A 116,188-nucleotide genomic window follows, 5' to 3' on the forward strand; every position below is an offset into this window, starting at 1 on the left:
CTTCTGTCTGAGAGGGTGAAGACCTCTGCAGTGCTCCACATTGCAAGGGTGGTACCTGGCTCCTGGGATGGGATGAGACCCAGCTCACCTGCCCGGGGCCGTACCGGCGTGAGTTGACCTTTCCGAAGGTGGCACCGCGAGTTCCAGCCAGCTGTGCTGGGGACTTTCAGACACAGCGGGAGGCAATGCTGCGAATTAGGTACTCAGCCCCCGAGTCCCCACTGGGCAACAGTGGGTCTGAGCACTGGACGCGTTGGGGAGGGAGAATGAGGAGCTGCTGGTTGTGCCTCCACCAGCACCATGTGGCACCGCCCAACCAGGAGCCCCAAACCCCTTCATGTGTGTTGGGTCACCAAGAGCCACATCCCTGCCGTGGGGAGGGTGGGGATCGCTCCATGGTGATGCCTGCACCGTTGGCGGACATCTGTAACACCCCCCTGCTCAGGGCTTTCTTGATGGCCCCTTTGACCTTGCTGTTCCTCAAGCTGTAGACGATGGGGTTGAGCATGGGGGTCACAACAGCACACAGCAGGACGAGGACCTCATCCATCACCTTGGAACCACAGAGGTGAGGCAGCAGGTACACAATGGCCCCGGCACCCAAGAACAGGGGCATGACGGTCAGGTGGGAGGTGCAGGTGGCCAAGGCCTTCTGTGTGCCTGCTCTCTTCTGGAGGACAGCCCCGATGATGTGAACGTAGGACACAAGAGCAAGGAGGAAAGAGCCCATCACAATAGTCCCAGGCAAAGCATACAAGGCAGCCTTGCTGAGGGACGCATTAGGGCTGCAGGATGCCTTCAGCACGAAGGGTGCATTGCAGAACAAGTGGCTGATCATGTTAGACCTGCAGAAGGGCAAGCAGGCCATGAGGAAGGCCTGGGTCAGAGATGAGAAGGAGCTGCTCAGCCATGAAACAACCACTAAGCAGTGGCACACCTTGCTCATAAGCACTGGGTAGCGGAGGGGGTTGCAGATGGCCAGGTACAGATCATAGGTCATGGCAGCCAGGAGCACGCACTCAGAGCTCCCAAAGCAAAGGAAGAAGTAGATCTGTGTGATGCAGCCCCCAAAGGAGATGGTCTTCTGTGGTGAGAAGGAGTCTCCAAGTATCTTACGAAGGGTGACAGAGGAGTAACAGATGTCCAGGAAGGAGAGGTGGCCCAGGAAGAAACACATGGGGGAGTGCAGGTGGGCATCCAGCCAGACAAGGGTCACAATGAGCAGGTTCCCCAGCAGTGCCACCAGGTAAATGAGTGAGAAGCACAGGCAGAGGGTCACCTGTGTTCCGTAGGCACTGGAAAACTCCAAGAGAAGGAACATGGTGGGGCTGCTGACATTTCCCCGCTGCAGGGACTCAGGGCTCATCTACAGGGAGAGCAGGAGGAGATAAAGACAGCTAGAAGGAGGGTGAGAGCTCATCCCTGCTGTGGGGCAACACCAGCCCTCTGCTCTGCTGTGCAGCGGGCTGAAGCCATGCCACTGCCCCTGGCTGTCCTCACAGGCCACTGCAGGGGCTCAGGGGGCACCTGTCGGGGGGGGGGGCAGGTGGTAGACCTCAGCCCATGGGACTCCAGTCCTCAAGGCAACCCCCAGCTCTGTGTCACCTGAAGGGCACCAGAGAGAGCTGGGACCTCACCGCTGCGGCCAGTAAGGATCCTAGGGACTGATAAATGAGAGTGGACGAGAACAGCTCCTCTCCCACTCCAGATTTTCTGGGCTGCAGCTGGAGTGTGGCCTAAAGAGCCCACAAAATGTGGCAGGTTGGACCCTGCCTGAGCAGTTGCTGCCTTTCATGGAAGCAAACTGTTTACACTGTTAGTGAAGATCTCCTGTTTCCCCTCTCCATCACAGATTGCAGGTGCGGATCTCAAAAAAAAAAAAAAAGAAAGAAATCTTTAAACGTTACAGACAAAGAAGGTGTCTGCTTGCATATACTGCACCGCAGATGTTAGCCTCATCGTCACACCTAGAAAACAATGCAAGGGAGGGACCTCTGGGAGTCTGAGAGACCACAGGAGGACCAGAAAGGCATCTGAAGGTGACTGTGTGTTTCAAACAGACTTGAGGGTGGCAAGGAACAGCAGAGACACTAGCCTGCAGGAAAAGAGAAAGACCAAATCTAATGAGAAACTGGAGCTCAGGGATGAACAAAGATGAGATACAGAAGATTTTGAGTATGAACTGAAAACTACTGAATCCACAGGAAGAGCAGTGAGGAGATGATTGGAGATTCACACAAGCCTGCAAGGAGCTGTTGGTACTGACAGGGCTGTCACCAGGTCCTTCCAGAGAGAAGGGGGAGCATCTGCCAGGAGCGAAGAGGAGGTGGATGCCAGGCTGAGAAGACTTGAGCACCCTCAAAGGACATTTCAGGCTCCCTCCGAGAGGGAACAAGGACACTCCCAGCATGCTGGCGATGTGCTCCACGACAAGATCTGTCCTGGTGCCCAGCAGTCGAAGTGTGTGTGTGAGAAGGGAGGAGGGAGGGAGGAGCAGCCATCCCAAAGTTGGGTGGCGCAGAAAGGGCTGGGGTGCTTGAGCAGCTGGGAGCCCTCATGGACGTCCTCTTCCTAGTGCAAGGAGGCACGCCAGCGGGAGAGAAGCCTTCAGGGACGTGATGTCAGGCTTTTAACCATGAAGGGAATGGAGGTCGAAGGAGAGGCATGCACTCTCTGTGCTGGTTTGGGATGGGCTGGAAGGGTAGGAGCTGGTAAACAAGGGCATAACTGCAGAGGGAAGGGAAGCGCCTGTAGGGGTAAGAGCAGCTGGGAGAGCAATATGGGCAGCAAAAAGCTGGTGACTCCTCCGTCTCAGGAAGAACAGATGGTCCATAGGAAATAACACATACAGTTGTGGCCTCATGCAAAGCTGGTGTGGAGGAACTCAGCTCACTACATGGAGTCACCCATGGCAGCAGATGTTCCCAGAGGTCAGAAATATAGCCAGTGTGATCAGAGCAGAGGCAATAGAGGTCACAGGAGGAGAAGGTAAGAACGGGAGGTGGGGAGAAAGGGTAGCACAGCACAAGACGTTGAAAGGCACCATCAAAAGATCTTCTTGGTTCTAAAATGCCTTGGGAAGAAGGGAAAGGAAGGTCTGCCCAGACAGCGCTGAGAGCCTCTCGCAGATCCCTCAGCCAGACTACGGTGAGGACAAAGCCCCAGGAGAGAAACTCTTCCAGGAAGGGTAACTCTTCGGAGTGGGGAGCATACAAATCACAGCTTTTTCTGTAATGGTCATTCCAGATATCCTTGGATATGACATCTCACATACCTCTTCATCAGGTCACAGCATGAAGCAAGCTGATGGGGTTTTTTTGTACCTGTTCCTGAAAAATAAGCTGTTTTTAGAAGAGCTACCGAGAAAATAACTTCAGCTAGAGTAGGCATGAGTCAATGCCATTTTGCGTAAATGGGAAGATCAATAGGAGCAGACTGGTGGCTGTGGCTGTGAACAAGCACAAATCAGGACAAGTGAGGAGAGCTGGTTACTGCAGCTGGGCAGATTTGGGAAGTTGAGCATGCAAACATAGGAAAGAGCTGGGATTTCATGAAAGCAAAGGTGCAAAACCCAGCTAAAAACTTCCTCTTGAGCACAAGGCAGAGGCTGGTGGAGCAGGGCTTCTCCCCTAGCAAACAAGCAACCTATACACACCGAGGAGGATGTTTGAAAAGAGTGGGAAGTCTGCAAGGAAAGAAAACGGTCTGAAAAGCAGTAAGCAAAGTCTGCACAGAAAGGTGAGGAATGCAGGGAGACCGTGAAAAGCGCTTGTAGTGTTATGAGATAATATACGCCATTCAGCTATGTAGCTGAAGGACAGGCAGCCCCGCAGTGCTGCTCGGTTCAGTGCCCTGGAAGTCAGACACCGCCCACTCCCAGCTTTCCAGGAGGACAACGACAATTTATGGCAAAGGTAGAGTGGCCAGTGACAACACGAGGGCATGGGGACAGCAGCATCAAGGAGCAGGGAGAGCCCTCAGAGGTTTGCTGCATGTCAGCAGGGCTGCAAGAGGGGAGCGTGGGCACACCTGAATTCAGCAAGAATTAATGCTGCTTCTGCAGTGAGGGTGCGAAGCATCTTAGTGACGGGGGCTGTGTCCACTGGGAGAAGAGAAATCCTGCACCAGGCATTGCAAGGCTTTAGGGGAAAGAAAAAGAAAGAAAACTAGGTGGGCACAGGAGCTCTGGGACTATGGAGCAGTCTGCCTGCCTACAGGGTCCTCAGCTGGAGACCCAGTGGTCCAGTCAGCCATGAGTGTGGCACAGGATGCCAAACTGGCCATGGGGTCAGTGGAAAGGTTTCCAGGCCACGTGGGAAAATGTTAATGCTGCGGTACGTCAGTGAGACCTTGCTGCGTGTTGTGCGGGGAGCACACTTGAGAGGGAAGCTGAGCCAGGCTGTCACGATGCCTGGAGAGGGGAGAGTCCATCGGAGAGGACACAGTGCGATGTGGTCAGCCTGGAAAAGCAAAGCCAAGCAGGGAGACAGCTGCAACATCGCAAAGCAGAGCCCTTCGCTCGAGCATGCTGCTGTGGGTAACGCTGGCATGGGCAAGCCTGCAAGATCCAGCAGCTTAAACCCAATTTCAAAAATGACTTTGACCCAGGAATCATCTCCTTAGATCTAATGCACTAGGGTTTGGACAAGGAGCCGAGGTCTCGCCCAGTGCCTTTTCAGGAGGTTTGGGGCCCAAAGGGATTCTGTGATTCTGTAAAGTGATGACATCATGGGGCAAAGGCAAGAGGAGTTTTGGTTTCTAAATCTGTTTGCCACCACTGAAAACTTTTTCCCTCTATCTAAGATAAAGATGTTCTAAGTACATGTAGGTGTCAACAGAGCCTTTGCATGGGTTTAATGAAGCAGAGGTCAAAACGACGTGCCTGGTTAGCCTGGAAGACGGCACACAGACAAACCTGGTGCAAGACCCCTGGGCAGCACATCCGCCCCCAGCTCCCTCCCTGTGCCCTGTGGCCTCCCCAGAATTGGGGACATACCAACGATCTGGTGTCCCCAGGGCACCACCACAGTCTGGGCTACCAGAAAACCAGCTTGGCTTCTCTGGCACCAGTTGCCTCACTGGGAGGTGGAGGGTGCAGGAGGGATGAGGCATGGCAGACCATGAGTTTCCCCCAGCACTGCCCTCCAACCCATGGGCCAGCAAAGGAGGAGATGACAAAGGTGTTGTGCGACTGGGATGCAAGTGGCATCTTCATTTCATTTTCCGGTAACTGTAGGGGTTTGCAATTACATCTGCTGATCTGATAGTCATTAGCTAGATGATCAGCCAGTCATTGGAAGTGTCTGTTTGCATTTCTGCTAATTAAATTGCATTTGATTTGCAATCAAATCTAATATGAGACAAGTGAGCTTGAGGTAGACTCGGGAGCAGCTGACGGGTGCTGCTCTGTGGGAAGCACAGGCCAACCCCACGGTCTCACTGGGTTTGTAGAGCTGCGTCCCGGGAGCACTGACGGGAAAGGGGCTGTGGCACGGGTGACCAAGGGACACGTGGCAGCTGGGCAGCGCCGTGTTTGCAGTAGGGGCAGGGCTCCTGCCGTGCTGCGAGCAGGCGAGCTGCAGGGCTGCGGACTTTGAGACGTCTGCCTGGTGCCTGGGTACTCGTCTGGCTGCTGGGCAATGAGCAAGACAGCAAGAACACGCATGCCTGCTGGTCATGGGAGAGGGGCACAGAGCAGAGCAGGGCAGAGCCAGCCTGGCAGGACCCTGACATGGGGCTGACTTCTTCCATCCTCGATCCTAGACCTGTCCTACCCTCAAGCACTCACCCCACACAGATGCGGGACACCGCTGAGCCAGCACCCACACGGCTCACCTTGAGAAGATGCTTTCTCTCTTCACACCAGGTGTGTCTGGCAGCACCAGTGGTTTGGGACATGAGGGTGACTTCAATATATTCCTGGGAGACACTCAGGAAAAGATCCCTTCTTCCAGCACAGTCCATAATTGCCTCACACAGCCCCACGGGCACGGTGCTTTGGGATGCTGTGGGAGCAGGGACGTGCACCGCAAGGGACTATGATGTGCTGAGTCCTGTGTTCAGTGCCCGACTGTGGATGTCCCCCTGTGGGGTGCACCAGCAGCATCCCCATGGAGAGGGCCCCAGATCTCCAGGGGCCAGCACTGGGGGCAGGTCTGAAGTTTTCCTTGAACTTCTTAGAAGTTAGAGACCCTCTGAGGGGCGGTCCTGCAGTGGAGCTGGACTAGTGTGGTGGGCTCTGCAGCCAGAGTGTCTCAGGATCACCCTTAAGCAAGATCCTGATTCCAGGAATATGTCAGAGTTTGGCTCTTCAGCCTGTGCTTTCCTTTTCTAGCTTGTTTTCCCTGTTTTTGCAACCAAGACTGTACCTCCTGGCTGGATAACCTTGGTTCCTTCTAGACAATCTAACCTAGATTTAAGAGCAACTCAAGGGGCTCTAGCAAGTGTAAGGTGTGTTGCCTTTCTGAACTGCTGCTCAGAGACGTTCCACCTCTGAGAAATCTGGGAATCTGGAAGGGGAGCGTCACCCCAGATGCACCAATCTGCAAAGGTCAGGGTGGGACCTGAGAGCATCCGCATCTCTGGGGAGGGGAGAGCAATCGAGACGCTGGCCAGAAACAGGAGCACCTCTCTCTGATGCAGCACTTCTCCCTGCCCCTCTAACTCAACCCTCTTCCCCCTTTCAGCCCACACAAGTGCGTTTTGGAGCCTGAAGTCATCTCCTTTTGTTTCACTGTAGCAGCCTTGGCCTTTCCCTGTTCTGCCCACAGGTGACTGGCAGGAGTCAGCAGTGCTGGGGACAGCCCCAGGGGCAGAGGAGGGAGGGCTGAGAGCACACCAAGACCATGTGTGTTCGAGTGGGCATCTTTCCTGGTATTGGCCACAATTACAATTAATTTACAGATGGTCATTAAGGAATAGATAATTTCTACGAGCATTTGGTGCCCAGCAGGCTGTGTTCAGCTGGGTTCCTTGTTATCAGTCCCATTGACGTATCTCCATGGCCCAGGGAGCCACAGGAGGACTTCTGTTGGAAGGCATCCCAGGGGTCTCTGGTCCTACCCCTGCTCAGAGTAGGGCCAGCTTTAAAGTTAGATCAGGTTGCTCAGGGACTTGCCCACCTCTGTTTGGATACCTCCGAGGATGGGGAGGTACTCAACCACATTTTTGGACATGCTGTAGTGCAGGACCACCTTCATGATGAAGAACTTGCTCCTTTCGTCCTACTGGATTTTGCCATGTTGCAGCTCGTGCCCATTGCCCTCCATCCTACCACTGAGCTCTCTGGGAAGAGTCTGGCTGCACATCTTCTCCACGTCCTCCCCTGAGGCAACTGGAGACAGCAGACAGATGTCTCCTTTGCCTTCTTTTCTGAGGGATGGACTGGCCCACCTCTCTCAGTCTCTCCTCCTATATGCTGTGCTCTGGGCCTTGACCAGCTTTGCATCCTCCACTGGGCTCTCTGTGGTCTGTCAGGACCTTTCTTGTAGTGGGGAGCTCTGTACTGGACCCAGCTCTCCCAACTCAATCTCCCAAGTGCTCTCTGGAGCTGATGGCTGCCCTATGCTACCCCAGACCAGGATGCATCTGGCTGCCTTTGCTGCAAAGGCACTGTGCTGACCGACGTTCAGCTTGTTGCCTGATGGACACCCAGAGCTTTTTCTGCAGTGCTGCCATCTCCATGCAGGCCCAGTCTGCCCAGTTGCACGGGGTTAGCCCATAATCCCAGCAGGATTTTGCACTTGCCTTGGCTGAATGTCAGGATATTTATGCTTCCCCATTCTGGGAGCTGCTGTGGTCTCTCTGAATAGCAGCTCCAGCATAACAGCCTGTCTCCAAAGCTTTGCTGTCCCCAAATCTTGCACATCGTCACTGATGCTGGGCATTGCTGGGACTGACACATCTTCATGCATTACAGGAGATGCTGATGCTGGCAGCTTGGAAAGTCCCCAGCCACGTTGCTTCCCACCTTCAGGCCACCAGACATTTCCCATCAGCCATGTTGGGTCAGCTAGTCATGGAGCCAGGGAATAAAACCATGTCCTGAGGTGATCCAGGTTGAAAACAGCCACATGTTTTCAACAGCTTTCAACACCTGGAGGAAGCGGGGATGTCCAAAGCTGGTTGCGTTTCGGGTGCTGGCGCCTCCTGAAGCTGTGGCCCAGAGGGCACCTTGCTGTCCCAGCAGCACTGAGATTTTTTCCTCACTTTTAATGGGTCTCAGTTGTGTTGTTAAAAGTTTCTGAACTTCTGCAGTCTTAACTTCTGTAAAGGCTCCAGGGGGCTTTTTGTGCCACTGCAATGCCTGGGGACAGGAGCTATATTTGCCCCTCCTCAAACCAGGGAGCAAAACCAGCATTTGTTCCCCCGTGGGGCTCAGACCAGCGCAGAGTTGTCTATAAGCAGCAACTGGTGATGTAGAGTTGACTCGCTCCTGGCCCGTGGGAGTTCAAAACACATATGCCTGTGCTGTCGAGAGGCAATGCCCACTGCCCAGATGCCGCTGAGGGGTGGGCAAAGGCCCAGCTGGGCTGGCACCCACCAGGTCCCATGCCCAGTGGCACTTGGGGAACCCCATGGTCTCACTATGCACCATCCAAGACAGATGGACAAGGCCTGATGGCCACATGTCATTGGAGTGACTCCTGCGGTGGTGACCGTACCGCCAGCTGATGATGGTGATGCTGGCACCGGTCACATCCAAAGGGACACCCAGGAGGCTCTAACACACGGTTGCTCCAGGAGGGTTGGATGGGCACCTGTGGGCTCGGGTTTTTGTGGTGGCCAAGAGCCCACACGCTCTGAGCAGCAAGCGAGACCTGGCTCATGCTAAAATCAAAACACCATTGTCGTGACAGCCAGTGCTATGATTAGAACCAGAAATGATCCAATACAGCCGCAATTTATTTTTGAAAGGGGAAAAAATGGAAAGTCAAGAGGATTAAATATCACATATGGCACAGAGATTGTCTGGAAAGACCAGCTTAGCATCACTGTGAGCGCTTAAGCTGATATTAGCAAATACAAACCCTGAACAATGTTACAAAAGGAAAGCCTAAATGGAAGCCAGTGCAATTAGACCAATTTAAAGAAGGTGATCAGAAATAAGATAAATGTTGTTAAACTTGCTGAAGCCACATCCACATGAAGACAGCAAAATGAGCTCTGGTAAATTAACTGGCAACAACATAAGACAAGCAACAGACACCAGAATTTGCACTTACAAATATTCCTTTCCTTAAAGGCACCAGGAGAAGGAATTTAACCCTAGAAAATGTTTGACCAGTAGCCAAATTCAGAGTGAGTATTCAAAGAAAGTAACGTGATAGAAAAGTGAAGGAACTCTGCATCTGCCTTGGCTGAGGAGGAGCTGTGGTGGATCCCCATCCAGACAGTCTCTTTTGCAAACACTTGAAAAGGTCCATCCTACCAACACAGAAGTGCAAGTGAGTAGTAAGACAGAGGAGATGGAATTTCCAGTCAAACCAAATCAGGTGTGAAACTAACGTTTCACTGCAGCATGTTGTCTGCTGCTTAGACTCACCTTTGCTACCCCTGGTTTTCACCAGAAGACTAGAAGAAGCAAATATACTGTTTTTTAAAAGAGGTTGTCAGAGGTAAAGAGACTGCAGACAGGTAGATCTACTATGCAGTGCGGGAAGATACTCACAAAGGCTGTAATAAATGGCGGACCTGGTTGATCTATGGACAGATTATGTCACAGGGGAGACCAAATCCAACTTTTGCACAGGAAAATCACACCTCAGAAATACAGTTTCTGGAGGACTCAACAAGATATGGGCATCTCCTGGTCAGCTGAGAAGGGTCTTCATCAAAGCTTGCAGGAGACAAGTTGTCACAGCCAAGGGAGGAAGATCCTCACTTGGATAAATGAGTGGCTGAGAGAGAGAAAAGGGAAAGAAGATCACTGAGGGAGCTCATTGTGCAGACATCTTCTAAAGCTTCTCATCCACATGCAGCAGATGCCAAAGGAGGCAGATGTAGCATGAGAAGCAGGAGATGATTGAGGAACAGGACAAGCCACTGTGTAAATCTAAGCTGTACTGACACCTTCTTGGAGGTGGGGAGGTCCAGGACTGGTCACCCAGCCCCAGCAGGGATGTGGCCTAAGCAGGGGAGGGAGGAAGAGAGAAGGTTGAGAGGCACAGCTGGGAAAGCAAGGAGACTAGTTAAAGATTTAAGCTCTGGAACAGCATGAAGAGGATGGATAGAGAAGATAGTCTCCCATCACCAGCAAGCACTGCAGCCATTGGCTGTGAGTCTCCAAATTGCTCCTCATACATCAAAGGCTGGCCCAGCACCTCCCTTGCCTCAACACCTCTCTGCTCTCTCCAGCAGCCAGCTGGGACCCGGATGCCTGGGCTGATCTCTGCCGCACCAGCCCGCTCCTCGCCATCCCATCTTACCAGCACGCACCCACACGCCCAGCCAAGGAGCTGCAGGTGAAACCGCTGCGACAACCGAAAGCGAGCACAGAGATGGGCGGTGAAGGTCCTCGCTGCAGGATGCCACCAGTGCTGAGGGGGTGCCTCACCCCAGGAAGCCATTAGAAACATTCAGGGAAGAAAAGTCCCATGTCATTAAACACACAGTGACATCTGCCCAGGTTTACTGGGAGAATAAAGGGGGGCAGGTACAACCCTCTTTTCACCCTGTCCCTATGTGCTGCTCCTTGCCCCTGCACCTGCCTGTTGTTGAAGGCAGGGTGCTGGGGAGGGTCTGCATGGTCTGATGAGCATTGGATGAGCAGCAGGTACAGGGACAAGGTTGAGGGATCGTGGGGGGCTGCTGTGGGGACCCCCTGCCTGCTTTGCATGGAGGGGACTCATGCCCAGAAAAGAGCTGAAATTGCGGCCTGCACACATCCTCCTCTGGGGCACAGGGAGAAAACAGATGGACAAAAGTAGGAGTGGAAAATGCCAGTGGCAGAGACAAATGATCTCACTGCTGCCTGGCAGGGTGATGCCTGCACACGGCAGGAAGGAACTGTTTGGCTGGAACACAGTGTGGAGACACTGGGGCTCCCCGTCACACAGAACCCTCGGTGAAGGGCATTTCTGGATGTTTTCATCTGCATCAGTACATGTGCCGAAAACAAGCCTTGAGGCAAAGCGGTGTGTGGGCCTGGCACTCTTGGGAGCGCGGCAAATGCTGAACTGTTCCAGTCCAAACCGCCGGGGAGAATTCCTGCTGGAGACGCTGGGCTACTTTTAAAGAGGGTGGAGATGATGCTGGGTTGGGAAGACCCAGTGAGGTCCCTTGCCCTGCAGCTGCTGGGAGGTGTCCAGCTCTCATGATCAGGAGGGGCAGTTTCCCACATGTATTTTCTCAGACCGTGGGAGGAGGAAGGAGCACCTGGGAACATCCCGAGGTGCTCAGCTGGGATGACACCTTACAGGGGTACCTGTCACCATCATGCAGCAGCGAGGCAGAACCTGGGCTGAAATGAATGCCCAGGTGACTGGCCAGGCTGGCCAGGGGCGGGCAGTGTGGAAAGGCCAACAGAGAGGATTTTGGAAGAAATTTCTTTTCCAGGAGAGGTACAAGCTGCTTCACACCGCACCAGATCTCAGTGCCTGCGAGCCCTACCTGAGCCCTGGAGATGACCATGCGTGAGGTGGCAGGGCTTCTCTGGGGACATGGGTTACCCTGGGTGGGTTTTGGTTACTCCTGAGTGGATTTGAGGAGATGAACAGAGCAGGAAGGGAAGGAAGGAGTGGGATTTCAGAAATATAAATTCAAAGGAAAGTACTTTCTGGAGGCAGATGTCCAACACCAGCAGATAATCTGACTCCTGTGGGGTCATTTTCTGCACAGTGCCCAGGAGCAGAGACCATGCTCAGCCCTGCACCAGCTCTCTGGATTTGGGTCCAGAGGATTCAGACCCTCACCCACTTTCCACTTTCCACCTTCCACCAGCCCTGCAGCACCATGGGACTGAGAGGTCCCAAAGCTGAGTCTTGCCGCTGCCTTGGCCCAGCCCGAACTGGTGGATGAGAAGGGTTCCAGGGGAGCAGAGGGCTGCAGTTGCAGCAGGGCGAGCAGAGGGAAGGTGAGTTGGATGGTGGTGGTGGTTACAGCCCTCCAAACTCCAGCCTCAATTTCTGTGACAAATTCCCACGGCCTTTCTCCACCCAGCCCCTCGTGCCCACGGGATTTCCAGCCTCTCCACACTCCTCGTTTCACCTCTGCCTGGCCATGGTCCTGCTCCATGGGAGGCATCCAGGAGGGAAAATCCTAGTGGGCTCCAAAAATGCCTTGCTTAGGCGAAATCAGCCCAGCAACACCCCTGGCTGTTCACCATCTGCAGATGTTGCTGGGAGATTAACAAAAGGGACCCCATGCCCGAGCACCCCGTTCTCCCAGACAGCTACACCAAGCTCCAGGGTGAGTTTCTGTTTATTTGGCAAAAAGGAGGGAATGTGTGCTGGAGAAGCAGGAGACATGTCAGAGCTTGACCACTGAGCTTGGAAGAGGGGTGGCAGTGCAGCAGCGTGGGGCTTCAGAGCATGGGTCTTGTGTCACTCAGCAGGAGCATCCACCAGCCAGCCTGTGCCTCCTAGAAAACAGCCGGGAGAGGTGGGCTGAGGTGAGGAGGTGAGGAGGTGTCTTTGTTTAGTCAGTTGTTCTATCACCCAATGATCCCCTCACCCAAGGACGGGAACAAGGAAAAGGAGAGGATTCCTGTGAGCTGAAATGGAAACAGATTTAATAAAATAATTAACCCCCCCTATTATTAATACTAATAGTAAAATAAAGTACACAAAGCTATTCTTAGCCCATGTAGTGGTTGTGAGCTGCATGTGCCCAGCAGTGGATGCTGGATGCCAAGCCCTGCGAGCACCACAGCTCCAGCAAAAGCACGATGGTTACAGCAAACAGGAGAGCAGGCCTCGGGAGCAGAATGACGGGCAAGACCCTCCAGATATGGAGACCATTGAGGAGGAGGACCTGTCCCCAGCAAACTCCAATTTCCAGTGAGTATGATATCCACGGTACACAATTCTTCTGATGGCCAGCTTGGGTCAGCTGCCCTGGCTTTCGTTCCTCTTGGCTTTAGCACCTGGCTAACTTGAAACTGCTGGACCTTGATCATTAGAGACCCACATACCAGGCTGGCCGTGAACTAAAACAAAGTGTCTCATCAGCTTTGTTCTCACCAAATTGGGTGCTGCACTCTCCTCAAAAATGAAGCTTTCCTGAACAGAAAATTGATTCTCTGCCAGCAAAACCAGGACAGGAGGCCAATGGGGAGGGTCAAGCAGGGCTCTCCATCAGGATCAGTGCATTCTCTTCCAGCTTCCCCCAGCTCTGTAGGGTGAGCTGCCTCCAGCAATGGGTTTCTAGCTAACCCCAGTGTATGGGTATTGTGGGAAATCACATCTTGTGGTGGGACACCAGCCCAACCTGTGGCTGGTTTTGCCAGTCCACAACCCCAAGGTGGTCCTTTTGGTAAGAGCTGGTGTCCCGGCCCTCACTGCTGGAGGAGCTCTGCAGCTGTTTCTCCACTCAACTGGCGGTTTTGGTTCATGTGCCCTTGCTCACTGCCAGGCAGCTGCACCCTGGGGGTCCCCGCTGCAGAGCAGCCCCAAAGAGAGCAGTCCTACCTGGGTGTGAGCTCCAGAACAGGTTCAAAAAACTCAGCCCCCAGAGTAACTCCAGGAGTTCACGGTGGCCCTTGCTGGGGCACCAAGGGGGGCAATTTCCAGCTGAGGACATTGCAAACACCATGTTGCACTGCAGCAACTCACCTACTCGTCGAGGCTGCATTCCTCTGTGAAAACAAAGAGAAAGACTGAGTCCAGGCTTGTGGTCTGGCTAGTCCCGTTTAGCACCCAAAATAGACAACCCAGGAATGAACTTGAGCAAGGTGAAAGCCAAGACATGCCAAGCTGGAGCGCCTCTTGCTACCAGCACTTTCTCCTGCCAGCTCAGACCACAAAATGGTGGCAGTGATGCACCGAGCTGGTCCTTGCTGCACATCCTGGCTCCCTGTATTGACCGAGCCAGCCTGACACAGCGCTGGGCAGTGCTCACCCTGGCTGGGCAGCATCTTGATCATCCTGTCAGTGAAGCTCTTCTCCCTCGCAAACTTCTTGAACAGCGCTGTGATTTTGGGGCTCACCTCCTGGGTTCTGCCTAAAGGCAAAGACACAAGTTAGCTCCAGGCTGTGGCGTGTCCCTGCACCTCCTGGGCAGCTGCTGAGTGCACCCAGGTGAGGATGGGATGAGTGATGGTCCCTGGGACAAGGCTGGAGGCAGTGGTGGAGGTCCTGGGGAGCGGTGGTGGCCAGGCACATGAGACACCCCTCCCAGGGGACAAGATGAAGCAGAGGTCCTGGCATCAGCACAGTGTCTCCTCTCCTGGTTCCCATCTCTACCACCTCTGCCCCTGTTGCAGCAGGACCCCCGCTTGTCACCCCGTTTCACCAAGTGACTTACCCCAGGCCATGGCCTCCCAGCACAGTGCAGAAGCCTGAGCCCCAGCCTCCCCTGCCCCAGCCCTGCTCCCACACCCCTCCCAGGGCAGGAAGGCAGCGGTGAGGATGGGATCTCTCCCGCAGGCCCCCCTGACTCCTGGCCTCTTGGGACACTATGAAGCACCCCGGCACCTCCAAGCAGTTCACCCTGGTCAGACACCCCCAGCTACGCACTGTAGAGCCTCAGCATGTACAAGGTCTTCCCGTCCTTCACCCTGGAGGCAAAAATGACCGCGTACGTCTTGCCATCGGTATCCACCACCTTCATGGTTTTATTGCCTCTTTCTGCAAAAGGACATGGAGGAAAGTGAAAAATTAATTACTCCCTCCTGAGAACTCCCCCGCTGCAAAAAGGCTGTAAGAGCCTGAATCAGGATGCCAGGGGCCAGAGCCACCCAGCCCGTCTGTCTTCTGTGTCTCCCAGCTCCTGGATTTTCCTCTTGCTGATGCTCCTCTGAAAGCCTGGGGGAGCCCACAGACCACAGCAGAGCAGAGGGACATCAACACAGGGAGGTCTAGGGTCGGTCACTGCCAACAGCAGAGTAGCCCGGCCAGCGTCAGACTAACACTTGGGCTGGGGATGGGGGGAAGCCACTCTCGCTTCATCCCACGGGAACATCCATCACAGCCCCTTTGCACAACGAACCTGCTTTTTGCCGGGGTTTAAGCTTGGTCTGAACATGCCTTATCCCAGAGCAGCTTCCCAGAGGGAGAGAGCCGGGGGGAGTTCGCCACTCTGGTGGGACACCAGCCCTGGCATGGAGCAGCACTGGGGTGCAGCTGGCAACCGGCTACAGAGGGACGTCCCAGCCAGGACCCCAGGAGAGACAGGCAGGCACCCCTGTTTGTCCCTAAACAGCTGCTTCAGGCAGGGATGTTGGGAAGTGCCTCCACCCCAGCCTGGGGGCTGGTCTCCCCTCACTCACCAGAACTGTAGTATTCCCCTGGGATGCCCGTTTGCTTGTAGAGCCACTCTGATTTCATGCATCCCTCCGGGCTGCAAAACAGTGAAGGATGCTCTGGCTGGGGTGAAGTGACCCACCCTTTCCCTCCCCTGGGGATGCTGACTACCTGCTGGTCACTACCCCAAAACTGGGACTTGCTGTTCAGAGACAGGATGGTGTGACCAGGGCAGGGGGGGGACAGATGCCACCTTTGGAGCAATGGTGCAGCTCTGGAACCCAAAGTTCATCCTGTGGGGTCACACAGCCATTCCCTTGCCCATGCTCTGAGCTTCTGGGACGAGGCTGGTCCTGCTGGGGAATCTTTAATCTTAGGGTCCCTTATCATCCTGCTGCATCCCTGCTGGGAGGAGTAGGGTGTCAGCCTCTGCGGTGGGATCAGTCCTGGCTAGTGCTACCCCGAGCCTGCCTGGCCTGCCCTGAAGAAGGTCCTCACAATACAGCTCTCCCAAGCTCTGTTTTAAACCAGAGGGCTGGCGGTCCTGCCTCACCCCTTGGCCAGGTCTTTGGTGGGTGCTGGGTGGAGGCAACCCAGGTGGAGACCCACCGGTGAAGGTCTAGGGAGGAGGTCGGTCAGTGAAGCCCATGGAGAAAAAAAAAACTTGGCACTTACGTGAGAACTGCAAAGGAGACCTTCAGGTCGCCGTCTCCCAGGACCGTGACAGTGGTCATCCCCATCTTCAGCTGGTCCTTCCTTTGGAGGAATCTCTCAGAGTCAGAGGCCAGAGCAACGATGTACCATTTCCCTGCAATCTAGAAGTGAGGGCAGGCTGTCAGTCTGGAGGAGCAGGCTGTCTCCTCCCTGGGGACCAAACCAGGACACCCTCAGGCCATGGGGCACCTGCATCCCCTCCAGCACCAAAATCTCCACTGGGACACTTATGCTGGAGCTGGGTGACTGCACTCACCCAGGTGTGACAACAGAGTCAGCTGTGGCTGTGGTGTCCCCAGCTGTGCCCAGTAAGAAAACAGCTCTCCAGTCCCCACCCTGGTGACTGGAGGTCACGCTCCCACCTTCCCTTCCCCGGCATGCTGTGGATCACCTTGCTCTCGTCCAGCCCCACAGCCCCAAGCTCCTCAGCCTCTGCGGGCAGCAAGCAGAGCAGGGCCAGCCCCAGGATCAGCCCCAAGGTCCTCATCTCGCCACAGTCTCCTCAGGCTTTGTCAGCGGGGTGGAGAGCAGCGCCAGGGCTGCCGGCTTTATAGCACGGTGCTCTCCCCGCCTCTGCCCACCCCAGCACTGTGCCAAGCTGCAGGGTGTCGGCTTGGGCAAGGTGGTGGTTTCGAAGCGCTGAAATCACTTGAAACAGCCTCCTGTCTTGCGGAAGAAGGGAAGTGCCTGCAAGCCCCAGGAAAGGGCTGAGAAGTGGCATTGCAGGAACTGTTGCACCAGTGCTGAAATCTAAGATTTTCCCGGTTTGTTTAGTCGCTTGTGAAAGAACAAAGAGAGATTTGTTTCCTAGCCAGCTGACGAAGGGCTGCCAGGAGGAGCTGGGAGGTCCTTCCCGGCATGGGCCGTGGCAACACTTCACCTAGTGACCCGTCATGAAGGGGCTCAGTGACCCGTGCCTCTGGCCAGGCTGGCGTCTGCTCCCAGGCTGCTGCTGGGGTTGTGCCCAAACCCAGGCGTCTGCACGCCGCTGTCGTGACCTGCCGCTTCAGGGCACTTGGGGTCTGTGAAGTGGGATGCCCCTGGAGTGGGGCAGGCAGAAGAAGGGGTTTGTGTCACGGGGGAAGTGTGTCCTCTCCTTCCCAGGGTGTGATGTCCCTTGTGCTCTGGCTCTGGGGGTTCCTGGGGTCACAGCCACAAAAGGGTCCATGCTGCATTCTCACAGCTCTGCGCCTGGCTGGGCACCCAGGGACCCCTGCTCTGGGACAGGCGGCAGCGGGGGGACCAGGGGCTGCCTCCACTCTGCAAGAGGGGGAGGAGGATGGATGCTGGCCTTGGGGCTCATGGTAGCATGGACCTGCCTTAGTCAGTGGGCAGATGGGGGCACCAAAGGTGATGGGAGATGGGCATGGGGGTCCCAATCCTGCTGTGCATTGACCCTGGGCAGCCACGGCACAGCCCCACTCTGGCCTGGGTGGCCCCAGGGGGGGAACGTCATCAGGGAATGGGGTGTCCTGGGGATGAGCTGCCTGCTGAGAGCCAGAGTGCATACAGGCAGGGCTGGGGTCTGACCGCTTAACCCTGCCCGCCCAGATCTGCTGCCCACCCAGCCGAGCTCCACGAACCCATGTTCATCCCAGCTTGATTCTCCCCTGCCCATGTCCGCAGCGGCTGCCCCACTGCACCTTTCCCATCCTCTGCTCCCCACGCTGGGCGCAGTAAACAACGCAGCAAAGGAGCCCCCCAATGCCCCTGGGTGCTGAGAGGAAGGGTCGGATCCAGGACGGCTGGGCTCAGGGTGCCTGGGGAGCCTGGCAGCACCCCTGCTCCCGCCAACAAAAGCACCGAGTTCTGGGGTAGCTTCTGCACCTGTTTATTTAGGAGGCTGAGGCGTGATCCTGACACGGGGCAGCGGGTTTGGCAGAGCCCGGCTGGGGAGGATGGGAAGGGGGACCACAGAGCGGGGAGTGGACCCCAGTTTCCCCCAGGCCTGGAGGACACATGGCCCTGGCACTGGCCCCTTCAGCTGCAGGGAGGCAGGACAGAGGATGAGGATGAGTGGTTAGAGCAGGGGAAAGCCAATGTGATGCAGAGCCCCGAGGCAGGCGAGGGGCTCCCTGGGGGAGCTGTGAGTCCCTGCTCAGCCCAGGCCATGCCGGGAGGGAGACCTGGCTTCCCCTGGCCACACTCACCTGATGGCTTTGGTGCACTGATCTGTTGAGAAGAAAAGAGAGGGGTGAGAACGCCACGGGGAGTGCCCTGAGCCCCCATGCAGCATCCCCATGCAGAGGGGCCGTGCGTGCCACCCCGTGCCCTCCTGGCACTCACCCGATTTGGGCAGGACAGCCAGCATGTCCTCGGTCAGGCCCATGGTGGGGATGAGCTCTTTGAACTTCTGCAGGAGGTGGGGGCTCACGTCTTGCTCCCTTGCTGCAGCCAGACACCCAAAGTGGGGGCTGGTGAGTGCAGGGGGACCCAGCAGTGAGCCCCATGGCAGGGGTCCAGCTCCCACGGGGTAGAAATGGGACCCCAGGGAAGGGCAAGGCAAAGCTATGGAGGTGCAGGGTGGACACTGGACAGCCCATGGCTGCCCTAGGCTGGCAGCAAAGGGGCACAAGCCCCTTGGGATGAGTGACCCACCCACCTGCGGTGGTATGGGGCAGCTGAAGGGGCTGGGCGTCCACAGCTGGACTGGCACACTGCAGGGGGGCTTCAGTTCAAGCCACAATCAACTGGGAATATTTTTGGTGCAAGGTTTCATTCACCCCAAAATCAATTCCCTGGCTGCCAGCACATTGGGTGCTGGTGTTGGTGGCCCTGGGCAGCAGTAGGGACCCCAGCCCCTGCCCCCCACCCCCCACCAGTGCCCATATGCCTTCCCGGGGAGCTGTGAGCACCCATCCCCACTCCTGACACCCACTGAGGAGTTGCAGCATGGTCTTGGGCTTCTGCCCGCTCTGCTGGAGCTGGTGCACAATGGCATAGCTGCTGTAGTCCGTCTCCATCACACGCAGGTCCCTCTTCTCTTGTGCTGCTAAAGGACCCCAGATGGTGCCTGGTCAGGCAATGTGGCACAGCCCAGGTGCCTCCATGACCCCTGGCAGGGCTCACGGCTCAGGGCCTGAGCCCCAGATTTGCCCAAGGTGGGTATGAGAAAGGAACCCCTGTGCGATCTGGCAGAGCCAAGCGCCCACCCGCAGCACAACCTCTCGCTGAGTGATGGGGCCAAACCCGCCTCCCGCTGCTACTCGGGCGCAGGGGACTGGCGATGCCCACCCTCCATGTCAGGGTGCCCATGGCTCCGATCCCCCCTGCCCACACGTACCCAGGTAGTGCCCTGCCTGTCCTCTTTGCTGGAAGAGCATCTCGAATGTTTGGCATGTGTCCGGCCTGGAAAGAGAAAATGGAATTAGTAAGCATGGCTGGATGCCATGTGGGAGGGCAGGGGGGTGACAGGGCAGGGGGAGCCCAGCCTGCCTGGGGGATGCACCAGGACACAGGCAGGACCAGGTGCCACAGGGTGGCAGGTCTGTGCGAGGATGCTTCTCACCCAACCACCCTGGTGAGGGGGGGGAGTCCCCTGGCCCATGACAGACACAGCAAGAACGGGCACTCACATGGGCCAGAACAACTTCATAGCCATGTTCCCCTCCGGTGTGAAGCTGATGGCAGCAACAAATGACTTCATCCCGTCCTTCATCTTCAGGAACACGGAGCAGTTGGAAACAGCGGCTGTGACATGCCATGTCCCTGCAAACTGCAGCAGGACATCACCAGTGGGCTTTGAGAAAGCCATGGGGACCTGCCACCTACCTGTGTGCAGAACACCCTGCCCTGCCCCGTGCCAGGACAGTGGGCAGAGCATCTGGCCCATGTTCCCTGGGGAAGCACCGCGCGCTTGGGGGCATCGTGGCCCCGGGTGTTGGTGTCCCTGCGGCGGGGCCACTGCCGGGTCTGGCCTCAGCGGGCAGGAGCTGGCCAGGACTAACCCTGTTTTGCACAGGCACCCATGCTTTCCTGGAAGCTGCCCTGGTGTTGGCTTGGGGCTGGGACCTGGGGGTGCCTGGGGGTGCCCAGCCGTGTCTGGAGACGCAGCACCCTGCCTCAGGCAGCCTCTCCAGCCCAGGCAGGACGGGCTGGGTGGGCACCCTGGGCTGTTACCTTCTCGGCGCTGAAGTCCGGCTGCACAGGGACCTCGGCGCCTGCCTGCAGCAGGCAGAGCAGGGGCAGTGCCAGGCTGGCCAGTACCTTCATCATCCTTGCTCCAGAGGCTGGTTGCGAGCAGGAGAGGCTGCATGGACCTGCCTCTTCCCGCACCCACCTTTATAGCCCCCACTGCTGGCAGCACCCCCTGCCCGCCCCCACTTTATGCAACCGGTTGCACAAGAGCAGAGATAACTTGTACCCGTGTTAGGTGACAGTGTTGGCCCCTTCCCCCTCTAATTGCCCAGTCCCGAATGAATGCAGTCTTGTATGAGACCCACCATGGAGCACGTTGGGGACTGGGCAATGCCTCGTGCCCGGTGCTGTATCTGGGATGAAGGTACCCCCAGTGCCCCCCTCCTGGCTGTCGCCTGCTGGCCCCAGGGTCTGGCAGTGCCAGGACGGATCCTCCCTCAAGGAGGAGGATGGCTGGGCCAGTGTTCTAGCCCAGGGCGCCCCCAGAAGGGGTTGTGGCTTCCCAGGCTACTGGCAGCAAGCACGGACCCTGCTCCCAGAAAGGGTCCAGGCTCATGGTATGGACAGTGGGCTGGTGGCGGGGGCGCTCACAGCCGACCCTCTGGTTCATGTCTGTCCTTCCCCAAATTGTGGGGGGGACCCCACACCTGTGACCCCTACCCTGTGATTGCCCATCACCCTTTTCCCACACTGCCAGCCTGCTCTCTGGCAGGGAGTCTGAGGCTGGGGTAGCCCTAGGGTACCCAAGGGGGCAGATGGGAGCCGATCTCCCCAGCAGTTCCCAGCCCTGGGGACCCCTTCTCCTTGGATGGGGCAGGTTTGGTGGCCAGGCAGCACTGTGGCGTGGGGCTGCGACTGCACCCAGGGTCCCTCCCCAGTGGCCCCATGGCCAGGAGCTGGGATCAGCCCTGACCCCCGGTGCCAGTCCCCCAGCCCACCACCACCATGCTGCCCCCTCTCCATTGCCCCATTGGGGCTCCCCCCCAGCGATGACCCAGGAGACAAGGGTGGGGGGCTGGTTTTATACGGGCTTTAATGGGGACGGGGGTACAGGTGTGGGGTGCGAAGCCAGGGAGTGAAGGCTGCTGCAGTGCTGGGGTGTGCTGGGGACGGGACGAGGCGGCCACCGGCTCGCAGCGCTCTCGGGGCTCTGGCCGGCAGCAGCTGGTGGGTCTGCCTGGAAGAGATGGGAGGGAGAGTGCAGCTGAGCTGGGGGGGGGGAACATGGGGGGACATCAGCCCTGCCAGCCCTGCGCCCTGTGGATGGGCACCCGCCACCCAGGGCCTGGCGCAACAAAAGAGCCACCCCATGGGGATGCGGTGGGGGATCCCCAGCAGGGGTAAGGGGAACCCCCGCGAGCAGAGCAGCCTTCGGGGGCTGGGAAGGGGCTGGGGGCTCTGCAGGGTGGAGCAGCTCTGAGCACCCCCCATACACTCCCTGCAGGGCTGGCCTGAGCCCCAGCAAAGGCAGGACTCACCTAGGCAGCATCTGCCATGCATTTGTCTGCAGGAGGAAGAAGAGTCGAGATCAGCAACTCCAGGGGCTGGGGGACCGCTGACCCCCCGCCAGGGACCCCGCATGGGGCTCTGCCCAGCGGCACCCAATGGCTGGCCCCAATGCCAGCTCCACAGGGAGGCAAGGAGAAGACAGGAGGGTCTCTTCCCTCTCAGCCCCCCCGGGGTACCTCCCCCGCTGCTCCCTACCGCCCCCCTGGCCCCCCAGCTTCTCACCCGTCTGGGGCAGGATGAGGATCTCTTCATCCGTCAGGCCCTGCTCCCTGGAGAACTGGGTGAACCTCTCCAGGCGCTCAGGACTGAGCTCCTTCGTCCGGCCTGCAGCCAAGAGCAGGGTGAGAGGCAGCTGCCCCCGCAGCCCTCAGTGAGGGGTCACGCTGCCCCAGGGTGGAGGCAGCTCAGTGAGGGACAGGTTCCCCAGGAAGGGGGTCCTGACCCAGCCTTCCCGTGGGTCATCCCAGCTTGGGAGGTGATGCTGCCCTTCTCCCCCAGGGGAGATCCCCCACTGAGGACAACCCGGGGTGTCCCAGGGTGGTGGTGGGGTGGGCGGCATGGGGGTCCCGGGGCAGACGTACTGTAGAGCAGCACCATGGTGGAGGAGCCAGTGCTCTTGGAGATCTGGGTGGCCACCAAGGCGTACTCGTTGTAGTTGGTCTCCACCACATTGATGTCGTGCTTGCTGCCCCAGCCTGCAGGGGACAGGGAGGGCATGGCTCAGCCTCAGGCACCAAGCCAGCCCCGAGGTGCTCCAGCAAGGGCAGGAGCAGGGACAGGCGACAGGGTGGCCAGGCTGGGAGCTGCAGCTCATCAGGGGCTGCTCCACAGGAGGATGGGCTGAGAGCTGGGCACTTACGTGGGTTGGTGTAGCTGAACCGCCCCGGCTGCTCCGTCTTGGTGTAAAGGCTGTTCCTCTTCTCACACTGGTCGCCCCTGGGGAGTGCAGCACGAGAATGTCAGAGGGTCTGGGGGGGATGCTCCAGCCCACATGTAGCACCCCTGGCTCACCCACCCCACCCGACGCCCGTACTTGGGGTAGGTGGAGGTGACTTCCAGGTTCCCATCTGCGGTGGCAGAGATGACCGTGGTGCACATCTTCATCAGGTGCTTCTTCTCCTTGAACCAGTCGGAGTTGGAGGCCAGGCCGATGCTGTACCACTTCCCCACGAGCTGCACACAACCTCTGCTCAGTTGCCAGCTGGGTGCAGATGCCATCTCGCCCCTCGGATGCCAACCAGCCCCAGTCCAGGCCACCTTCCCCTCCCCTGCCAGCCTGCGCCCCGCGGCAGGATGGCATCCCGGGGTCCTCATCCCCCAGGGAGCTGCTACAGCTCTCAGTGTCCACAAAACCCAGTGGCCAGGAGAGCCTTGGTTTATGACATGCCCTTCACTGCCCGGCATTTGGGATGTTTCCTTCCTCTTTGCCCCAAGCCTGGGGAGGGGGTGATAGGACTGCCTGGCTCTGAGATGCCATTTCCATCTGTCTGGGGGCACACGGAGGGGTCAGGACCCCAGGGGCAGCACAGCTCATCCCAGCCTCGTCCCTGGGGCTCCCAGCTTGGTGCACCCAGAGGGGAACTATCAGCCTTGGAGATGGGCTGTGCTGGGACCACCCTTGCAGGACATGCCAGACCTCCATCCTTGCAGGAGGTGCCTCCGTCCCCATCACCTCCCTGGGGTGGCTGAGTCCCTCAGGACCCCTCCGTGGGCTCCCTGGAGGAGCAGGCAGTGTGGTCCCTGCCCCGGTTTGGTGGGACAGCAGGGCTGTAGGGCTTGGGGCAGGGGCCCTAATGTGCAGCCAGGCTGGGGCTGTCCTGCCCTGGGTCCCGCCCACCATGGGGGGAGGAAGGGGAGTGCAAGCACCCTAAGTGTTCCAGCACCCTGGGGGCTGAGAGGGCAGAGGGGTGTGTGGGACCTCCCAGCAAAGCATCCCTGTTTTTTTTGGGACCCTGGGCTGGGGGGGATGGGGGCTGTGTTGGGGAGGAGGGTCCACGGCCCATCTCCATGCTGCTGGTCAAACTGGGCTTATAGAGTTGTATAGAATCATAGAATGGTTTAGGTTGGAAGGGACCTTGAAGATCATCTGGCTTTCCTCTATGCCCTCTATAAAATCCCTGGGCATCTACACCCACCCGACGGCACGGCAGACAGCCCAGCCCCACACCTACTCAGTCCTGCCCCACAGGCTGGAGCCTGGATCCTGCATCCCCTCCAGAGCCACCAAACCCAGGCCCTGGGGGGGTCCCCCCAGTGATAGAGGGGGGGGGCTGTGGTGCACCGTCCGCCCTGTGCCTCCCAATGCCACCTGCAACACCATCTCCATGTATTTTCAGGGCGAGGATCCCCCCAAAACCCCCCAAACCCTCGCGCAGGTGATACCGGCCAGGTTGGGTCACCTTGTCCTGCTGGAAGTCGCTTTGCAGGGGGATGCTGTCCTGCGCGTGCAGGGCCCCGAGCAGGGCCAGCCCCAGGACACCGAGCAGCGTGGCGTGCATGTCGCCCACCGAGCCGAGCCGAGCCGAGCCGAGCCGAGCGAGAGGAGCAGGCAGAGCGCTGCAGTGCCGGCGAGCTGGGCGAGCCCCTATTTATGGGCAGGCTGTGGGGTGGCCCCAGGGGGGCCAGCCCTGCCTCCCCCCCCCCATGCCGTTATGCAAGCAAGAGCAGGGGCGAGCGGCGAAGCCAAAGGGCAGGCAGGGGAACCTGCAAATGTTTCCCTCCTGTTGATAGATGACATGTTTGCTTCAGGGTGCCAAAATGCTCTGCAGCAAAAAATACAGCCTCACAGCCAGCACAGGCGGCTGTCCCAGCCCCCAGCACCGCAGAGCCGGGGGGCCCGTGCGGGCAGCTGGGGCTGCCCCCAGGCAGGGCAGGGGGCCAGGGCCGGGGGCCAGGGGTTGCTGGCTGCCCCGTGCTCGCAGGATGGCTTCACTCAGGCTCGGAGAGGGGCCCAAGCAAGGTGGAGGGGTTGTCAAGTGCCTGCCAGGTCCTGATCCAACCCATGGGACTCATGGGCACCTTTGGGGGTTCCTGCAGGACCCCCTGCCTCACCCTGACCCAAGTCCCTGCATTGCCCAAGGGAGCGTCTCGACTGGCCCCACCGCCCCTTGGGGGGTGTCCCACCGAGGGCAGCTCCAGTGCACCCCGATGGTGAGCTGGTGGGGGCTTGGGGTGTTGAGGGGGAACCAGACCCCAGCCCCAGGCAGCCCCGATGCCCAGCTCCCTGGGGACCAGCACGCAGCCAGGTGGACCCCCAGTGCTTCATCCTCTCCCTATGCCACCCTGCACCCTTTGCCAAGGGGGGCTGGGAGACATCCTCCCCCTTGGTCCGGGGTCACCAGTGGGCGCTGAGCTGCCTCCCCTTAATTTGGGGACACCCCAAGCACCCACAGGGTGAGGCCTGGGGACGAATGCTGGGCATCAGCAGCAGCACCCATGGGTCCAGCAGGGTTGGCCGGGCAGAGCATCAGCCCGGCGGCTCTCCCCACAGCACGGCCCTGCCAAGGCCCTTTATGTAAGGAGCATGTTTTCACAACAGCTGGTTTTTCCCTCTGGCAGCCCACCCTGCCCGCCCGCCCCAGCACATTCCCTTCCCCGCACCCAGCTGCGAGCCCAGCCTGGCCCTGCACCCCACGCGCCAGGGGCCGGGCTGGCCCCAGCCCTGCGGATTTATGAAAACAAAACAAAAGCTGAGCCGGGCAGGACTGAGCATCATGAGAGCCTGGCTGGGGCCCCTCCGCACGCTGGGCTGGGGGCTCAGCCTCTGTCTGAGCCCGCTCTCGGGGGGCAGGGTGCCAGGAGGAGCTTTCTCCATTGGGCATCAGAGGCATGGAGCACCCATGAGGGTTCCTGTGGTTCTGCACTGGGGTAGGGACACAAAGCCACCCTCCTGCCTGGGCGTCCCTGGCTTCCTGCCCTGCCCAGCAGCAGGAGGGGGTGCCCAGGAGGGACCCCCTCTCCAGGCACTCCAGGGGGGTGGCAAAACAGGGGGCCAGCCCAAGGAGCTGGGTGGTAAAGCTGGGTGCAAGCTCAGGAGCATGGGGGCACGTGGTGGCACACAAGGACACCAGCGGTGACGTGGGGCAGGCTGAGCCCGCTGCCGGGGCTGGGGGGCACAGTTGGGATGGAGGGACGTGGGCTGTGAAGCACCACCGTGCCTGGACACAGACCCAGGGGCTGGCACCCCAGAAATGGGTACACGCCAGATAAGCGCAGGCTGGGCTGAGCTGGGGTGTGGGTGCAGGGGGGTCTTCGGGGACCAGCCCAGCTCCCCAGGGCGGGAGGGCAAGGCTCTCCCCTTGCCTCCCATCACCCTGCCATGGCTCCAGCACAGCACAGCCCCTTCTGCGGTGCAGGAGGGTGCAGGGCAGAAAGCGAGTCGGATCCGTAACACCTCGATGCTGCCAGGCTCAACTGGGAGGCCTGGGGGGGGGGGGGGGGTGCGAGCGTGGCCGGACACAACTGCCCCGCACATGGGCAGCGGGGACAGGGGCTGGCTTCGGGCGAGTCACGTGGCAGTCCCTTACATAAGTCCCTGATAAACAACATGTGTTACCAGTTTCCGCTAAGATTGCAAAACCCCAGTGCTGGGGGCAGAGGGCTGCTCCCTGCCCCGGGGGCTGCAGGGTGGCTGCGGCACTGGGCCTGCTGCTGGGGGCTTCTCCCCATCCCCTCCCACCACCCAGCCTGCACCAGGGAATTGGCACCGCTCGCCCCAAACACCCCAGTCCCGGCCCAAGCGCAGGGCAGGAGAGCCTCGGCCAGGCTGGATGCACAGGGGAGAGGGGTCCTGCAAGGGGCTGCAGCCCCAAGGGTTAACGCTGCAGCTCCTCTACCCTGGTTGCACCCCTGCTCCAAGCCCCCCCCCAGCCCCTGCATCCCCTGCAGTGTGCTCAGGGCGCGCAAGGGATGTCCCCTGCCTGGCTCTCCAGTCTGGCCCAGGCAGCAGCCCTTTAGGGAACGTGCTCTGCAGGGCCGGGGCAGGGAAACGGGGTGTTTCACTGCCCCGGAGGCCCTGGGGACCAGCAGGACGACTGCGGGGCCAAGATTTCCTCCTCTGGGGTGCCTGAGGAATCTCCTGGCTTTTCACAGGGACAGGCTGATCCTGCACCAGTCCCCAGTGCCCCCCAAGCCCGTGTGGCCCCACAGCACCAAGCACGGTGCTTTTCCCCACACTGTGCTGGGCGCTCGGGGCTCTCCCTCGCTCGCCAACCAGCAGCCTCAGTCGCACCCAGGAGTAAATCGGGAACTGCCGTGATTCCTGCCTGGGCTGGGGCGAGGCTCAGGGAGGGGGTGACGGGGCCGCATGGAGGCGGCTGCACGGTCCCCCCAGCACCCCTCCGGCACCCCCCTGGCCGGGAGCAGGGTGCCAGGGCACCAGCAGTCCAGGGGTGGAGGTGGCACTGGCCTTGCTGGGGCAGATCGAGGGGTGACTTGCCTGGACACAGACTCTTCTCCAAGGCGTTTATTGGGGTGTCACAGAGCACCAGGGCGCAGAGCAGAGGGGTGACACAAAGCTGGGGGGGGGGGGGGGGGGGACAGGCACGGCTGCCAGTGCAGCTGGAGGAGCTGGGGAGTCCCAGGCCTGGCTCCAGGGCTGTGGAGCAGCAGCGGGGTCTGGCCAAACCCTGGCTCAGTCCTGCATGGCCATGGGGGGCTGGGTGAGGCAAGGGCTGAGCTCTGGGGACCTCCTGGCCATGCTGTCTGCACCTATGGCTTCGTTTCTGGAAGGGAAAGAGAAGTACTGAGGGGCTGGGGAGATGGCCAAGCCCAGCACCAAGGGCTGGAGACCCACCTCTGCCTCCCCAAGCACCACCGACCAGTGATGGAGCTGTCCCCAGGTCCCCAGCCCTCACCCTGGCGTGCCTCTATCCCAGGACACCCCAGCTGAGACCAGCCCTCACCCCAGGAAACACCAGTATAGACCCCTCTAAGCCCAGCCTGACCCATGTGGGGGCTGAACAGGGCTTTGCTTTGCCAGGCCACATCTGATGCCCATCCTGCAGGAGGTCTGCCACCTCCTTGCCCCACACGAGGGCACAGAGAGACCCTGTGCTGTGGGCTGGTCTGGCATGGACCCCGCTGTGCCAGACCAGCCCCCTGCACTCCTGGGACAGGACCACATGGCTGTGGTACAGTGTGGGTCTGGCCCAGGGTGCCCAGCCCACAGCCAGGGCAGGGGGAAGCCACGTTGGTGCCTCATGTGGGGGGACCCAGCGCATTGCCCAGCATCCACAACTCACCGTCGAGGATGTGAAACTCATCTGCAGAGTCGCAAAACCCTGCAAGAGAGAGAGCCTGGGGTGGTCACCCTGCCTGGGCACCCCAGGGACACCGCAGGGCACAGCCCTCTCCTTGCATCTTTGTCCCCGGGGTGGCCCCAGCACGAGGACAGACCCCATGCACGGCCTTGCTGTGGATGACACGGAGCCACAAGCTGCTCAGATCCGTGTGGATGTGCCTCCCCCTCACCATGCTGGAGGGGCTGGACTCCAAGCCCTGATTCTGGGCTCTGCGCCTGGGTGCAGCCCTGGCCGGGGGTGCCCCTGCTCCCAGGGGACCGTGTGCCACCCACCGTACGTGGGGAAGTAGTAGGTCACGTCTTCGCTCAGACCCACAGCCCTGACGCGCTGCTCAAACTTGTCTGCGATGACATCGCTGACCCAGCTGGTCCGTCCTGCCCGGGGAGGGAGACACCATCAGCGGCCTCGAGCCCTGCCTGTCCCTGCCCCAAAGCCCCCCGTGCTCCCACGGCCAGGCTCGGGGCCAAGGGGTCTTTCAGCTCAGAGAAGCCAGTTACAATTCTCCATCTGGGACTGGGACCAGGACCCTCGGGGAGAGCCCATTGCTGTGTCTGGGTCCTCCACGGCTCCAGCAGGCATCCCCTGAGCCCAGCACGGGTTTCCCACCCCTCTTCCACCCCTGTCCTTCATCTGCCATGAGCCCCTGAGCACCGACCCACCATAGAGTTTGACAGAGATGCTCTGGCCCTTCTGGTAATAAAGGATGGCGTAGCTGCTGTGGTCTGTCTCGGCCACCACCACGTCCACCTTGCTGCCATAGCCACGGCCTGGGAAAGACAGAAGACCTCCCCCATCTGGTCTTGGTTAACCCTGGTTAGCCCTGGCACCATCCAGGGGGCTCGTTTCACCACAAGCGGGGTGTACAAGGGGTGAAAATCAGGGCCAGAGTGGGTGCAGCCCCACAGGGTGCCGTTCACCACCAGTGGGCACCAGCCTGCAGCACTGCTCGTGACGGCATTCGGCACTGGCGCATTTTGAGACCCCAGAGGTGGAACACTGGGAGGGCACTGGGAGGGAGGACACCACTACCAAAGCCCTGCTGAGAGCAGGAAGAGGGGGTCCAACTCCGTGGTCCCCACAGCCCCACTGCCACCCCAGCCCGGCCTCCCTCACCCTTCAGAAGGAAGCGTCCGGGGGCCCGGGCAGGGAGGTAGCGCTGCCGGATTTCCCAGCACATCCCGTCCCTGTACGGGGAGAGGAGGAGGTTGTTGGCACAGGCTGGGGAGGCTCCAGCCTGGGTCCCTGCCCGCCCCATCTGCCAGGGCACTCATGGGACCTGTTCCCTTTGGACATTTCTCCCTAGGGAGATGTTGCAAAGGAACGTCCCAGAGCCCCGCAGAACCCCAAAACCTGCTGAGCCCAAGGGGGCCTTGCCTCCTCCCTGCAGCTCTGAGCCTGGCTCAGCCCCTCAGCCCCCCCCAGGCCACGAGAAGGTGCCCACGAATGCACTGAAAATGCCCCTCCTCAGCCGTGCTGCCGCTGGCGTGGCCTCAAGAGCCGGTCCCTGGCTGGTCAGCCATGGAGTGACCATGTGCCTGCTCAGTGCCTCAGTTTCCCCAGCCTGGCTGCCCCCCAGCCTGCCCAGCCTGGGCAGCCCAAGCCCACCCCAGGCTGGTGGCCATGTGGATGGCAGGGTGCCAGCCCACTGTGGCCAGGGCTCCTACCACAAAACATCCCAGAGGACATCCCACCCCCACTTGCTCCAGGGCAGCGCTCTCCTCCGTGGAGCCCGTGGCTGGGGCACTGGCCCTGTTCTGATCCGCCTACAGCGTTCTCGTCTCACCCAGCGTTCCCTGTTCCCCAGCCCAGAGCACTGGCTCTGCTCTGACCTGCCTGCAGCGTCCCTGTCCCACCCCGTGTTCCCACCCCAGGGCACTGGCCAGGCTCTGACTTGCCTGCAGCATCCCTGTCTCACCCAGCGTCCCCCGTCCCCAGCCCAGAGCACTGACTCTGCTCTGACCTGCCTGCAGTGTCTCTGTCTCACCCGGCGTCCCCATCCCAGGGCACCAGCCCTGCTCCGACCTGCCTGTCGTGTCCCCATCCCATCCAGCGTCCCCCATCCTCATTCCAGGGCACCAGCCCTGCTCCGACCTGCCTGCAGCGTCCCTGTCCCTGCCTGTGGCCGCAGAGGCTGGCGTCACTCACAGCCTCCGGAAGGTGCTGATGGCCAGGCTCTGCCCATCGGGGACGGTCACTGTCACCGCCGTGGCCTCCAGCCGGTGGCTGTGCTCCACCAGGTAGCTGCAGCGAGAGGCCATGCCGACCAGGAACCACCTCCCTGTGAGCTGCATAGCACGGTGGTGGCACCATCTGCCAGGTGCCACCACCCCGCTGGCCCGAGCACCCACCACCCCAAACACCCTTCTTCCACGTTGCCTCCCCTTGCTGGGCACCACTGCCCCCAGCCCGGCCCCTTTGCGTGCCCACGGGGCGACAGCTGGAGTGGGAGCTGGAGTTGGCGAGTGGGACAGAGCAGGACAGACGGGAGCCTGGCACGGGGACAGGCTGGAGCAGGGGCTGTGGGGAGGGGGTGTCTGAGGTATCCCCCCCTGCCTCCCCAGCTGCGAGCACCCCAGTGCAGCCCTGGGTGTGCGGTGGGCAAACACTCCACTCCCACGCCTGGACCCCCCAGCCCCAGCTCAGACCCCCCAGCAGCGCCGCGGGGGGAAGCAAGTGCCCGACCCAAGGCTGAGAACAGCTGCACTGGCCCCGGGGCTGGGGCTGGGGGGTCTGCAGGAGCCTGGGGTCTGGCTGGGTGGAAGCTGGCCGGGTCTGGGATGGGGGGACACGCTGTGGGCCAGAGGAACACTGCGGGGTCAGCCCTGGAGGGGGACATGCTGGGGGACGGGGGGCAGCCCCCAACACCTCATTGCGGCCCTGAGCAGGGCTGCCCCCCAGCCCCGATGGGAGGCACCGACGGGTGACCCCCGGCCCCGGCCCCTCACCTGGGGGAGGCTGAGCTCCTCCTGAGCCGCCACCTTCTCCAACGGGCTCTGGGGAGGGGGCGGCCGCCGCCGCCGGCCCAGCCCCTGCCCCAGCCCCGGTGGGGCCGCCAAGAGCAGACCGAGGAGCAGGAGGGTGCCCAGGGCAGCCATGGCGCTGCTCTGGCGGGGCCCGCTCTGGCGGGAAGCGGCAGGATCAGGCGGGCACCGTGGCCGGCCGGGAGCCGGGCCAGGCCAGGAGGGCTGGGGTCAAGGCCTGGGCAGGCCAGGGCAGGCGGGGGCCGAGGGCCCCCACGGGCCGGGCCGGGCCGGGCCGGGCTGCCGGGCCCGCGGCGGGGCCCGATCGGGGGGGGGGGGGGGGGGGGGGGTGGCGGTAGGAGCCCCGCCGCGGGCCCGGGGGTCCTGGGGGTCCCGGCCAGCGGGTAGTGGGGCGGGGCCTGGTCGAGTGGGGGCGTGGTTTGATCGGATCAGGGCGGGGTCTGCTGGGGGGCGTGGCCTGTTCGGGCGAGGCGGGGTCTGAGCGGAGCGAGGCGGGGCAGAGGCCTCGCTGGAGGGGCGAGCGTGAGCGAGCGTGCCGCGCTCGGCTAGCTGCGCCTGGCGCGCTGTGGGGAGCTCTGGGCTCGAGCTCTCCGGCCTGCGGCAGAAAACGGCGCCGTGATTGGAAGGAGGGAGGGGAAATGAAATCCACCGAGACGGGAGGCCAGAGCGGCCCGCGGGAGGCCAGAGCGGCCCGCGGAAGCCGGAGCGGAAGTGCGGGGCGGGGAGGCCGGAAGCGCTGCGCCAGGGAGGCGGGGGCAGCGGAGCCGCCGGAGCCGCCGAGGTGTCGTGAGGGGGCGGGGAGCCCGGGGCGGCGGGCGGGCGCGGGGCCGGGGGGCCGGGGGGGGCGCGGGCCCCGGGCGGGCCGGCTGGTGTGGGCCCGCGGGGCGGCGGGCGGCAGGGCAGGGCCGAGCCAGGCCGGGCCTCACCCCCGTTTGCTTCCAGGCGCGGCGGCAGAATGACACGATGGACGCAGGCGGCGGCCCCCTCCTCCCCGACAGCGTCCTCTACGAGATCTTCCTCTACCTGGACCACGTAGACGTGCTCTCGGTGGGGCTGGTGTGCCAGCAATGGCACGCCGTGGCCCGCGACGAGTTCCTCTGGAAGGAGCTCTTCTACCGCTACTACCGCATCTCCCGGGAGGTGCCCCGGCACCCAGGTGCGCTGCCGCGGGGGGAAGGGGCTGGCGGGGCTGCCCGCGGGGCTGGCGGCCTTCCGGAGCCAGCCTGCCGAGCAGGCGGGGCGGTCGCGCCGGGCCTGGGGGCTGCTCAGCCCGGCGGCCTCCGGCGGCCCTGGGAGGCTGTTCCCCTGGTGGTGGCACCCAAAACCTCCCTGCCGTGAGCCCAGAAGGGAAAATCCTCTCCCCCTCTGCTGCTCGTTCCTCTGTCCGCTGCTGTCGAGGCTGATGGAGCCACGGAACCGTGTCACGTTAGCAGTCTGCAGGCTTGGGCGGTGATGTGCACGTGAAGGGCTCTGGAGCTGCCCAAACCCTTCGGAAAGGGGCATTAGATATTGAAAATGCTTCAGCTTTCCCTTTCTTTCACGGAAAGGTGGTTTCTGAGCTCTCTCTAGGCAGGTGCTCTCTGGCAGCTGCTGCACAGCTTGTCTGGGCACTGCTGCTGCCCCAGGAGATGCAGTGAGTCGCCGTGCGCTGCTGCATCGCAGCCCGATTGGATGCTGCGATAGTCACTGCTCGCTTTTCCTGACCAGGACCTCGCAGCAAGCCTCTGCTTCAGGCTCTGTCCCTTTCTCATCCCAGCTGGGCAGAGCTGCCAGCACACATTAGCTGATCAGCCTGTTTCTGTAGGTTGCAGCAGCAGCTGCAGCCTGGCTGTGAAGGGAGGATGTGGGGGGCTCTGCCTCTCCTGGAGAGGGAGGTGGGTGTGCGGCCATTTGACTGTCAGATGCGAGGGCAGGACCTGACCCAGTTTGCGACGGCAGGATGGGCTCGATCTTGGCCTTGGCTCACAGGAGGAGCCACTGACAGTCGGCATCAGCTGAGCCGGGCAGGGCCTTCCTTGGGTCGAGCTGCTGGCTGTGGTGGTGGTGATGGTTGTACAGTCGTGGGGCTGTTCTTTGCGGGGTGTCAGGTGCAGTTTGTTGTGGTCTGGAAGGGTAAGGCAATGCTGTCACAGCAGCTGAGACAGGCCTTGGGGACCTGCTGACAGATGCCCTTGCTGCCAAGGTGGGTCTCTCCTGGAGACTGAGGAGCCCCTTCCAAGTGTGCTCCCTCCCCCGCCCCGAGGCGGCACACAGGGCTCCCAGCGGTGGCCGCAGCGGAGGGAATGAGCTGCTTGACCTTGAGTTCCCGTCGCCACAGAGTGGCAGAAAAAACCACTGAGGATCACCCAGCGGGAGCCCGTCTGCCTGCAGTGGGGAACGCCCGTGCCAAAGGGCTCGGAGGATAGAGGAGGTGTGGATGGGGTGGCTCAGGCCACGGGACGTCGCTTGCACAGCCCCTGGAGCTCTGTGGGGTGGAGGACATGGTCTTTATCTGAGGCTCCTTGACCAGGCTCCTGCAGTGAGTTAGTGAGCTTCCAGCCCTGCTCTTCTGCACGAATTGGGGTCAGTCAGGAAGGTATTTGGGCACCTCCCAGCTGCGCTTCTGGAGCGGTGAGGCAGCACCACGAGGGAGCAGGGACAGGGGTGCCTGGCAGGCCTGGGAAGGGGCTGAAGCAGGAGTTTGGGGAAGTCTCCTGCCAGCCTGCCTGCCCTGGGCAGCCCCGTGGTTTGGGGAATGGTATCCAGTGGCTCTTGTAAGAGGAAATGTTGGGATTGCTTGGCCAAGTGGGGTCTGTCCGGCCTGCTCTCCAGCCAGATGGGCCAGGACCAAGAGCTTCAGCGGAGGATGAAGCCCCAGCCTGGTGAGCAATGGCGGGATGTCCTGTCAGCAAGCTGCTCCCCGCCTGCAGCAAGTTCCAAAAAAACCTTCAGTCCTGTTCAGTGTAACGAGGGAAATTGGCCCTTATCCATATACATGTCTAATCCTCTTTGCTTCCTCGGGATTTGCTGCTGCAAGAAGTCTGCAGGCTGTCTCGCCGGGCACTTTGTTAAAAATCCTCTTGATTTGTCTCTTGGTTGGCCGTTGCTGTGACTCCTGTGAGTGCGCTGCAGGGCTCCCCGCCTGGCCTGGCACACTGCATCCAGCTCCCGTTCTTCGCTCTTGTTTTCTCTATTCTCTTATCTCATGGAGGCGGTTTTTCCAGGTCTCCTACCATTTCTGGAACCTTCTTAATTCTGTGTTAGACCAGATAAAGACAAGCAGAGCAGAGCCCGTTACCCTGAGGAGCAGCTTCCCTCTCATCACATGATAGATTTGTTTGCGTTGTGCCGGAGCACGTCTGCTGTCCTGACGGCTGTTTTGTCCTGAGCAAGGTTCTGTCAGACAGCGAGCAGCTGTGCCCTGGGTGCTTCCTGGAGTGCCTGTACTGGTTTAGAACGTGGCAGTATGGTGTGGAGTTGTGTGTTCACTGCGAGAAAGGATCTTGTGTGGGGGGGAGTGGGAAAGCCACCGAGAAGAACGTTAAGCCCCGCGAGCTCCGCTGGAAGCGCAGGGCTGGTGGCCCCGAGGGAGCTCCTGGCGGTGCTGGAGCCAAGGCTGTGCTTTAAGGGCTGATCCTGCGGCCGCCGTGTTCAGCTCGTGTCTCGGCGCTGACCTCCCTGTCCCGTGTCCCCGTCTGCTGCAGCTGCCGTCTCCTGGTACGAGGAGTTCCAGCGGCTCTACGACACCATCCCCTGCGTGGAGGTGCAGGCCCTGAAGGAGCACAATGACCAGGTTTTGCACCTCAGCTTCTCCCACTCCGGCTGCCTGTTTGCGTCCTGCTCCAAGGACTGCACCGTCAAGGTAACGGGGAGGCCCGCCCTGCCAGCTCGGGGAGGGGGCGAGGGGGGCTTAGCCCCGAGAGCAGCCTGTGGGGAGAAGAGGTTTGACCAGGTGTCCCTGGAACCCCAGGCCAGTTCCTGCAGATGCTGAGTTGTTCTCCAAGCCATGGAACTAATGACTCTGGCAAATGTAGCCTCGAGGGCTGGGGGTTCCAGCTCCAGCCCCTGTGAAGGTGACCAAGGTGCCTCCCTGGCTGCTTCCCGGGTGCAAATCGGTCTCCTGTTGTGCCGTGGCTCTAACAAAGAGTGTGGAGGTAACGATCCGCTGCAGGAGATGTCTTGCATGAGTGGTTGTCTTGGGAGGAACCTGCTGAGAAGTCCAGGTTCACTGCCTGAACACCTCCACTGGCCGATGGAGAAGGAGTCCTGCGTTTAGCCGCTCTCTGAAGCTGTTGGCCGTGTTCTGTCAGGGGAACTGATGGGGAAATGGGGACCAGGAGGCAGTTAAATAGTCTTTGATGTTTTGTTTTCTTGTCCTGGTGAGCGCTGACAGAACAGATAAGGTGGAACCGTCTCCAGGCTTCTCAGCAGCTTCCTGACTGTTTGGCATCTGTCTGTAGATCTGGAGCAACGAGCTGGACATCTCCCTGCAGCACAGCTCCAACATGAGGCCGTACAACTGGAGCTACACGCAGTTCTCCCAGTTCAACTCCGATGACTCCCTCCTTCTGGTGTCGGGCGTCTTTGTGGGGCCTCACAACTCCTCGTCAGGAGAGATCGCCGTCATCAGCATGGGTACCTGCTGCTCTCGCCTTTGCTGGGGCTCCTGGGAGGTGTGAAATGGGGGGTGCTGAGCTTCCCTTCCTCTTCGGGTGCGCGGTGGCCCTGACCTCGGCTTGTCCTACCTTCCACCCCCTGTGTAAAGGGGGCCCAGGTGCAGCTTTGTGGGACAAACCTTCCGGACAGCCTGAACTCTGCTCAGGTCACCACCCCATCACCCAAAGGCAGTGTGCCATATATTTATTCTGGCATAACTTCCGTTCTTAGTGACAGCTGGGGCAAGGCAAGAGTTATCCACGTTGTCTGGGAGCCACCATTTGTGACTGGTGGTGGTGGTCCTGCCCTGAGGTCTCAGGTGGCTTTGAGGCGCATTCCCCTCTTGTGCTGCAGGCCTGTGAAAGTCGCCAGTCCCAGCTGCCGGCGCTGTGCTCCAGGCTCACTGTGCCAAGAATCGAGGAAGGGTGCTAAAGGCAAGGCCGTCCTGCTCGGAAGGGCCCTGAGCCCCAGGGGCGGGAGTGCAGGAGTTCTGTACGGGTTTGACTTGCTCTTGCCCTCGGGGCGTCTGCTTTGGGCCCACTCGGAAAGGCTGAGAGGTTGGGTTGCTCTCTGCTCCGGCTCCATCTGGCTGCCCTTCTCTTTCGGTTTCCCTCGTGCGTGCTCCCCCCAGCACATCTCTGTCAAAGCGAGATAATCTCTCTTCAGAGCAGGGACTGGCAGCTGGGTGGTGGTTGGGCTGTGTCCGCTCGCCTCGCGGTGGAGGTGCTGCACCAGTGCGTGCCTCTCCTTGCAAGACTTGAACCCCTGTCTTCTGTGACGGTTTCCCAGGGCCCTTGCTGGGAGCCAGCCCCTCACGCTCGTGTTTCCTCTCCCTTCCAGAGAACTTCACGCTGCTTTCCAGGGTGAGGAACAAACCCTACGACGTGTTCGGCTGCTGGCTGAACGAAACCAACCTGATCTCTGGCAATCTGCATCGGATTGGGCGCATAACCTCCTGCTCCGTGCTGTGGCTGAACAATGCTTTCCAGGTGAGGTGCCCCTGATCCAGCTCCACAGGCAGCGCAGCTCCCTGCGGGCTCCCAGGGGAGGAAAAGCTGCGGAGGAGGTGTGAGAGGGGACTGATGGCCCAGTCCTCCTGTCCTCCCTGTTTGTCTCCTCTGCCCTGCCCTCAGGATCCTGAGCTTGAGGCAACCCTGACGTGAGGCTTCTCCACGCTCGGTGTTGTGGTACCGATTGCAATGTTCTCGCTGCCCTCAGATTCCATTAACTCTCGCCCCGTTAATTGGGACGAAGACTTGAGTGCAGAGCCCTAGGGCGTGCGGTGCCCAACAGGAGAGTGGCTGAACCGCAGCAGGGTCACTGAGGTCCTCGGCAGGACAGAGCTGGGCCAGCAGTAGCCTGGCGTGTCTTGGAGCAGCGGCTGTTCCCCGAGCTGGAGGCAGCCGGGAGGCTGTGTTCAGCCCTGCCTGTCCCCGCTGGCGTTGCTGGGGGCCGGGTGCTGCCTCTTCCGCTGCGGTGAGACCCGGGGATCAGCCTGTGCTGGCCTTGGACCGCTCGTTTGCTGCGTGTTCGTTCTCTGGCGCTTGTGCTCCTGGGACGTGCTCCTCTTCCACGTTTTGCCTCTGTCTCGGCGTCACGGCTGCACATCCTGGCGCTCTGCGGTTTGTGACGTGACCCACTGATGCTGTCCCTGGGTGAAACCCTCTGGCAGCAGACACCCTGCCCGTGGCCACATCTATGGGGTGCGCTGACGCCACAGCTTAACTCTTCTGTCTCCAAGAAGTGAGGAAGGACCTTGCCCGCGTTGACAGGGGGTGTTGAAGCGTGGCCGGAGGCTGCCAGAGCAGTTGGGCAGGAAGAGACCTGCTGCTTGTGTCTGGGATAGCCAGGCTGGTCCTGCTGAGGCAAACAGGCAAGCTCCAGGAGCACGGGGCTCCTCTGCTGTGTGTAGGCCAGGGGGTGGCACGCTGCACTGCGCTGCACCGATGGTTATCGCGGAGGCCTGTTCCTGAAATTCCTGTAAGGCGCCAAGCGGCACTGGCTGACGGCCTCAGGCGGGGGCAGGGGCAGCGAGGCGGCTGTCATCTGCCTGCAGGAGCTTTTTGTACCCACCTCCAAGATGGGCAGAAGTGCCACAAACCCGACCAGCCTCTCGGGCCACTTGTGGCCAGCGCTGCGGATAGCAGTGCAGAGAGGGGTTGGTGCGCGGCTGGTGTCGGCCGCGTGGGCGCAAGGGCTGGGCAGTGGGAGCTGTAGGAGTGACCTACAGGGGTGGTGGGGTGGTTCCTGCTTACTTGTCCCTTCTGCTTGCAGGGCGTAGAGTCTGAGAACGTGAATGTAGTGAAGAGACTGTTCAAAATCCAGAACCTGAATGCCAGCACGATCCGGACCGTGATGGTGGCCGACTGCAGCCGGTACGATTCCCCGGACCTGCTCCTGGACTACGAGGAGCAGCTGGCTGCTTCCTCCACCTGCCCGGTCTTCGATCTTGGCAGTGACAGCGAGGAAGAGGAGGCCAAGGCCAAGCCCAAGCAGACTCCAGAGCCAGCAGTACAGGAATTGCCGGATGACAGGGGTGTGACAGCAGAGGATGGGCTGCAGCAGCTCTTTGATGATATCATGGAGGGCCGCGTGCGGCCTGCCCTGACAGAGACGGAGCTGGAGACCAAGGTGGCGGAGCTGTTCGTACGCAGCAGAACTAAACCCCCTGAGCTGAACCTGCTCCCCACGGACAGCAACAGCAAGACAAAATACTTGATCTTCACCACGGGATGCCTCACCTACTCCCCGCACCAGATAGGTAAGGCTGTGGGCTGAGCCCAGGGCACGTCGGCCCCCCTCGGGGGGGTGGGCTGTGGCCAAGCTCTGAATTTGAATCTGGACAAGACCTGGTTTGCTTGCTGCCTGTTTGTGATGAGTGAGTGGCAGTTTTGCTCAGGCTGCTGGATTCTCAATACGGGAGGCTTTTAAGGTGCCCCCAGTCACTGAAGGGGGTTCCACCCTCCAAGCGCTCGCCTGAGGGTGGTTTTGTGGCTACCAGGCCTGACATGTGGCCAGCCAAGAAAGTCACGGTGAGGGCTGAGGGGAAGATGGAGAAGGAACTTCTGACTGAAGGACGTCAGCCATGAGTCACATGCCAGCGGGTGGGTGCGGAGGGCAGCGATTGCCCCGATAGGGGCAGGTGGAGGGGCCTCAGTCCTGCTCCCCTGCGGGGCCGGAGGGGGCATCGGGGCCAGACTGGTTTGAGGAGCTTGGAGTTCACGTGTGTGTGGCTCCTGCAGTGCCCCTCAGCTCTGGGAGACAGAGCCCTGCCTGCCCCTGTGCCTTGCCTGCCCCCCCACTGCCCGGTGTGCGACCACGTTGCGTCCCCTGGCCTTGGTGAGGGAAGGGGAGCTGCTTCTAGGCACAAATGCTTCTCTGGACGGCCAGGCAGTTTCAATTCCTTTTTGGTGCCAGCACAATTGTGGCCTTGCTTTCCCGCTGCAGGCTCCTCTGACCTTCCTGCTACTTGGTCCTGCACCAGCACAGCCCAGTAAGGCAGGGAAAGGCGGGTTCCAAAGCTGTAGGCAACTTGGAGAAGAGTCAATTGATCTTTGCCCACTTACACTGGGAATGTGCCCTGGACCGAGCGTGGCTTTGCTCTGTGCTCCTGCCCACGGCCGGGTCTGCGGACAGACGTGGTGGACCGTGGCCTGTCCCAGCTCAGCCCCGCAAGCAGCGCAGCCTCTTGGGCTGAGCACCCGCCCCCTTGCAGGCTGGACGCCACCAACTTCCAGCGCAGCCCCCCAGGGCCGTGGGTTTGGGTGCCTTTGTCCTCCAGTGACGCCCTGGCTGGCACCCACAGCCCAGACTGGCTGTTCGGGGAGACGAACCCCGGCTCGGCTCTTCTCCCCGCCGTGAGTCGCTCCAAGTGTTGGGTTTGCCCACCGGCTTGTGTGTCGCAGGAGCCTTTGTGCCGCTGGCTGCCCCGAGGGGCTGGGGCTGGAGGGACGAGGGAGCCGCGCTGCTGGGCATCGGTGCTGCCGTGCCTGAGCCGGGCTGCTGGGCCTGTCTGCAGGGGTTTCCTTTGAGCTCTGGTCCCCCTTGTGCTGGGGGCAGGCTGGGGGCGTGGGCAGAACCCCCCCGGCTCGGGCGTGCGGGGGGGAGAGCTGCCGAAGGGAGGCAGCAGGCGCTGAGCAGTGCCGCTGGGGTGGAGTGAAGGTCCTGGGCTGCCCGGGTTCAGCTGCCGTGAGGTCGTCAAGGGCCTCGGACTGGAGGTGCAGGGGGGTGTCACCCCGACCTCACCGCTCTGTGGGGGGCGGGGCTAAAATCAAGGGGGTTTGGCAGCGATTCCCTCAGAGAGGCAAAGGTATGGGACATCTTCCCGCTCCTTTTGGACCCACTGAGGATTAAGCCCGTGTGTGCCCAAGAGCTGCTGAGGCTCATAGGGGTCCTCCAGGAAGCCCCTGTGGATGGTTTGGGTTTGGGAGCCCTGTCTAGAGCTGGAAGGGGACAGGGCTTGACCCACAGCGTGTGTCTCCCTCAGGAAGCTCTAAAGCTATAAAGCACTTGAGCCCAGTTTGGGTTTAAACCCCTGTTCTTGGAGCTCTCTGGGGCTGACCCCCACCTACACTTGACAGGGGCGGGGGAAAACCTCACCACAGCAGGCGCATCTGCTGGGCCTTCCCTAGGCTGGATGTCGTGGGAAATGGGCTCAGCCCAAGGGTTCATTTAAGAGGAAAAACCTTTCTTCAACCAGAGCGTCTCCTGGGCCAGTGCAGCTTCCTCGTGCTTCAGAGCCCGCTGCGGGCTGGGCTGGGGTCGAGGTGCGGCTGTACCGGCCAGGCTGGCAGCCAGTGCTGGGCACCACCCTGGCTGGGGCTGGATGGACCAGCGTGCCACTTAGGCAGTGTCCTGGCCCAAAGCACCGCTCGAGAGAGCTTGGAGGAGCCTGGTGGGGAGAGTAGCCCTGTCCCGGTGCTCGGCTGCAGGCGAGCCAGTTCTGCTTTCTTAGCAGCACTGATGGGAGCCCCTTCTTGAAGCCTGGGGACTTCCAGCAGCACCACCTCATTCTGCTTTCTGTCCCCAAGGGATTAAAAGGATCCTGCCCCATCAGATGACGACCGCCGGGCCGGTGCTTGGGGAGGAGAGGCGCTCAGATGAGTTCTTTGACTCGCTGGACCACGTCATCGACATCCACGGGCACATCATCGGCATGGGCCTCTCCCCTGACCACAGGTGAGCGTGGCGGGGGGCAGCGCTGGCTGCGGGCGCTGCGGGGGGTGGGGACAGCCGCTCCGGGGCTTTGTGGGGTAAGCAGGAGAAGCAACGGCAGCAGAAGTTGGAGCGGGGTGTCTGCATAGGCCCCTGGGCTCATTCGCGTCCCATTTACGTCCCAGTGCTGTGTCGCTGCCCGAGCGCCTCCCCGGGGTTCAGCAGGAGTGCTTTCTGCGCTGCTGAGCCCCTGCAGGGTAGGCTCGGGCGAGGAGCCTTGTAAGGGGGTGGAGCTGCCCCCACCAGGGTGTCTCGTTCCCGAGGCAGACGAAAACACCACCGTCCTTGCAGTTGGGTTCAGTGGGATTAAAGAGGCCTGACCTACGGCCCCCCTTCCCGGTTGTGGTGGCCTTTTCCTTTCCAACCGTGGCAAGAAGCGTTTCGGCAACGTGTTCCCGTGTTTCAGCCTGGGTTTTGGTGAGCTGAGCTGCAGCTTTGCGAAGGACCAGAGAAACTGCTCGGTGCCTGCCCTGCCTGACTGCACTGCGCAGCTGCAGCCGAGGCTCCGCGAGCTTTGTCGCGGGCGGCGAGGCGCAGGGTAACCCCTCTGCTCCCCCCGCAAGGTACCTGTACGTGAACAGCCGTGCCTGGCCCCGGGACTGCGTCATCTCCGACCCGATGCAGCCGCCCCCCATCGCCGAGGAGATCGACCTGCACGTGTTCGACCTGAAGACGATGAAGGAGGTGAAAAGAGCCCTCCGCGCGCATCGGGCCTACACGCCCAACGAGGAGTGCTTCTTCATCTTCCTGGATGTCAGCAGGGACTTCGTGGCAAGGTGTGTGGCGGTGGGGGCAGGCAGGATCCTCACCCCGTGTCCGGGAGGCCCTTGGGGCTGTTGCTGCGGGATGGGTTGTGCAAGCGGGGCCGGTCTGTGACTGGAGACTCCTGCGTGTTGTGAGCAGAGCAGGAGGTCTGTAAAGAGCAGAGGGTGCCGATAAAGGCTGGCCACCCTGGTCCTGGGTGAAATCAGCGAGGAAAGGGGAAATTTTGGGCTGTGCCATGTTTGGCAGCGGGTGGCAAATGCCCCTCTGGGGTCTGCAGGCAGCAGGTGCTGTAGGGCGAGTTGACGGGGCTCCCTCTGGATCCCGGAGGGAGCAGGTGCCTCGGGTTGAAGGTCGTGGGTGACAGGGAAGGCTGGAGCCTCCAGCCAGGCTGGGACACCCTCTGCCTCCATCGGCACGGAAGGAGCGGGGTTGGGAGCAGCAGGGTGTCGGGGCTGCTGGGGTGACGTCCTTACCGGGGTCTTCTCCGCCGCAGCGGGGCGGAGGATCGCCACGGCTACATCTGGGACCGGCACTACAACATCTGCCTGGCCAAGCTGCAGCACGACAACGTGGTCAACTCGGTGGCGTTCAGCCCGGTGGAGCAGGAGCTGCTCCTGACAGCCAGCGATGACACCACCATCAAGGTGTGGCGCTCCCCTCGCGCCGTGCGCGTCCAGCAGTCCAGGAAGCCCAGGCCCAGGAAACTGCTCTTCTCCTGGCTTATGAACCAGAAAAGCTGAACCCAGGTACACCTGCTCCTGCAGCTTCCTCACTGCAGCCACCTCCTCTGGAGCTTGCAGAGCTCTGAGCCCTGTGCGACAGAGACGAGCTCTGGGCACGCAGATCCCGTCTGCCGAGTCAGGAGGGACCCCAGCAGCAGGAATTGCTTCCTCCTCAGAGCATCAGCTTCCAAGACAGAATGTAAGAGCCGAGGGCCTGTTCCTAGGCCTGGCGGGCAGCAGCCCGAGCTGGTCACTGCAGGGTGGGCTCCCCACAGCTTCTCACCAACGCTGCTGCTTGGTCACAGCTCGGAGTGAACTTTGGTCTCTGAGAACAGAGGCATGTCCCCGGCCTTTGTCCTGCGTCAGCCTGGGACGTGGCTGACCTCACCGAGAGCTGCTGGCTGCAGAGCACTTGGCCGAAGCCACGGGACAGTGCTGGGCTGCCTTACTGCAGGACTCTTAATGTGGTAGTTTTATTAATGTGGTTTTGTCCCAAACATCCACGGGCATCTCGTCTGGCTGCTGGGTAAAGCTGAGCGCCTCCTCCCACACGGCATCTCGGCCCCAGAGGGCAGCAGGGACTGGAGGGCAGCGGGGGAGGCAGGGCTGGGGGGGGCCTGGCTGGTGTCTTGTGCAGCCCGTGGGGGCACAGCCAGCGCCCTGCTGATGCCTTCTGTCAGCAGCTACGTGTTGGTGTCACCAAACTTGAGAGGGGGGAGGGCTGGTGATAACGTGGTGCTGGCTTTGCCTCTGTCCTCCTCTGCTAAGGAGCACTTACATAAGCTGTGGCGTTGGCAATGTCTTTATTCCAGGGGATCTGCTGTCCCTTCCCAAGGGGGCAGCTGTGAGGACGGCTGGTCGGTCTCGTGGTCACCTCCCTCCCCTGCTGCTCAAGTCACGGCACTTTGGGCGCTCGGTGTGCTCTCTGCGAAGAGGTGTAGGCCCCCAGGGGTGGCTGCAGGTTTTCACCCGGAGGCGCCCAGGGGAGCGCAGCGCTCCGCTGCTGGAGGGACAGTGGCACAAGCTCCCTCCCGCCTGGGCTGGCTTGCCGGGGGTTCGGCGACCGGCTGCTCCCGGGAGCCCCTCTGACGGCGGAGCTGGCGCTCGTGAAGCCATTACGGACTCGGGGGCGTTTACTCTGTCCCTGAAGCTTGTCTCCCTGCAGCAGGTACCCAAATGTAAGAGTCTAAAATTAAGCTCCTAATCTTGCCTTGGCCGAGACGGCCAGGGCCAGCGGTGACCCCAGGAGCTGCCATCGCTCCTGGGAGCCGGGCTCGGGGCTGCATCTGGAAAGAAGCCACATGCCAGGGAGGGGCGGGGGGGAGGGGGTGCGTTTTGGGGCTGCCCTGGCAGCAGCAGGGGCAGTTGTCTGTGCCACTCACAGCCTTGGGTTGCAAGTAGACTGAATGGCGGCAGCAGATACTGTCTCGATATGCACTGATGGCTTTAACAGCTCCTGCTGCCCCTGGCGGGAGGGTCTGTAGGCTCATTCTGCTCTGCCCTAGCAGGTGCCCATGGCTTTATCCAAAAACCCTGTACTCAGGTTTTCTGTCATCACAGGACTTCCAGAAACAAGGGAGTCTGTCTGTGTGTGTGTGTGTGTGTGTGTGTGTGTGCGCACGCAGGATCCACATCCAGCTCTGTCCAGTCACACAGCAAGGAACAGCCTCTGCCTTTCTCCCTCCTCCCCAAGGTTGTGAAACCTCTTCTCCCTTGGCTCAGTGCAGTAGTGAGCAAGGCACCGAGGGTTCATGTTTGTACCGAGTTTTGCTCTTCACTATGGCATTGAACAAACACTCTGCTAAAGCATCTCTGCGATGTGAGTTTGTTTTCCTGAGCGCTGTCCTGCTGAAGCAGAACGGAGCCAGCAGGGTCACGCTGCCGGGCCTGCCTCTGCGGGGCCGTGGCAGCAGGACTTGCCTGACTTGCAGTTACCTGCCCTGGGCTGGGGAGCGCAGGCAAAGCTGTGAAACAGCAGGAGCAGAGGGGCAGAGAATTGCCCAAATCTTCTTCGCCAGGAGGGAGGAGGATGGGACAGCCCTGGGGAAGGGGACAGCAGTTCATGGCAGCCTTCGGACAGCCCTTTGCTGCGAAGGCTGAGTGCTGCAGGCTCCAGGACAGCCCAGGGGCTGGAGCATCCCCGCTGCTCTCTGTCCCTCCTTGTGTCTTTCCAAGCACTGACAGCGCTGACCAGGTCAGCGGAGAGCAAGCGTTGCTGCCCAGCCGGGGCTGCTGGTAAGAATTCCTGGGCTGCAGGAATTCCCCTGGCAGCCTTCTGCCCCCCTGGTGCATCGAGCAGCAGCTGCACCGGTATGAAACGGGTCTGGCTGCTCCCTGGAGGGCACAGGCCCCCTGGGGTACCCCTCAAACCTCTCTTCTACAGCCAGTGGCAGCTGTGCCACAGCTCCCCAGCATGGGTGCAGTCCCTGGGCCTGTGCTACAGCTCGGGGGGACAGGACGGGGTGTCCTGCAGGGACGGTAGGAGCAGCACAGGCGCCTGGCTCTGCCCGGCAGCTAAAACCAGCCTGTGCTGGAGGAGCTCAGCAGCTGCTTCATTATCCAGCACCTGGGAACACGAGTGTAACGTGTTGGATTTGCCTTTCCAGTTGTTCTGCAGCTCCTCACTGCTGCTCCCTGTGCCCAACAGCCCCACGGCGCCCTGGATGGGACGCTCCAGCGGCTGGGGCTGGGTCACCCCCCGTCCCGAGGAGCCCCTTCCCTGCCTGCTCCAGCACCCCTTGTGTGGCAGCCAGGGTGCTGGTGCTCACAGCCACCCCCCTCCCCAGGCTCTAGGGACATAGCACAGAAATAACCCCCACCCCGAGGTGAGCCCACGGTGCTGGAGCCCCACCCTCCCATGGATTATACACCAATGCTCTTCAAATAGCTTTTATTAGTGGTTTTCGACCGTTCTACATCCCCAAAGAAAAGAAAACTTACTTCACAGTGCCAGGCTGAGATGGGTGTTCTCCAGTAGCTGGGGCCAAAAGAGGAAAAAAAAGAGAAAAAAACACCAAAAAGAGAAAAACACCACAAAACTCCAGCAGTGGCTCGTGCCAGCCAGGCTGGCAGAGCTGGGCACAGGAAGGGCCCGTACCCCGGCCCGCAGCGCCGGGCTGCTGCAAGGGACATGTGTCACACCTCCCGCTGCAGCTCAGCAGGGACTCTCCCACCCCCCTTCAGGGCACCTGCTGGGGCAGGAGGACCAGCACCTACCCCTGAAACAGCCCAGACCCCCCCCAGCTGAGCGCACCCCAGCCCTGCTTGGCTGGAGCCACCCTGCCCCGCTGCAGGCTGTGGGTGCCCAGCACCCCAAAAGCCAAGATGGTCACATCAAGTCAGACCAAGCTTCCCCCCCCCCATATAAAACACAATTCCCAACCGCTAAAGGAGAAGAGCTGGTTTTCCCTCCCCTTTTCCAGGCCTTTCCCAGCCTCTGCGGGACTGGGAGCCCCCGAGCTGCAGTGGGGGGGGAGCAGGGCTCGGGCTTTGCTGGGCTTTTTTTTTTCCCCTCCTAAGGCAACAGGGCGAGAGTGACAACACAGAGTGAGAGTGACAACACAGAGTGAGAGTGACAACACAGAGTGAGAGTGACAACACAGGGCTCGCTCCGTCCCTCGGGGCAGGCTGGCCGGGCTCCTGCACAACGGAAGGGTCCTGCCGCCCCTTTCCTGCCCCCGGGAAGAGCCGAGGGCGCAGGGGCAGCAAGGCAGGGTGCAGGCAGCTGCCCAGCCCTGCACACACACACCCCCCCACACCCCCCCCCCCTCCCCGACCGTCTGCCCTTGGGAACAGCAGCCATGGCAGGGGGCTTCCCAGCCCACCCTGCCTGACCAGCACCCCTGGCTCACCCCGGCTGTGCTGGCACAGGCTCCCCACCCGCTCCCGAAACAGCAGCGTCTGCCCCCAACCACGGCCTCTGCACACCCCAGGTACGGCAAGATCCACATGGAGACTTCGACGGGGGCTCGAAGGTCATCCCACAGGTAGGGAGCGCCCCCAGGCCAGCACAGCACCCTTAGGTGCAGGAGGTTCAGTGTGGGTCAGGGTCCAGCTCAGCTGCCCCCCAGCCTGCAGCAGGGCACCAGGCACCCCCTGAGCTCTGCGGGGACACCCCGAACCACCCCAGGGCAGCGCCACCGCGCAGGGGTACAGCCAGACCCGGCTGGGGCCCAGCTCCTCTCCCCGACAGCATCCCAGGCCCCGCCGGAGTGGCCGTGCTGGAGCAGAGGCGGAGGGAGAGCAGCAGCAGGGTGGGCTCTGTGTCCATCAGGCCGGGGCTGCCAGCAGAGAGGGGCTTTGGGCCTTCCTCCACCACAGCCTCTCATCCCCCGGGCCCACCAACAGCAGCCGCCGCTCCCTGCTGAGGGTGACCCATGGTGGCCATGAGGACGAGGAGGGCAACCACTCTCCGGCCTCGCTGCCCACCCTCCTGGCCCAAGGAGCAGCACGGGAGCAGGACTGCATCCCGGACTCTTACTGCAAGGTGGGGTCAGCAGCCAGCTCCTGCGACCAACCAAACCTCTCCTGGGGCACGTTCACGTGGGGGAAGCGCAGGCAGAGAAGCCAGCGAAGCCTTGAGCGCCCAGCCTGGCTGACTGCCCCTCCAGGGTTACTCGTGGCCACAACAAAAGAACTCCAGAGGGACCAGCCAGCCACGGCCCAGGGACGTGGCAGCGGTTTCTTCTCCACAGAGACCTTCTCAGAGGGGCTGAACACTTGCTGCCCAGAAGGGAGTGGGGCCAGGAGCCCAGGGACAGAAAGATGACAGCAAGCTTCCCTTGGGGACTTCTCCAGCCACCCTAGGTCCTGCCCAGGTGGCTGCAGGCTCCATGAGGAGGTGAGCAGAGAGAGCCCTGCCATGTGCAATGACTGGGAGCCGGCCGGCACGCTGCTCCCAGAGCCGAGGGAAGGGGAAAGCTGCTGCTGGTGGGCAAAGGCCGGCCCTCGGGGAGGGCAGGGGCTGGCCAGCAGCCGCCACCACACAGGCAGACAAGAGATGAGGCAAGAGCACCCATGGAGAGGGACGGCAGCTGCAGCTCTACAGGCCCTGCAGGGCCCCGCAAGGCTGGTGTGCCTGCGCTGCCCCGCGACGGGGCTGAAAGGCACCTCCAGAGCATTGGCAGGTGAGTAAAGACAGATCCCAGCACTGCCACCATCCTGCCCTCCGCTGCTCAGGCACAGGCAGGCAGAGAAGGGCAGGGTCTGGCTAAAAACCCACCTGGGGTTCCCAGGGCTCAGGGGGCCAACGTCCTGCACCGAGCCCTGCGGCACCCTCCTCCCCCAGGCATGACGGGCAGTCTCTCCAGGGGGGATTCACTTCTCTTTCACCACAGGCATCCATCCCCGTTGCTGCCCCACGCCTCCCCCCAGACAGCAGGCACTGCCTGCCCCGTCTCACGCTCCCAGCGCACTGCTCGGAGCACAAACCATCCACCAAACACGCAGCGAGGGCCAGACTTGGGGTACCGCTCCCCTGCCTGCCACGCAGCTCGGCTCAGCGCTCCTCTCTAAAGCCACTTATGGCATCAGAGCAGCAGCAAAGCAGCGGGCAGCGCTCTCGCCCGGTTCACACCGCGTCTGCCACGCGCCCTCCCCCTTCCACCGAGGCACAGGCCAGGCAGCAGCACAGAGCAACGGCACCCCTGAGCACACAAAACTGCCAGGAACACGGAGATCTCTGAAGAAAATCCTGGACGGCTGAGCCAAACATCCACGCGAGGTGGTGCTTGGGCAGGCCAAACCCTTGTTTTACTACAGACGGATGTGCACTAAACTGGTAGAGCAAGAGCTGCACTGGTTTCCACTGGGAGCCCAGACAGCAGCAGTTCAGACACCCAAGTCCCTGCAGGACATCTTCTCGTACCCTGCAGACCGTGAACGTCCACCCAAACCTCTTCTCAGGGCAGGTCTCTCTGACGCCAGGGAAGAGGGTTCCCATCAGACACCTCGTTCGCACTTGGAGCGCAGGTCCCTTTTTGGGAAGGGCTGTTCGCCTTCTGCGTTTTGCCCCCTCCTCACCCTGAGACCTGCCTGAAGTGCAGCACAAGAGGGGGATGCCCCAGGCGGGGCTGGCTCTGCGTTCACTGCTCCTGGAGGCGAGGAGGGTTAGAGGCCCGTGAGATCAACAATGGCTTTAATAAAGATGGCGTCATCACGCACGTAGGAGTTCTTGCCTTCCATCACGGAGACGGGGCAGAACAGCGGGCAGCCGCTGGCAATGTTCATTTCTGTGATGGGGCGCTGGAAGGAGGAGGAGGTCACGTCGGGTCGGAAGGCGTCAATGATGTGCTCCCGGTTGTTCTGATCCAGCAGCATCAGGGTTACCTGTGGGGAAACGTGAAAATACGTGAGTGCAGATGAATAAAAAGCACGTGCAAACCCAGCCCAGCGACCTGCTCACTTGAAGCCCGTGAAAAGTGCAAGTACCAATGCAGCCAGTGCCCCGTCACACGCCTACAAAGCTGAGAAATGCCTAAGTGGGGTCAGCAGAGAACATCACATCGGTGACATTCTGCAGAAACCTTCCCACATCCTGCCCCGTCACTGGAAACTTCGGTGCAGCAGCACGGGGCTGCCAGACCGACGCTGAGAACCTACAGCTGGCCGGCACGGCGGTCGCTCCCACCACCGATATCCCCCACAGGTACTTCACGAAGCCACAGAGTTGCTGTCTCGCCACCAAAGGTGGCCCCTCTCTGCGTTGGGACTTGGCCCGCTTGGCCTCGAAGCGCTTTGCAAACCCGCCACGCCCAGGAAGGGCACTCGGCGCTTCTGACGCCAAGTGGGCATCAGCAGCACCCCACGTACCGAGGCCACAACCCTCCCTGCTCCAGAATTCGCGCAGAGGCTCCGCTGGCTTTCCAAACGCGCTGCTGCTCTCCTGCCGCAGCCACTGCCATTTCGTGCCCCTGCCCTGTGGCACGCTCGGTGCTTTCAGCACAAACGGGGAATCCCCAGGGCGGCGACGCATCAAAGTCCTTCCTCCTTCTCCTGCTCGCTAAGTAGGGCAGACCAACGGCGTCTAGAAGCTCGAGCGGGTGCGAAACTAGAGAGGCACCTTGCTGGGCATAGCAGGCTTTGTCCCAAACCTACCTTCTGGTTGAAGGGCCACCGCAGAAGCGCGTCGTTGGGTCCTTTCATCACCACAAAGAACAAGGACAGATGGGTCCCACGCCCGGTGCCGTCCCCGTTCAGGTAGACGCGCAGACACATCTTGTAGCCGTACTTGCTCGTGTAGAAAGCTGTCAGAGTTCCAGAACAGACACAGTGAGTGTCAAACCCAGCAAAGCCTGGCACCAGCCCGTTTCTTTGAACTCTGCGGACTCTCGAGTTCGGATCCTGGAAGAAGCCAGGTCTGGGTCTTAAAACACCTGCCCCACGGAGGTGGTCTGGAAAGCCACCAGATAGGGACAGCAGGCAGGTGCCATCTCAGGCTGCCCTGGAGACAGCCCAAGGTCGGGCAGACACGAGCCCCTGGTGTCGCTGAGGCGCAGAGCGCTGCGGCACGGAGCAGGGGGCCGGCCGGCCCCGCGGGCTCTCCCCACCTGCCGCCGCAGGCACAAGCGCCCGGGCAGAGCCCGAAGCTGGAGCAAGGCCCGGGAGCCGGGCGCTCCCCCCGCGGCCCCGCCAGCTGTGCCGCCCCGACGGCTCAAGGAGCTGCAGTTCATGGCAATCATACTGACGAGCAGGAGCAAAACCACCCCAAAAAATAAAAACCTGTCTGGGTGTCGACCGTCCCGAGTACTCGCTGCGCCCTCTTGGTAAGCTGGTGGCCTCCGAGGGGGGCAGAGGCTCAGGCAAGTGAGCTTCGGTCTCCCTTCAGATCCCAGCCGCCCCGCGCAGCTGGGCACGGGCTCTGGGATCCCACCCTCCCTCCTCCAGCCGTCCTGGGAACGCCCACGTTGCGATACCAGGCCCACACGTCTGCTTGCCTCGGTGCTGGCAGGGCTCGGCAGCCTCAGGGCAAAGGGCAGGAGATCAGAGCCGGCATTTTACCGTGGACTCGGTGCTTTTTTGATGACCAAGCAGACTAGCACCAGACTAGCACTGCCACAGGGCGAGGAGCGAGCTCAGGGCTTTGTCACCGCTTCCCTCCTGGCACTCCCCAGCCTGTCTCCTCTAGCCCTTCCTCTCCACCTGCTTCACCCAAAGGCTCTCGGGGCAGAGGCCACCCTCTGCAGCACATCCTCACTGCCTGCCTGGGGCTTCCCGGCACTCCTGGAACCCAGTGAATGTCCAACCCGGCGGGGAACGGAAAGGACGGTGGATCAGGGCGGGGGGAGTGCCCAGGACAAGGCAGCACGCGGCCAACCAGCGGAGCGGTGAGCGGGGCATCCCGCTTCCCACCATCCCCAGCACCGGCAAAGCGCAGCAGAAGCAAAGCAAGAGCCCCAGCAGCCACCCCCCCGCACCGGAGGGCCGGCAGCCGGTGGCTTTCCAGCAGGAGCTTCACTTTGGCCTGTCCTGGCACACATCCCTGACGAAACTTTCTTGGGAGGATTTGCCTTTTTGAGCTGTTACGATTTTGCCCTTTGCAAAACCACGGGGCGATCGCTGTGTCTTCACGAGAGCAAGTGTAACTCTATTTCCTTTTCTTTGTGTGACACTGAGTCCATTTGGTATTTCCTTGCCTTTACATTTAAATACAAACCAAACAATTATACTAATTTCCCTTTTTCACCCCGTTCACAACCTAGACCCCTCCCCTCCCAGCTCTCTCCTTCCCAGACTGAACAGCACCAGTCTATTTGTTTCCCTTTCCAAGGTAAAAAAAAAAACAAACACCTCCACAAGAAACATTTTTCTCAGCCTCATTTTCTCAGCCAAAGGAGCACCAGGAATGAGGATCTCTCGTCTAAATGACACAATCGAATTCTGGAGGAAACAAGGCCTCATACTTTGCACTTGTAAGACAAACCAACCAGCCAGCCCTGCCTTTTCCCGAAGCAGTCCCGGTGTCGGGCAGAGGCAGCCCTCACCTTCTGATCCCTCCAGCCACGTACAAGGATTTTCATGAGCAGACTGCAGACCAACCAGCAACACAAAACACAGTCTGGTGGCCCGCAAAGTAGTTTTTCCTTTGGTGAAGCAGTTTATAAAAGCCCTGAGCCCTGCCTTTGCTGCCCCGCCAGCGCTGCCGAGCACAGGATGGAGACTGGCCGGCACACAGCGTGGAGGAGGAGGAGGCGCCAGCAACCGTGAGCCGCAGTTCTGGGAGGAAGCAGGACGGAGCACGGCTGAACACATGCCTGGACACACGAAGCCTCTTGCATTCGGAGTGGTTTCACCCCTTTCCCTCCCTTGGGCTGACTCTGATGCTCACACCCATCCACCAGCTGACTTGATTCTCCAACCTAGAAAAACAAATCCCACCCCCCTGTGAGGACCCCTGACACGGACCTGCTCAAGCGGGTCCAGAGGCCACGAAGATGCTCAGGGGCTGGAGCAGCTCCCCTGTGAGGACAGGCTGGGAGAGTTGGGGGTGTTCAGCCTGGAGAAGGGTCCGGGGAGACCTTCTAGTGCCCTTCCAGTGCTGAAAGGGGGCTGCAGGAAAGGTGGGGAGGGACTCTGGATCAGGGACGGTAGTGACAGGACGAAGGGTAACAGTTCCAGAGGGAAAGAGGGGAGATTGAGATTAGATATTGGGAATAAATTCTTCCCTGTGAGGGTGGTGAGACCCTGGCACATGTTGCCCAGAGAAGCTGTGGCTGCCCCCTCCCTGGCAGTGCTCAAGGCCAGGCTGGATGGGGCTGGGAGCAACCTGGTCTGGTGGGAGGTGTCCCTGCCCAGGGCAGGGCGTGGGACTGGATGGTCTTTAAGGTCCCTTCCAGCCCAGCCATGCTGTGATTCTACGACCCCAGGTGGCACCAGCCCAGGGAAGGGCCCGAGGAGCCTCCGAGCTGGGGCACAGCGAGCCAGGACGCCCGTGGCCGGAGGACACGAGTCAGCTCTGGAGACGGTCAGCTCCAGCAGCTCTTGAGGGCAGTACAGGAGATGGGCAGGACGCGAGATTTCAGGGCTCTAAGTCAAACAAACCAGATCTGAAGCAGATTTGTTGGCTCCGGGAGGAGGAAGGAAGCGCTGCACTTCCCGGCGGGGACGAGAGCAGGGGTTTTCCGCGGCTGCTGCTGACTTTTAAGAGGAAATGCTAATTCCACGCACACGGTTTCAGTAACAGTTCAGTTCCCCCCAAGAAGAGGAATCCTTTTTTTTTTTTTTTCCCTTCAGTTTTTCAAGAGAAAAAGGACTCTGCACATCCCCCATCCAGAAACAGATTTTAAAGCAGTTTTAAAAACTAAATTGCTTTTATCTCGTGGCCCAGCCGCAGTCTGCTCTCCCACGGCACCGGGAAGCAGACGCGAGGTACGTGCTCTAGGTCTGTGTGCAGCTCTGGGCGTTCTGAAAAAGCTCTCCAGCACCCTCCGACCGAAGGGATCCCTGCTCAGGCAAACACAAACTCCCTCCTCAAGCGTTCTGTGGCGAGGCAAGCTCCCCGCCGAGCCACGAATTGCGCAAAGAGCTGGTTTTGTCTTACAGCTGCCAGACTGGGAAGGGCTTTCCCGAGCAAACAAGCCAAATCAAACCCTTCTGCTCGCGGCCCGAGGTATCCTTTGGTAAGAAGAGGAGGAACAGTGCTGGCCTGGGGCCGTTCTGCGAGGAGAGCCCCTTCCTCTAACAGCTATTCAAGCACTTCCCTAGGTATGGTTTGGGCTTTATTTAGACATTGTCTCTCGTGCCATCATGCTTGAGGCACTAAAATATATTTCTGAAGCTCTAATATATACTTCCTCCCTTCTTTAACCATTTTATTGCTGGTTTTATGGTCTCTGAGTATTTTAATTCTAACTAAAGGGTTATGCAGGGCTATTCCAGAGCTAAGGGGGTTGCACTCTCCATTAGGGGAAATTAAAAACGCCTTCTGCAATCAAAAAAGCACTTCTTTCAGAAGCAGTTTCATTTAGCCTAGGGCTAAAAAAAGGTGGCTCAGGCTCCACAGGGAAAGGGGGACAGAACAGAAGTACATGGGAACGGCCAGCACCTCCCCTGCTGAGGACACCGCTACAAATCCCACACCCAGCTGAGAAGCAAAAGGTTTTGGCAATTCTGCAAATTTGTGGGCAATAACCTGGAGAGAAGATCGCAGGAGAGCGGCCTGTTATCGCCTCCTGACGCTTCCTGGCAAATTCTGTGATCTTCCAGATGAAAACACCGTCGTAGGTGGAAGCTTCCATGTTGCGGATCTTCTCCTCCATCTCAGCCATGGCCAGATCCTTGAGTCCAATGCTCCTTTCCAGCTGCCGGACCTGCTCAGTGGGATACATGGTGCAGCCTGGTTAGAAACACGTACTGCTGTGAGACCCGAGAAAGCCAGCAGGCACCAGCATCCCCCTCAGGGCAGCTCTTTAGCGAGAGATGTTCTTCAGAATTGCCAGGGATCACGGCAGGGAGAAATTTAGCATCGTAAGCCGATTCCCTGAAGCTTCCTTTTGAACCCTGTACATCGGCACAACTCAGGGCTTGAGCTGGAAACTTTCCCACAGCAAACGGAAAAATCCTCTCAGTGAGCAGCTCTGTTACATGAGCAGCACAAGAAGTGCGGATGGGGGGAAAAAACCCAACAACTCAGCATTGTGACCAAACCAGACTGAGAGAGAAGCACCTGCCCCCAGCCAGCAAGGGCTCCAGAGGGTTACGGCTGCCAGCGAACGCAGGGTCACGCCGGCGTTGGCAGCTCCCCTGCCCAGCGCGCACAGGTACGCTGCAAAGCGCCCGAGTCCCAGCTGCCACGACACGCTGGCAGCGCTCAGCCGGGACTGTGCTGGAGCATACCGGTGGGGGCAGCTCCTGCACCCCCCCAGGCTGTGCTTGGCACGAGGCTGTGGTGCAGCATCAATGGGGACACTCCTTCTGAAAGGCCTGGCAGGGGAGCAGCCCCGGAGAGATCCGGCGGAATGCTGGGTGCTCTGTCGCTCATTGGAAAACCTCACCTGGGAAAACATCTCAGTGTCTGCACAACTTGATTACTAGCGGAGATCTGAACCTGCCTGTCGGTTTAATTCCTGTCTTTTCCAGGAAGGTTTTGAAGGTTGGGCACAGGCACAAACAATATTTTAGTTCGGCCCCCAGATTCGGGCAGTTTCAGGGCTAATAACATGCTCGCTAATAACATGGAAAGGAAACTGAAAAAAAGCCTCCACTCAGAGTGCTGGAAAGCCCAAGCCAGTAGTTACACACCTTGTTACTCAGTGTTTCGATTTTCTCCTGGTCCAGTCGATGCTGCCGACTGTAGGCTTCAGCCGTGAGGGACACTCTTTCCACCTCCCGATTGAGCACGCAGACAATGTTCTCGAAGGTCACCGTTTTTCTCTCCAGGGCCTCACATCTTCCCAAGAGCTCCAGGGACCTGGAGAGCTCTGACTCCGAGCATAGAGAGTTTGCTGCCAGTAGTGGGGAGCTGTTTTGTGATGAGGAAAGGGCAGGAAGGGGCTTTAGGTCTCCAGACCCAGCCTTGAGGCTGAGCACAAAACTCAGCAGCATGTAGAGATGCTCTGCCAGACACTTGCTTTCGTGTTCTAGTAGCTTTTCATTTTCCACCTACGTGAAGAGAAACACATTCCCCATTCAGCAAGCTCGATCTACACCATCACCATCCACAGAACAAATTCCTCCTCTTGAGGTCACAATGTTAGCTTTAAATTACAAAGGGGAAAAGCCAAAGACAGACAGCTAAAAACCCTGGTTTGGGGGTGGAGGTGGGTTTTTTTGTTTTGTTTTAGAAATGCTGCAAATCACACACAATGACAGATGCTTAACATCTCCCCAGCTGTATGCACTGCTCTCCTCTGTCCTCCTCCATTACCCCCAAAAGGGCTCTGTCAGACATACCTCACAGCACCAAAGGACAAAGCCTCATGTAATCCCCCCGGGGAGGGATTTATATGAACATCACCAGCAGGAGCCAGGAAAACTAACTCCCATGGAGAAATACGGCCTCACTCCAGTTCTGTGCATACAGCTGAAAGCAGCACAACCACCAGAGTCTCCAACCACTCCGGGTGCCCCCCAAGAAGGAGGAGGTTTCCATCCACATGAAGTTCCTTCTCTGGATACCCACACCCTGGACAGCAGATGATGTTAAGTTCCACTTGCAAAGGGTCTGAAACATCCCTTTGTTCAAATATCTGAACGCAAACGTCTGCAACGGTTTGGGCGCCAGCAGTTTGCAGGTTAACTCTAGCACTGGAACTGAAAACAAGCCCCAAGATAAACATCAACAGACAAGCCCTTACCACCTCAGCACATCCGACAACCTCAAATCTGCAAGGCACTTTAGATCTGCCACAAGTCTTCACATGGTCCCGAAACTAGAGAGGAAGGAAGGCAACGTTAGATCTCATGTGTCCCCAGCAGCTCCCTTTCCATCTCGCTGACATCTAAGAAACCGAAGACGACCCCAGGAACGCCCAAGCCATCACTGATGCTGCCAAAGCGCGGGGTTAAACCTGGACACTGCCTACCCTTAGGTATGACCTTCACTGCAATATAAACACAGCCCTGCCACCTGGAAGGAGGTTTTATGTCTCTTCCTCTCGACAGCTAGGAGGTCTCCCTTCCCACCTGCACATGCAAGAAAGAAAAAGCAACCAGCACAGGTACATGTTAGGGATGCTGAGCCACAAGCCTCACTGAGGGCAGAGGACGGGGAGGCATAAGGCAAAACCCTGTGAAACAGAGAGCTGGTGAATTTTGTGCACTTCATGGAGCCCTGGTCGGGACGTGCCACAGCTTGGTGCGTCTCCTCCCAGCTAAGCACCACAAATCTGGGGACAGCAAGCTTCCCGGTGGTCCTGCCCGAGTACGTACAGAAACTGCTGCAGGTCCGCCTGCGCGAGGGAAGCAGCTCTGCTGGGTCCAGCGACCCTCGCGGGGCTGCCGAAGGACACTGCACCTCGACCACCTCTCGCCTGGCATTTCTACAGAGAAGTGCCACTAACCCCCAGCCGCCAAGATGACTCGTCTGGGTTCCCACACAGCGCATGATTAATGGTAACAAGCACTGGCACATTATCATCTTGTTTTTGAAATACCTCTCATCATCAGATACCATCATCAGTGGTCTGTTCTGAACAACCACCACGCTCCACATTTAACACCTACATCTGCTACAACAGATGTCAATTAAAACTGCTTTCAAATTGCTTTTTCAAAAGCTTCTAGATCCATCTGGCTTGCTTAATGAGTCGGGTTACTCAGAGTCACAACGGCTGCAGCTAACCAGCCAAAGTTTGGAGAGAGATAAAAGAGGGAGTTAATGTTTAAACAAAGGATTACCACCTATGGGAATCCCACAAGCCTAGCCTCTGCCAGGCTCCAGCTTCAGCCTGCAGACGTGCACATCTGTATCCCAAGACCCCAGCACCAAGTCCACCGTGACGCCGCCCACCTGGAGGAACTCTTTGCTCGTCTTTTTGATGCTGCTGTCCCCCCTGCCCGGCTACAAGGGCCTTTTGCAGCGGCGCTACTAAAAACATTTGCCTGTAACAGGCAGGATGGTTTCAGATGAACACGCTTTTTGAAGATGTTTCCCAAAACTTCGCTGTTCAGACTTTTAAGCCTTGCCCTGGGAGCCAGCAGCAGGGAGACCCTACAGACATCGATTCCGTTACATGACTGATTAGAAACAAACTGAGCTGGAGATGGGCTCCCTTTCCATAACTGCGGCAGCGGGTGATACAGTTGCTTTACATCGGATGTAACTACCCTGGAAACCCACAAGCGTGCTCTTCCTGCGGAGGCTCTGCACCCAAAGGCGCCGCCCAACGGGAGGTGGCATCGGCAGCACAAACACAAAACTGCAAGTGCTGATGAGTCACCTCCACCAGTATTTTGAGCCCCAGGGAAAGGTCACTCTGTACTAACAGCCGTCACTTCATTGTTTTCCCCGCTCCACTCTGTAAGGGTCTCAGTGCTCCTCCCCGCTCCGAGAACACCAGCGTCAGCCCACCAGGATGCCAAACCCCGCCACAGCCACGGGTCACCGACAGTCAGACGGATACCTTCTCCCTCGGAACCTTCTTCCCACAGCCTTCGCAAGTCAGGGGAAATTCAGGGCACACTTCGTCATGAGCCTGTGAAGGAACGGACAGGTGAATATTTGGTCCTTTACAGAAAAGGTCATGAGGTCATATGACAAGTACAACTCAACAGGGGTAGTTCTGTACTTTATTACAGAAGAGCACTGTGTTCTACCAACCTCTACTCAAATCTTGGTCACGCAGATAATTCTGCACGCTGACTCATTTGTGCGATCTCCAGGCTACTAGAGCTTTGGGTGCTTATGTAGCCTCAGCCTCACTTTAAAAGCTAGTCTAATAATTTTTTAAAATACCAGATTATTGCTTTGATGGACAAGATAATCAACAGAAAGCTCCATTTTATGGCACTGCCAAGAAAATACATGTTTGAGCAGGCTGAGTGAAGTAAGCCACTATCTCAGGAGGATAATTTGTACAACGTTTCCATTGTAATGGTTATCAGTCAGCTGAAGTATGAACCTGGAGCCTGCTCATCACATGCTGGGCTGAGCTGCCTGACAGTATCTTTGTATTTGAACCAGAAAACCATTTTTCAACCAGAAAGAAAAATATTTTAAAACTGTTTCATTTAATAGCACCTGCACACAAGCACCCACCCCTGCAGCAAGAGCACACACAGTCTGGTGGCCAGAGGAGCTGAACAAATGATCAAGGCAACGGGACACTCTGTCCCCAGCAGATACTAGAGCCAGCGATACCGGCTAAATTGGGAATGCTAGAACGTGCCTCTGCTTTCAGTGTCCACACTGCTGAAACCTCCTCTGTACATACCAACCGGCTGAAATAGGGCAGTGTAACGCCATGAACAAGCCGTTCAAAATTCAGATTAAAAGATAAGAGCACTGAAGTATCCTGCCATGGTAGTAACAAGAAAAAACAAACCAGAAGCATTTATGAAGCAGTCACCTGAAACCAGATGCTTTGAAAACTTGGTCACATTTATTCTTTATTAAAATCAGTTACTGTCTTCAGGGGGGAAACATGCACAAACTTAAGTACTGTCACCACATCAGAAACTGGAAAGTGAAACCCATTAGTGGCTCCGCCTCGCCTTCTTCATTACTCTCTCCTTTTTATACCTCAAACGAGCAGTCACGCTCAAAGCCTCACTGCACTGTCCCTGGAGCAGCGACCAACCAGCCAGAACGGTTTGGCCGGGCAGTGCTGCCTGCAGGACCCCGCTGCCTGCAGAGGAGCTGGAGGAGGTGAGTGCCTCTCTTCATCCCACGTGCTCGGAGGGGCTGAACCCCTTCTTCTACCCACCTACCGCTCTCATGTTCTGGAGACACCAGATAAGCATCTTCCCCATGACCCACAAAACGCTGGCATAAGAACAGACAGTCTGGCTGAAGGAAGGAAACTTCCCTGTAGAGACAACTCTTTTAAAAAGGGAGTATTTAAAACTTATGCTCTCCCATGCCAAGGTGCTAGGCGTGAAAACACCACCCCCTCTGCACATCCCACCGCCCAGCATTTATCTTCCATCCCGATTCCATGCTACACCGTGATATAACAGCCAAGACGCAGGCAGCCCTGCGAAGCGTGCCCAGCTCGCAGCACGAGAAGGGAAACCAGCCCTGCAGCACAGCTAAGCTGAAAGTGCAACTGGTCCATATGTAAATTGTTTAAGACACCCAGAAGCATTGGCTTTAACCAGCTCAGACCCAAACCTCTAGACAAACAGTTTTGTATAAACAGTTTCAGGCTCTTCTGGAATCCCCTGTTCCTTCCCCCTCCACGCGGGTGTCTAAACAGCGACGGATGGTATCGCCGCTGGAAGAAATCCACCTCACCCAGGAGCCGAAGAGCAGGGGCTGGCATTCAAGCCTGATCTGCTGCACTCCACTCCCCCAGGAATGGGGCAATCCTCCTGTTTACACCTTTCCCAAACCCACATCCGTGAGCTTCTGCAGCAAGGACGAGCAACTCTGACACTCAGACGTTTGCTGTGAACATTTTAGGCAGCTTTGGAAAGCCACCCCTGTGAACGGGGCGAGGCGAGAGCAGGGTCACTCTCCCGGAGGGAACCCGTCATGGAAATCAAGTCAGGTGGGAGTCAGGGAGAGGGGACAGCAACAGAGGAATTAAAGCTGAGCTGGAAGACAATGGGCTGGGTCAGACCTTCAGGGCTGCTCTCCAGCTACCTCAGCGCTGGCTTCTCGCCCGCCGGCTGTACCCCGAGGCACAGACTGGCCTGCAGCAGCCAACAGCAGGAGCAGGAAAATCAAACTGGGCAGAGTTAACAGCCTGCGTGGCAACACCTTGCTCTTCCCACTCAATTAAACCCAAACCCACCGATTGATCCGCACATCCATCTCCCTCCCTAAAAATAAACAGCGAGACAACCCAGTACATCACACGCCACCATCAGAACAGGCAATTCTCTGGGACCCCACTTGAGAGACTAGACAATCAGACACCGACACCTTCAGAAGGCTCAGGGCAGCCTGCGAGCACTTGGGGGTTACCACTGCGGCCGCTCAGTCCTCCAGCACCCACCCAGGCTCCTCTCCGGAGCAGCGCCAACAGGCTGCAATGGAGCTGCTGAGCCCTCTCCCCCTCGCCTGTAGATCTACTGGTGGAGCTGCCTGTGCGCACACTGTAACTCTCCTGCCTCAGCAGCAGGAACACAGAAAAGCCATTTGCGGTGGAGGTTTCTCCTGGGATCAGCCCCTTGCAGCCCTGGCACTCAGCCGGCAGGAACAGCAGCTCTGCGCCAGCGAGGGCAGCCCACTCCAGGGCAGCTGTGCCGAACAGCGCGGGCACCGCAGGGAAGCAGCGCGCTTTCAGCACAGCAGCTGATCCCTGCAGGACACAACGCTCCTTTCCTAAGGAAGGCCAGGACGAGCTGCGCTGCTGCGCCCGCGGGTAAGGCAAAAGGGAAAACCCGCAGTTCAATCCAACTGCCGCTTCGCCTCTCCAGGCTCCGCTAAACTTGACTTGAACTGTGGAAGAGGCGACTACTGACAATTCTTATCCCCTATCACGGCGGCAGAGCAGGAGGTGTGCCCGCTCCCCAGCTGCCCAGCTCATAACCAGCCACGTCAACCCAGGCCCGTTTCTGTGGAGGTCTTGCAGCCGCGTCGGGAAAGCCATCAGCGTGACCCAACGCTCCCCCTCCAGCGAAGAGGCCAGGCAGGTGGCTGAGAAAAGCCTCCTGCGAAAGAGCTGCTGTGAGGTGCCTCTGGAGCCCTGCAGGGAGGTTATAGCAAAGGGCAGGGTCCACAGAGAGTTGAGGCCCGGTGCTGGCAGCACGCCGCAGCTCTTCCACACGCTCTCCTGCAGGTTGGTCTTCGAGAGCCGTTGGTCCCCTCCAAGCACGGCAACAGCAGCCACAAGCATCGACAAAGCTGAATGGCCTGGCTGCAGGCAGGGAGCAACAAAAAGGAAGGAAAATTAACAGGACGGCAGAGGAGAGCCGGCTGAAGCTGCACGGGGCACACCGGACACGGTGCTCAGGGCTTTGGCAGCCTCCAGCCTCGGCGTTGCGGCTCCTTTGGCACGTTAGGCTGGCTGCAAGAAAAAGGGTGGGCCCAAAGAACTGTAGAGAAAACACTGGAAATGGGTCTCCAGTGTCTAAGAGCTGCCTGCCTAGGTTGTGAGGGAACCTGAGCCCTTTGTGCCAAGAAGCGGGAGTTGCTTTGTGCACCTCTACCAGGTCCCCAGGGGCTCAGGAGCCGCTGAGACGGGAATGTGCCATACCACACAAGTGCTTTGGGGCGTCCTGCTCCTCTGAACTCACCATGCCCTTCTGTGGGACGCTGGGCTTGCTGGTGTCAAATCGCTGTGAGTCAGCAGGGAGTCAGCTTGAGCAAGAGCACGGGCCGAACACTGCGCTTATCTTACCCTGTTGAGCACCGACAGGCACCAGACAGACCTGAGGAAAGGCAAGGGCTAAAGAGGTTGCTTATCTTGCAGAGAACAGGACATGTGGCACTGGGGGTCTGTTCAAATCAACAGAGCGATGCCTGGGGTGAGGTGGAGGCCTGACAGCCCCATGCGGGTTCAGCAAAGCACCCCGCCACTGTGCAGAACAGCTTTGTTCTCCACCACTCCCCCCCCAACCTGCTTGCTTTTCGGCCCAACAACACAACAAGCCTTAAGAGCCACCCAACACACGGTAATTGACTCAGTCCCACCTCACCAAGAGCACAAATCTGGCATTTTAAAAACTCCATTTTGAGGGCGAGAACCACAACTACCAGACAGGTTGACAGGCTTGGATCTCTCTCCTCCCCAAGCAGGGACGGCTTCTTGGTGAGAATCGTGACAATTAATCATAGTGCTGAAGTATTAGTCCACGCCTGCTTATTGCAGTGCTTACTTGCTGTAGTGTACGTATAATTAATGGTAGTCAATAGAGATGTTGTAAGAGTCAGCCCGAAAACAGCATTGTCTCAACCTTGTCATCAGGGATATGGACAATAAGGTACCCCAAAAGTGAGGCTGACACCTTGACATGAGTCTGCAGCGGCCTGCCTGAGACGCAGTTGCTGATCCTGGGAAGGGAATGCCAGGCTGGTGAGGTCCTTGTGCCCTGGGCAGAGCAAGGACAGAGCTGAGCAACTTGTGCATCTGGCAGGAAACAGCAAAAGGGTAAGAGATGTTGCTGCCTGCTTCTCCCTTCTAGAAACCTTGTGGGGGGAGATAACAGCCGAAGGAGGGAGCCTTGCGGAGGCAAGGCAGCTCTGTTTTGGCTAAGGAGTGCTGTGCCGTTCTCCGGTGCCAGGGACGAGCCTGAGAATCATTACCAAGAAGGATCGATCGGCATCACTGGAGCCAAGAAGAGGCGGAGATACGGAGGAGGAGCTTGGGGTGCTATTTGGCATAAAAGGGGCCCCTCAGCACCCAAACTTGGGAAGCTTCCCCCACCAAGGGTCACGATGATCGTTAGGACTGGCAGGACGCTGCCTGGACCTGGGACCATAGGGACGCCTTGGACCCGCAGCGGTTACTATCGAACTCTGTCCTCTTTTCACTCTACTTTCCCTTTTTCTTTCACCCTCTTTCCCTACCGCACACCACTTTACCGTCAAACAATAAAGCTTCCCTGTTGGACTGAAGCAAACCCCTTTGGTGTGGTCACCTTAATTTCGTGCTTTGAGATCACAGCGAACGAACCATCACGAGTCCACCGAGCGGAGCGTGACAGATGTACATCGGTATTTTGGGATGACATTTATATTTGTGTGAGACAATGCATTTATCAACAGCAATTCCCAAGTCGTTACATCTGTCGCCTTAACCAATCACCTGTATTTGCAGCTTGGCAAAACCATTTCAGTCCCCAAGAGGGCTCTGACAGGCACGCGTTTACTCTAATACAGGGCTTGAGAAACTGTCTCAGTGAAAATCCTTTGAGGGTTCTGGGGTAAGATTAATAAAAAAACCCCAAAAAGGACTCTGGAAGTCATACACCAACACTACATACACCTTCAGACAGAAACGGTCAACCAGGTCTGGATCCAGCCGCACCCAGGCTTCTCTCTGAGAGGAGTTCAGAGAGCAAGGGGGTCCACTCTGAACCTCGGGACGGGACGGGAGGGTGTCCCTGATCACATAACCAGCTCCTGTCCTTAATGCAACCCCTCTTTCATTTCTCTATATCCTTAGTCAGAAACTGTTGACCAAGTCTGGGACTAGGGTTGGATCTAACCATACTCTCTGAAGGAGTATGGAGAGCAAGGGGGTCTCTCTGAACCGCGTGACACAACAGGAGGGCCTCCCTCAGTCTCATACTCTTTTCACAACACCTTCTGTGCTGCCTCTCCCCTTGCCAGGGGAGTCCCAAGGCTGGTTTTAAGCCAGGCCTGCTCGAGCCATTCCCCACACAGGTGGGCTGGAAAGCAGGAATCCCGTCTGTAATTCATAATTCCCGGGAATGGGAGCTTTCCGAGACTGTCCCATCAGCTGGCGCCAGATACAAACTGCTCCCTTTGCTGGGACATGCTGGTGACAGAGATCCAAGCAAGTTCATTTGTCCTCACAAATAAACCTCAAAGAAAGGGTCAAAAACAAAGATTGGGTTCCCACCAGTAACTGCTTGTGGCTTTAGTTGGGCACGTGCACGGCAGCGATGGCACCACCTTTACTCTGATGTCCAACGCCACAGCACCCAGCCGAGTTGGGGACAAAAATTGGCGGAACAGGTGCTGGGGCTCCCAGGGGCCTCGCTCATGCCTTTCTTCAGAACCAGTACAGGAACTTTTGCTTTCAGCATTTGACGGTCTTGTTCATCAGTTTTCAGTGCTGACTAGACAGACACTTGATTTGGGGTTTGTTGGCAGAGGGACATCAAGGCAGCGTTTCAGGCATTGAAGACAGATGTGAAAGCAAGAGCAGGTTTTGAAGAAGGCTGAAGGTCCAAGAGGCATTTGAAAGCAGCAGCAGGTTTTCCACCATTTCCTAAAACAGACTCTGCCTTTCCCTGGTTGCTTTGAACGACACGAGCACGAGGTGGTGGGACACTCCAGGATGCTTTTTCCAAATCCCTCCTTCACCCCAGAGGAATGATTTTCCTAGGGAGACTCTACTCTGAAACGGAGCAGGGCCGGACCCCCAAAGCATTTTAGATAACCCTGAGTATGAACCTGACCTCGCCCCACGGCCAGCTGGAGCCCACACATCCCTGTCCCCCACCTCAGACGTGGCCATCTGCGAGGCAAAACCAAAAGGACTAAATCCACTTGCCAAGGAAATGAAAAACTATGGCACTGGACTACGCCGGGTCTCCGTGAACAGCTGGTTGGTACGTAATGGAAGTTCAAAGCAACAGTGAACATCTGACCAGAGATAACCCCGCAGGGCTTCTAGGCTACAATTAACAGTTACAGCCACGGTCACGTCAAAGATGCCCAAGATGTGCTGTTGGCACCTGATGAGGTCACTGCTCGAGAACAACCTGCCGTTGGGCAGTGGCTCCAACCACACCATCGCAGCAGCGATGCCAGGCACCAGCACGTTCGTAGCAACGATCTGAGCTCACCTCCAGCAGGTACTTCTGACGGCAACCGCTGTCGCGAGCTGCGGGAGATGCCGCCGTGCTGACGGCCGTGCTCTGAGCATACTGAAAGCACTGCCCGTGCCGACCAGGTCGCAGGACAACAGCCCAGGAGAGCTCTCCCTCCCTCCCAGCGGTGCTCTCACCAGCACGCAAAGCTTCACCTTAAGGCGCTGATCAAGCGGGACAGCCTCGGGGTGAAGCCCCTCGGGGGTCTGCCCAAGCTCCCCACCAGCAAGGGCGGTGCCGACAGCAGCCGGGCTCTGTGAGCTGCAGCTGGTGGGCAGGGGCAAGGCCGACCCCTTGGGGATACAGGACAGGAACAGAAGGGCAGCTACAGCCGGAGGCCGAGGACGCCGGCGGCACCCAGAAAAGGGGAGATGCGACAAACATTACAGCCGGGGCAGGGGTCTTTCATGTGCTGGACAAGTCAAGCCTGTGGTGAGCAGCCTGATTGCAATCCCCATTTCTCTAGGTTGTCCGAAGAGCTGGAAGTGCCCAAGGGTGTGATCATGGCTTTGGCTCCTGCCAGACACTGGGAGCCCCAGGAACATGCCCTGGGCATGAAGGGCTGCCCCACCAGGCCCAAAGCTGTGCTCACACGGAGGGGTCTCATCACGGCTCAGAAGGGACACACAGCACTCCCCTCAGCTTCAAAGCTCATGACTTACAGCTCTTCACTTTCCAAGGGGCAGATGCCAAACCTGTTAATGAGGTGGGCCACCACAAGAAGGCTGAGCTGTTTTTAGAAGCTAAGAGTAGACCCTCTACAACCGGGGCTTTCCAACGCCCTCCCACACGTGCTCTCCGTCACTCCTCGTGGCTTACCTCCCACCACAGGCTTGGACGGGAAACTGCCTCGCGTCTGGGCAGCCCGCTACATAAACTACTTGAGGGGCTGTAAGGGAGGATGGGTTTTGTTTGTGGACCTCAGCTCCAGCTCTGGAAAGCAAAGGTGTGTCAGATCTCTTCTTCCAAAGCAGGAGGTCCTTTTGGTCACTTGCATGTGCAAGTCAGGGATCCTCCCACAAGCAAATAGTCCTGGGGGAAACTGCTGATCAGGCTGGAGCTGGCTGCAAACTGCACTTCAACACCGTACTGTAAGTTCAGCCAAAACCTTCAGAAAAAGACTATAAATGCTGTACCGGATATTAAAAGGAAGGCTGGTCCCCCTGCCACAGCATCACCAAGTGTGCTTGCCACAGCATCACCAAGTGTGCTTGCCACAGCACTTCAAATGCTGTATCCCACACAGACCACACTGCAGTAAAACACTCAGAAGCACACTTTGGAGGCATCAGGAGCCAGGTGAAGCAGCTTCAAAGACCTGGAACTCCATTCCAAGCAATGTGCAAAGGCCTGCAGCTGAAGTTTTCAGCCTAAGCTGAAAATCATCACCAAAAACTAATGGGGCATTCATGGGATGAAGCTGGGAAGAGGGGAGTGAAACTGAAGCATTCCAAAGCAGAAGGACCCCTTGGCTCAGGGCCCCCAGCAGCATTTTTGAAGAGGGACAGTTTTCTCTACATGAGGGGTACCAGGGCTTCTCCAGCATCTCCCAGTAGGAACACTGGGCAAGAAGGGATTGCCCAGTTCCTTTGTCGTACTGGCCCCAGGAAGCCACACAGCCCAGAAGAGGCTGCAGATGCACTCTGCAACACCCCTGGCTTTGAACTAACATCACTTAAGTTCTGAGTTTTGCATCTTCCATGGCCTTCCAGGCTTCGGTTACAGCGAACTCTTCAAACCCACGGTGACAACCGACTACAACCCATCCCCTCCGGTTTGGGTAGGACAGGTTATCATCACAGGTGACATCACCCACCCTCATGAGCCGAGCTCATCTGTTTTCCTAGAAACACTCCCCCTCCCAACCTAGTGTCAATACTGCTGTCAGGATTAAGCTGAAAACTTAGTTCTCCTTCCAAGACTTGGACAACTCCATTTCCCTAGGTCTCAGATAGCTCTGTATCTCCCGAGATGAACCTCTGTCTGGGTTACACATGGAAATGTCAGAGCTGACCACATGAACACCCCTCTGCAGCCCCCTCTTCCCACCCTGGTTCTGATGGGGGGCAAAGAAAGGGAGTTGGTGGCATGGAAAGCATAAATAATGAAAGTGTTGAGAGAACTGAAGATACGTTGATAAAACAGAAGAGATGCAGGCAAGAGGTACTGTGAGGCAAGAAAGGAAACGCTCCAGCGCTGCGGAACCACTAACTCCCTCCACCTGGATAGCACAGACCATGTTTGCTTGGTGGTTCCTTTCAGTCCAACAGCCTAGTTGTAGTTTTTGCAGGCACAAACAGGGAAAAAAGTGCTCTGCAGCCCCCCTCAGACTTCCCACCTGAATCTAAAGGCTCCTGCCCACAGCCTGCTGTTCTGTATGTATGTTCAGGCAGGCTCATGAGGAAACCTACACATGAAGAGAGGTTACCGATCAAAAGGAAAAACCCTCCAGCCCCACCACAAAAAGCTTTATCCACTAAATATTTACAATAACTCTGAAAAATGCATTTATAAACCCACACATGTGCTAAGCACAGCTTTAAGCAGAAGTGCAAGTCACGTCCAAGCAGACCATGCTCTTTCAGTTCTGTATGTCCCTTTGAGATCTGAACAGAAAGTAAAACTGAAATCAGCTTTGTTAATTTTTTTGAAGTTGAAGAGCTGGAGCTTTTCAGCTGCAGAACACTTTTTTCCCTGTTCATGCCCTGGTAAGATGAGCAAACCAGAAGTGACAGTATCTCTTGATTTGTAAGTCAGTCTTTCTCAGCACAAACACATGATTTTTAAATTAGCAAACAATGAATTCGCTCTTAGGGACTTTCCATGTCCTGTCGGAAATAGCGCAGCGAGGGACTTTCCACAGTGGGAGCGCTGAGCTGCTGCAGGACGTCACACACGCTGCTGGCTGCAGGGGCAGCCACCACCGAGGCCCCGAACGAAGCAGCTGCCCGCAGGCAGGGTTTAATAACCGTCCACTAGAGAAACGCTGGGCTGACCCGGTCACTTGACGCCTCCTCTCATCAGCTCCCCTCAACCACACATTCCGCCTCCCAAACTCCGACCGCCCGAGGACAGCCAGGCCTGATCGAATGCCACAGCGCTTTGGCTGGCAGCGGGGAGGAGAGTGAGCACAAGCCAGGCCTTGCCTTCTCCCACCGCTTCCCAGGAAAGAATCAGCTTTTCCCCAAGAGGGCCCTAAACAACCTCACCCCCACCAGCCTGAGGGCCGCCCGCGGCGGGCGGGAGAGGCCAGCTCAAGCCTGGACGAACCGACTAGCGCTGCTCGACATCCCCGCTCCCTTTCACCGCACCCGTCTGCCTCAAAAGTAACAAAACCCTGACAGTCAGGATCGGCGCTGCAGACCCACAGCCCAAGCGCTCCGGAGCCGCACCTCTACCTAGTCTGTTTTAACAAAAGGCCTAACAGGACCTTCCCAAGACTAGGTGGAGAGTAAAAAAGAGGCACAGCCTTCTCTAGTCAGACGCTCTGAAGTGGCTGAGCAGATCCCGGAGCATCACGCACACCTCCAGCCTTGCCAGAAGACAGACTTATCCCAGGACAGCTCCCATGGAACACTGCAGCGGGCATCAGACTTCTAGTCACTGGTCACCAGCAGAAATTCAAGCGTGGGTCAGACAATCTGCAGGCACCAACAGCACAGCTTGAACCTGGAGCCTCAGGAAAACACACTGTACCCTGCAATGCAACTCCCAAACTCTCAGTGCTGCATCAGCGCTAAGCTCTTAACGTGACATTTATTCACGCATCCACGCTGTGAGTCACTGACAGATCGATGAATGAGGGTTTCACAGCAGCAGAACCATTTAGCACCCTGCATCCCCTCATCTTTTGGACTGAACTTTTAGCATAAAGAAGCGGCAGATTCAAGAGAGCAGGACAAGGGAGCAGAGGTGCAGAAGCATCTCTCTGGCACAGGCTCAGCAAGCTGGGCAGAACACTCAGGCACGGCCCACAGCTGCTGTTTCTTCCTGCCACCTCTGCAGTGGCACCGCAAAGAGAATCCAAACGTCAGTCGAGACAGACCCAGATTACGCCTCTTCCTGACACACGTCTCGGGCACTACCAAAGCTCTGTGAACTACAGGGCTACAGACCTAGGGCGAGTGTTGGAGGGAAATAAAATTTATTCCTCTTATCTCAGGCCCCCCACGTGGTGGTTGTTCCATACTGTCCTTCAGGTGAACATCGGTTCACTGCTAACTGCCAGTGCACCCCAGCGATGCCAAGTGCCCCAGCAGAGCTGACTTGCTGGAAAGCACGGGGAAGCTCAGGGCCCACGGCCGCCCTCAGCCAGAACACACTTCTCACGAGGCACGTTAGCTGTACACACGCCACAGACCCAACGCCCAAGGCCACAAAAGGAAAGCCTGGATTAAAGGGCTGGTGGGCTCCTCAAGAACAGCAGGGCTGGAAAATCCATCCTGTCCAGCAGGCTCGTGGCCCAGAACAGCTCAGAGCAACGGATGAGCGGCCCGTGACCAGCGCCCAGTCCCACTGCCCTGGTAGCTACAGGGGGCAGCTGGCTGGACACAGCACCACGGCCAGGCCGCTTTCCCCAAGCTCACGGCTCTGAAGTAGGTTTTAGGTTCACGTAACACAGAGAACGTCACAACAATTTCACGGCACAGCACTGTTTTTTGACAGTTTGCTTGTTTCTTTATAGCTGAAAGGAGCTGGAGACAGAGCGGGTGGTTCCCATCACAGAAGGGACAGGCTTAGAGTCTGCAATCGCAAGAAAATCTGAAATCGTTTCAGTTCAGCCCGTGCCCTCAGCAGGGCACACAGACCAGGCTCAGCCAGGAAACCCCTCCAGCTTACAGCAAAGTCCGGGGAGCTGACAATTCCCACCACCACTGCCAGAGCCCGGGACAAGGAAAACCACCTGAGCCTTCCCCAAACACAGAGGAAAGAAAAAGGACGCCGACATCGAATGCCTCGCTTTGAGCTTTACCTCGTACTCTTTAACAGTCCCCTTCCACGTGCAGCCGCTGTTAATGCAGACTGCAGGCAGACTTTCCACCTCCCGACGAGCTGCGTTGTCTGGGAAAGCCTAAAATGGAACAAACAAGCAAACCACAAAAATTACTGAGGGGTTGCAGTTTTAGTCCAGTCTCTTAATTCTTTATTAAGGCTTTCTTAAGGCTCCTCCCAGGCCAGTTGCCCCATGACATCCCCCGAGCTGTGCTAACGGCAAACGAATTGCTGCTGCAGTGCTTGAGTAGGCCACCGCCACGTTAACCTGACCTGGATTTTAGAAGCTGGGGAGTCCACCACAGCAATCACAACTCTCACTACTGAAGAAAACACTTCCTAGGAATAAGGGGTTCTCAGAACTTGTGTTTTAAACAAAAACTGCAGGTGGTGTCAGTGACATCAGTGAGCTGCTTTATTTTTTTTAAAATGCATTTTTACTTACCGAGCTTGTTTCCAAAATAGAAATTCCTTCTTCGTATATTCCTTCCTGAATACAGCTGGCACACTTTTGAGGTCCAGCACTATCAGACAGAAAAATAACCATCAAACACGACAAAAAGAGACCAATTTATGATTTAACAATAAAGCAATTTCTGGTCACTTTATAAACTGAAAGTATTTTCTTATTTTTAAAACACCACATTGAGCCTTTGCTCGTGTGTACCTCTGATGCCCATTTCTGATTCTACTTTTTCTTTTTCTTCTCCTGATTAACCACTCTTGTCAACTAAAGGTAAGACACAGAACACAAGGAAACTTTCCTGAAAGCCAGCTTGTGCCTAAATTTCTCACATTTTGGCACAACCACCATACAATGACTTTTAGGAGCAAGTTCCTTCAGTAGCTGTGATGAAGACTGAAGGAGATGGGATCCACCTGGACTGCCACTCGAATGGCAAAAAAAGTCTGGGAAATTCTGGAAAGGGGAACTTCGAAGCAACCCCCAGAACAACAAAAGCAAGGCAGAGACTACATGTTCCTTAAAGAAGATCTGATGCTGATCCTCAACGATTAAATACAACTCCCTCGCTGAGAAGGCCCTGGAAATGAGACTCTTCTCTCCTTTTTTGCTTGAAAATGCCTTTTCAAGCATTTTGTCTTCAGGCTGAAGGCACAAAAGTTACCTTATAATTTTCTTTAGACAATAGGAACAGTAGCGATGTCCACACTGCGCTTGAAAGGGCCTCCTCAGTATATTCTTGCAGTCGGAGCAGAGGTATTTGACCTCCAGTTTAGTTCCCAGGATCTCCTTTGCAAATCCAGGCTGGTTTAGATCCAAAGAGCCAGGTGGAGTAGAGTTTGCTGCTGCCATGTGAACGAAAAATTCTGGCTGTATCTCCAGAGCCTGAAAATAAAAATATTTCCCCTGTTTAATTATAACTGGACGGTGGTGATTTTTCACATAAACTGCATTACTCACAGCATATTACCCCAGCACCCAAAACTCAACACACCGATGTAAACCACAAGCCTGCCTCCACCTAGTGAGAAACACAGAAAGCAACTTTACAGTTAATTTTATCATTAAATCCAGAACAAAGAGACAGGGTGGACAGACCTCACTGAAATCCCCATCCAAGTTTACTGAAGTGCAGCCTATTCAGAGAAATCAAGGCTTCTGGCCCAAAACAAGGTAAAAAACTGTCCTAAAGCTGATCAGCAATATAAATAAATTGCCTCAGTCCACCAAAACCCTGTAGGCGTGGAACGAGGGAGGTAACCGCAGGCTAACACCGCTTGTTCCCGCACCTGCCAGTTGTCGAAAAGGCCCGTAACGCTGCCCAGAGCCCGCCGGTCCCGGGGCTGCGACGCCGAGCAGAGCCCACACCTACCAGCAATGCCCAGGCAGGCGCACAGGGCCCTCCAGAGGGCTGGAAAACGAAGATGTGAGAGGCACAAGCAAACCCGACAGGGGGAAAGGAATAAACCGCGTTTGGTTTGACCGCTTCGGATGAGCTGAAGACGCAACTGCCGCCTTCGGCCACCCCGTCCCCCTGGCAAGCAGCGCAGGGGGGGAAGCAGGAGGCTGGCTCCGCTCCCCGCACGCTTTGGGGGTAACACCGGCCACCACCTTCTAGCTAAAGCGATCCTGGAGCAGGGACAACAGGGAGGGCGGCAGTGAAGCTCCCTTTCCACGAGGAAGTCCCGCCACCCCGGCGGGAGCGGTGCCACCGGGATCCGGTGTGCAACCGGACCGAGCGTCGTTATTTCCGTGCTTACACCTATTTCAGCAGGTCTTTAACGCAAATTCAGTTTCTCAGGTGCCCCAAGACTGGCTGCTCCTCTCCCGGCTGTTCCTGCACCCCCGACACGGGGGCCCGGGGATCGCACGGGATAACAGGAGGCCGGCGGGAGGCCCGGGCACCGCCTGCCCCAGCCGCCCGCTCAGCCCCGGCTCGCTCAGGGCTCTGGAAGCCCCCAGCAGCGGGGAACCCCCCCCGCCAGCCCCGGCTACAGACACCGGCCTGACGGCGAGAACCTCCCCGGTGGCACAGCCTCCCCGCACCGCCGTAAACCGGGGCCGCCCGCGCTCCGCGGGGAGCCGAGCCCGCCCTCCCGCTGGCGGGAGGCTGCTCCCCCCCCCCGGTGCGCCCCGGCCTGCCCACCGCGAGGAGGGGCCGCGGCCGGGCCAGGCTCAAGGCGGAGCGAGGCCCGGGGGGCGCTGCCGCATGGAGCAGAGCCCGCCCGCCTCCTCCGCGGCCCAGCCGGGCCCCTGCCCCGCCGCCCCTCGCCCACCCTGTGTCCCCCCCCGGTACCGGGCCGGCGGGGGGGGGGGGGGGGCAGCGCCGCACTCACCGGCCGCCTCCGTCCGCGCCCCGCACCGGAAGCGCCCCCAAGCCCCACCCACCGGACACGTGTAGAACGCCCCGCCTCTCCTGGCCCGCTCCCGCCGGGCCACGCCCCCCCCCGGCCGCGCCGGCGCCTAGCAACGGGTCTGCCTCGCGGCGGGCCAGCCTGGGGCGGGGCCAGCCTGGGGCGGGGCCAGCGGCCTCTGGCGTCACCGCCACGCCACGCCCCCCCCGCAGCGTCAGCTCTGCCCCAAACGCGCCCTCAGCACCCCCACGGCGTCACGCCCCCGGTTATGCCCCCAGTCGCCCCCCCGTCACCCCCACTGTCACCCCCTAGACACCCACACACATTGTCACCTCCCCTCAGCCCCACTGTCACCCCGTCACCCCTCACAAACTGCCACCTGCCCTCAGCCCCCCCGTCACCGCTCAGACACCCTCACACACAGCCACCTCCCCTCAGACACCCCCCATCGCCCCCACTCTCAACCCTCACACATCCACACAGTCACCCCACCTCAGCCCCTGCCACCTCCCCTCAGCACCCCATCACCTCCCCACTGTGTCACCCCCTCACACAGTCACCCATCACCCCCCTCCTCTGTCACCCCCCCCGTTACCCCCGCTGTCCCCCTCCGCCCACCCCCCCCCAAACCCCCACCTCAGGCCACTCCTGCTGGGAACAGGCCCAGCCCCCCGGGACCCCTCACCACCCCCATGCCCCCCGGCGGGACAGCAGGGCTCGGCCTGGGAGCACCCTGACCCCCACCCCGGGGGCCCACCCCACCCTGCCACGACACTCCCCCACCCCCAAGAGCCAGGCCGGGCCAGGCGCCCCTCGGGAGCAGCCCCGGCCCCATTTTTAAGCTGCCTTTGGCCATTTTGGGCCCCTCACCTGCGCGCAGAGCGCCATGGCCGACCAGCTCCAGCGGCGCCCGCTCAGAGGGAGAGCAGCTGCCCGCGGCGCGGGGCAGGGCGGGTGGGTTTCGGTTTAATCACAGAAATAACCAAAAAATGACGTGGGGGGAAACACAGCCGCCCACCCCACGCCGGTGAGGTCAGCACGAGGTGCTTTTCGCAGGGGAACTCGCTCGGCGAAAGGTCACAGCAGCCGGGTTTGGTGCGCGGGGTCCCCAGCCCGCGCGTCCCCCCAGCTCGGCTCACCGGGGGCTGCCAGTGCCCTCCCCGCGTCGGTGACGAGGCAGCACGGGGGCTTCGGGGCTTTACCGCCTCCCGTGCCGGCGGGGCAGGGATGGTCTCGTTATCACCGCCCGGGGAATTCACCTGGCGGCGGGGAAATCCTTCCCGGCCAGGACCAAGCGCCACCGGTTGGGTGCTATCCCCAACGGGGCGGCCAAGGCGTCTCTCCCGGTAACCCCGGCTGTGAGGAGAGGGGACGGGACAGGACGGGGGGACAGGGCAGGTCGCCGCGGCCCGATGCTGCGCCGCGGGCTGAGCCCGGCGAGCTACGGGCAGCACCGAGCCCTTGATACCGGGCTGCGAGCTGCTCGGGCGCCCGTCGAGGCAAGCTGCCCCCCCCCGCAGGGCCGGGGCGAGCGATGCCAGGGACGAGGCGCATCCCTGCGCACGTGCTGGCACCGGGAGCAGCACGACACAGCTCCCCCGGGACCGGGACCGGCACCGCCTCACTCGCTTCGCCGCAACGCCCGGGAACGCAAGCGTGCAAACCCCGATGCCGCCGAAGCTCTCGGCGGGCTAATGCGGTTCAGGGACAAGAAGCCCCTTCCCGGTTTCCCGAACCGGCCGTGACCCTGCCGCCGGGGCAGGACGTGCTGTTCCCGACGAGGCAGGGACCCGTCGGCAACGCCTCACTTGCGGCGCCAGCACCGGGACGGGAACCACCGGGGCTGCCCCGAGCGGACCCGCTGTTCAACGCCCCGGCTGCCGCCGCCGCCCGAGGAGCGGGTCTGGCCACGCAGGGTGACGCCGTCCCGCTCCCACCCCCCCGCACCGCGCTCCCGAGCGCCCCGGGCCGCCGGGGCCAAGCGCACGGCGGTGCCAGGAGCCACGGGCCGGCTGCGGGGAGGGGAAACCCCCGCGTCCCGTTTCTGTGCAAGGCCCGGATCACCCGCGACCTGGAAACCGGCCGCTCCTCCCGCACCTTGCCCCGAGGACCGACAGAAACCCCGCCGAGGATCCCCAGCGCCAGTCCCCGCGCCCCCCGTTCCCGGAATGACGCCAGCGAGCGGTTTGGGTTTTCCTGCCTTTACTGCAGAACTTCCCGGATGATTCAGACGCGGACCCGAGGCGCCTTATTGTCCCCCGGCTGAAGGAGGGGGGACGCGGCCGCCCGTCAGCAGCAGAGCCCCCTCCCGCACTCGCGGCCTCACGCAGGTTTCCCGCGAAACGGACGCAAACGGGTGAATTTTTCCGCCATGGGCCGTGCCCGCTGTGACCAGCACCAGAGAGGCCACGCCCGCCGCTGCCGCTGAGAGCCGGGGCTGCCCGGGGAGCGGGGGTCCTTCCGCTCCGCCTGGCGAGAGGCCCGAGGGGACCGCCCGGGCACGGCGCCGGAACCGCCCGCGTTACCCACGGGCGGGCAGCACGAACCTGCCCTGCACTGAGGCACGGGGCAGGCGGGAAGGCCCCGCGTCGCCCTCTCCCGCCGGCTGCCGCCCAGGTGGGGCATCAGCGCCCGGCTGCGGCCTCTCCCGGGCGTCCGGGAACCGGAGCGGGCCGGGCCGGGCCGGGCCGGGCCGGGCCGGGCGGGCGCAGGTAGCCACCGCGGCCCAGCTCCGCCGCGAACCGCCACTACGGCGCATGCCCGGCTCTGCCCAGCCGGGCGCGGCCATTGGTCAGCGATTCTGACAGTGCTGAGGATCAAGCCAATCGCTTCTGGGCATAGGGTTATTGGCAGCGACAGCAGCCTCTCAGAGTGACAGACACTTGTTCACCCACCTCCAGCCTGGCTTATGCACTAGCCAATCGAATGGCGAGGAGACTGATTGCTACATTTCTGTGCCTATTACGAGCAACGGCGTCACGCCTGGCTTGCTCTGCCTAGGTTCATTGAGGAGCCCAAGGCCCCGCCCGCTGCGGTCGCGCCGCTAATGGGAGGCCGCCGTTCATGAGGGGCGGGCGCTGGGCGGTGCCCCCTGAGCGGCGGGCGCGGCCCCGGGCGGCGGCGGGCGGGGTCGGTGCCGGTGCCATGGCGGAGAGCGACTGGGACACGGTCACGGTGCTGCGCAAGAAGGGCCCCAGCGCGGCCCAGGCCAAGTCCAAGCAGGTCAGCGGGCGGCGGGGAGCGGCGGAGCGGCCTGGGTCTGGGCTGGGCCCTCGGGCTGGGGCCTGGGCCTGGCGCGGCCGAGGCCCGGGCGGGCCCGGGGGCCGAGGCCCAGCTGGCGCTGAGGCGGCCGGCTCTGCCAGCAGAGCGCTCACCTCGGCACCTTTGCTCTCCCCAGGCCATCTTGGCGGCCCAGCGGCGCGGAGAGGACGTGGAGACCTCCAAGAAGTGTGGGTATCCCGCGGCCCGGCTCCCCGGCCGGGGGGTGGGCAGGCGGGCCCGGCGAGCCCGGCCCGGCCGGCGCTGTTTCCCGGCGGCGGTGCAGTGCGCGGCCCTTCCGCCAGCCCAGCGTCAGGCCTGGCCCCCCGGCTCGCCCCCCCGAGTTTCTCTCGAAGGCGGTCGCCTGGAAGAGGGAGAGCAGGAGGCGGCACCCCGCAACTAAGGCAGAGGTCGCCCTGGATGAGGCCGCATGGACTTGGGGCGCCCCGGGGAGGGGAGGCAGCGCCCCGGGGAGGCGGGGAGCGCTCCCTGTAGCCATCCCCGAGTTTCTGCTTGCCCAGAGCTGAGCTCTGGCGAGTGTCCGCAAAGCGCTTGGAAGAGCTTTTGTGATCACGAGCTTAAACTCTGAATTTCTGCGGCTTATTCTCTTGTTGATAACATATGCTTAGGGATTTCAATGGCTGCCTGTCTTCCTGTGGTGGTGTTCTTTAAAAATTCCCTGTTTTCTGTCCGGTGTAGATTCTCAGGCTCTGTCACCGTAGGGATGGGGTTATGATGGTTAGAAATAAATAAATAGATGATCCTTGAACGAGGTTTATCAAGAGACTGAATGTCACTGATGTGAGAGAAATGTTTCAAACTCTGACTTAAATACTGTAACTAAAGTGAGACAAAACAAATGGCATGTTTCTGAACCTCAGACTTTTAGCAAAACTAAGTCCAGTTAGAGTTTACTTATAAAAGGCATCAGAAAATTGATTAAAAGCAACTTCTTCACGCTGCCTTATACTTGAGTAAACATTGTTCAAGTTCAAATACTAAACCCCCACCCTGACCCCACGCTGTGGCACAGACGTGGATGTCTGGGGTGAAGTTTGAATGTTAAATTGCCAAGCTCTAGCAAGATCTTGGCCATCTGGAGCGGGGCTCAGCGGTGAAGTGGAGAGAGGGGAGGGCTCTGCCCACTGTGTTAACAGGATTAAGACAACCCGTTTCCTGACGGGCAGGGTCTGCCTGAGATCAGTGCTGATGTTGGCACACTGAAATCTTGACAGCTCCCTGGGATCCTGAGCAGCTGAGTGCTTGGGAGAAGCACTTGGAGACTCTTTGGCGCAGCACTGAGCCGTGTTTGGTTTGTCCTTGTTTGTTTTTTTTTCTCTCGTTCTTGCTGTGAACGACAGGGGCCGCGGGCCAGAACAAGCAGCACTTCATCACGAAGAACACTGCCAAGCTCGACCGGGAGACAGAGGAGCTGCACCACGACCGTGTCCCCCTTGAGGTGGGCAAGGTGATCCAGCAGGGCCGGCAGAGCAAGGGCATGACGCAGAAGGACTTGGCCACGGTGAGCACGGCCCGGGGTCGCTGCCCCCAGCTCTCCCGCAGCGGGGTGAGGCACCCCGAGGCGATAGCGGACACTTTCCCTGTCCCCTCCTGGGCGGCTGCAGGGAGGTGGTGTCATGAGCAGGAGGTTTGGTGAAGGCAACCTCCAGGTGACATCAGTTGTCTGGGAAATGTTTGGGCGGTTTGTGGGTGCAGCCCTTGCGCACCTGCTTGGGGACCGAGCAGTGCTGGGGTGGCTGAGCTGGTGGGAGGCTTTTTTTTTTTTCCCCCCTCCCATTAACTCAGCACCGACTGGAGCTTTTTTGTACCACCCGGGCCCCACGCAACGTTCAGAAGGTGGCTGCTGTCTCCGGGCCCAGCAACAGGGAGAGTTCCTGCTCCTCGGGGGGGGCCGGGGGAAGCAGAGCTCTGTCCGGGGTGGGTGGCGCTACCGCTCAAGCAGTGGAAGGAGGCTGTCGTGGTGGACCAGTGAGCCTGAAAGCAGCACTTGGTCCTCTGGTCCTGGCATCATCAGAGGCTGTGACTTAGCCCTGCGAGTACTGGGGGGTTGGTGCTGGGCGTTTGCTGTGTGTGGAGCCGGTGTTTGAGACACGTCTGCTCTTTTTTTTTTTTTTTTTTTTTTTTTTTTTTTTTTTTTTTTTTAGAAAATCAATGAAAAACCCCAAGTTATTGCTGACTACGAGTCGGGAAGAGCCATCCCCAACAACCAGGTGATGGGCAAGATCGAAAGAGCCATCGGTAAGTGAAGAAAGGAGACCTCAGTGATAAGGGCAGTGTTTGCCGTGCCCGGGAGGGTGCCCTCGGTGATACTCCCCCCATCAGGAGCAGTCGCTGGTGGGGGGTTATCGGGGATGTGGTGAAGCCGCATGCTGATAACCCGGGATCTGCCAGCTGGAACACGAGCCTGGAGCTCCTGTGCTCCTTTGTTCTTTGTCTGTGCGTGGGGCCGTGCCCTGGGGACCACCCCTGAATGCTGTCCCCCCCCAAAATCAGTGAGATACAGAGACCCACGAAGGCCTGAGTGTGGTTGGGGAAGTCTCTTGCAGCCACTCGTGTTGATGTTACTCCCCTAGGCCAGCTCAAGTACCGTGTTTTAGGGAGACAGTCGGTGCACAAGGGAGAATTAGAGCTTGGTCTGAAACTAGCCCGGTGCTCCTAGAAGGTAACATGGGATTCTCCCCACCTCTGGATCCTCTGCCTGTGTTTTGGATCTTCTCTTCCTTACAGCCAAAATCTAGGGAAATGGAGTTACCAGGTGAGCGATCAAGTGCTGATGGCAGCTGACGGGGTCGTCTCCTTTGTCTCGTTCCAGGCCTTAAGCTGCGTGGGAAGGATATTGGAAAACCGCTGGAAACCGGCCCCAAAGGGAAATGACAACAAAGCCTCGAAATCAGTTTGTCCAGACTGATCTCGCCTGGCTGGTTCTCCTTAACCACCAGAATCTCTCTTCGTCTTGCCAAGCTGAACAAGAGGGTTTCAGACTTGCTTTGGGGGGGAAATCTGCCGAATCTGTACCTGCTGTAAAAAGGCAACCTTAAAGAAGCGATTTTCCTGATTTTGTTTTTCCTTCCTCCTTTCCAGAGATTGAGGAACTAAACCCAAAAAATTGCCGCATCTGATTTGCCAGAAAACATGTGTGTCTTGGTGTTTAGAAGCAGCTAATGTTGAGACACTGGGGGTGGTCTGAAATGTGATGAGTTGATTGGAACCATTTGGGGGCCGGGTGGGATATCTTGTACATGAATAATGGGGGAGAGCTGGGGCTTGATCAGTGTCTGCATTTGAAATGATGACTCAGTCACTGCATCACAATGACGTTTTTGTTTGTTCCTTCCAGCCTGTTTTAAAGAGATCTATAATAAAGTTTGATACCCTTCCGTTGCACGGGGTTGTTGCTGCGTGTTTCCCAGCCGGTGGTGGATCCCGTGTGGTTGGGCGCGCCTGGCGCTGCAGCACCCTCTTCCCTGGGGACGCGCCGCTCCCTGGAGCACCCGGGAAAGGGCCGCTGCTGCCCCAGCCCTTTCCCGGCAGCTCCGCTGCTCCCGGTGCCGGTGAGGACCGCAGCTTGGCTGGCGGCCCGGAGGTGAAGTCAGCGCGGTGGTTTGATCCCGGGCGGGGCGGAGCGGCGGCTCCGGAGCTCTGCAGAGTCCGGCGGGGGCGGGGGCGCTCGCCCAGGCGTCGGTGTGAGGGCTGAGCCCCCCCCTTGGCTCTGGCCCCGGCCCTTCCCCAGCTCCCAGGACAGGGCCAGGGCTGTCCCCGAGCTGCAGGGGTGGCGCTCGGTGTGACACGGCCATAACCGAGGTGGGATGGAGCCGAAGGGAGAGTGTGGAGCAGGGAGCAGGGAAACGGGCTGGGCTCCCGGGAGGAGCGCTGCCGTGAGCCCCCTGCCCGCCGGGCGAGCTCGGGGCTCGAGAGCAGGATCCCCGACGGGCGGCTGAGCCCTGGGCTGGCAGGTTTGGCGCTGGGCTGCTGAGGCATCGCACAGTTTAAACGCAGTTTGGAAAGCTGGGAGGGGAGGGGAGAGGGGTCTTGGGGCAGGTGCGGGCGCCTGAGCCCAGCTGCTGCCTCGGGAACATTTTTCTTCTTCCCAATGACACGTAAACGTGAAGGACCAACAGCCCCTGGTGGGGGCGTGGGCAGTCCTGCAGGGGGTGGGCGCCCATACAGCGGGGTCAGGGCTGCTCTCTGCCCTCGGGGGTTGCTTTGGGGTGCCCCCCGCTCTGCTCCCAGCCCTCACCAACACCCCCCACCGTCCAAAACAGCAGAACCACTGGGCTTGCTCCCGGTGGTGGTTCTGTGCTCTTGTGCTTAATCCTGGGTGTGGGAGGGGGCCTGTGCCCCATACAGCACCCACTGGTCTGCCCAGCCCTGAGTGGGGCCAGGACCCTACTCGGATGAGGATGGCGCTGCAAGAAACTCCTGCCAAGGGGCATGTCACTGTGTCTCGGTGCAGAAAGTCCGTGTTACAAAAGACAAAAATGCTTTTCCCGAGCGCTTGGAGGTAGTGGAGGCAGCGGCACGTCCCCCCGTGGGGCCGGCACCCCAGGGCAAGCACCCGCAGCAGCTCCCTGACGGCGGCCGCGGAGCCGGAGGCAGCTGCTGGAGTGTGAGGTCTCGCCGGGGAGGATGCTCTGCCCTGCGCGCACCTGCCAGGCCTGAGCAGGCGATTCCTGCTGCTGGCTTCTTGTTTCAAGCTTCAGCCCCCTCTTTTGGCACTGGAGATATAATGACCTTGTCCTGTAGAGGAAGGTGAACGGGAATCGGTTACACTAAGCATAGGCTGTGTCTAATTGGAAACACAAGGACTTTTTCCAGGCTGCAGAGGGGAGAACCTGCGTGCCAGCCCAGTGTGACGCCAGCAGAGGAACCAAACACCCCTGCTGCACCAGCGGGGGCTCCATGTCCTCTTTTGGGGTCAGTCCTGGGGGGCTCTGTTGGGGGCTACGTGGCACCAAACCCATCAAAGGAAACTGTAGCTGAAGCTGCCCCTCAGGGTTTTGAGTTTCTGGCTTGCAGAGGATGAGCAATGTTTGCACAACCCGCTCCCTACAGGGCTCCGGGGAGGAGGATCGCAGCCTCAGCTCTTTCTGCAGCATCTGCCTGATGGCAGCAGCAGCATTTCTAGGTCAATCCTGAGGCTCAGGGTCACTTGTTTGCCGGCAACCAGATAAGAGGCAGAGCCCTTTGCACCTCCCTGACGTGCTGGCAGAGTGCGGGTTCAGGGGGAGCATGCTGGGATTTGCTGAGCTTTTAGGAAAATCCTGTTTTGGCGCAGCTGGGGGCAAGCAGGAAAGCCCTTCACCCCTGGCCTTACATCTCGGAAAGTGATGTTGTCAAAGCCCTGGGGAGCATTGCTCGCTGCCGGCGGCCCTCTTGACAGCCCTCGCCGCTTCAGCCAGTAACAGCCTCCAGCAGCCACCAGCGCCAGGATGCAGATGGCCAGGAGAACACTGAGCACCACCTCTACCACAAAGCTGCTGGAGGATTTTTCTGCAGGGAGAAAGGACACTGCCAGGCTCGACCCACCACCTGGCTCCAGCCCCAGCCTCAGCACCCTGAGCTGGGGGGGTTGACATTTCACAGCTAGAACCAGCCCCACACCTTCCACTGGCACCTCTGGGCTGGAATGGCAGCCCCCCCCGGTGCTGTACACGATGTCGTCCAGTGCCACAGTCCCCTCCATCGGCCACCTCCGTGTGGTGAGCTCAAAGATGATCTGAAGGGGAAGATGGGATCTGGGGGGGGTGATGCATGGGGAGGAGTGCCCTGCACCCCCAGAGGACACCCTGCACCCTAGGGTGGCCCCGCTCACCTGGAACTCGCTGGGGCTCCGCACGGGCACCACACCGCCCTGCCAGCCCCGGCTCCGGTGCCCTGCCACGCTCCACACTGTGCGCCGCCCCGCCACGCTGTGCAGCATCACCCGCAGCTCCCCGCAGGCTGCAACGTGGAGTGGGGTCAGGCACCCCCACATCAATGGCTGCCCGGAGGCTCCTGAGAGCCACTGGGCCCTCCCGGCCCCCCCTCCTCTGGGATGGCAGCGCCGACCGGGAATGGGCCATTCCCACCACTCGGACAGAGCTGAACCAGAGTGTCCACGGTCCCATGGGTGGGGAGAGGGTTTGCAACCTGTAAGCAAGCCCCTCGCTCCCACCATGGGCTGGTGCCCACCTCCCCAGGGACAGCACCTCCTCCCTGCCCCCTGCAGCCCTTACAGAGGTGCTCTGGGATGTCCATATGGTACCAGAACCGCAGGCAGGAGTCAGCAGCAGCAGGCAGATGCTGGCTCTCCAGCCGAGCAGTGGTGCCCCCCGGGCCCAGCACACTGGTGTCGAAATGCATGTAGTGACCTGGACAGGCAGGGATAGAGCACAGGGTGTTCCCCAGTTCTGCCGCCCACCCTGGCATCCTGCCCCCCCCGTCCCCAAATGCCCAGAGTGACACCCGGAGGATTGCACCCACCCAGTCCCACTCCTCACTGCCTTTGGGACCAAGCTGTCCCTCCTGGGCAAGGAGGGGATGTGGAGCCAGGTCCCTCAAGACATACTGGGGGGGCCATTGATGGGTGACCCCATCCATCCCCAGCATCTCTTCCTCACTCCAGCCATGCCAGGGTGCCCTGAGAGAGACGGGTGCCTCCTACCATTCCTTGTGCCCAGGGTGTGATCCTGCTCGGGGCCAGGGTACTTGGCAAGCGGGACCCCACTCTTCCATCCCCAGGCAAAGCTGTGCAGGCGGGGGTCAGAGGGGCTGCTCCAGCCACACGTGTCCCACTCGAAGTCACAGGAGGCTGGGAGGAAAGGGGGGGCTGTGATGCACCCAGCGCTGCAGGCACCCGCTGCCTCACGCTGCCTGCGAGGAGACAGGGCATCTGGGGGGGATCAGCCCCCAGCCCCCTCCCCACTGCCCCCAGCTTTGGGCCAAGCTCAGAGCAGGAGCGGGGTGCCCAGTGGCTGTAGCAGAGCCATGCTGGATGGGCTGGGCTGTCCTCATCCCCATAGCTGCACACCCACATGGGGTACCTTGTCGTGCCCTCCCACCTCAGTCCATGGTGCCCCCGTGGCGTGGGCTCTGACCTGGCTCAGGGCAGGCACCGTCTGACACGTGTAGGTCGTCCAGCGCGATGTACCCGTGGTCACCACCAGCTCCCACCGCCTCAAATATCACCTGCCGGAGGGGTGGGTAGGGTGGTACAGAGGCTGGCACCCACCATGCACCCCTCGTCACCCCCAGCCTGCCCCTTTCCTGGCCACGAGGTCCCTGGCACCCTGTCCCACCTCACCTGCCAGTCCCCATCCGGCCGGACGGTGACGTGGCCTCGGTGCCAGGCACTCCCCTCCATGGTGCTCACGGCCATCACCTTGCTCCGCACCCCGCTCTGCTCCACGAAGACCCCGAGGGAGCCTGCCCAGGGCACCCGCCATGGAGAGGGGGGTCTGGGGCTGTGCCATGTCAAACCCCAACTCATCCAGAGGTGCCCCTGGGGGCCTCAGGGTGGGGGTTATGGTGCTCACCTGGGGTCCTGGTGCTCAGGTGGTACCAGAAGGCCAGGCACTGGGCAGGCACGGAGGGCTGGTAGGGCTGGGAGGTGAGGGCAGCCACCTGCCCCACAGGCAGGGAGTCCCTGCCCGTGCTCACCACCATGTAGTGGCCTGGCAGAGAGAAGCCCCCACGCCGTGACTCCTGCCTGGCTCTGCTGGGGGGGGGCGGGGGGCAGGCACCAGGGGACTGTTGGGGCTGAGACTGGGGAGCCCTGGGGCTGGGAAATTCTGGGTTTGGGGAGCCCCACATATTAGTGCCCACCGCACACCCTGGGCAGGGCAGACAGTGCAGGCAGGACACAGGACAGGCAGGCAGGGCAGGCAGGGAGGGCAAGGAGGGCAAGCAGGGCAGGCAGCAGCGCTCCCGCAGAGCCCCAGGAAGCCATGGCCTTGGTACCTGTGGCGGTGCCAGCAGTGTGGTCAGCCGGGGGGCCAGCGGCGGTGCCGGTGCCATTGCTCTGCCGCAGCCAGGTGTGCTGCCCGCTGGCCGCCAGCCCGCAGGCGTCTGCCTCGAAGGAGCAGGAGAGCTCGGCCCCGCAGGGCCCCGTCGTCAGCGCCAGGTCGTCCAGCGCCATATCCCCCAGGAACCCGTCCCGCAGGGCCTCGAAGGCCACCTGCCAGCGAGACAGGGCGTCAGATGGCCCCGTGCCCCGCCGGCACCTGGTGGCACAGGGGGACCTCAGTCCTCACCCGGTACCGCCGCTGGCCTGTGGCAGGCAGCGTCGCCCGTCCCTGGTGCCAGACGCTGCCCTGGGTGCCCCGCTGGGTCCATAGCACTATCTCCCCCGCTCCCTCCAGCCACAGCTTGAGGTTCAGGGTGCCTGGGCAGAGGGGAAAGTTGGGTGGCTGTCCTGCATCCGTTGGGGACCCTGCTGTCCCCAGGGGAGCAGAGTCCAGCTGGGGCATCCCCGGGAGGATGCCATGGGGCTGCGTACCGATCTGCGGGCCGGCCAGGCGGTACCAGAAAGAGAGGCAGCGTGGGGCGGCGGCAGGCTCCTGGCTGTAGGTGACAAGCTGCGCCCGCTGCCCGTGGCTCCACAGCACAGAGGGGTCCGTGGCCAAGAAGTAGCCTGAGAGTTGGGGACAGCCAGGGTGGAGGGCACACGGACATGGGTGCTCTGTGCTGCGCCCGCATCACCCACAGCCCGGTCCTGGATCCGGGTGCCCCGGCTGAGCTCACCCCATGGATATGGGGCTGCTTGGAGTGCACAGGGCATGTCTTGGTCCTGGGGACAGGAGGCTGTGGGGTTCTCTAGGCTACCCGGTGTCCCCAGGAGAGGAGCCAGCCCCTTACCCGAGCCAGTGGTGTGGTCGGAGCCCTGTCCCTGCCCTGTGCTGCGGATCCACTTGAAGTCACTGGACTGATCCTGGTACCACCCGCACAAGCCCCTCTCAAAGTTGCAGGACAGCTCTGGCCGAAGAGAGGTGATGGTGGTGAGGGAGTGGGGACAAGGCCTCCCAAAACCAAATAGGTCCCCCAAAAGTCCCTTTTCCTCTGCTCCCCCACCCCGCTTCCCAGGTTCATCCCATGCAGGTGTCCTGGGGCAGGATGTGTGCTCAGCCCCCAGCTTCTGCTAGGGTGGGGACAGGGTGACAGTCACCAGGCAGCCCCCATGGGAGCATCATCCATCTCAGTGGGTCAGGGGCCTGGGGCCACCCTCCCTGCCCATGTGCCCTGGCTGTACCCGTGGCTCCTGGTGGCACCACGCCGAGGTGGCACTGCACAAACGCCACGTTGTCGATGGCAGCACTCGCCGAGTCCTGCAGATCCACCAGCCCCAGCAGCTCGACCTGGGGGCGACGTAATGGCGGTGGTGAGCCCAGAGTGCCTGACGGCGCCGACACTGCCCTGCCACCAGCCGGCCAGGCTGGTCCCTGTACCCCCGGGGCGTACCTGGAAGGGTCGGGTCCTCTCTCCCAGTGGGATGCGGACACGTTCCTCTGCTGTGCTGCCGTGCCCCTGTGTGTGCCAGGCCAGGTGGGTGGTGCCAGCGGTGTGATCGGCGATGCTGACGGCGAGGAAACCTGGCACAAGAGGTGGTGCGAAGTCTGCGGGCAACGGCAGCCCCCGGCCGCCCCTCGGGAGTTCCCCGTGGCCCCAGCACCCACCCACAGGGGACAGGGACACCCTGGCTCCAGGATGGTGTGATGGGGCAGAGCGGGGCTGAGAGAGGCAGCAAAGATGGGCAGGTGTGGGGGGCTCTGCCCTGTGCCAGGGTCGGGCAGGGCACCCTGGGGGTGAGCGGGGGGGGGCAGGGAGCAGGCAGGGCACCCCGGGGCCGGGCAGGGGGGTTACCTTGGGGGCCGCTGTGGATGCTGTAGCTCATCTCCATGGCGCAGGCAGGGCCGGCGGGGCCCAGGACAGGCGTGCGTGCCTTTGCAGCAGCCAACATTTGTCCTTCTCCTGCCTGGAGGGCCAGGAAAGACCCTGGGCACAGAAACACCCTGAGAGGTCGGGGCAGGGGCCCCGCATCCCTGGCGGCATCCCCCAACCCAGTACCCTGCCCAAGCATCACCCCCACCGGTCCTGCGGTGGCACCCACCCACCCCATCTGGGTGGGAGCAGGGAGTCCCTGCACCCTGGGGACCAAAGAGCATCATCTTGGCAGTGGGAACAGTCTCACCTGTGAGGAGGGTGTCGGAGAGCTTGGTGGCCCCCTGCACACCCCAGCGCAGCCGCCCCACGCTGACGTCGTGCCAGCCCCCGGCCCCCTCCTCAAAGGTGGTTGCTCCTGCAAAAGCCCAGGCTCAGCCCCGCCGGGCCACTGCGCCTTTCAGGTGCCAGCCAAGGGGTGCCTGGGTCCCCTCCGCCACCTGGTCCCCTCCAACACCTGGCTACCAGGTGCCCGGTGCCTGCCCGTGGCTCTCACCGCAGCGCTTCTCGTCGGAGCCGTCGGGGCACGTCTCGGTGAAGTCGCAGGCCAGCTCTGCATCGATGCAGCCCCCGCTGTCGCAGGCCACCTCCTCAGCCGTACAGTGGCTGGTGCCCACCCGGCCTGGCAGCACGGTTGAAAGCTTCTCTGACGGCAAAACACCCCAGGATGGAGAGCGGTGGTGAGAGGGCTTGGCAGCACCACCAGCGTCAGCATTTCAAGGCACTTTCCCCTGTCCCTGAGCATCTCCCTGGCTCTCATTGCCCCGGGTCTCCATTTCCCCCAGCCCCATCCCTGCCCTGCCTGCTGCCACCAGGCGAAGGGGACCAAGGGGGTCAGTGAGAGCTGCCTGGCTCAGCCAGGAGGTTTTGGCGCAGCGGAAGGAGTGTCACATCTGCAGGACAAAGACATCAGGCACTCCGGGCTGTGGGCCCCAGAGCAAGTGTTTTCAATGCTACATGCAGGATGGTCACTATGATGAGCAGAGGGACAGTCAGACCCCGTAGGGGGACCTTTAGGGATGGTGTCATGGGCACGAAACACCTGGGGACCACTGCCCGTGCTGGAGCAGGGGTGGGGGACGGCCGCCCTCCAGCTCACCCTGCTCCTGCACGCAGCCTGGAGACAGGATCAGGTCATCGATGGCCACAGTCCCTGCGCTGCCGGCCACCCCCTCGATCAGCACCTGCAGGGAAGCACCGCGCCGGCAACATCAACATGAGGTCTTGCACAGCACAGAGGGGCCAGGCAATGGCCCTGGGCACGGGGGGACACAGGGGAGCCACGGGACTGGAGGACCCCAGCTCCTGTGGTCGGCCGACACGCACTGCCCCCGGGAAGGGGCTCGGTGGGATCAGGGGTCACGCTGCGGCTGGAATGAGTGCACAGGGTGGGCTGGCAGGGCCATGGTGGGCTTGCGGTGATGGTGATGACCCTGCACACAACCATGGCATGAATGTGCCCAGGGGTGCTATGGGGTGCCATCGGAGTGCCCTCAGGGTGCCACTGGGGCACCCTCCAGGGCCAGGCGGGAGGAGGTTGGGTTGTGTGGGTGGCTTTGGGGGAGAGCAGACAGGGCAGTGGAAGGCATGGGGTGACATGGGTGGATGAAGACTCTTCCCGTGGGTGGTCCCTGGGCTGGGGGGACTAGCAGGGGGATTTGGAAGTCTGGGTGCAGGGACATGAAGGTGACATGTGCCAGCACAAGAGGCTCAGCTCTGGTGTTCAGTTCCTGGTTCAAGCCTGGTCCCATGGGTGCGTACTGGGTGTGCCCCTGTGCCCCTTGCCCCGCAGGCAGCCCAGCTTGCCCCAGCACGGCACCAGCCCACCTTGAAGCTCTCCGTCACGTTGAAGTTCACTCTCTCCCGGACCCAGCAATTGCCCAGGTCCCCCATTCTCTCCCTCACCAGCTTCTGGGTGGTTTTGGTCACGTAGGAGATGCTGAGGCTGCTGGTGGCCGAGCCGTGGAGGTGGCAGTACAGCACGAGCTGGGGATGGAGAGGGGGGTGAGAATGCTCTGAAGCCCCAGGGCAGGAGTACGCAGCCCCCCCCTGTGCCCCACGGCATGGCTGCCACCCCATGAGTTGCTCCCAAAGGTGGGGCTGAAGGAGCTCAGAGTTCCAACAGGCACCAGTGATGCCACCAAACCAGCTCCAAAAACCCACTGCCCATCACCAGCAAAGGGCCCACCACAGCCCCAGCCCCATGTGGGAGTCCCCACAGCTGGAGACCCCGTTCCCCTGCCACTGCCGTGCCCACACGGGCTGTGACGCGGGGTCCCGGCTGTGACTCACGGAGCAGGAGTTGTTGCCCTGGAAAGTGGGACTGCTGAGCTGCGCCACGCCGCCAGCCCCCACAGATGAGGCGCTGCCCACGTGGAGGAAAAAACCTGCAGGAGAGGCCGGGAAGGGGCTGAGGGGGCCGGGCTGGGTGTGCAGGTGCCAGATGCTCTTTTCCTGGCACAGCGTTGAGCTGAGCCCGGGTACGCGCCACCTCAGGGGCCAGAGGGCACGTCCACCCCGGGGCCAGTGATGTCCCGGGGACCTGCGGTGGGGCTCCCCTGACGTGCTGGTGCCCAGCCCCGTACCTGCCCTGCTGTTACTGCTGTGGTCCCGGGTGGGGATGCCGTATGTGGTCCCCAGGTTCAGGCTCGTGTTTCTCTCCCACGCCGGCTGCCGGTCCTCCACCTCCCAGCCACAGAGATTGTGCTCAAAGGGGCAGAAGGTGAAGGACTCTGGGGAAGGAGGGAGAGCAGAGTGACCCAGGGAGGTTCCTGCAATGGGCTGGGCTGATGCCACCCCTCCACAAAAACTCTTGGGGTGAATTTGCCCCTCTGGCTGCACAGCTAGGGGGGCAGAGCTGGGGTGACCCCTGTCAGCCCCACGGCCCAGCTTTGCCCCACCAGGGCAGACAGTCAACCCATCCGTGAGGTTGGAGGGCTGGTGGGTAGAACCACGGGATGCTCACTGCACCGCGTTTCATCCTCATCCGAGCCGTCCCCACAGTCGTCGGTGCCATCGCAGAAGCGGTGCTGTGCCAGGCAGGAGCCCTGGCCACAGGGTCTCTCCTCCGCCCCGCAGACCTGCTGCCCAGGCTCTGGAGTGGTGGGACATGCCGTCAGTGAATGTCTGGTCCTGCAGGGCCCCCAGCACATGCTGGGCTCCCCCCACATCCTCCCCTGGGGTTGCTCAAGGGACAGGCTTTTGCTGCCTGCCCCATGCCCTGGCTGAGACACCACGGGCAGCAGGAGAGCTCCCCCGGGGTGCGAAGCCCAAACCAATTCCCCCCGGGGATCCCGGCTCACATCTCATCCCAACAGATGCAGGACTCACCCTGCAAGCCGCAGTTCCTGAAGATGATGTCATCAAGCGCCAGCTCTGCCCCGCACGTGGGCGGTTGCGTCAGGGAGAAGATGAGCTGCCGATGAGAGGACGGGGTCAGATGAGCTGAGCATCTGCCTGAGCTGCCCGGGCATCCTTGGCTCCTGAGGCATCACCCGGCTCCTCTGGTCCCAGCTCGTGGGGACAGTGTCCAGGTACCGACTGCCCTGTCTCACCTGGAACTGCTCCTTGATCCGGCCCGAGTAGGTGACCAGTTGGTGCCAACCTTCGCCTCCATGCTTGGGGCTCTGCCACAGCTCCACCACCTCATCGCCGTACGCCATGGCCAGGCGCAGCAGCGGCCGCTCGGTCTGGTTGAGCCCTGCGGGGAGCCCCAGACTGTGGCCCTTGGCACTGCGCACCCCGAGGCACCCGTGGGGAGGAACTGAGCCCCACCAGCTCTGGGGACTGGAGCCAGGACCCCTGGGTCCCTCCAGCTCTGCTTGTGGAGTATGGAAGAGGTGAGAAGGGTGGCAGGCACCCATCCCAAGGTGCCGGTGGCTCTGCCTGTGCCATGGGGGCAGATGGCCCTGTCCCTCCCCCCTGACTCCCATCATCGCTTCCCTGTGCCCGGTACCCCAAGGCCCATCCGTGCCCACCATGGGCGCTCTCACCGCTTCCCGAGAGGTGGTACCAGGCCCTGATCTCGCACGTGGCGGCTGCTTCCCGCATCACCGGTGACATGAGCCAGGCCGTGGCCATGGTCTTTGCCGGGGGGTACACGGTCACCATGAACCACCCTGGGGAGAGAGCAGAGAGCAAGGGCTGCAGCCCCCTGGAATAGCACCACTCCTGCCCCACCATGGGTCTGCTCCATCCCCTGCGCCCTACAAGGTTGGCTGTCCTGGCACTTGGCTTCAGGGCACCCACGAGCCACAAGCGTGGTGCTGTGGGTGCCCAGAGCCCACTCACCAGCCGAGCAGCTCCCGCTTACCCCGGTCGGTGCCCACGGTGTGGTCTGAGTGGGGCCCTGTGCCCCACACGGCCAGGCTGGCCCGGCCTCGCACCCATCTGTACGCCGAGGTGCTCACGTCCCGCCAGCCACAGTCGCCTTCCTCGAAATCACAGGTGAAAGGGGTGCCCAGCACCGCCGAGCCCCGCACGTACCCTGTGGGCGGGCGGACGGCATGTCAGGGCAGGACTGGGTCCACCCTGGGGTCCTGCACCCAGCTGGGAACCCACGCCCACCCCAGGGACCTGCACCTACCCTGGAGTCCTGCACCCATCCTGGGGACCTGCATCTACCCAGGGGACCTGCGTCCAGCCTGGGGTCCTGCACCCACACCAAGGGACTTGAGTCCAGCCCAGGGACCTATGCCCACCCCAAGGACCTGCATCCCCCCTGGGGTCCGGCACCCACCCTGGGCACCAGCAGCCACCCCAGGGATCTGCACCCATGATGTCCCCAGTTCCATCGCCCGTTCTCGCTGCCGGAGCAGGGCCTGGGAGTGGAGTGAGGGGGCTGGAGGGGCCGGACACCCACCACACTGGTTCTCGTCGGAGCAGTCGCTGCAGTCGCAGACGAAGTTGCAGAGCTGCTCTGCCGCGCTGCTGCAGCTGTTGACAACCACGGACCTGCCAGGGAGGATGGGCCCGGCTACGGAAGAGAGAACGGGGCTGAAAACCCCGTAAGGATCTGGGCACGGTGCCCGTGGGAGGTGACAGAGGGCACACATGGCCTGCAGGTGACATTTGTCTGGGCTCCCCAGTTTGGGACCCTGCTGGGGGGAGCGCTGAGCTCTCAGCGTCATCATCCCTTAGACGGGACCCCCGGCCACTGCCCCGGCACCCCACACCTCCCACATCTCCTGCTTTGCCATGTCCCCCTGCCAGCCCCGCTCCTGCACACCCTCGGGGTGCCAGAGCCTGCCAGGGCTGGGGCACTGACCCTCCAGCCTGGTATATGACACCCCTGCTCCGAGTCTCAGCCCCTGTTTTGGGGGAAACAGCAGAATTTGGGCATTTTCCTTCCCGTGCTGAGCAAAGCAATTGCTGACAGCCAGCCTGGCCCCGGGGGGGCTCCGGCGCTCAGTTGCCCTGGGGGACCCCAGGCTGACTTTTGTCACCGGAGCCCAGAGGAGGGTTTTGCTGGGCTGTATCTGCCCTGGCCCCCCCCAGAGCAGCACAGACCCCCTGGAGCTGGGGGAAGCAGCGGTTCCCATGGGAGCCCACGCCAGGGAGGGACAGAGTGGAGCAGCCAGCAGTGTGGCCCCTTCCCTCCCCACAGCACGACCCCCCGTGTCGGCAGAGCTCACCCAGCAGCAGCAGGAGGACGGGCACTGCCTGCCTGGCCATCTTGGCCTCCGGGCCGTGGCGATGGTAAAGCAGAGCTGGGAGAGGCGCAGGAGGCCACGCTGTGAGCCCGGGGCTGGAATCTGCCCCCCAGGACCTGCCCCGCGGTGGACTTCAGCCCCGCCGTTATCAGCTTCCCAGCACCAGCAGCAGGGTTTATGGCAAGGCTGTTCGCCAGGTCGGGACAGGTCACCCGCGGTCCTGTGGCCCAGCACCGCCGCCAGCATCGCAGGTGGTGAGCTGGCAGCTGCCCGTGCCCAGGAGACCTTCGGCTGCTTTTCCCACCAAACTCTTCTTCTTCAGCCTCCCTTTTCCAACCGGGACAAGATGCTGGGTATCACTCTGACCGGGTCGGGGCCGGCTGGCACAGTCCGGTGGCTCACAGTGGCTCAACGAGGGAAAAGGCCACTTCTTCCTGGCGATGCTGCCAGCCCTGGGGGAAGAAGCTGGCACCTCTGCCAGGGCTGGGGGGGCCCTGCCATGCCAGCCGCCTGGCCTGCGTCATGTCTGACCACAGGGAGAAAGAGTTCCTGAGCATAAGGAGCGGTGGGAGAGCCTTTGGGTGCAAGGTGGGGTGCACCCTGGCCAGGGAGGGCAGCTGTGCTGGGGGGCAGCGGGAAAGGGAGCAAAGAGCAACTTCAGGGCAGGAAAGGGATAAATGGGTCACCCAGGCAAGGGTGAGCCGTGGCAGGCAGGGATCCTTAGGACTGGGGGGGTTAGCCCTAAAACTGTAGGGGCTTTGAATTCAGAACCAAATTCCTGCTGTCTGGAGACTTGGGACAGGCTGGGCGAGGAGGCAGGGACAGACAGGACACGCAGGAGGAGCAGCCTGTGCCAGCACCCAGATGGGGAGCTGGCCTTGCCAAAAGCTGGGGCTCCAGAGCACCCCAGCCCCAGGGACGTGCCAATGGCAGGCAGGAGGAGGAGGGACTCAGCCTGCCTGCTCCGGGCAGAGCAGTCTGGCAGCCCTGTGCTCCCTCTGCCACGGGTGGTCCGTGCAGCAGCCGCTTTGGGAGGGTGCCCAGGCCAGTGCAGCCTGGCAGGCTGCCTGCAGTGCTCTCACCCTCTTCCCCAGCCCCAGCAGGCGGCCCCTGGCCCCGGGGACCCAGAGGTGCTATTGGCAGGAGCCAGCCCTCACCCCTGCCTGCACCGCTCCATGTGGCAGAAGCACCTCAGCACCCAGCTCATAACTGCCACAGGGCGAAGGGACACAGCTCTAAGGCCACAAACCAGGTCCCTCCTGGGGCAGAACACCACCAGCAGAGCCCCAGGAAGGGCTGTTCAGCCTGGAAGGAGCATGGCTCTGCAGCCAGGGCCTCACACAGCACCACCGGAGCTGCCCGGTGATGGCAACCACTGCCCCTGACTCAGTTTCCCCACCTGCTGCTGCCAGGCTTTGTGGGGGCTGGCACCATCCCAGGGGAGCCCTCCTGCCTCCACTGCCAGCAGCCCCCGTGCGCGGAGATGGGTCCCCCTTGCGGAAGGCTGAACGAAGGTTTCTCCCCGGCAGCCTTGGACAAGCAGATTGCACGATTACAGCAGGCGCAGTAAAACGCAGACTTCGGCTCTTTCCCCCGGCATCAGCCGGGACAGGCAGAGACCAGTGACCCCGCGCCCTCCCAGCCTGGGCACCCTGGAGCTGGCAGCGCCCGCAGGAGGGAGCCCTGCCCTTCCCCTGCTGCCTGGGAACCCAGCAGGCACCAAGCTGACATGAGCCAGGGCAGCAGCCCCCGGCAAAGCAGCCACCAGGCTCCCGGGTGCCACAGGCAGAGCATCTCCAGTAGGGCCGAACCCTCCTCTCTGCACTGGGGAGACACGGGGGGATGCTGGGCTCCCAGTAAGAGAGAGCAGATCTAGTGAGGGGCTGTGATGATGAAGGGACTGGACTGCCCAGGAGGAGAAGCTGTGAGAGCTGGAGCTGCTCACTCCGGAGAAGAGAAGGTGTGGGGGATGTCACCCACGTGTGTGAAGATCTGACAGGAGGGAAAGAAGGAGCGAGCCTCTTCTGAGCAGCGACTGCCCCGTGAAGGGACGAGACATGACGAGAACGAAGCAAGAACGTGAAATGCCACTTAATCTTAAGAAAACCCCTTTTTTCCTGTGTGTCGTCAAAGCCAGAGCAGGTTGCCCAGGCTGCTGTGGCGCCTGCATCCGTGGAGATGCCCAAAACCCATCTGGCCCCAGCCCCGAGTAACCTGCTGGACCTGGCCCTGCTGGGGCAGGAGGATGGACTGGCCATCTCCAGAGCTGCCCCCAAGCTCTGCACTTCAGCGACTCGGTGGGAAGCTGTGCTGCTCTGTGTGACCATTGCAGGGCACCTGGCCCCCACCTAACAGCCACCGGCGTTCAGTGCACGCGTGACTGTTGGGTGACGTTCACCCCAGCACGGGGGAGCTGGTGAACACCTTGCAGGGGGGAAGGTCTCAGCACAGCAGAGCTGTTTTCCTCGAGTGGGCCCAGTGCAACCTTGCGCAAGTCCTGGGCACCTGGGCTTAGCCCCCCGCTTCCTTCCCCCTCCACCAGCTTGGTGGGCACCGTCCTCTGCAGGAGACACAGCTCCAGCCCCGAGCCCCCAGCCAGGCGGTGGGCCCTGCACGCCCAGCCTGGCCCAGGAAGCTCATCCCCTTTCATCACGATCCACCTTTTCTTCGGGGCAGGACAGCGGGCACAGGGGCTGAGCTTCAGCAGGTTGTGCCACCCCTGCCTGGCTCCGGGCACAGAGGAACCATCTGTCAAGGCAGCCCAAGAGGGGAGGGCAGGGGGGCAGCGGCAGGCAAAGCGGGCAGGCAAGAGCCGGGAGCACACAGGATCACAGCCCAGGTGAAATGGGGCTGGGACCCAGGGAGTGAGGTTCCTCCACCCCCAACCTTGTATGGGATGGCAACCGAGCGATCCACCCGGCCAACCTGACCTGCCCGTCTCCGTCGTGCTCTCCTGCCACCGAAGGCTCCAGCAGCTTTTCCCAGTTTCCCCACCCTGCCCCTCACTGGAAGTGCAGAGTCTCCCTGGGAAATATCGAGGGACAGGAGCCAGCCCTGGCTGTCTGGAGGGCTGAGGTCAAGGAGGATGCTCCACCTCAAGGTGTGACCACCTGCCAGGGTGGGAACAGCCATGTTCTTCCAAACCACGCTCCCGGGCAGCTCAGGAGGAGATAAGGGTGGTCCCTCCCCCAGGGCTACCCTGCCCTTCCCTCCGCCAGGCGTGGGGACCCATCGCTACTTCCTCCTCCCCTGCCGCTGCTTCCTCCTCCCCTGCCGCTGCCCTTCCCAAGGCAAATCCTGACCCACCTTCTGCTGTCCCCACCCCAGACCCCACCAGCTCCAGGGTCAGGCCCCCCACCAGGGGCTGGAAACCCAGGGGGTCGCTCCCGCTGTAAAAGGGTACAACCCAGAGCCAGGGGAAGGAGCAGGCTGAGCCACGAACGGACGACCACCCAAGCGGCTGTGCTCCCCAGCGTGTTTAATTCTGACACACACACGTGGGACAAACCCCCAGAGCACCCACTGGCTTCACCGAGGCTTTGCCTCACCGTGCTGGGGAGATGGGGAGCACCCGCGGCACGTGGCAAGTCCGGCGGCGGCAAACGGGCGAGTTCCACCCAAAGAAACCGCAGGCGAGCCCAGCGTGCTGCCGGGCACGAGGGGCCGGCTGCCACCCACCGACGCCGGATCCGGCTGCACCAGCTCCAGGCTGACGCCGCTGCCCGGCCGGAGCGGGTCAGTAGCCTTCGTCCGCCCAGGTGACCTCGTAGTCCGGGTACTCGGCTTTCAGCTTCTCCGTAGTCACCGAGTGGTCCGCTCGCCCGAAGCCCTGCCAGCGGGGAGAGAAGTGGAGCCGGGGCGGTTACCACCCTAGGGAGAGCCCGGTGAGCCCCGGGACGGCTCACAGCAACCAGCCGCTGAGCCCGAGCCCGTGCCAGGCCCCTGCCGCGGACAGCACGGCACCCGGGCAGGGGGGCGGTGTCACCCCGGACCTGGGAACACCGGCAGCACCCACACCCTCCTCGGGGCGCCCAGGCACCCCCAGGCCTGCCCCGGCAGCGCCGCTGCCCACCGCCTCGGCCGCGGTGCCGGGTCGGCCACGAGCAGCGGGACGGGCGCTTGTGCCACCGCCGGGAGGGCGAAGCCGCGGCCACGAGTGGGCCTCCCCCCCCCCCGCCCCCCGCCGCCCCCGGCTTACCACCGAGTACCCGTAGACGTGGATCTTCCTCTCCTCGGGGCGGTGGGCGAGCCGGCCGCCCCCCAAGCACTCGCAGCCCAGGCCCTGCTGCGCCAGCTCCTGCGCCGTCCGCTCGTACAGGTCGGCTGCGGGGGGCGGGAGGAGGCCGTGGGGCGGGGGAGCACCGGGACCCTCCGCCTGACCCACCGCCCGCGGACGGGCCGCCCCCCTACCCAAGGCAGCTGGGGCCCGGCCGCTGCCCGTGGAGGGGGCCGCGGCGTGGGGCAGCCTCGGCCGCTCCCCTCGGCGCCCCCGGTGGGCGGGATGGGGCCCCACGGGTGTCCCGCCCCGCCCCGCCGGTGCCTCGCGCCCCTCACCGTGGTACTCGGCCCAGCCGTGGCCGCGCACGACGTCCTTCCCGGGCCCGCCGGCCGCGCGCACGCGCACCAGCACGTACTTGAAGACGCCGCCGCCGTCGATCTCCACGTCCGCCACCCGCGACAGCGCCTCCGCCGCCGCCGCCGCCATCGCGCCCGCCCCGCCGCTGCGCCCCGCCCCTTCCGCCCCGATGGCCAATCAGCGCCCGCGGGAGCACGGCCCTTCCCCACAGAGTCCCCGCCCACGCCCGGAGGGGGCGGGGCCCTGCCAGGAGCAGGGGGCGGGGCCCCGCAGGCGGGGGCGGGCCGGGCCGCCCTGGGGAACCCCCGGGGGCTTCGCGGGGCACCGGGGGGCACCGGGGGGCAGCGGCCTCTCCGCCCGCCGGCTCGCCCCGGGGCGCCGAAGCCCGCCGGGAGTGGAGGCGGCGGCGGGGAGCGGGGCCTGGCCGCGGCGCTGGGCTGCGGGCCCTCCGCCTGCAGCGCCCGGGGCTGGGCGGGGCCGTGAGGCGCCCCCGGGCGAGCGGGCTGGCGGGGGGCTGCGGTGCTGTCGGTGCTGCCGTTACCCCCGGCTCTGACCCCCTTCCCTGCCCCCATCTCGGGCAGCCCTAAAGGCCCGGCCCTGCCGCCATCATTCCCCAGCACGGAGCAGCCGTCGCCACCGACCCGGCGGGCCCCCCTCCGCCGCTGCCCCTCTGCCACGGTTGGATCCCTCCCGCCTGCCCCCCCCACCACGTCGTGCCTGCCCCCCACTTCACGCCGGTGGCACCGTGGCCGCCCACGACCCTCCCCTGGGCCAGGCCTGGCTCCACACCCAGCGCTGGGTGCAGCCGGTTGGACAGTGCCCAAACCCAGGGCCCCCCCCCAGCCCCGTGCCCCACATGCGTGTACCCAGGGACCTTACGGGGTCCCGGGGGGCACCCAAGGGTGCCTTGCAGCCACGCTTACAGGGTCCCCGCTGCCCCTACACATCAGACAGTAACATGCTCCGGACACAGACGCTACAGGAACAGAGACCTTGTGCAAGCCCGCTCCCACCCGTGAACCGTGTCAGGCCCCTGATGTGGACCCGGTGGGGCTCCCAGCAGCACCCATGGACTCGGTACAGCCTCAGGGGTGCTCCATGGGACCCCGAGTGCTGGGGGGCACGGCCCGAGAGGGCTGGGTTCGGCCCCAGGCGCAGGCAGGGTGCATGGGCAGGCACAGGGGGGCTCTGGGTGGGCAGAGGCTGAGGGGGTGCATGGGGTGCCCCCGCTCTGCCTAAACACTGCTCACCCTGAGAGGGTTCTGCGGGGTCTTGCCAGGTCCTGTGCCCCTGGGCAAGCCTCAGCCCCTGCTCCTGCCCCTGCAGACGCCCCCCAGCCAACGCCAGCCTCCTGTAGCCCATCGCAGCCTCCTCCCCTCCATGCCACATCCAAGAGGGGGTCCCCGTCCCACCATACTGACAGGGTAACACCTTATCTACAAAGAGGGGTGCTGGGGGGTGGGGGATCCCCATGTTGCGTTCACATGATGTCGTCCAGGAGGTTGGGGCTGGCCACCCAGTCGAGGGTGCGGGGCTCAGAGGCTGCCATGATCATGCACATGAACTGTTTGCCCGTCCTTTTGTCGATGGGGTAGATGGTGGTGGGGGTGAAGCGCTTGTTGCTCTCCACGAAGTCGCAGAGCTGCTCGTAGACGGCGGGGAACTCGTGCCGCAGGAAGACGCCGCGGATGCGCAGCTCCCGCTGGATGTTGATGAAGCAGACCTCCCGCGCCTTGCGGCCCTCCTCCCCCTCTTTGTCGATGTCCGCCGTGCCGGGCGGGGGCGTCAGGATCAACGTCTCCATGTCCCGCTCCTTCTTCAGGATCTTCTTCTCGGGGCTGGAGGAGGCTAAGGCCACCTTGGCGTATTTCCTGACCGTCGGCACCTGCATCTTCGGTGACGGCCTTTCTGGCACTTTTTGCGTGACGGCCACGGTTACATTCAGGAGGAAACATTCGTTGGGGTCATACTGGTTGCCCGTCTCCCGCAGCTCCCGGGCGTACTCCCCCAGGTTGTCCGAGTAGCTCTCCAGCTCCCGCAGGGACAGGTAGGTGGGGGACATCAGCAGGCTCTCCAGCCCAAACTGGAGGAAGTTCTCAGCCGAGCCGGCGTTGGGGAAGCCCAGGAAGAGGACGCCGCGGCCGCGGGAGAGGTAGCCCACCTTGGCAATGCGCGAGAAGGCCTTGTGCACCTCGACGTTCTCCCGGCAGAACTGCAGGACGTGGCGGCAGACGCTGCCCACGCGCCCGTAGACGCAGCTCTCCTTGTGCGTGTCCCAGTCCTCGCGGCGGCAGTGCCGGGAGCAGTAGTAGGTGTAGCAGCTGTGGCACGACTTGAAGTAGAGGCAGGCGTTGAACATGGTCTCCGTCCGCCGGCACTTGGCGTTGGAGCACATCATCATGTCGTCCTCCTCCGCGCTCAGGTCGGGTGAGCAATTCTCTGGCGACTTCTCGAAGGGGCCGACGGAGAGCGGGGCGGGCGGTGGGCGGGGGGCGCTGGCACGGGAGCTGGGACCCGGCTGCTCCTTCGTGGGTCGGGGTCCCTCGGGCATGTTGGGGGGGACCCTCCTCCCCTCGCCCCTCCGGGCTGGCCCCGGGGCGCTGCTGCTCAGAAGCTGCTTGAGCTGCTCGGCGAGGCTGTCCCTGTCCCCGGCGCGGTGGCCCGGTGCTGGCTTGTAGTCAATGACGAGGTCGGTGATGAGCTCGTCCAGCTGCTCCAGGCTGCGCTGGCGCCCGGAGCCGCTCTCCCTGGGGACGGGCTGCGGGGCGCAGGGCACGGTGTAGGGACCGCGCTCCCGCCCCGCGTCCAGCATGTCCCAGCTGGCCGAGCGCCTCTCGCTCCTGCCCAGCCCATCGGCGCGGATGTCGTTGTCGGTGATGGTGATCTCAGGCGTGACGTACCAGGAGCGGCCCGGGGCGCCGCGGCCACCGTCAGCGTGTACCCTCTCGAGGATGGAGCTCTCCGAGAGGGACAGGGCGGCATAACGCTTGGGTGAGCTCGACAGGTTGATCACCACCGGCTGCCGGCGCTCCTCGGGGGATAAGGCACGGTGCTGCTCCTGGGCGAGCAGGTTCTCGTAGCTGCGCCCGCGCTGCAGGACTTCCTCCCTGCGCGCCGCCGGCGCCAGGATGTTATCCCAGGATTTGGAGTAGTGCTGGCTCTCCCGGCCCAGCCGCGGAGGGGTTACGCCATAGCTGGCATGCCAGGAGGAGACCATGGCCTCCCGCCCGGCTGGCTGTGGGGCGAAGCGCGACACTTGCAAGGTCTGGTAGGGCAGCGCGCCCCGCTCGGGGCAGTACCAGTCACTGAAGTGCAAGGGCTGGGCGCTGCGGGGCGGGGGGCACGTCCGCGACAGCATCTCCCGCTCCCGGTACTTCCCGTAGTCTTCGGCATAAAAGACCCTGGCAGAGGAGCCGAGGGCTGGGTACGTCCGGGCATCCTCAGCGTAGAGTGTTTTGACAGGGGTGCCGCGGGGGGCGTAAAAGCGGGGCTCATCCCCGTAGAAGGCACGGGCGGGTGCCTCCTGCACCGGGGGGTAGCCCCGCGCCTCCTCCACGTACAATGTCCGGGGTGGCACCGTGTGGACGGTGGCTTTGGCCGGGTCCTCGGCGTAAAAGTGCTGGGGGATGCTGTGGCGGACGGGGTAGGGGTAGCTGGCGTAGCCGGAGCTGCGGAGGGGCATGGCAGGGCTGGGGCACCGCGCCGGCTCCTCCGCGTAGAAGAACTTGGCGGGGACGCCGGGGGCCGAGAAGGTCATGCAGCCCCTCTCGGGGTACTCCCTGAAGTCCCGCGAGGCAGGCACTGGCACCGTCTGGTACGCCAGCGCCCGGGGGTCCGCCTCGTAGTACTCGCCGGGGTAGGGCAGGAGCGGGGGGTCCCCGCTGTAGGAGTCGCTGGGGGTGGGCGTGCGGGACGCGGATGCCTGCCTGCTCCCCGGCACGGCCAGGCTACGGGCAGCCCCGGGCGCGCGGGGCCAGCGCGGCGGTTCCTGCCGGTTCTGGGCCGCCCGCAGGCTGCGTGCCGCGTGCACCAGTACCGCCTCGTCTGGCTTGATGTCCACCCGGCACTTGACGTGGGGGCTGGCGCCCACCTTGGCGCCCAGCCCCTCCTCGAAGCAGTTGCTGCCCAGGCAGAGCGGGGAGATGCGGCTGACGCTGCTGCGCTGCGGCTGCAGCTTGATGGGGTGCACCTCGTTCGCCAGCACCCGCAAGGGGACCTGGCTCTCGCGGCGCGGCGAGGGCTCAGTGCGGGAGGGCTCCCGTGCCACCCGCAGAGCCTCCCGCCCGCGCCGAGCCGGTGGCGGCGATGCCGAGACGGTGATCGGCACCGCGGTGAAGGTGGACTTCACCCGCGGCGCGCTCTTGGAGCGGGCGCGTCGCTTCGGCTCGCTCCTCGGCGGAGGGGCTCTGCCGGCATAAGGGTCCGGCTTTGGCGGTGCCCGCCTGCCCGGCGGCCCCGGCGTGGGCTCGGGGGTGCCGGGGCGCGGGCAGGGGCGCTCCATGGCCGGAGGGGTGCCCAGCTGCTCGTCCAGCGACTCGAGGAAGTCAAAGCTCCTGCAGTGGCGCTTGTTGAAGGGCTGCGGCTCGCGGGGCAGGGACGAGGACATGGAGGCGTCACATCGTGCCAGGGGCTGGCAGACAACTGAATCCCCAGGGGCTGCAGTGGCCACCTTTATGTCTTGGTACACCGTAGACACCAGGATGTCAGGTGGGTCTGTTCGTGTCATCTTAAAAGCAACTCTTCTCCCGCCAGTTCCCCTTCAGACGGCCTCAGAGGAAGGCAGCCGGCCCTGCAAGAGAACAGACGAGGCGCCTAAATCCCGGCGGGGACCTCGGAGAGCTGCCACGGCACTGGATAAATCCCCACAGCTCCTGGCTCGCGGGGAGTTTTGGCCACCTCTTCAGAAATGAGGGTTCGGGGGCATCTCAGCCTCCATTGCTGCTGTTAATAGTCAGATCCTGACTGCGGGAAGAAGCTGGAAAAAGGCTCCAAATCCGGGGTGCAAATAACAGAGTGGATGGCGGGGCACCCATGGGGGCACTTTGGGGCAGCCGGGGAGAGGTGCTGGCTCACCGCAGGGAGAGGAGGCCACCGGCCGCTGTGCCCCTGTTCCCGGGGTGCAGGACACTGGGACTCTCTTGCAGCACTACGGGCAATGGCAGCTCTGAGTGGGGCTGGGGGGGCCCAGCACCAGGGTTTTCCATAGCGGTGGGGAACACGTGCCCAGCCCCCTGCTGTGAGCATCCGAGTGGCTGTGGGGTCTCCCGGGACCATGGGCGCCCACGTCCCACCACACGCTGTGCCCAGCACCACCGCCGTCGGCAGCGCAGGCAGGAGCATCGCCCAGGGGTGGGTACCACGAGCATCCACCGTGGTGGCTGGGAAGCCCAAGCAGCTCTGGGGGGGCAGCAGCCGTCCCCTCTCCCCGTGGCAGCTGCACTCACCGTGGCCCATGAACACCCCTGCAGGGTGCCACCAGTCCCCTTGCAGCCACATCGCTCCTTGGGGCTCCTTTGGACTGGCATGGGTGGCAGCGGGGGCTGGCAGAGAGGGGCTGTGGTGGGTGCTCCAGCCCCACGTGCCAGCAGCAGCTCCTCCATCTCTTCCCACAGCTCCGAGCGGGACAGATCAGGGTCCCTCCGCAATAACGCTGTGCCGGAGGGGCTGTGCCAGCTCAGCACCCACCAGCTTTGTCCTCTCTTGCGTCCTGTAGCTGCAACATGTCTCCTGGGCTGGAGAGCGAGTGGGACGGCAGCTGCCACTCCCACACGATACAGGGTCTGGCGGCCACTGTGCACCAGCATCGTGCACCCCGCCTGCTCTGGGACGATGCTGCACGGGGTGGGTGGAGTCCCCAGCCACATGCACAACACAGTTGTGTGACGAGGGGGAACGTCAGCACAAGCCCCCCAGAGCAACCAGGGGAGCAGGGTTTGCCTGCGGGACCTGGCGGGTTGTGGCACTGATGCTCCCCCAGAGCCCATCGAGAGGCAGCTGCAGGCTGCTGTCGGCACCAAGTGGACGTACAACCGGCTCTGCCCCACGGCGGGGAGACCCGCCCCGCTTTAACGCTCACCATCACTTCCTATGAGGGTTTGGGTTTTTGGCCACCTGGCCAAGGGGCCTCGGAGCACAGGCAGGCGCCAGCTGCTCGAGACACCAAAGGTGTGCGGCAAAGGCCACCAAAAGGCATTTGGCTTTAAACAGCAGCAGAGGACCACAGGGAAGGTACTTCTGGGAGGAAAGGAATAGACTTTATTTGGCAAGAAGCAGTATCAGCTATGCAGAGATGGGGAGGGGGGCTTGGCTCCTCCCTTGTTACCCAGATAAAGCCCTGTCTTGTCCCAAAGCTGGGGGGGGGGGACACGACAGCTGCCAGAGCTGGGGTGAATTCAGCCAGTGGGGTTGGGGAGTCTGTCCCAGGGATGGGCTGGGGAGAGCTTGATGCCCAGAGGAGATGGGGATCCCAGTGCCTCCAGGGCTGGGGGAGCAGGTTCGTCCCCGTAGCAGTGGTTCAGCATTGGCCCTGCTGCATTGCAACACTCAGGAGCTGGGCCAGATCTGGGAGGACAGCACCCCACGCTGCAGCGATGCCGACAGCAGCGTTGGGAAACCCATTCCCACGGTGTCGGGGTGGCTGGGGGGCAGGGAACCGCAGCCCAGGGTCCTACCTGGTCTGGTGGCAGCAGGGAGGGGGTGGGTGGGCTGAGCTGGCCGAGGGCCCTGTGGCTGCTCCATCCCAGCACTGCAAAATAAAAGAGGCATGTGAGGGTCCCAGGAAACCCCTGGCCATGGCAAAGGGGCTGCTGCTGGGGCACTGGGGTGCCTTGAGGGGGGATATCGAGCACCCCAAGAGATTCCCTGCTGAGCCAAACTGAACTGTAGCCCAGCGAGGCCACTGGGAGCACCCTTGTGCCCTACGGATGTGGGCACTGCATCCCCGTGGGTGCTGGCATGTCCCCTCCCCGACCCCAGCACCGCTGACAGAGTCACGCGATGCCGTTGTGGTGGTGGGACTGGGGGACAGCGCGGTGCTGGCATCCCCAGCACCACCCGGGGTTGCCATGGTTTCTCCAAATTATTCCTCCTCTGCGAGGACAGCAGCGTGGGTGCTTGGGGAGGCTGCTGGGGCGGCGGTGCTGCGGGGGCCGGGGGGAGCTGGGGCTTTGCAGTAGAGAGAGCAGAGCACCCGCAAAGCCGTGAGCATCCTCTGACCATCGGGGTGGCCGAGCCGGGGTGGCCCCACCATCACTGCCAGTGCCACTGCGCTCCCACAGCCCCCTGTCCCCTCTCCGCAGGATTTCGCATCCCCTCCGCTCTCCTGCCCCCCCAGCCGGTGGGCACCGGGTGCCCCGCTTCAACCCCAGCCCTGCCTGCTCTGGGCAGGCACCGGCCTCCCCGCCTGGCACCCCACACCTCCCAGCATGCTGCTCCCACCGTGCCACACGTGGGCACCCGGCCTCCAGCAGCTCTGGCCTGTGGAAGCAGCAGGAGGGTGCTGGGGGCCAGGAGAGACCCTGGGCTGCCGGAGGGGACCACGGGAGGCTGCCAGGAACTGGGTCACTGCCTGCGTGTGGCACGTGTGGGCTGTGCCGTGGGGCTGTGCAGCGCCCTGCCAGTGCCCACGCCGCACTGCCTGGGCGCTGCAGCACCCTGCCTGCGCGCTGCCCCTCCACTGCCACCCCCAGGCCCACGGCGAGGGCGCTGCCCGCACGCTGCAGTGAGCACTGCCAGGGTGCTGCCCCCCAGCCTGCCCCCACTGCCTGCCCGCTGCCCGTGTGCCACTCGCTGCCAGCGCCCTGCCCATGTGCTGCCCCCACGCTGCCTGTGCGCTGCCCCGGGCTGCCTGCACACCCCGGCCTGCCCACGCTGCACTGAGCGCTGCCGGGGCACTGCCAGCGCGCTGCCCCGCAGCCTGCCCACGCTGCACTGAGCGCTGCCGGGGCACTGCCAGCGCGCTGCCTGCCCCTGCCACACAGTGAGGGTGCTACCCGCACACACGGCGCGCAGCACGCTGCCAGTGCACTGCCCCACGCACGCTGCCCGGGCGTCGCTGCACACTCTGCCCGCACGCTGCCCGCATGCATCCCACAGAGCTGACGGGCAGCGCGCTGCCTGCCTGCCTGCTGCCAGCGCGCTGCCTACGCTTGCAGTGCGCCGAGCGCACTGCCACTGCAGCACCCGGCAGGCAGCCCGAGCATGCTGCCAGCACACGCTGCGCTGCACCGAGCTCACTGCCAGCATGACGGCAGCACCCGCGCTGCCCCGAGCCCAACGGCGGTGCCCGTGGCTGGAAACAGGGCCTGGGCAGCGTCCTGCGTGCCCTGCGACCATCGCGCTCGCGTGGACGAGGCTGCAGCGGGTGCGATGCCTGCGTACGAGGCTGCAGTGGGTGCAGTGCCTGCGGACAAGCTTGCAGCTGGAGCAGTGCCTGCGCCCGCTGCACCGTGGGCACTGCCAGCCCACAGGCCTGTGCGCTCCGTGCGCCTGCCGGGAGGGCGCTGCCGGCCCACGCTGCCGGCACACACGCTGCCTGCACACATGCTGCCCGGGTGCTGCCTGTGCAGGCAGCTGGCACACGGCACTGCCCGCAGCGAGGGAACACACTGTGTCATCCCCCCCCCCCCCCCCCCCCCGCCCCAGCCCCTGCCCTGTGTGTGCGGCAAATCGGCACTTCCCCCTCTGTGCCACCCCCGGGGCACCCCTCAACACATGCAGTGCCCTGTGCCCCTGTGGCATCGCCCCCCTGTGCCCATCGCACTGCCCCTCCACACACCCCCTGGGCCCCCCCAGCCCTGCTCCACGCAGCCCTGTGCCCCTGCCCACGCCTCCCAGCCTGGGTGCACGCGGCACCCCCCAACCGCCCCTCCAGCCCCTGCCCTGAGCCCCCCCAGGCTTCCCGCACGGCCACAGCCCCCCCTGGGTGCCCCAGCACCCCCTGTCCCGCCTGCACCCCTGGAGGGGCTCATCCCGCCGGCGGGAGCAGCACCCCCAGCCCAGGAGGGTACCCCCGATGCTGACGTCCGGGTGAGCGCTGAGCAGCACCGCAGGGGCGGTGAGGGACCCCCCGACCCCAGCCGGCCCCCGGCGCTCCCCGGCCCCCCTCTCTGCTGCTCGGGCCCCGGCCCCCCACCCTGGAGGGGCACCCGCAAACGGGCAAGGCCGGGGGGCAGGGGGCACCCCAGGACAGGGGCACCCCCGGTGGGATTGCAGTGCCCAGGCCGGGTGGGGGCTGTCCCGGGCGCTGCCGCCGCTGCGCCCCGCAGCCCCCGGGGCGACGGCCCCGGGCACTCCCCATGCTGCGCACCGGCACCGGGCGGCAGCGGGCGGCAGCGGGCGGCACCGGGCGGCACCGGGCGGCAGCGGGCCCGCTGGGCCGCGCAGGGCGCTGAGCCCAGCCCGGGGCCGGCATCGCCGTGAACCGGAGCGAGAGGGCCGGGCCCGGGCACTGCGGCGGGGTAGGATAGGGAAGAGATGGGATAAGGATGAGGATGGGGATGGGAACACGGAGGGGGATGGGGTGCGATGGGTCGGGATGACTCGGCCCGGAGGTGCGGGATGGGGATGGCCCCGGGGGGCCTGGAGGGATGGGGCGGGTACAGGGGGATGGGATGGGGACAGGGATGTGGGGCGCGGGTGGATGAGGGGGGAATGGGGGGATGGGATGGCCCGGGAGGGTCTCGCGGGGATGGGATGGGGATGCGGAACACGGAGGGATGAGATGGGGGCTCGGGGGGAGCATGAGGGGATGGGATGGGATGCGATGCTCCGAGGGGCGGTCGTGGGGGAATGGCCCTGTCGGGGTCCCCCGGGAACACGCCAGGCCCCAGCCCCCACCCGGGCCCCCCCTTACCTGCTCCGCGCCCGCCGCCCCGGCGGCCCCCCCGCCGCATCCCCGCCGCCGCGCTACGCTCGGGCTGCCGCCCCCCCGGTGGCCATGGCACGGCCCGGCTCCGCCTGATCCGGCTCGGCACAGCGCGGCACGGCACGGCTCGGCTCAGCTTGGCTCGGCTCGGCCCGGCTCGGTCCGACGCTCCGCCGCGGCCGCCCGGCTCCGCCGCCGCTTGTTTTCCCATAAATACGGCAGGCGGAGTTACCGGCCGGGGCCGGGACCGGGAGCCACCCACCGGCGCCGCCCCCGGCCCCGGTCCCCATCCCCATCCCCGGTCCCGGTCCGGCTCCGCTCAGCCCCGGTCCCCAACCCCGCCCCCGCCCGCAGCATCCCCCGCCAGCTGCGGGACCCCCCCGGGCAGGGCCTGGGCGACCCCCGGCACCCCCTGCCCCTCTCCCGGTGACATCCCTGGGGGGGGGTGTGGTGTCCTCCCCCCCCCCCCGGATGTGGGCACCCGCCGGGCCCCCGGACGAGGCACCGGCGTCTCCCGGAGAGGTGCCGGGGGGCTCAGCCCCACGTCGTGCGCCACCAGCCCACCGCCCCTGCGGGAGCCGTGCCCTCCTGCCGGCGGCCCCCCCGTGCCAGCAGCCCCTCGGGCCTGTCCTGCCTGACCTTGGCTCATCACCGCGGCCCTGCCCGGCCGTGGCCAACCGGGCAGCGAAATCCGCCGCTAAGCTCCTCCGTGGAGTGGCCTCGTTTCCCCAGAGGCGCCGGGGCTGCCTCTGCCCGGTCCCCGTGGGGGGAAGCTCAGCGATGCGACAGGCGACGTGCCCAGAGTGGCAAAGGCGGCATCCGACGGTTCTTGGCCCACAACGGCCCCAGCGCCGCAGCTCTGCCTCAGTTTCCCCACCCCCTCGATCCAGCCCCCAGCTGCCCAAAGGCACCACTGGTGCAGCCGAGGGTCCCAGCACCCGTGGGTGCCCCAGCAAGGGGCCTTGACACGGGGGACCCGCCATGTCACCAGTGTCACCTGGCAGGCGGATACCGGGATTTGCTTGATTTCAAACTCCTCTGTAGCCGAGACCCTTCCCTCCCTCTGCTGCGGCACCAGGCCATCCTTCCGTGGTCTCTCGTGTCTGCACCAGGCAGAGGAGCACTGGGGTGAGCACGGGGCTGTGACACCCTGGTGGCTCCTGCAGGGACACAGTCCAAGCTGATGCATTTTGCCCCAAAATGCTCCCTGTGCTCCCAGAGCCGCTGTGGGAACCGCTGAGCCCACCGGGGCCAGCAGCACACACCGTCTGGGACTGGGCTGAGTCCCAAGAACTCATTGCACAGATGAGCAGGGTGCAACAGCCAGGTGGGGGGAGCTGGGGAGCACGGTCATCTCGTCCCTGCTGCACAGATGGGGCTGAGTGGCCCCCCCAGGCCCCTGGGGCCACGCTCAGCCAGGCCCCGCCATCCCCCCCAGTGCTTCCATTTTCCTCCCTGCAGGATGCGGCACTGGGGCTGCCAGTTCGGCCGCTCCCGCTGCCCCCCGGCTTCCTGCCCCCGCGGCCCCCGCTGGGCAGCTCCATCTGCTCCCCACCTGCTGCCAGCCCCGCGCCGGAGCTGAGCACTGGCAAGGCTCATGACACGGTTGCTGACGCACGGGGGAGCGCAGGTCAGGGCAGCTCGCTGCCCCGGGGGGGTGCCAGGGCTCAGATCCTCCATGGGTGCAGTCACCCAAATGACGCAGGAGCCCAGATGCTGCGGGAACGCGTGGAGTCCTGGCACGGAGGATGCTGCTGCCAGGTGAGAACCGAGATGCCCGTCCTGAGGGCATCCCCTGCACTGCCTCTGTCCCTGCAGCTGTGGCCCTGGGTGACACCTGCATAGATCGAGGTCACCTGTCCAGAGGTCTGCGCTTCGGGGTGGCCGCAGGGCCTCGGCTGCCTGCGGGCAGGGGACGAGCGGCTTGGACCGCATCCCCTGAGCCCTGCGGGGAGGGGTGGTAGGACCATCTGCTCCCCCTGTGCCGCTGCTATTTTAGGCTGAAAAGTGCTGAAGGATCCAACGGGACAATGGGAACATCTCCTTGCCACCGGAGACCGCAGCACCATGGCATGTGCTGAGGTCACTGGGGCTGGGGACACCTCCTCCTTCTCCTCCTCCTTCTTCTCCTTCTCCTCCTGGAGCAGGGGGCAGCCTGGAGGAGAGGACAAGAGGAAGATCCCACAGGAGGAGGATGGAGCTGAAGGCTGCAGCTACGGTGGCTGGTCAGGGCTCACTGGGCAGAGGGGCTCTGGCAGCAGCTGGCACCTTACCCCGAGCACCGGGGCACGCCGCTGCTTTGGGCTGTGACACCCCTGGGCACTCAAGTCTGGGGCACCCTTGGGGGGTGGGGGAGGGCAGCCCCAGTCCATCCCTATGGGCGCAGAGAAGCTCTGGGGTGGCCTTTGGGCAGGGGTAGGGGGCTGCCCCCTGCCCTTGCGCCTGCTGCCCGCAGGGGTGTCAGCCCCTCGGATGGCAGGCAGCCCCTTGGCACAGCCCCGGCAGCAGCCCCAGGCAGGCACCAGGGCTCTGCGGGGAGGGACGCGACTGTCCCCTACCCCTGCGCAGAGGACGGTGGTGTTGGGTCCTCACCATGGCTGTGCAGGTCCGGGCTTGTCCCTGGCCAAGCTGCTGGGGGCCCCTGTCCTGTCGGTGGGGGACACGCGAGTGGCCAGAGGGGCGACACGAGCCAGGGCTTGCTCCCACAGCCCTGCAAGAGAAAGGCCAGCGCCTGTCCCCAGGCAGGAGCAGCTTCTGTCCCCACGTCTGGGCGCATGGCCCAGCTGCCCCACCGTGGCTGGCCGTCAGGGCCAGAAGCAGCTAGACGGGGCCGGTGCGGGGACAAATCCCCTCTTCTGTGGGGGTTTCTGCCTGCTTGGTGCTGGGTCCTCCCCCAAGCTCAGCGGGAAGCAGAGCCAAGAAGCGTGCTGCATCCCTGTGACTCAGTTTCCCCACCAGCTGCGTGCTCCTGTCCAGGTCTCTGGGGACAGCGGCTGGGGACAGGACCCCCCATGCCGTCCAGGCGGTGGTAGCTGTGGCTGCTCGCGCTCATCATTCACCGGCTGCCGGCACGTGCGGCGCTGCGGCACGTGGGGAGGACAGGAGTGGGCAGCGTGGGCTGGGGGCTTGGTTTGTGCATCTCCCTGTCACCATACGCAGGTCACCATGTCTGTGTGTGACACACTCAGTTCTGCCGTGCCCCAGCCAAGGGGGGAAACTGAGGCACAGAGGAAGAACGTGCCCACAGGTCACACTGGGGGTCTGTGGTAATGCTGGGCACTTGGCCACCCCCAAAGCAGGACAGACCTCACCCTGGGGGGGATGTGGGGACTCAGGTCTGTCCCCCACAGCCCGCGAGGCTGGGGGTGTCTCACCAGGCCTCCCCGAGGACCAGTGCACTGGGAACGCAGGGCCGGAGGACGATGCAGATAGGCAGTGCCCGGGGGCCGCCCACCACCCCCGTCCTCAAAGACCACCCATTCCGCCATGGCTGTGGTGGAGCTGGGGGCCTCCTTGCCACCGTCCTGCCGCTCCCGGTGCCAGGGTCACCAAGAGCCCCGCTCCGTCCCTGGCTCTCCCGTGCACCGTCACTGGTGTCTCCCTCCCACCGGCATGTCCCGATGGGTGGTGGGGAGCAGCTGCAGGGGGGATTCAAACCCCCCTGCCCGGTTCAGGACAGTAACTCTCCTGAGCACCAGCGCCCTGTGCCCCTTGGCGCAGCTCAGAGCAGGAAGGGGCCCCCCACGGTGGGGTCCTCCCACGGCTGTAGAGGCCAGTCCCCAAACCTGCTGGGGCGAGGGCTCTCCTGGCCCCAGCCCTTGTGTCATGCTGGGAGTGGGGACTCGCCAAGCCAGAGCGACACGGCAAGGGACAGGGGAGGCTGGGAGGGACCACGGGGACATGGGTGGACAAGGACAGCTCTGACCATGCGCGTACAGGGCGGTTTAGAAGCTAGGAAGACCTTTCTGGACCTTTGCACAATGCTGTATCACTCTGCCAGGAGGGCCAGAGCCCCACCGGGGAAGCAGGTACAGGCAGGACAAGGCCAAGGCCTGCAACGAAGGGGTTTTCCCAGGACTCCCCCAGCTCCAGTCTGGCAGCGGGACTGGGGGCACTGGTGTGGTGGCGTCAGGGGAACCCAGCACGGCCCACTCTGAGAGCGCCAAGGGAGCCCATTCCTCAGAAAAGCTCGGAAAGCAACTGGAGAAAAAGAACTCGAAGGACATTAAACCCAAAGCCACGTGTGCTGGGCTAATTACTGAGAGACGGCGGGATGGCGCAGAGGTGGAGGCGCCCAGTGCTGGAGCTGCAATCCCGCTTGCTCACCCGGACGGACTGGGCAGCCAGGCCGGTGCCGGTCACGCTCCAGGACCTGCTCAGCAGGACATGACAGGCTGGCAGATGCCAAGGAACCAGCAGGTCCTGAAAACGCCCAGCTTGGGGAGACAGGAGCCAAGCTGCCTCCGGTGGGGTGCCCCTGCAAGCCCGGGGGACAGAGCAGGCCAATCCTGCCCTGCGGGTGCCTGGGGCTGTCCGGGGCAGCAGGGGTGGCAGGTGTCTGGGCACCTGATGTGGCAGGTCCCCGCCGGCAGCTCAGGACCTGCTGCCACCCGGCACAGAGATTCCCACCTCGGTTATGTGGCGAAGGGCTGGGTGGCCCTGACGGCACGGCAGCGAGTCGAGGGGGGCAGCAGTCCCCAGGCGGGCCGGGCAGCTCAGCGCGGGGAGCGCGATGGGAAGCGACAGGGCGGCACAGGAGCCGCCAGCCCGTCCTGGGGGCCACCCGCGAGATGGGGCCCGGCGTCAGGGCGATTGCACCCGCGGGGTGACGGCTCGGTGAGAAACGGGGCCGGGGCGCGACTCGCGTCAAGCGTGAGCAGCTCCGGGGAGGCAGGTGAGGAGATGGCTCCTGGGTCTCGCTCGGCTTCCCAAACACAGCCGGAACACCCGCCCGAGCCCCGTGTGCCGGTGACAGGAGCGGGTCTGCTTTCCGTACGGAGCGCTGCCTCTGCTCTTCACCTCGGTATGTGAGCCTGGGTGCCAGAGCTCTTTCCAAACCCATGTAAAACTGACACGTTGCTTAGAAAAGCTCCTGTTTCACAGTCGGCCTTCTCCCTCTAAAATAATAATGGCAATCAGACCAGCTGATTTATCTGAAAGGACTGCAGCTTCCCTTGCCATCCACAGCCACAAGCAAGAATCCTGACGGAGGTTGCTCAGACCCAAAGCTACTTCGGTACAGATCACACCCTTTGTACTCGCTGTGCTAATTTTTTAAAAAATGAGATGCACACTGAGGTGCTTTCAGCAGCCAGAATCTGACCCAACGAGGGTAAACCCTGGACTTCTTGTCTGGCGATGACCATAGGCTTGGAGCAAGAAATAAAGACAGAAACCACCCCTACCCGAGAGGTTGCTGTGCTCCGGACTACAGGGTGCCTGCCAGCCCCCAAGCTCAGCGTGTGGCTGGGTCACTCCCCACGGGTGCTGCAGCCACCGAAGCAGTGTTGACCAGTGTGAGGCCTCCACACTGGGGGCATGGGGTGGAGTGCCCCCAAAATGGGATGGGGGGGCTATGGCACACCCCCCTAGGGCCACCCTCTGGGAAATGGGAAGGGCACCCAGCGCCTCGCCATTCCCCCAGGGGCCTGGGAGAGATCCCATCTGGGGACCCGTGTGCGACATGGATGGCACTGGGAAGGTGTGAGGGACGCAGCGCATCGCCCCTCGGCCTCCCATGCTGCTGCATTTGCAGCCGTGATTAATGTTTGATACCTGCCCTTCGCCCCGGGTCCATCGTTCCCCAATTGCCACCCTCACGGCGCGGGCAGCCAAGGTGGGGGGTGCACTGCAGCCCACTGGGGACCAGAGCATCCCCTGCAGGGCCAGCGAGGGGCTTTGGGGTGGCCAGAGCTGGGGGCTGGCAGCCATCACACCCCCTCCCCTGCTCACGGGAAAGGGTTGGGGTGGAGGGCAGCACAGGGCAGGCCTGGGGGGACAGGGCAGGCCAGAGGCATGGGGAAGACCTCTGCCCCCCACCCCACGCCAGGCAGCACCACTGTAAGCTGCTGCGAAATCCCGTTTCCAAGGCAACGTGGGGATCCCACAGCTGGGAACAGGCAGGGGTGGGATGGGATGGGATGGGACGGGATGGGATGGGACAGGATGGGACGGGATGCTCACTTGCAGCTCGCCGTTACCCCCTGGGCACCCCGCAGCTCCCGCCGGGGGTGATGCTCTCATTTTCCCTGAGCGAGGAGCAGCCGAGCCGGCTGGTGTCAGCGTGACGCCTGGGCTGGGTGCAGGGGGGCTCTCCCAGCTTCTCTCCTCCTCTTTCCCTCACATCACCTCCCTTCCCCCAGCTAGGAAACAAGGGAGAAGCCAGGCCCCGTTGCCCTCCCTTCAGGGGCTGGGGAGAGAGCTGGAGTCTGCCCACAGCCTCCAGTGGCTTTGGTGGCAGAAGCGGGTGAGCATGACGCCTGTAGAGCAGCTTCAGGGCCCCTGCTGGTAACGAGGGCTGTGAACCCCACGTTCGTGTCTGCCTCCTCAGGAGTGACGGGTCAGTCCCCAAAGGCTGGCGGGGAAGTCTCCACCTTAAGCACAGGCCATCCATCTGCTGGCCCACACCAGTACTGGAGGCAAGAGGACGGCCCATTTGGGGTGCCGTCGTCCCCCCCGGTGACCACCAGGGGGGATCTCAGTGTTGCCCCTCCAGCAGGATGCAGCAGCAGCGTGCGGTGGGCGCCGTGCCCCAGCAGCGCGGGCAGCAGCGGCACCGGGGAGGGCTGTGGGGCACCGCTCCAGCCTGCCCGGGTGATGCTGCCCACCAGCACCGCTCACTCATGATCCCCGAAGGCATCAGCCCCCGCCGTGAAGCACAAACTGACCTCCTCGGTGCTGGGCTGACGACCCAACACCGGGCACCGCTCGAGGCAGCGAGGCCAGGGCGGGAGCCCACCACCTCGCACGCTTCCACAGAGCCATCTCCTGCCAGCGGCACAAGACGGGGTGTTTCTCCTACCAGCTCCGGGAAAAAGCCTGCTCTTTTCCCAGCCCGCTGGCTCCTTCCCGCAGCCAGTCTGCAGGCACCAGCACAGTCTCTGTCTGCAGCCGCCACCCAGGCCAAAACTGGGGTGCAGGAAGAGCTGCCCCATGCCAACACATGCTGTCCTGGAGCAGAGAGGGATGCAGAAGAGGGGAGACTGGCACCTCTCTGATATCCCCTGCCATGGGGAGACACAGCACCCCTCTCCTTCCCTCATCTCACCTCTGCAGTGACAGAAAGCCACACCACTGCTTCCCCTCCTCGCTCCCGCCCTAGGGCAGAGCCTGCCAACAATTTGGAGCTAACTGGGAGTTTTATGGGCTCACAAGCTGGCTCGCTGCCCCACGGCAGCATCCGTGTACAGCTCCAGGCAGACCACACGTGCCTACAGGTACCACCTCCCGCTTTCCCCTGTAACGGTGCTCTGTTTCCCACCGGCTGCCCCGTGCCTGAACCCACAGCTTTAGCTGACTGCACCACATCTCACCCGACCGAGGTCTGCCTGAACCCGCCGGGTTCAGCCACGGCGTCTCTCTGGAGGTGCCGGGGGATTATTTCCCTTTGCTCAGCACCTTCCCTGCAAAGTGCCTGAAAGCAGACGGCTGGATACTCACCGAGCGCCGCCCTAGGGCCAGGAACACGTGTGACATGCCCGAGATGCTGAAGGCTCGCTTTGGAGGCAAACCCACAAGCTAGAGGCTCAGCCACTTGCCCTGGTATCTTTAAGCAGCAGACTGAGCCAACACTGGATTAATTATATTATGCCATGATTGAGACTGTTGCTAGGTTACAGCAGCCGGTGCCTAAGCCCGTCCTACAGCGGGATTTCCCCCGAATCACTCCTTTGCCAGCTCAGGGGCATCCCAGAAAGCCAGGCAAGCACCACGGTCTCCCCAAGCAGCAGGACCCTTGACTGCAGGGAAGCTGCAGGCAGCACACCCATGAGACAGACACCTTGCCCCCAGCCCAGCCGCCCGCCTGCTCGCTGCCCTCCCTTCTGCCCTGCCTGGCCCATCCTGCGCCGGGGCTTGTCGCAGCCTGGGTGTCTATTGGGCCCCGCAGCACCTCCAGGAGCCAGGCCTCCTCCAAGAGCACCTGCAAGTTCCCATGTTCATTTTGTGTCCTGCTAAAACCCAAGTTTCAATAACCTCTTCGTGTTTGCTGCTGGAGGGAAGGAAGCAAATTCCAACCCCAGGCCTCGGCAAGCCAGGGAAAAACTTGTTAGGAGCGTAGGGGAGCGACAGAAACAGAGTGAAGCTGAATCCCTCAAAGGGCGGGATTGCCGCGCTCCTTGCGCGTGGCCCTTGTCACAAATCATGGGAATGAAGAAGACCTGGTGCACCGGGGAGGCAGCGGGCAGCTGCAAGGCCACAGCAGGACACAGCTGTGACAAAGGCCAGCCCCACCGCAGGGTGCAGCAGGAGATGTACTGTACAGGATCCATGAGGTGCCGGCCCTGGCATGACCTCATCTGGCTTGGCATGGCCACAGAAAGATGAACTCAAAGGGGAGCCGGTGCCAAGGACGGCTGGTAGCCCAGCCGGGGCGCAGCACTTCAACAACGGTGCTGGCCAAGGAACAAGTCAGCATGAATCGGCCAGCAATAAATCTGGACGGCAATTATCAGATGGCTCCTGAGCCTCAAGGCAGAAGGCTGACGGGCAGCTTTCTGCAGGGATGCCAGAGACTGCGCCGGTCTGGGGGCGGTGGGAGCCGCAAGGACCGGTCAGTCTGTCCTTGTGCTATTTTTCTACCTGGTATTCTGACAAGGGGGCGGAGGAAGCCATAGGTTGGGTATCGAGATGTGGCCCTTTTGGCACAGGCTGTGCCCTGCAGGGCTGGGGTGGCTGGCTCAGCAGCAGCGCTAAGCTTGATTCTCTTACAGGGATGAGTTTTGTGACAGCCACTAACACATGTTAACATGAGTAAGAGCTTTAGCAGGCAAGGATGGCCACCTGCGCCGAGGAGACTTGGGCCACCAGGAGAAAGATGCTGTGAACATGCTGCCTTTGCCCAGGAGGAATCCTCGGGGAAAGGATGTCCAAGGGCGGAGGAGTCAGGCAGCTCCAGGCCACTCGCGTGCAGGTGAGCTGGAAGCTCTCGCTAAAATCAGCTCCCTGCTGGGGAGCCACGGGGGTGCCAGCACAGAAGGCACGCTGGGAAGCCTGCGGAGCTCAAAACATCAGTTTGCTCTCGGAGTATGACTTCACCCACGTCTTGTCGCAGCAGCTGCATCAAGTCACACGCCAGGAGTTGCCAAGAGTGACAGGAGCTGCTAACTGTCACGCTGGACTGTCCCACGCCGGGGACGGGTTCAGCAAGGAACTCCCCACAACAAACGCTGGGTGCGCAGCTCCCATGCAGGTCTGGGGTTAGCAGCACAGCCCCAACTGTCCCGGCTGCACATGCTGCCCCCAAAGCAGCCGCCTGCACTCCAGCAGACAGCTCTGCTCTCCTCCTGGAGGGCTGCTGGCCCGGGCTGACGCTCGAGGGAACAGTGCTGCTGTCAGGCAGCTCTCGTACCGCACCCCGCCGAGGGCTGGTCAGCAGTGGAGCCATCCTGGCCGGGAAGACACGGCGGGTGGGCACAGGGAACCTTGAAGTGACCCCTCACGAATGCTCCGGCTTCAGGCTGGTGCAGCGGGAGCCAAGGTGCAATCGTGTCGCGGCCGAGGGCTCCTGGATCTCAAGGAGCCGGCGGTGCGGAGGCAGGGGAACAGGCAGGAGGGCTTTCAGGGGTCTGCCTCCACCAGCTGCCCCCCGCACAGGGCTCCCCTTGCTGCCCAGCCGGCAGGCCACGGACGCAGCGATGGCTTTGCGCTTCTCCCTTCTGCTGCTCTAAACCAATCGTGCAGCTCTGGCCAGCAGTTAACTGCAGGAAATTGCAGCTCCTCAGCCTCAAGCTCTCAAGATTTTTTTTTGGATGACTGATAAACCCAAAAGCAAAGACACTGGTACCTCTAGAGATGCTCACAGGAACTATTTATATCAATGTGATCCTGCAGAAGCTTCCCCACAATGACAGGCACGTACACATACTTTTTATATTTAGCTTATTTGAAAGACTGGGCATGGGAGAGCCCAGCTCAGATAAGGTCTATTCCTTTCTCCCCTCACTCACACTTGCTGGCACTGGCTTACTCCTCATGCTGTAGCCCTAACCAGCATTCCCTGAAAAAGGGAGACGTCTAAGTCTAAAAAGTGCCTTTTTGCTGCTATTCCCTTCCATGCTCCCGCTTCACCTCCAGGGTGGAATTTCTCTGGCCTTGCTGCCAAAGCCAAAACATGCCACACACCCTCCTGGGGTTCCCATGTAAGTGCAGAGAGCTCCCGCATCTGCTTTTCTCTTTTCAAGGAGTATTTTGGAACACAATGACTCATCTTTGCTTGTTTTTGTCTCAGCTCCTTGTGCTGACAAGGAACATGAGCTGCAGGGAGCATACAGGCTCCTAAGGTGGCCAAATCTGGCCCAGGTGAAACAAAACAATGCCAACATCAGTGTTTCCAGGGGACTCGGTGTCTGTACAGCCTTCTGCTAACCACGAGCTGCGTTCGCAAGGA

The 116,188-nt window shown here is 61.7% G+C and overlaps 11 protein-coding genes across 17 annotated transcripts; 2 read left to right on the forward strand and 9 right to left on the reverse strand.

Moving 5' to 3' along the window:
* Positions 1-349: 349 nt before the first annotated feature.
* LOC104346042 (olfactory receptor 10A7) lies at positions 350-1,366 on the reverse strand. The gene has a single exon (XM_009950675.2). It carries the CDS (start codon positions 1,364-1,366, stop codon positions 350-352), a length of 1,017 nt encoding a protein of 338 aa, XP_009948977.2.
* Positions 1,367-12,402: 11,036 nt separating this feature from the next.
* Positions 12,403-16,698, reverse strand: LOC104346040 (extracellular fatty acid-binding protein). The gene is made up of 7 exons (XM_009950673.2): positions 16,507-16,698; positions 16,077-16,216; positions 15,428-15,498; positions 14,676-14,786; positions 14,059-14,160; positions 13,773-13,795; positions 12,403-12,580 (listed from the first exon to the last, which is right to left on the reverse strand). The coding sequence occupies exons 1-6, from the start codon at positions 16,600-16,602 to the stop codon at positions 13,773-13,775; spliced, it is 543 nt and encodes a 180-aa protein (XP_009948975.1). The 5' UTR covers positions 16,603-16,698; the 3' UTR covers positions 12,403-12,580.
* Positions 16,699-17,942: 1,244 nt separating this feature from the next.
* LOC104346041 (lipocalin-15) lies at positions 17,943-20,330 on the reverse strand. Its single transcript, XM_086475913.1, has 7 exons — positions 20,235-20,330; positions 19,691-19,830; positions 19,399-19,463; positions 18,994-19,107; positions 18,402-18,503; positions 18,266-18,287; positions 17,943-18,099 (listed from the first exon to the last, which is right to left on the reverse strand). The coding sequence occupies exons 1-7, from the start codon at positions 20,328-20,330 to the stop codon at positions 18,096-18,098; spliced, it is 543 nt and encodes a 180-aa protein (XP_086332039.1). The 3' UTR covers positions 17,943-18,095.
* A 1,400-nt stretch (positions 20,331-21,730) lies between these two features.
* LOC104350317 (lipocalin) lies at positions 21,731-26,235 on the reverse strand. Its single transcript, XM_086475832.1, has 7 exons — positions 26,219-26,235; positions 24,161-24,317; positions 22,795-22,934; positions 22,621-22,697; positions 22,343-22,456; positions 21,984-22,085; positions 21,731-21,756 (listed from the first exon to the last, which is right to left on the reverse strand). The coding sequence occupies exons 1-7, from the start codon at positions 26,233-26,235 to the stop codon at positions 21,731-21,733; spliced, it is 633 nt and encodes a 210-aa protein (XP_086331958.1).
* A 1,724-nt stretch (positions 26,236-27,959) lies between these two features.
* C8G (complement C8 gamma chain) lies at positions 27,960-31,158 on the reverse strand. The gene is made up of 6 exons (XM_086475914.1): positions 31,009-31,158; positions 30,209-30,348; positions 29,177-29,247; positions 28,723-28,830; positions 28,336-28,437; positions 27,960-28,042 (listed from the first exon to the last, which is right to left on the reverse strand). The coding sequence occupies exons 1-6, from the start codon at positions 31,156-31,158 to the stop codon at positions 27,960-27,962; spliced, it is 654 nt and encodes a 217-aa protein (XP_086332040.1).
* A 645-nt stretch (positions 31,159-31,803) lies between these two features.
* On the forward strand, positions 31,804-43,162 carry FBXW5 (F-box and WD repeat domain containing 5). 2 transcript variants are annotated; one of them, XM_086475651.1, is made up of 10 exons: positions 31,804-31,825; positions 31,987-32,200; positions 34,728-34,885; positions 35,484-35,658; positions 36,520-36,668; positions 37,954-38,440; positions 40,710-40,857; positions 41,457-41,669; positions 42,152-42,302; positions 42,423-43,162. In XM_086475651.1, the coding sequence occupies exons 2-10, from the start codon at positions 32,008-32,010 to the stop codon at positions 42,693-42,695; spliced, it is 1,947 nt and encodes a 648-aa protein (XP_086331777.1). In that variant the 5' UTR covers positions 31,804-31,825; positions 31,987-32,007; the 3' UTR covers positions 42,696-43,162. The 2 variants fall into 2 exon arrangements, with proteins under 2 accessions (XP_086331777.1, XP_086331778.1); XM_086475652.1 differs by having other exon boundaries at positions 42,152-42,457.
* Positions 43,163-48,040: 4,878 nt separating this feature from the next.
* TRAF2 (TNF receptor associated factor 2) lies at positions 48,041-73,184 on the reverse strand. Of its 4 annotated transcripts, none has more exons than XM_086475655.1 (10): positions 73,167-73,184; positions 70,607-70,827; positions 69,925-70,003; positions 69,460-69,558; positions 57,440-57,511; positions 55,673-55,747; positions 54,618-54,977; positions 53,509-53,686; positions 49,476-49,624; positions 48,041-48,707 (listed from the first exon to the last, which is right to left on the reverse strand). In XM_086475655.1, exons 1-10 carry the CDS (start codon positions 73,182-73,184, stop codon positions 48,489-48,491), a joined length of 1,470 nt encoding a protein of 489 aa, XP_086331781.1. In that variant the 3' UTR covers positions 48,041-48,488. The 4 variants fall into 4 exon arrangements, with proteins under 4 accessions (XP_086331781.1, XP_086331784.1, XP_086331782.1 ...); XM_086475658.1 differs by lacking the exon at positions 73,167-73,184 and adding an exon at positions 72,279-72,301; XM_086475656.1 differs by lacking the exon at positions 73,167-73,184 and having other exon boundaries at positions 54,618-54,796; positions 54,875-54,977; positions 70,607-70,803.
* A 2,247-nt stretch (positions 73,185-75,431) lies between these two features.
* Positions 75,432-78,959, forward strand: EDF1 (endothelial differentiation related factor 1). Of its 3 annotated transcripts, none has more exons than XM_086475615.1 (5): positions 75,432-75,518; positions 75,694-75,745; positions 76,916-77,076; positions 77,720-77,813; positions 78,388-78,959. In XM_086475615.1, the coding sequence occupies exons 1-5, from the start codon at positions 75,441-75,443 to the stop codon at positions 78,447-78,449; spliced, it is 447 nt and encodes a 148-aa protein (XP_086331741.1). In that variant the 5' UTR covers positions 75,432-75,440; the 3' UTR covers positions 78,450-78,959. The 3 variants fall into 3 exon arrangements, with proteins under 3 accessions (XP_086331741.1, XP_086331742.1, XP_086331743.1); XM_086475616.1 differs by having other exon boundaries at positions 76,916-77,022; XM_086475617.1 differs by having other exon boundaries at positions 76,916-77,013.
* A 1,305-nt stretch (positions 78,960-80,264) lies between these two features.
* Positions 80,265-90,544, reverse strand: MAMDC4 (MAM domain containing 4). Its single transcript, XM_086475915.1, has 28 exons — positions 90,352-90,544; positions 89,803-89,976; positions 89,468-89,608; positions 89,045-89,190; positions 88,821-88,905; positions 88,456-88,584; positions 88,076-88,222; positions 87,783-87,877; positions 87,318-87,476; positions 86,590-86,674; positions 85,987-86,136; positions 85,741-85,848; positions 85,413-85,544; positions 85,011-85,141; positions 84,802-84,907; positions 84,411-84,527; positions 84,052-84,186; positions 83,807-83,937; positions 83,514-83,730; positions 83,090-83,227; positions 82,858-82,979; positions 82,652-82,742; positions 82,219-82,365; positions 81,791-81,925; positions 81,388-81,515; positions 81,177-81,291; positions 80,890-81,065; positions 80,265-80,312 (listed from the first exon to the last, which is right to left on the reverse strand). Exons 1-28 carry the CDS (start codon positions 90,542-90,544, stop codon positions 80,265-80,267), a joined length of 3,681 nt encoding a protein of 1,226 aa, XP_086332041.1.
* Positions 90,545-94,827: 4,283 nt separating this feature from the next.
* PHPT1 (phosphohistidine phosphatase 1) lies at positions 94,828-95,846 on the reverse strand. The gene is made up of 3 exons (XM_086475916.1): positions 95,696-95,846; positions 95,340-95,464; positions 94,828-94,970 (listed from the first exon to the last, which is right to left on the reverse strand). The coding sequence occupies exons 1-3, from the start codon at positions 95,844-95,846 to the stop codon at positions 94,878-94,880; spliced, it is 369 nt and encodes a 122-aa protein (XP_086332042.1). The 3' UTR covers positions 94,828-94,877.
* Positions 95,847-97,197: 1,351 nt separating this feature from the next.
* On the reverse strand, positions 97,198-100,443 carry AJM1 (apical junction component 1 homolog). Its single transcript, XM_086475870.1, has one exon. It carries the CDS (start codon positions 100,441-100,443, stop codon positions 97,198-97,200), a length of 3,246 nt encoding a protein of 1,081 aa, XP_086331996.1.
* Positions 100,444-116,188: the final 15,745 nt, after the last annotated feature.

The sequence above is a fragment of the Leptosomus discolor genome, chromosome 19 (assembly GCF_034619465.1).
Source record: "Leptosomus discolor isolate bLepDis1 chromosome 19, bLepDis1.hap2, whole genome shotgun sequence".
NCBI lineage: Eukaryota > Metazoa > Chordata > Aves > Leptosomiformes > Leptosomidae > Leptosomus > Leptosomus discolor.

Excerpts from the sequence above, each read along its gene's own strand:
- LOC104346042 (XM_009950675.2), bottom strand. The coding sequence starts at position 1,366 with ATGAGCCCTGAGTCCCTGCAGCGGGGAAATGTCAGCAGCCCCACCATG.
- LOC104346040 (XM_009950673.2), bottom strand. The coding sequence starts at position 16,602 with ATGAGGACCTTGGGGCTGATCCTGGGGCTGGCCCTGCTCTGCTTGCTG. Across the intron at positions 16,217-16,506 it reads TGGGGCTGGACGAGAGCAAG|ATTGCAGGGAAATGGTACAT; the intron begins GTGATCCACAGC and ends CCTCACTTCTAG. Across the intron at positions 15,499-16,076 it reads GTCTCCTTTGCAGTTCTCAC|CCCGGAGGGATGCATGAAAT; the intron begins GTAAGTGCCAAG and ends ACTGTTTTGCAG.
- LOC104346041 (XM_086475913.1), bottom strand. The coding sequence starts at position 20,330 with ATGATGAAGGTACTGGCCAGCCTGGCACTGCCCCTGCTCTGCCTGCTG. Across the intron at positions 19,464-19,690 it reads ATGAAGTTGTTCTGGCCCAT|GCCGGACACATGCCAAACAT; the intron begins GTGAGTGCCCGT and ends TTCTCTTTCCAG. Across the intron at positions 18,504-18,993 it reads GACCATGCTGCAACTCCTCA|CAAGGGAGCAAGACGTGAGC; the intron begins GTGGGTGTCAGG and ends GTCTGGCTGCAG.
- LOC104350317 (XM_086475832.1), bottom strand. Across the intron at positions 22,698-22,794 it reads GTCACCTCCACCTACCCCAA|GGGCGACCAGTGTGAGAAGA; the intron begins GTACGGGCGTCG and ends TGCACTCCCCAG. Across the intron at positions 21,757-21,983 it reads CCTCATCCTGCCCCAGACGG|ACAAATGCATGGCAGATGCT; the intron begins GTGAGAAGCTGG and ends TTCCTCCTGCAG.
- C8G (XM_086475914.1), bottom strand. The coding sequence starts at position 31,158 with ATGGCTGCCCTGGGCACCCTCCTGCTCCTCGGTCTGCTCTTGGCGGCC. Across the intron at positions 30,349-31,008 it reads AGGAGCTCAGCCTCCCCCAG|CTCACAGGGAGGTGGTTCCT; the intron begins GTGAGGGGCCGG and ends CGTGCTATGCAG. Across the intron at positions 28,438-28,722 it reads CATCTCTGTCAAACTCTATG|GACGGACCAGCTGGGTCAGC; the intron begins GTGGGTCGGTGC and ends CTCCCCGGGCAG.
- FBXW5 (XM_086475651.1), top strand. The coding sequence starts at position 32,008 with ATGGACGCAGGCGGCGGCCCCCTCCTCCCCGACAGCGTCCTCTACGAG. Across the intron at positions 40,858-41,456 it reads GGCCTCTCCCCTGACCACAG|GTACCTGTACGTGAACAGCC; the intron begins GTGAGCGTGGCG and ends TCCCCCCGCAAG. Across the intron at positions 41,670-42,151 it reads AGCAGGGACTTCGTGGCAAG|CGGGGCGGAGGATCGCCACG; the intron begins GTGTGTGGCGGT and ends TCTCCGCCGCAG.
- TRAF2 (XM_086475655.1), bottom strand. Across the intron at positions 70,004-70,606 it reads TGTCTAAAGAAAATTATAAG|TGCTGGACCTCAAAAGTGTG; the intron begins GTAACTTTTGTG and ends TCTGTCTGATAG. Across the intron at positions 54,978-55,672 it reads TTGTCGGATGTGCTGAGGTG|GTGGAAAATGAAAAGCTACT; the intron begins GTAAGGGCTTGT and ends CTCTTCACGTAG.
- EDF1 (XM_086475615.1), top strand. The coding sequence starts at position 75,441 with ATGGCGGAGAGCGACTGGGACACGGTCACGGTGCTGCGCAAGAAGGGC. Across the intron at positions 77,077-77,719 it reads CGCAGAAGGACTTGGCCACG|AAAATCAATGAAAAACCCCA; the intron begins GTGAGCACGGCC and ends TTTTTTTTTTAG. Across the intron at positions 77,814-78,387 it reads CAAGATCGAAAGAGCCATCG|GCCTTAAGCTGCGTGGGAAG; the intron begins GTAAGTGAAGAA and ends GTCTCGTTCCAG.
- MAMDC4 (XM_086475915.1), bottom strand. The coding sequence starts at position 90,544 with ATGTGTGCCCTCTGTCACCTCCCACGGGCACCGTGCCCAGATCCTTAC. Across the intron at positions 84,908-85,010 it reads AGAGGACCCGACCCTTCCAG|GTCGAGCTGCTGGGGCTGGT; the intron begins GTACGCCCCGGG and ends CGTCGCCCCCAG. Across the intron at positions 81,066-81,176 it reads CCCAGAGGTGCCAGTGGAAG|AAAAATCCTCCAGCAGCTTT; the intron begins GTGTGGGGCTGG and ends TTCTCCCTGCAG.
- PHPT1 (XM_086475916.1), bottom strand. The coding sequence starts at position 95,846 with ATGGCGGCGGCGGCGGCGGAGGCGCTGTCGCGGGTGGCGGACGTGGAG. Across the intron at positions 95,465-95,695 it reads CGGCTGGGCCGAGTACCACG|CCGACCTGTACGAGCGGACG; the intron begins GTGAGGGGCGCG and ends CGCCCCCCGCAG. Across the intron at positions 94,971-95,339 it reads ACGTCTACGGGTACTCGGTG|GGCTTCGGGCGAGCGGACCA; the intron begins GTAAGCCGGGGG and ends CCCCGCTGGCAG.
- AJM1 (XM_086475870.1), bottom strand. The coding sequence starts at position 100,443 with ATGACACGAACAGACCCACCTGACATCCTGGTGTCTACGGTGTACCAA.